The sequence below is a fragment of the Triturus cristatus genome, chromosome 11 (assembly GCF_964204655.1).
Source record: "Triturus cristatus chromosome 11, aTriCri1.1, whole genome shotgun sequence".
In the NCBI taxonomy this organism is placed as follows: Eukaryota; Metazoa; Chordata; class Amphibia; order Caudata; family Salamandridae; genus Triturus; species Triturus cristatus.
The window spans coordinates 592,128,103-592,272,281 of NC_140594.1; positions in this window are offsets into that span (position 1 = coordinate 592,128,103).

The window sequence follows — 144,179 nt, forward strand, 5'->3', positions numbered from 1 at the left end:
AAGACCTGCCCTGCAGCTGCTAAAAAGAGAAGAAGACACCAACTGCTTTGGCCCCAGCCCTACCGGCCTGTCGACTCTCGAACCTGCACCAGCGCGGCATCCCACGTGGCCAGCAACCTCACCAACCCCGGAGGACCTGGCTACCTTTTAGCTCTAAGCCCCTGGGACTCCCACGAGTAGAGGCTCTACTCAAGAAACCTATTTGCTATCCCTGGCACCAGCCCGGGACCGCGGACCCAACACACTCTGCACCAGCCAAGCCTGGCCAGTGCGGGAGTGGACAAAGACCCAGAGGACGACCCCACGACGACTGTGACCCAGAGTCCGGCACCCAAGGACCCCCCTCGACATCCCGGAAGAAGCCTGCAGCCTCAGAACCAAGTGCCACCCCAGCCGCGATCAACCAGAGGGTAAGATTCCCGACGTCAAAAGGCACCCCTGCACCCGGCGCCCTGCGACCCCCTGTGCCCAATCCCGGGGTACCCACCTAACCTACAACTACCCAACTTACCTCTCGAAGTGGTGGTGGCACCTGAAACATCCTCGTCCCCGAGCCTGCAGCCTCTTTCCAAACCGGAACATTCCCATTGATTTCCATTGAGCGCCCTAAAGCTCAAAAGCACCCTGCACCCAGCCGCCCGAGTGGCCCTGGCAGTGCCCTCTCTACACTAACCTACTTCCCCACTTGCCCTGAGTAAGTGACCAGGAGCCCAGCTCCCACAGCCGCGTGGCTTGCCAGACAGCAGCCACCAACCAAGGCCCCCCTATCCCTCATAGGATAACATTGGGCCCAACTCTCTCTGCACCCGGCCGTCCTGAAACCGCTGAGGGTGAACCAACTGTACCTACCTGACACTGGGGGACCCCTGAGTCCATGCCCGGAATTTCAACACTACCAGTCGAGTACTTACCCTTAAACCGCTAACTTCGTTTTCCTCATAGGGTAACATTGACTGACTTTTTCTTCAAAAATCTTCTAAGTGTGAACTTTTCAAAACTGCAAAAATTCACCAAAAATCAGCCAAGTGACAAAAACGAATTTACTCACCTGCTCCTAGGTGAGCTCCCAGTGCTGGATCTTGGTGCCCAGCCCTGACTCCGAAAAGTGTTCACAACTATACTTACCTCTAACTCATTTTTCTCCCATAGGAAACCATTGTCTGCTTTTCTGTGAAATTTCTTCTAAGTGTCTACTTTTGCAAATTTGAAATATTCTTTTAAAATCGTACCATTTCTGCAAACGAAATTACTTACCTGCTTTTGATAAGGACCCCAGTCCTGGGTCTAGGCACCCAGTCCTGGATTACTGAAGTAATGATAAAGTACTCTACCTGCAATTTGAATTTCTTGCCATAGAGATCCATTGAATGTTTTCTGTGAAATATTTTCTAAGTGCTAACTTTTGAAATAGCTAAATATTATTTAAAAATCATTACAGTTATTAAGTCGACTTTCATCACTTGATTCTGAATACTGACCCCAGGCTGGTTCTAGGAGCCAGACCTGGAATTCCAAAAGTAATCTGAAAAGTAATTTATTACAAATAACCTGAATTTACCATTGAGCTCAATGCATTGTTATGTTTAGGAAATAGGATTGTTTATTGCAACCAACTGTGACTGTTTACACAAATTTATTGCTTAAAACAAAAGTATTTATATTCAACCTCTCATTCTGAGAAAGTATATTTTTACCCCCTTTGTGGTTCTAAAAATAAAACAAGCATATATTTTATATATACAAACCATTGGCCTAGGGTTCAGTTATTGAGTGTGTGAAACCATTTGCTGACTGAGTGTGTACAATAAATGCTTTACACTGTCCTCTGGTACTGCCTTACTGCTCGACCAAGCTACCACTTTTGAGAGTAAGGTCATACCTAACTTTGACCTCTATCAGCCTCTGGGGGACTGTGGACTCTGTACACCCTGTACCTATTAGGGAACAGTATATACAGAGCCACTTTCTCACATTGGTGGATCAGCGGTGGGATACAAACTTGCATTTGTTGGACTACTTGGTTACCATCTGATCACACGACAGAACTCTTAAAAATTGCCTTTAGAATTCTGATTGGTTTTTCCAAAATTACTAAAAGTCTTGCTAGGGCCTTGCTTAAGTCCCATTAGAATTTTAGAAAAATAAAAGTCACTATAGTCAGGGTAGAGGGTTAGAACTGTCAGGTTAGAATGTCTCAAACAAACCCAGCTATTAGTGATAATAATAACATGGACCTGGTGGAGGAGCTCGACCTCACACCTTACTTACACTTGTCTTTCAAGGAATTGAGGTCCTTATGTAAACTCAAAAATTTACAAATGGGTCAGCATCCAACCAAACAAGGGCTCCAGGAGCTCCTGGCTGAGTATGCTCAAGACCACCCATCTGAACATAGTGATGGCCAGTCAGATGAGGAAAGGGAAACAGGGGAGGAGGACAGCAACCTCCCCATACTATTCCCTAGGGAGGAGATGGCACCCATACCCTCCAACTCAAGACATAGCATCTGGGCACCTAGAGACCACACAGGTGGCTCTGGTCCCAGAGACAACACTGGGGGACCCCCCAGTGAAGAGGACAGCCTTGTGAGGCTGGCCAAAAGAATAGATCTAGAGTCCAGGCTCCTGGCTCTAGAAAAGGAAAGGAGAGAGATGGGTTTAGCACCCATCAATGGTGGCAGCAATAATAAAAACAAGGATAGGGAGGAAACTTCTGACCTTAAAATCCCCAAAGGGATTGTCCCTAAATTTGAGGAAGGTGATGATATCACCAAATGGTTCACAGCCTTTGAGAGGGCTTGTGATATCAGGAAAGTAAAGAAACCTCTCTGGGGGGCACTCCTGTGGGAACTGTTCTCTGGTAACTGCAGGGACAGGCTTCTGACTCTCTCTGGGCCAGAAGCAGGATCCTATGACCTCATGAAGAAAGCTCTGATTGAGGGATTTGGATTCACCACTGAGGAGTATAGAATTAGATTCAGGGGGGCTCACAAAACCCAGACCCAGTCCTGGATTGATTTTGTAGATTTCTCAGTGAAGACACTGGATGGTTGGTTAGCTGGACATGGTGTGCATGATTTTACTGGATTGTACAATTTATTCATGAAGGAACATATTTTGAGTAACTGCACAAATGAAAAGTTGCATCAGCATTTGGTAGACCTAGGTCTAATTTCTCCCCAAGAATTGGGAAAGAAGGCAGACCACTGGGTCAAGACTAGGGTGACAAAGACAACCACTGGGGGTGACCAAAAGAAGGTGGTCACAAAACCTCCCCAGGGGAAAGGTGGTGAGAATCCCCAAGATAAAAAGTCTGAGTCTTCCAAAGGGCCCCAAAAACCTGTTCAGGTGGGTGGGACCCAAACTACTCCCTATGTGCCCCAACCATATAGGGGGAAGAACTTTGATCCCTTAAAGGCCTGGTGTAATACCTGTAAGAAGCAGGGACACCTAACTGTATCTTGCCCCCAAAACAAAGCCCCTAAGGCACCCAGTACAGCCACTCCTGGGGCAGCAAGTATACAAATGGGATCAGAGGTGTACCCTGAGCAAATCTGGGAACACACTGAAGCAAGTTTAGTCTCCTTGGGAGAAGTGGAGTTTGCCACTGTGGCTGTGTGGCCCCCCAACTTAAAGAAATACTTACAGTACCCCTGGGTAAATGGAACTAGGGTAGAAGCTCTGAGGGATACAGGTGCCAGTGTCACTATGGTGAAAGACACACTGGTTTCCCCTGAGCAATACTTGATTGGGAAGTCTTACCCAGTCACCAACGCTGACAGTGTCACCACTAGTCATCCCATGGCCATGGTAACATTCGGCTGGGGGGGGGGTTACTGGCCTGAAACAGGTAGTGGTCTCTCCAAAGTTGCCAGCTGCATGCCTGCTTGGAAATGATCTGGAAACCTCAGCCTGGGCTGAAGTTGAGTTAAAGGCCCATGCAGCCATGCTGGGCATCCCTGAATTGGTGTGTGTGCAAACCAGAGCACAGAGCAAGAGGAAGGGTGAAAAAGTAGGTTTGGAGCCTGGAATAATGGCCCAACCAACCAAGAGGAAGGGCAAGGAGACTGGGGGACCAGCTTCTGTACAGCCAAACACTCAGAACACCTCTCCCCCTGGAGAGGATGTAGATACCCCTGAGGGAACTGAGTCCATGGAGCTTGACCCTTACCAGGTTGAACTCTTGGGCCCAGGGGGACCCTCTAGGGAAGAGCTGTGCCAGGGCCAGCGAGACTGTCCCACTCTTGAAAGCCTGAGACAACAAGCTGCTTCAGAAGCCAGGGGAGATGTCAGTGGTACCCACAGAGCTTATTGGGAAGAGGGATTACTGTATGCTGAGGCAAGAGACCCCACTCCTGGAGCCACCAGGAGGGTGGTAGTGCCACAGAAGTACAGGGAGTTCCTCCTAACTTTGGCTCATGACATCCCCCTAGCTGGACATCTGGGGCAATCCAAAACTTGGGAAAGGTTAGTGAGTCACTTTTACTGGCCCCAGATGCACCAAAAGGTGAAGGAGTTTGTCAGCTCCTGTGTTACCTGTCAGGCCAGTGGCAAGACAGGTGGCCACCCAAAGGCCCCCCTCATTCCACTACCAGTGGTGGGGGTCCCCTTTGAAAGGGTAGGTGTGGACATTGTGGGTCCACTTGAACCTCCCACAGCCTCAGGGAACAAATTCATTCTAGTAGTAGTGGATCATTCTACTAGGTACCCTGAAGCAATTCCACTTAGGACTACTACAGCTCCTGCAGTAGCCAAGGCCCTCCTGGGTGTCTTCACCAGGGTGGGTTTTCCTAAGGAGGTGGTTTCAGACAGAGGTTCCAACTTCATGTCTGCTTACCTAACACACATGTGGAAAGAGTGTGGAGTGCAGTACAAGTTTACTACACCCTACCACCCACAAACCAATGGCCTTGTTGAGAGGTTCAACAAGACATTGAAAGGTATGATCATGGGACTCCCTGAGAAACTCAAAAGGAGGTGGGATGTCCTGTTACCATGCTTGCTTTTCGCTTACAGGGAAGTGCCACAGAAGGGAGTAGGTTTCTCACCCTTTGAACTTCTGTTTGGTCATCCTGTAAGGGGACCACTGTGTCTTGTAAAAGAGGGCTGGGAGAGGCCTCTTCAGGAACCCAAACAGGACATAGTGGACTATGTGCTTGGCCTAAGGTCCAGAATGGCTGAGTATATGGAAAAGGCATCCAAGAACCTTGAGGCCAGCCAGGAGCTCCAGAAGCACTGGTATGACCAAAAAGCTGCACTGGTTGAATTTCAACCAGGGCAACAGGTGTGGGTTTTGGAGCCAGTGGCACCAAGGGCTCTCCAAGACAAATGGAGTGGCCCTTACCCTATCCTAGAGAGAAAGAGTGAGGTCACCTATCTAGTTGACCTGGGCACTAGCAGGACACCCAAAAGGGTCATCCATGTGAACCGCCTTAAACTCTACAATGATAGGGCTGACATCACCATGCTGATGGTGACTGATGAAGAACAGGAAGCAGAGAGTGAGCCACTCCCTGACCTCCTATCCTACAGCCCAAAAGATGGGTCAGTAGATGGTGTGATTTTCTCAGACACCCTCTCTGCCCAACAGCAGACTGACTGCAAGCAAGTCTTGCAACAATATGCTAGCCTCTTTTCCCTGACCCCTGGTCTGACAAGCTGGTGTACCCATGATGTGGACACTGGTGACAGTGCACCTGTCAAGAACAAAATCTATCGACAGTCAGATCAAGTCAAGGAAAGCATCAAAGATGAGGTCAGCAAGATGCTGGAGTTAGGGGTCATTGAGCCTTCAGAGAGCCCCTGGGCTAGCCCAGTGGTTCTGGTCCACAAACCTCATCAACAGGGTGAAAAGAGAGAGATGAGGTTCTGTGTGGACTATAGAGGGCTCAACTCTGTCACCAAGACAGATGCTCACCCTATCCCAAGAGCAGATGAACTGATAGACAAATTGGGGGCTGCCAAATTTCTCAGTACCTTTGACTTAACTGCAGGGTACTGGCAGATTGGCATGGCCCCAGGAGCAAAAGAAAAGACAGCATTCTCCACCCCTGATGGGCATTATCAGTTTACTGTGATGCCCTTTGGGTTAAAGAATGCCCCTGCCACCTTCCAGAGGTTGGTGAACCATGTCCTGGCTGGGTTGGAGTCCTTTAGTGCAGCTTATCTTGATGATATTGCTGTCTTTAGCTCCACCTGGCAGGATCACCTGATCCACCTTGGGAAGGTTTTAGAGGCTCTGCAGAGTGCAGGTCTCACTATCAAGGCGTCCAAATGCCAGATAGGGCAGGGCACTGTGGTGTACTTGGGCCACCTTGTAGGTGGAGGCCAGGTGCAGCCCTTACAACCCAAAATCCAGGCCATCATGGACTGGATAGCTCCAACAACCCAGACCCAAGTCAGGGCATTCCTTGGCTTGACTGGGTACTACAGGAGGTTTGTGAAGGGGTATGGGTCCATTGTGACCCCCCTCACAGAACTCACCTCCAAGAAAATGCCCAAGAAAGTTAACTGGACAGTTAGTTGTCAAAAGGCTTTTGACACCCTAAAAGAAGCAATGTGCTCAGCACCAATTCTGAAAGCTCCAGATTATGCCAAGCAGTTCACAGTGCAGACTGATGCCTCTGAGCTAGGGATAGGAGCGGTCCTATCCCAGACCAATGATGAAGGCCAAGACCAACCTGTTGCTTTTATAAGCAGAAGACTACTCCCTAGAGAGCAGCGTTGGAGTGCCATTGAGAGGGAGGCCTTTGCTGTGGTTTGGTCCCTGAAGAAGCTGAGGCCATACTTGTTTGGCACTCACTTCCTAGTTCAAACTGACCACAGACCTCTCAGATGGCTAATGCAGATGAAAGGGGAAAATCCAAAACTACTGAGGTGGTCCATCTCCCTACAGGGAATGGACTTTGAAGTGGAACACAGACCAGGGACTGCCCATGCCAATGCAGATGGACTTTCCAGGTTCTTCCACTTAGACAATGAAGACTCCATAGGACAAGGTTAGTCTCATCACCTTTCGTTTGGGGGGGGGTTGTGTGAGAAAGTGCCATCTTTCTTGCATGGTATGCCCCCACTTTTTGCTAAATTGCTGAATGTACTTCGATTGAGTGTACCCTGGGTTCCTGCCAATCAGGTGCCCAGGGCCTATGTTCCTTCCTTAAACCACACAAACTCCAAATTGGCAAACCCTAGCCACATGTCAGCCGCTAGTAAATGGTACCCTAGGTACCCAGGGCCTTGTGACCAGGGAAGGCCTCTAAGGGCTGCAGCACTCATTGTGCCACCCTCAGAGGCCCTGTACCCTTACACACACACTGCCCTTGCAGGCTGAGTGTCTGGGTGCAGGACAAAACAAAGAGTCGACATGGCACACATCACTGTGTACCATGCCCATCACCTACATTGCCAAGGCATATGTCAGCCACCCCTCTAGCTGGGTGCATTACGCCTATGGTGTGGGCAGAGGAGCAGGAGCCCTGTGCCCCTACAGTACCCGGGTCCATTCCTGGGCACTGTAAGTGCAGTGCTGTCATTTAAGAATACATGGTGCTGAGAGCTTGTCAAACACGAGCTCCACAGCACCATATTGGCAACACTGAAGCCTGGGAAGTTTGGTATCAAACTTCTCAGCACATTGAACCCACACTGATGCCAGTGTGGGATTTAATGTACTAAGCACCCCAGAGGGCATCTTAGAAGATGCCCCCTTACAGCTAACTTACAATCCACGTCTGCTCTGAGGCTGCCCAGGCTGCCACACAGCAGACACGTTGCTGGACCCCTGGGTGGGAGAGCCCCTGCTCTCCCGGACCTGCAACAATGCACATCCTGGGTGAGGTGAGAAATCTCCTCCCCCAGGATGAGCAAAGGGAAGCTTCAAAGGCATGCCGCCATTTGGAGTTTCCCCAGGCCACTGCAACCCCCCACTCTGGCGGGAAGCTTGGCCGGAAACCCCATACAAGGACAGGGGATGTGCCAGCCTGCCCACCCCACCCCTCAGGTGGGGGAGGCGAGGTGAAGCACATCTCCGGGCTCTCGCCATCTTGAAGATGGGAGGCCCTACCCTATCAGGATTAGGCTACTGCCCCCCTCCCACAGGAGAGAGGCAGGATAGGGGGTGTACCCACCCCAGGACAAGGACCCATTGGTCCCTGGCCTTCACCTACCTGTAACGCCCCTAAATCTAGTATTTAGGGGCCCCCTGAACCTTCCTTCCTTAGATTCCAGATAGAAAATGACAAGAAGAGCAAGAAGAACAAAGACCTGCCCTGCAGCTGCTAAAAAGAGAAGAAGACACCAACTGCTTTGGCCCCAGCCCTACCGGCCTGTCGACTCTCGAACCTGCACCAGCGCGGCATCCCACGTGGCCAGCAACCTCACCAACCCCGGAGGACCTGGCTACCTTTTAGCTCTAAGCCCCTGGGACTCCCACGAGTAGAGGCTCTACTCAAGAAACCTATTTGCTATCCCTGGCACCAGCCCGGGACCGCGGACCCAACACACTCTGCACCAGCCAAGCCTGGCCAGTGCCGGAGTGGACAAAGACCCAGAGGACGACCCCACGACGACTGTGACCCAGAGTCCGGCACCCAAGGACCCCCCTCGACATCCCGGAAGAAGCCTGCAGCCTCAGAACCAAGTGCCACCCCAGCCGCGATCAACCAGAGGGTAAGATTCCCGACGTCAAAAGGCACCCCTGCACCCGGCGCCCTGCGACCCCCTGTGCCCAATCCCGGGGTACCCACCTAACCTACAACTACCCAACTTACCTCTCGAAGTGGTGGTGGCACCTGAAACATCCTCGTCCCCGAGCCTGCAGCCTCTTTCCAAACCGGAACATTCCCATTGATTTCCATTGAGCGCCCTAAGGCTCAAAAGCACCCTGCACCCAGCCGCCCGAGTGGCCCTGGCAGTGCCCTCTCTACACTAACCTACTTCCCCACTTGCCCTGAGTAAGTGACCAGGAGCCCAGCTCCCACAGCCGCGTGGCTTGCCAGACAGCAGCCACCAACCAAGGCCCCCCTATCCCTCATAGGATAACATTGGGCCCAACTCTCTCTGCACCCGGCCGTCCTGAAACCGCTGAGGGTGAACCAACTGTACCTACCTGACACTGGGGGACCCCTGAGTCCATGCCCGGAATTTCAACACTACCAGTCGAGTACTTACCCTTAAACCGCTAACTTCGTTTTCCTCATAGGGTAACATTGACTGACTTTTTCTTCAAAAATCTTCTAAGTGTGAACTTTTCAAAACTGCAAAAATTCACCAAAAATCAGCCAAGTGACAAAAACGAATTTACTCACCTGCTCCTAGGTGAGCTCCCAGTGCTGGATCTTGGTGCCCAGCCCTGACTCCGAAAAGGGTTCACAACTATACTTACCTCTAACTCATTTTTCTCCCATAGGAAACCATTGTCTGCTTTTCTGTGAAATTTCTTCTAAGTGTCTACTTTTGCAAATTTGAAATATTCTTTTAAAATCGTACCATTTCTGCAAACGAAATTACTTACCTGCTTTTGATAAGGACCCCAGTCCTGGGTCTAGGCACCCAGTCCTGGATTACTGAAGTAATGATAAAGTACTCTACCTGCAATTTGAATTTCTTGCCATAGAGATCCATTGAATGTTTTCTGTGAAATATTTTCTAAGTGCTAACTTTTGAAATAGCTAAATATTATTTAAAAATCATTACAGTTATTAAGTCGACTTTCATCACTTGATTCTGAATACTGACCCCAGGCTGGTTCTAGGAGCCAGACCTGGAATTCCAAAAGTAATCTGAAAAGTAATTTATTACAAATAACCTGAATTTACCATTGAGCTCAATGCATTGTTATGTTTAGGAAATAGGATTGTTTATTGCAACCAACTGTGACTGTTTACACAAATTTATTGCTTAAAACAAAAGTATTTATATTCAACCTCTCATTCTGAGAAAGTATATTTTTACCCCCTTTGTGGTTCTAAAAATAAAACAAGCATATATTTTATATATACAAACCATTGGCCTAGGGTTCAGTTATTGAGTGTGTGAAACCATTTGCTGACTGAGTGTGTACAATAAATGCTTTACACTGTCCTCTGGTACTGCCTTACTGCTCGACCAAGCTACCACTTTTGAGAGTAAGGTCATACCTAACTTTGACCTCTATCAGCCTCTGGGGGACTGTGGACTCTGTACACCCTGTACCTATTAGGGAACAGTATATACAGAGCCACTTTCTCACATTGGTGGATCAGCGGTGGGATACAAACTTGCATTTGTTGGACTACTTGGTTACCATCTGATCACACGACAGAACTCTTAAAAATTGCCTTTAGAATTCTGATTGGTTTTTCCAAAATTACTAAAAGTCTTGCTAGGGCCTTGCTTAAGTCCCATTAGAATTTTAGAAAAATAAAAGTCACTATAGTCAGGGTAGAGGGTTAGAACTGTCAGGTTAGAATGTCTCAAACAAACCCAGCTATTAGTGATAATAATAACATGGACCTGGTGGAGGAGCTCGACCTCACACCTTACTTACACTTGTCTTTCAAGGAATTGAGGTCCTTATGTAAACTCAAAAATTTACAAATGGGTCAGCATCCAACCAAACAAGGGCTCCAGGAGCTCCTGGCTGAGTATGCTCAAGACCACCCATCTGAACATAGTGATGGCCAGTCAGATGAGGAAAGGGAAACAGGGGAGGAGGACAGCAACCTCCCCATACTATTCCCTAGGGAGGAGATGGCACCCATACCCTCCAACTCAAGACATAGCATCTGGGCACCTAGAGACCACACAGGTGGCTCTGGTCCCAGAGACAACACTGGGGGACCCCCCAGTGAAGAGGACAGCCTTGTGAGGCTGGCCAAAAGAATAGATCTAGAGTCCAGGCTCCTGGCTCTAGAAAAGGAAAGGAGAGAGATGGGTTTAGCACCCATCAATGGTGGCAGCAATAATAAAAACAAGGATAGGGAGGAAACTTCTGACCTTAAAATCCCCAAAGGGATTGTCCCTAAATTTGAGGAAGGTGATGATATCACCAAATGGTTCACAGCCTTTGAGAGGGCTTGTGATATCAGGAAAGTAAAGAAACCTCTCTGGGGGGCACTCCTGTGGGAACTGTTCTCTGGTAACTGCAGGGACAGGCTTCTGACTCTCTCTGGGCCAGAAGCAGGATCCTATGACCTCATGAAGAAAGCTCTGATTGAGGGATTTGGATTCACCACTGAGGAGTATAGAATTAGATTCAGGGGGGCTCACAAAACCCAGACCCAGTCCTGGATTGATTTTGTAGATTTCTCAGTGAAGACACTGGATGGTTGGTTAGCTGGACATGGTGTGCATGATTTTACTGGATTGTACAATTTATTCATGAAGGAACATATTTTGAGTAACTGCACAAATGAAAAGTTGCATCAGCATTTGGTAGACCTAGGTCTAATTTCTCCCCAAGAATTGGGAAAGAAGGCAGACCACTGGGTCAAGACTAGGGTGACAAAGACAACCACTGGGGGTGACCAAAAGAAGGTGGTCACAAAACCTCCCCAGGGGAAAGGTGGTGAGAATCCCCAAGATAAAAAGTCTGAGTCTTCCAAAGGGCCCCAAAAACCTGTTCAGGTGGGTGGGACCCAAACTACTCCCTATGTGCCCCAACCATATAGGGGGAAGAACTTTGATCCCTTAAAGGCCTGGTGTAATACCTGTAAGAAGCAGGGACACCTAACTGTATCTTGCCCCCAAAACAAAGCCCCTAAGGCACCCAGTACAGCCACTCCTGGGGCAGCAAGTATACAAATGGGATCAGAGGTGTACCCTGAGCAAATCTGGGAACACACTGAAGCAAGTTTAGTCTCCTTGGGAGAAGTGGAGTTTGCCACTGTGGCTGTGTGGCCCCCCAACTTAAAGAAATACTTACAGTACCCCTGGGTAAATGGAACTAGGGTAGAAGCTCTGAGGGATACAGGTGCCAGTGTCACTATGGTGAAAGACACACTGGTTTCCCCTGAGCAATACTTGATTGGGAAGTCTTACCCAGTCACCAACGCTGACAGTGTCACCACTAGTCATCCCATGGCCATGGTAACATTCGGCTGGGGGGGGGGTTACTGGCCTGAAACAGGTAGTGGTCTCTCCAAAGTTGCCAGCTGCATGCCTGCTTGGAAATGATCTGGAAACCTCAGCCTGGGCTGAAGTTGAGTTAAAGGCCCATGCAGCCATGCTGGGCATCCCTGAATTGGTGTGTGTGCAAACCAGAGCACAGAGCAAGAGGAAGGGTGAAAAAGTAGGTTTGGAGCCTGGAATAATGGCCCAACCAACCAAGAGGAAGGGCAAGGAGACTGGGGGACCAGCTTCTGTACAGCCAAACACTCAGAACACCTCTCCCCCTGGAGAGGATGTAGATACCCCTGAGGGAACTGAGTCCATGGAGCTTGACCCTTACCAGGTTGAACTCTTGGGCCCAGGGGGACCCTCTAGGGAAGAGCTGTGCCAGGGCCAGCGAGACTGTCCCACTCTTGAAAGCCTGAGACAACAAGCTGCTTCAGAAGCCAGGGGAGATGTCAGTGGTACCCACAGAGCTTATTGGGAAGAGGGATTACTGTATGCTGAGGCAAGAGACCCCACTCCTGGAGCCACCAGGAGGGTGGTAGTGCCACAGAAGTACAGGGAGTTCCTCCTAACTTTGGCTCATGACATCCCCCTAGCTGGACATCTGGGGCAATCCAAAACTTGGGAAAGGTTAGTGAGTCACTTTTACTGGCCCCAGATGCACCAAAAGGTGAAGGAGTTTGTCAGCTCCTGTGTTACCTGTCAGGCCAGTGGCAAGACAGGTGGCCACCCAAAGGCCCCCCTCATTCCACTACCAGTGGTGGGGGTCCCCTTTGAAAGGGTAGGTGTGGACATTGTGGGTCCACTTGAACCTCCCACAGCCTCAGGGAACAAATTCATTCTAGTAGTAGTGGATCATTCTACTAGGTACCCTGAAGCAATTCCACTTAGGACTACTACAGCTCCTGCAGTAGCCAAGGCCCTCCTGGGTGTCTTCACCAGGGTGGGTTTTCCTAAGGAGGTGGTTTCAGACAGAGGTTCCAACTTCATGTCTGCTTACCTAACACACATGTGGAAAGAGTGTGGAGTGCAGTACAAGTTTACTACACCCTACCACCCACAAACCAATGGCCTTGTTGAGAGGTTCAACAAGACATTGAAAGGTATGATCATGGGACTCCCTGAGAAACTCAAAAGGAGGTGGGATGTCCTGTTACCATGCTTGCTTTTCGCTTACAGGGAAGTGCCACAGAAGGGAGTAGGTTTCTCACCCTTTGAACTTCTGTTTGGTCATCCTGTAAGGGGACCACTGTGTCTTGTAAAAGAGGGCTGGGAGAGGCCTCTTCAGGAACCCAAACAGGACATAGTGGACTATGTGCTTGGCCTAAGGTCCAGAATGGCTGAGTATATGGAAAAGGCATCCAAGAACCTTGAGGCCAGCCAGGAGCTCCAGAAGCACTGGTATGACCAAAAAGCTGCACTGGTTGAATTTCAACCAGGGCAACAGGTGTGGGTTTTGGAGCCAGTGGCACCAAGGGCTCTCCAAGACAAATGGAGTGGCCCTTACCCTATCCTAGAGAGAAAGAGTGAGGTCACCTATCTAGTTGACCTGGGCACTAGCAGGACACCCAAAAGGGTCATCCATGTGAACCGCCTTAAACTCTACAATGATAGGGCTGACATCACCATGCTGATGGTGACTGATGAAGAACAGGAAGCAGAGAGTGAGCCACTCCCTGACCTCCTATCCTACAGCCCAAAAGATGGGTCAGTAGATGGTGTGATTTTCTCAGACACCCTCTCTGCCCAACAGCAGACTGACTGCAAGCAAGTCTTGCAACAATATGCTAGCCTCTTTTCCCTGACCCCTGGTCTGACAAGCTGGTGTACCCATGATGTGGACACTGGTGACAGTGCACCTGTCAAGAACAAAATCTATCGACAGTCAGATCAAGTCAAGGAAAGCATCAAAGATGAGGTCAGCAAGATGCTGGAGTTAGGGGTCATTGAGCCTTCAGAGAGCCCCTGGGCTAGCCCAGTGGTTCTGGTCCACAAACCTCATCAACAGGGTGAAAAGAGAGAGATGAGGTTCTGTGTGGACTATAGAGGGCTCAACTCTGTCACCAAGACAGATGCTCACCCTATCCCAAGAGCAGATGAACTGATAGACAAATTGGGGGCTGCCAAATTTCTCAGTACCTTTGACTTAACTGCAGGGTACTGGCAGATTGGCATGGCCCCAGGAGCAAAAGAAAAGACAGCATTCTCCACCCCTGATGGGCATTATCAGTTTACTGTGATGCCCTTTGGGTTAAAGAATGCCCCTGCCACCTTCCAGAGGTTGGTGAACCATGTCCTGGCTGGGTTGGAGTCCTTTAGTGCAGCTTATCTTGATGATATTGCTGTCTTTAGCTCCACCTGGCAGGATCACCTGATCCACCTTGGGAAGGTTTTAGAGGCTCTGCAGAGTGCAGGTCTCACTATCAAGGCGTCCAAATGCCAGATAGGGCAGGGCACTGTGGTGTACTTGGGCCACCTTGTAGGTGGAGGCCAGGTGCAGCCCTTACAACCCAAAATCCAGGCCATCATGGACTGGATAGCTCCAACAACCCAGACCCAAGTCAGGGCATTCCTTGGCTTGACTGGGTACTACAGGAGGTTTGTGAAGGGGTATGGGTCCATTGTGACCCCCCTCACAGAACTCACCTCCAAGAAAATGCCCAAGAAAGTTAACTGGACAGTTAGTTGTCAAAAGGCTTTTGACACCCTAAAAGAAGCAATGTGCTCAGCACCAATTCTGAAAGCTCCAGATTATGCCAAGCAGTTCACAGTGCAGACTGATGCCTCTGAGCTAGGGATAGGAGCGGTCCTATCCCAGACCAATGATGAAGGCCAAGACCAACCTGTTGCTTTTATAAGCAGAAGACTACTCCCTAGAGAGCAGCGTTGGAGTGCCATTGAGAGGGAGGCCTTTGCTGTGGTTTGGTCCCTGAAGAAGCTGAGGCCATACTTGTTTGGCACTCACTTCCTAGTTCAAACTGACCACAGACCTCTCAGATGGCTAATGCAGATGAAAGGGGAAAATCCAAAACTACTGAGGTGGTCCATCTCCCTACAGGGAATGGACTTTGAAGTGGAACACAGACCAGGGACTGCCCATGCCAATGCAGATGGACTTTCCAGGTTCTTCCACTTAGACAATGAAGACTCCATAGGACAAGGTTAGTCTCATCACCTTTCGTTTGGGGGGGGGTTGTGTGAGAAAGTGCCATCTTTCTTGCATGGTATGCCCCCACTTTTTGCTAAATTGCTGAATGTACTTCGATTGAGTGTACCCTGGGTTCCTGCCAATCAGGTGCCCAGGGCCTATGTTCCTTCCTTAAACCACACAAACTCCAAATTGGCAAACCCTAGCCACATGTCAGCCGCTAGTAAATGGTACCCTAGGTACCCAGGGCCTTGTGACCAGGGAAGGCCTCTAAGGGCTGCAGCACTCATTGTGCCACCCTCAGAGGCCCTGTACCCTTACACACACACTGCCCTTGCAGGCTGAGTGTCTGGGTGCAGGACAAAACAAAGAGTCGACATGGCACACATCACTGTGTACCATGCCCATCACCTACATTGCCAAGGCATATGTCAGCCACCCCTCTAGCTGGGTGCATTACGCCTATGGTGTGGGCAGAGGAGCAGGAGCCCTGTGCCCCTACAGTACCCGGGTCCATTCCTGGGCACTGTAAGTGCAGTGCTGTCATTTAAGAATACATGGTGCTGAGAGCTTGTCAAACACGAGCTCCACAGCACCATATTGGCAACACTGAAGCCTGGGAAGTTTGGTATCAAACTTCTCAGCACATTGAACCCACACTGATGCCAGTGTGGGATTTAATGTACTAAGCACCCCAGAGGGCATCTTAGAAGATGCCCCCTTACAGCTAACTTACAATCCACGTCTGCTCTGAGGCTGCCCAGGCTGCCACACAGCAGACACGTTGCTGGACCCCTGGGTGGGAGAGCCCCTGCTCTCCCGGACCTGCAACAATGCACATCCTGGGTGAGGTGAGAAATCTCCTCCCCCAGGATGAGCAAAGGGAAGCTTCAAAGGCATGCCGCCATTTGGAGTTTCCCCAGGCCACTGCAACCCCCCACTCTGGCGGGAAGCTTGGCCGGAAACCCCATACAAGGACAGGGGATGTGCCAGCCTGCCCACCCCACCCCTCAGGTGGGGGAGGCGAGGTGAAGCACATCTCCGGGCTCTCGCCATCTTGAAGATGGGAGGCCCTACCCTATCAGGATTAGGCTACTGCCCCCCTCCCACAGGAGAGAGGCAGGATAGGGGGTGTACCCACCCCAGGACAAGGACCCATTGGTCCCTGGCCTTCACCTACCTGTAACGCCCCTAAATCTAGTATTTAGGGGCCCCCTGAACCTTCCTTCCTTAGATTCCAGATAGAAAATGACAAGAAGAGCAAGAAGAACAAAGACCTGCCCTGCAGCTGCTAAAAAGAGAAGAAGACACCAACTGCTTTGGCCCCAGCCCTACCGGCCTGTCGACTTTCGAACCTGCACCAGCGCGGCATCCCACGTGGCCAGCAACCTCACCAACCCCGGAGGACCTGGCTACCTTTTAGCTCTAAGCCCCTGGGACTCCCACGAGTAGAGGCTCTACTCAAGAAACCTATTTGCTATCCCTGGCACCAGCCCGGGACCGCGGACCCAACACACTCTGCACCAGCCAAGCCTGGCCAGTGCCGGAGTGGACAAAGACCCAGAGGACGACCCCACGACGACTGTGACCCAGAGTCCGGCACCCAAGGACCCCCCTCGACATCCCGGAAGAAGCCTGCAGCCTCAGAACCAAGTGCCACCCCAGCCGCGATCAACCAGAGGGTAAGATTCCCGACGTCAAAAGGCACCCCTGCACCCGGCGCCCTGCGACCCCCTGTGCCCAATCCCGGGGTACCCACCTAACCTACAACTACCCAACTTACCTCTCGAAGTGGTGGTGGCACCTGAAACATCCTCGTCCCCGAGCCTGCAGCCTCTTTCCAAACCGGAACATTCCCATTGATTTCCATTGAGCGCCCTAAGGCTCAAAAGCACCCTGCACCCAGCCGCCCGAGTGGCCCTGGCAGTGCCCTCTCTACACTAACCTACTTCCCCACTTGCCCTGAGTAAGTGACCAGGAGCCCAGCTCCCACAGCCGCGTGGCTTGCCAGACAGCAGCCACCAACCAAGGCCCCCCTATCCCTCATAGGATAACATTGGGCCCAACTCTCTCTGCACCCGGCCGTCCTGAAACCGCTGAGGGTGAACCAACTGTACCTACCTGACACTGGGGGACCCCTGAGTCCATGCCCGGAATTTCAACACTACCAGTCGAGTACTTACCCTTAAACCGCTAACTTCGTTTTCCTCATAGGGTAACATTGACTGACTTTTTCTTCAAAAATCTTCTAAGTGTGAACTTTTCAAAACTGCAAAAATTCACCAAAAATCAGCCAAGTGACAAAAACGAATTTACTCACCTGCTCCTAGGTGAGCTCCCAGTGCTGGATCTTGGTGCCCAGCCCTGACTCCGAAAAGGGTTCACAACTATACTTACCTCTAACTCATTTTTCTCCCATAGGAAACCATTGTCTGCTTTTCTGTGAAATTTCTTCTAAGTGTCTACTTTTGCAAATTTGAAATATTCTTTTAAAATCGTACCATTTCTGCAAACGAAATTACTTACCTGCTTTTGATAAGGACCCCAGTCCTGGGTCTAGGCACCCAGTCCTGGATTACTGAAGTAATGATAAAGTACTCTACCTGCAATTTGAATTTCTTGCCATAGAGATCCATTGAATGTTTTCTGTGAAATATTTTCTAAGTGCTAACTTTTGAAATAGCTAAATATTATTTAAAAATCATTACAGTTATTAAGTCGACTTTCATCACTTGATTCTGAATACTGACCCCAGGCTGGTTCTAGGAGCCAGACCTGGAATTCCAAAAGTAATCTGAAAAGTAATTTATTACAAATAACCTGAATTTACCATTGAGCTCAATGCATTGTTATGTTTAGGAAATAGGATTGTTTATTGCAACCAACTGTGACTGTTTACACAAATTTATTGCTTAAAACAAAAGTATTTATATTCAACCTCTCATTCTGAGAAAGTATATTTTTACCCCCTTTGTGGTTCTAAAAATAAAACAAGCATATATTTTATATATACAAACCATTGGCCTAGGGTTCAGTTATTGAGTGTGTGAAACCATTTGCTGACTGAGTGTGTACAATAAATGCTTTACACTGTCCTCTGGTACTGCCTTACTGCTCGACCAAGCTACCACTTTTGAGAGTAAGGTCATACCTAACTTTGACCTCTATCAGCCTCTGGGGGACTGTGGACTCTGTACACCCTGTACCTATTAGGGAACAGTATATACAGAGCCACTTTCTCACATTGGTGGATCAGCGGTGGGATACAAACTTGCATTTGTTGGACTACTTGGTTACCATCTGATCACACGACAGAACTTTTAAAAATTGCCTTTAGAATTCTGATTGGTTTTTCCAAAATTACTAAAAGTCTTGCTAGGGCCTTGCTTAAGTCCCATTAGAATTTTAGAAAAATAAAAGTCACTATAGTCAGGGTAGAGGGTTAGAACTGTCAGGTTAGAATGTCTCAAACAAACCCAGCTATTAGTGATAATAATAACATGGACCTGGTGGAGGAGCTCGACCTCACACCTTACTTACACTTGTCTTTTAAGGAATTGAGGTCCTTATGTAAACTCAAAAATTTACAAATGGGTCAGCATCCAACCAAACAAGGGCTCCAGGAGCTCCTGGCTGAGTATGCTCAAGACCACCCATCTGAACATAGTGATGGCCAGTCAGATGAGGAAAGGGAAACAGGGGAGGAGGACAGCAACCTCCCCATACTATTCCCTAGGGAGGAGATGGCACCCATACCCTCCAACTCAAGACATAGGATCTGGGCACCTAGAGACCACACAGGTGGCTCTGGTCCCAGAGACAACACTGGGGGACCCCCCAGTGAAGAGGACAGCCTTGTGAGGCTGGCCAAAAGAATAGATCTAGAGTCCAGGCTCCTGGCTCTAGAAAAGGAAAGGAGAGAGATGGGTTTAGCACCCATCAATGGTGGCAGCAATAATAAAAACAAGGATAGGGAGGAAACTTCTGACCTTAAAATCCCCAAAGGGATTGTCCCTAAATTTGAGGAAGGTGATGATATCACCAAATGGTTCACAGCCTTTGAGAGGGCTTGTGATATCAGGAAAGTAAAGAAACCTCTCTGGGGGGCACTCCTGTGGGAACTGTTCTCTGGTAACTGCAGGGACAGGCTTCTGACTCTCTCTGGGCCAGAAGCAGGATCCTATGACCTCATGAAGAAAGCTCTGATTGAGGGATTTGGATTCACCACTGAGGAGTATAGAATTAGATTCAGGGGGGCTCACAAAACCCAGACCCAGTCCTGGATTGATTTTGTAGATTTCTCAGTGAAGACACTGGATGGTTGGTTAGCTGGACATGGTGTGCAGGATTTTACTGGATTGTACAATTTATTCATGAAGGAACATATTTTGAGTAACTGCACAAATGAAAAGTTGCATCAGCATTTGGTAGACCTAGGTCTAATTTCTCCCCAAGAATTGGGAAAGAAGGCAGACCACTGGGTCAAGACTAGGGTGACAAAGACAACCACTGGGGGTGACCAAAAGAAGGTGGTCACAAAACCTCCCCAGGGGAAAGGTGGTGAGAATCCCCAAGATAAAAAGTCTGAGTCTTCCAAAGGGCCCCAAAAACCTGTTCAGGTGGGTGGGACCCAAACTACTCCCTATGTGCCCCAACCATATAGGGGGAAGAACTTTGATCCCTTAAAGGCCTGGTGTAATACCTGTAAGAAGCAGGGACACCTAACTGTATCTTGCCCCCAAAACAAAGCCCCTAAGGCACCCAGTACAGCCACTCCTGGGGCAGCAAGTATACAAATGGGATCAGAGGTGTACCCTGAGCAAATCTGGGAACACACTGAAGCAAGTTTAGTCTCCTTGGGAGAAGTGGAGTTTGCCACTGTGGCTGTGTGGCCCCCCAACTTAAAGAAATACTTACAGTACCCCTGGGTAAATGGAACTAGGGTAGAAGCTCTGAGGGATACAGGTGCCAGTGTCACTATGGTGAAAGACACACTGGTTTCCCCTGAGCAATACTTGATTGGGAAGTCTTACCCAGTCACCAACGCTGACAGTGTCACCACTAGTCATCCCATGGCCATGGTAACATTAGGCTGGGGGGGGGTTACTGGCCTGAAACAGGTAGTGGTCTCTCCAAAGTTGCCAGCTGCATGCCTGCTTGGAAATGATCTGGAAACCTCAGCCTGGGCTGAAGTTGAGTTAAAGGCCCATGCAGCCATGCTGGGCATCCCTGAATTGGTGTGTGTGCAAACCAGAGCACAGAGCAAGAGGAAGGGTGAAAAAGTAGGTTTGGAGCCTGGAATAATGGCCCAACCAACCAAGAGGAAGGGCAAGGAGACTGGGGGACCAGCTTCTGTACAGCCAAACACTCAGAACACCTCTCCCCCTGGAGAGGATGTAGATACCCCTGAGGGAACTGAGTCCATGGAGCTTGACCCTTACCAGGTTGAACTCTTGGGCCCAGGGGGACCCTCTAGGGAAGAGCTGTGCCAGGGCCAGCGAGACTGTCCCACTCTTGAAAGCCTGAGACAACAAGCTGCTTCAGAAGCCAGGGGAGATGTCAGTGGTACCCACAGAGCTTATTGGGAAGAGGGATTACTGTATGCTGAGGCAAGAGACCCCACTCCTGGAGCCACCAGGAGGGTGGTAGTGCCACAGAAGTACAGGGAGTTCCTCCTAACTTTGGCTCATGACATCCCCCTAGCTGGACATCTGGGGCAATCCAAAACTTGGGAAAGGTTAGTGAGTCACTTTTACTGGCCCCAGATGCACCAAAAGGTGAAGGAGTTTGTCAGCTCCTGTGTTACCTGTCAGGCCAGTGGCAAGACAGGTGGCCACCCAAAGGCCCCCCTCATTCCACTACCAGTGGTGGGGGTCCCCTTTGAAAGGGTAGGTGTGGACATTGTGGGTCCACTTGAACCTCCCACAGCCTCAGGGAACAAATTCATTCTAGTAGTAGTGGATCATTCTACTAGGTACCCTGAAGCAATTCCACTTAGGACTACTACAGCTCCTGCAGTAGCCAAGGCCCTCCTGGGTGTCTTCACCAGGGTGGGTTTTCCTAAGGAGGTGGTTTCAGACAGAGGTTCCAACTTCATGTCTGCTTACCTAACACACATGTGGAAAGAGTGTGGAGTGCAGTACAAGTTTACTACACCCTACCACCCACAAACCAATGGCCTTGTTGAGAGGTTCAACAAGACATTGAAAGGTATGATCATGGGACTCCCTGAGAAACTCAAAAGGAGGTGGGATGTCCTGTTACCATGCTTGCTTTTCGCTTACAGGGAAGTGCCACTGAAGGGAGTAGGTTTCTCACCCTTTGAACTTCTGTTTGGTCATCCTGTAAGGGGACCACTGTGTCTTGTAAAAGAGGGCTGGGAGAGGCCTCTTCAGGAACCCAAACAGGACATAGTGGACTATGTGCTTGGCCTAAGGTCCAGAATGGCTGAGTATATGGAAAAGGCATCCAAGAACCTTGAGGCCAGCCAGGAGCTCCAGAAGCACTGGTATGACCAAAAAGCTGCACTGGTTGAATTTCAACCAGGGCAACAGGTGTGGGTTTTGGAGCCAGTGGCACCAAGGGCTCTCCAAGACAAATGGAGTGGCCCTTACCCTATCCTAGAGAGAAAGAGTGAGGTCACCTATCTAGTTGACCTGGGCACTAGCAGGACACCCAAAAGGGTCATCCATGTGAACCGCCTTAAACTCTACAATGATAGGGCTGACATCACCATGCTGATGGTGACTGATGAAGAACAGGAAGCAGAGAGTGAGCCACTCCCTGACCTCCTATCCTACAGCCCAAAAGATGGGTCAGTAGATGGTGTGATTTTCTCAGACACCCTCTCTGCCCAACAGCAGACTGACTGCAAGCAAGTCTTGCAACAATATGCTAGCCTCTTTTCCCTGACCCCTGGTCTGACAAGCTGGTGTACCCATGATGTGGACACTGGTGACAGTGCACCTGTCAAGAACAAAATCTATCGACAGTCAGATCAAGTCAAGGAAAGCATCAAAGATGAGGTCAGCAAGATGCTGGAGTTAGGGGTCATTGAGCCTTCAGAGAGCCCCTGGGCTAGCCCAGTGGTTCTGGTCCACAAACCTCATCAACAGGGTGAAAAGAGAGAGATGAGGTTCTGTGTGGACTATAGAGGGCTCAACTCTGTCACCAAGACAGATGCTCACCCTATCCCAAGAGCAGATGAACTGATAGACAAATTGGGGGCTGCCAAATTTCTCAGTACCTTTGACTTAACTGCAGGGTACTGGCAGATTGGCATGGCCCCAGGAGCAAAAGAAAAGACAGCATTCTCCACCCCTGATGGGCATTATCAGTTTACTGTGATGCCCTTTGGGTTAAAGAATGCCCCTGCCACCTTCCAGAGGTTGGTGAACCATGTCCTGGCTGGGTTGGAGTCCTTTAGTGCAGCTTATCTTGATGATATTGCTGTCTTTAGCTCCACCTGGCAGGATCACCTGATCCACCTTGGGAAGGTTTTAGAGGCTCTGCAGAGTGCAGGTCTCACTATCAAGGCGTCCAAATGCCAGATAGGGCAGGGCACTGTGGTGTACTTGGGCCACCTTGTAGGTGGAGGCCAGGTGCAGCCCTTACAACCCAAAATCCAGGCCATCATGGACTGGATAGCTCCAACAACCCAGACCCAAGTCAGGGCATTCCTTGGCTTGACTGGGTACTACAGGAGGTTTGTGAAGGGGTATGGGTCCATTGTGACCCCCCTCACAGAACTCACCTCCAAGAAAATGCCCAAGAAAGTTAACTGGACAGTTAGTTGTCAAAAGGCTTTTGACACCCTAAAAGAAGCAATGTGCTCAGCACCAATTCTGAAAGCTCCAGATTATGCCAAGCAGTTCACAGTGCAGACTGATGCCTCTGAGCTAGGGATAGGAGCGGTCCTATCCCAGACCAATGATGAAGGCCAAGACCAACCTGTTGCTTTTATAAGCAGAAGACTACTCCCTAGAGAGCAGCGTTGGAGTGCCATTGAGAGGGAGGCCTTTGCTGTGGTTTGGTCCCTGAAGAAGCTGAGGCCATACTTGTTTGGCACTCACTTCCTAGTTCAAACTGACCACAGACCTCTCAGATGGCTAATGCAGATGAAAGGGGAAAATCCAAAACTACTGAGGTGGTCCATCTCCCTACAGGGAATGGACTTTGAAGTGGAACACAGACCAGGGACTGCCCATGCCAATGCAGATGGACTTTCCAGGTTCTTCCACTTAGACAATGAAGACTCCATAGGACAAGGTTAGTCTCATCACCTTTCGTTTGGGGGGGGGGGTTGTGTGAGAAAGTGCCATCTTTCTTGCATGGTATGCCCCCACTTTTTGCTAAATTGCTGAATGTACTTCGATTGAGTGTACCCTGGGTTCCTGCCAATCAGGTGCCCAGGGCCTATGTTCCTTCCTTAAACCACACAAACTCCAAATTGGCAAACCCTAGCCACATGTCAGCCGCTAGTAAATGGTACCCTAGGTACCCAGGGCCTTGTGACCAGGGAAGGCCTCTAAGAGCTGCAGCACTCATTGTGCCACCCTCAGAGGCCCTGTACCCTTACACACACACTGCCCTTGCAGGCTGAGTGTCTGGGTGCAGGACAAAACAAAGAGTCGACATGGCACACATCACTGTGTACCATGCCCATCACCTACATTGCCAAGGCATATGTCAGCCACCCCTCTAGCTGGGTGCATTACGCCTATGGTGTGGGCACAGGAGCAGGAGCCCTGTGCCCCTACAGTACCCGGGTCCATTCCTGGGCACTGTAAGTGCAGTGCTGTCATTTAAGAATACATGGTGCTGAGAGCTTGTCAAACACGAGCTCCACAGCACCATATTGGCAACACTGAAGCCTGGGAAGTTTGGTATCAAACTTCTCAGCACATTGAACCCACACTGATGCCAGTGTGGGATTTAATGTACTAAGCACCCCAGAGGGCATCTTAGAAGATGCCCCCTTACAGCTAACTTACAATCCACGTCTGCTCTGAGGCTGCCCAGGCTGCCACACAGCAGACACGTTGCTGGACCCCTGGGTGGGAGAGCCCCTGCTCTCCCGGACCTGCAACAATGCACATCCTGGGTGAGGTGAGAAATCTCCTCCCCCAGGATGAGCAAAGGGAAGCTTCAAAGGCATGCCGCCATTTGGAGTTTCCCCAGGCCACTGCAACCCCCCACTCTGGCGGGAAGCTTGGCCGGAAACCCCATACAAGGACAGGGGATGTGCCAGCCTGCCCACCCCACCCCTCAGGTGGGGGAGGCGAGGTGAAGCACATCTCCGGGCTCTCGCCATCTTGAAGATGGGAGGCCCTACCCTATCAGGATTAGGCTACTGCCCCCCTCCCACAGGAGAGAGGCAGGATAGGGGGTGTACCCACCCCAGGACAAGGACCCATTGGTCCCTGGCCTTCACCTACCTGTAACGCCCCTAAATCTAGTATTTAGGGGCCCCCTGAACCTTCCTTCCTTAGATTCCAGATAGAAAACGACAAGAAGAGCAAGAAGAACAAAGACCTGCCCTGCAGCTGCTAAAAAGAGAAGAAGACACCAACTGCTTTGGCCCCAGCCCTACCGGCCTGTCGACTCTCGAACCTGCACCAGCGCGGCATCCCACGTGGCCAGCAACCTCACCAACCCCGGAGGACCTGGCTACCTTTTAGCTCTAAGCCCCTGGGACTCCCACGAGTAGAGGCTCTACTCAAGAAACCTATTTGCTATCCCTGGCACCAGCCCGGGACCGCGGACCCAACACACTCTGCACCAGCCAAGCCTGGCCAGTGCCGGAGTGGACAAAGACCCAGAGGACGACCCCACGACGACTGTGACCCAGAGTCCGGCACCCAAGGACCCCCCTCGACATCCCGGAAGAAGCCTGCAGCCTCAGAACCAAGTGCCACCCCAGCCGCGATCAACCAGAGGGTAAGATTCCCGACGTCAAAAGGCACCCCTGCACCCGGCGCCCTGCGACCCCCTGTGCCCAATCCCGGGGTACCCACCTAACCTACAACTACCCAACTTACCTCTCGAAGTGGTGGTGGCACCTGAAACATCCTCGTCCCCGAGCCTGCAGCCTCTTTCCAAACCGGAACATTCCCATTGATTTCCATTGAGCGCCCTAAGGCTCAAAAGCACCCTGCACCCAGCCGCCCGAGTGGCCCTGGCAGTGCCCTCTCTACACTAACCTACTTCCCCACTTGCCCTGAGTAAGTGACCAGGAGCCCAGCTCCCACAGCCGCGTGGCTTGCCAGACAGCAGCCACCAACCAAGGCCCCCCTATCCCTCATAGGATAACATTGGGCCCAACTCTCTCTGCACCCGGCCGTCCTGAAACCGCTGAGGGTGAACCAACTGTACCTACCTGACACTGGGGGACCCCTGAGTCCATGCCCGGAATTTCAACACTACCAGTCGAGTACTTACCCTTAAACCGCTAACTTCGTTTTCCTCATAGGGTAACATTGACTGACTTTTTCTTCAAAAATCTTCTAAGTGTGAACTTTTCAAAACTGCAAAAATTCACCAAAAATCAGCCAAGTGACAAAAACGAATTTACTCACCTGCTCCTAGGTGAGCTCCCAGTGCTGGATCTTGGTGCCCAGCCCTGACTCCGAAAAGGGTTCACAACTATACTTACCTCTAACTCATTTTTCTCCCATAGGAAACCATTGTCTGCTTTTCTGTGAAATTTCTTCTAAGTGTCTACTTTTGCAAATTTGAAATATTCTTTTAAAATCGTACCATTTCTGCAAACGAAATTACTTACCTGCTTTTGATAAGGACCCCAGTCCTGGGTCTAGGCACCCAGTCCTGGATTACTGAAGTAATGATAAAGTACTCTACCTGCAATTTGAATTTCTTGCCATAGAGATCCATTGAATGTTTTCTGTGAAATATTTTCTAAGTGCTAACTTTTGAAATAGCTAAATATTATTTAAAAATCATTACAGTTATTAAGTCGACTTTCATCACTTGATTCTGAATACTGACCCCAGGCTGGTTCTAGGAGCCAGACCTGGAATTCCAAAAGTAATCTGAAAAGTAATTTATTACAAATAACCTGAATTTACCATTGAGCTCAATGCATTGTTATGTTTAGGAAATAGGATTGTTTATTGCAACCAACTGTGACTGTTTACACAAATTTATTGCTTAAAACAAAAGTATTTATATTCAACCTCTCATTCTGAGAAAGTATATTTTTACCCCCTTTGTGGTTCTAAAAATAAAACAAGCATATATTTTATATATACAAACCATTGGCCTAGGGTTCAGTTATTGAGTGTGTGAAACCATTTGCTGACTGAGTGTGTACAATAAATGCTTTACACTGTCCTCTGGTACTGCCTTACTGCTCGACCAAGCTACCACTTTTGAGAGTAAGGTCATACCTAACTTTGACCTCTATCAGCCTCTGGGGGACTGTGGACTCTGTACACCCTGTACCTATTAGGGAACAGTATATACAGAGCCACTTTCTCACATTGGTGGATCAGCGGTGGGATACAAACTTGCATTTGTTGGACTACTTGGTTACCATCTGATCACACGACAGAACTTTTAAAAATTGCCTTTAGAATTCTGATTGGTTTTTCCAAAATTACTAAAAGTCTTGCTAGGGCCTTGCTTAAGTCCCATTAGAATTTTAGAAAAATAAAAGTCACTATAGTCAGGGTAGAGGGTTAGAACTGTCAGGTTAGAATGTCTCAAACAAACCCAGCTATTAGTGATAATAATAACATGGACCTGGTGGAGGAGCTCGACCTCACACCTTACTTACACTTGTCTTTTAAGGAATTGAGGTCCTTATGTAAACTCAAAAATTTACAAATGGGTCAGCATCCAACCAAACAAGGGCTCCAGGAGCTCCTGGCTGAGTATGCTCAAGACCACCCATCTGAACATAGTGATGGCCAGTCAGATGAGGAAAGGGAAACAGGGGAGGAGGACAGCAACCTCCCCATACTATTCCCTAGGGAGGAGATGGCACCCATACCCTCCAACTCAAGACATAGGATCTGGGCACCTAGAGACCACACAGGTGGCTCTGGTCCCAGAGACAACACTGGGGGACCCCCCAGTGAAGAGGACAGCCTTGTGAGGCTGGCCAAAAGAATAGATCTAGAGTCCAGGCTCCTGGCTCTAGAAAAGGAAAGGAGAGAGATGGGTTTAGCACCCATCAATGGTGGCAGCAATAATAAAAACAAGGATAGGGAGGAAACTTCTGACCTTAAAATCCCCAAAGGGATTGTCCCTAAATTTGAGGAAGGTGATGATATCACCAAATGGTTCACAGCCTTTGAGAGGGCTTGTGATATCAGGAAAGTAAAGAAACCTCTCTGGGGGGCACTCCTGTGGGAACTGTTCTCTGGTAACTGCAGGGACAGGCTTCTGACTCTCTCTGGGCCAGAAGCAGGATCCTATGACCTCATGAAGAAAGCTCTGATTGAGGGATTTGGATTCACCACTGAGGAGTATAGAATTAGATTCAGGGGGGCTCACAAAACCCAGACCCAGTCCTGGATTGATTTTGTAGATTTCTCAGTGAAGACACTGGATGGTTGGTTAGCTGGACATGGTGTGCAGGATTTTACTGGATTGTACAATTTATTCATGAAGGAACATATTTTGAGTAACTGCACAAATGAAAAGTTGCATCAGCATTTGGTAGACCTAGGTCTAATTTCTCCCCAAGAATTGGGAAAGAAGGCAGACCACTGGGTCAAGACTAGGGTGACAAAGACAACCACTGGGGGTGACCAAAAGAAGGTGGTCACAAAACCTCCCCAGGGGAAAGGTGGTGAGAATCCCCAAGATAAAAAGTCTGAGTCTTCCAAAGGGCCCCAAAAACCTGTTCAGGTGGGTGGGACCCAAACTACTCCCTATGTGCCCCAACCATATAGGGGGAAGAACTTTGATCCCTTAAAGGCCTGGTGTAATACCTGTAAGAAGCAGGGACACCTAACTGTATCTTGCCCCCAAAACAAAGCCCCTAAGGCACCCAGTACAGCCACTCCTGGGGCAGCAAGTATACAAATGGGATCAGAGGTGTACCCTGAGCAAATCTGGGAACACACTGAAGCAAGTTTAGTCTCCTTGGGAGAAGTGGAGTTTGCCACTGTGGCTGTGTGGCCCCCCAACTTAAAGAAATACTTACAGTACCCCTGGGTAAATGGAACTAGGGTAGAAGCTCTGAGGGATACAGGTGCCAGTGTCACTATGGTGAAAGACACACTGGTTTCCCCTGAGCAATACTTGATTGGGAAGTCTTACCCAGTCACCAACGCTGACAGTGTCACCACTAGTCATCCCATGGCCATGGTAACATTAGGCTGGGGGGGGGTTACTGGCCTGAAACAGGTAGTGGTCTCTCCAAAGTTGCCAGCTGCATGCCTGCTTGGAAATGATCTGGAAACCTCAGCCTGGGCTGAAGTTGAGTTAAAGGCCCATGCAGCCATGCTGGGCATCCCTGAATTGGTGTGTGTGCAAACCAGAGCACAGAGCAAGAGGAAGGGTGAAAAAGTAGGTTTGGAGCCTGGAATAATGGCCCAACCAACCAAGAGGAAGGGCAAGGAGACTGGGGGACCAGCTTCTGTACAGCCAAACACTCAGAACACCTCTCCCCCTGGAGAGGATGTAGATACCCCTGAGGGAACTGAGTCCATGGAGCTTGACCCTTACCAGGTTGAACTCTTGGGCCCAGGGGGACCCTCTAGGGAAGAGCTGTGCCAGGGCCAGCGAGACTGTCCCACTCTTGAAAGCCTGAGACAACAAGCTGCTTCAGAAGCCAGGGGAGATGTCAGTGGTACCCACAGAGCTTATTGGGAAGAGGGATTACTGTATGCTGAGGCAAGAGACCCCACTCCTGGAGCCACCAGGAGGGTGGTAGTGCCACAGAAGTACAGGGAGTTCCTCCTAACTTTGGCTCATGACATCCCCCTAGCTGGACATCTGGGGCAATCCAAAACTTGGGAAAGGTTAGTGAGTCACTTTTACTGGCCCCAGATGCACCAAAAGGTGAAGGAGTTTGTCAGCTCCTGTGTTACCTGTCAGGCCAGTGGCAAGACAGGTGGCCACCCAAAGGCCCCCCTCATTCCACTACCAGTGGTGGGGGTCCCCTTTGAAAGGGTAGGTGTGGACATTGTGGGTCCACTTGAACCTCCCACAGCCTCAGGGAACAAATTCATTCTAGTAGTAGTGGATCATTCTACTAGGTACCCTGAAGCAATTCCACTTAGGACTACTACAGCTCCTGCAGTAGCCAAGGCCCTCCTGGGTGTCTTCACCAGGGTGGGTTTTCCTAAGGAGGTGGTTTCAGACAGAGGTTCCAACTTCATGTCTGCTTACCTAACACACATGTGGAAAGAGTGTGGAGTGCAGTACAAGTTTACTACACCCTACCACCCACAAACCAATGGCCTTGTTGAGAGGTTCAACAAGACATTGAAAGGTATGATCATGGGACTCCCTGAGAAACTCAAAAGGAGGTGGGATGTCCTGTTACCATGCTTGCTTTTCGCTTACAGGGAAGTGCCACAGAAGGGAGTAGGTTTCTCACCCTTTGAACTTCTGTTTGGTCATCCTGTAAGGGGACCACTGTGTCTTGTAAAAGAGGGCTGGGAGAGGCCTCTTCAGGAACCCAAACAGGACATAGTGGACTATGTGCTTGGCCTAAGGTCCAGAATGGCTGAGTATATGGAAAAGGCATCCAAGAACCTTGAGGCCAGCCAGGAGCTCCAGAAGCACTGGTATGACCAAAAAGCTGCACTGGTTGAATTTCAACCAGGGCAACAGGTGTGGGTTTTGGAGCCAGTGGCACCAAGGGCTCTCCAAGACAAATGGAGTGGCCCTTACCCTATCCTAGAGAGAAAGAGTGAGGTCACCTATCTAGTTGACCTGGGCACTAGCAGGACACCCAAAAGGGTCATCCATGTGAACCGCCTTAAACTCTACAATGATAGGGCTGACATCACCATGCTGATGGTGACTGATGAAGAACAGGAAGCAGAGAGTGAGCCACTCCCTGACCTCCTATCCTACAGCCCAAAAGATGGGTCAGTAGATGGTGTGATTTTCTCAGACACCCTCTCTGCCCAACAGCAGACTGACTGCAAGCAAGTCTTGCAACAATATGCTAGCCTCTTTTCCCTGACCCCTGGTCTGACAAGCTGGTGTACCCATGATGTGGACACTGGTGACAGTGCACCTGTCAAGAACAAAATCTATCGACAGTCAGATCAAGTCAAGGAAAGCATCAAAGATGAGGTCAGCAAGATGCTGGAGTTAGGGGTCATTGAGCCTTCAGAGAGCCCCTGGGCTAGCCCAGTGGTTCTGGTCCACAAACCTCATCAACAGGGTGAAAAGAGAGAGATGAGGTTCTGTGTGGACTATAGAGGGCTCAACTCTGTCACCAAGACAGATGCTCACCCTATCCCAAGAGCAGATGAACTGATAGACAAATTGGGGGCTGCCAAATTTCTCAGTACCTTTGACTTAACTGCAGGGTACTGGCAGATTGGCATGGCCCCAGGAGCAAAAGAAAAGACAGCATTCTCCACCCCTGATGGGCATTATCAGTTTACTGTGATGCCCTTTGGGTTAAAGAATGCCCCTGCCACCTTCCAGAGGTTGGTGAACCATGTCCTGGCTGGGTTGGAGTCCTTTAGTGACGCTTATCTTGATGATATTGCTGTCTTTAGCTCCACCTGGCAGGATCACCTGATCCACCTTGGGAAGGTTTTAGAGGCTCTGCAGAGTGCAGGTCTCACTATCAAGGCGTCCAAATGCCAGATAGGGCAGGGCACTGTGGTGTACTTGGGCCACCTTGTAGGTGGAGGCCAGGTGCAGCCCTTACAACCCAAAATCCAGGCCATCATGGACTGGATAGCTCCAAGAACCCAGACCCAAGTCAGGGCATTCCTTGGCTTGACTGGGTACTACAGGAGGTTTGTGAAGGGGTATGGGTCCATTGTGACCCCCCTCACAGAACTCACCTCCAAGAAAATGCCCAAGAAAGTTAACTGGACAGTTAGTTGTCAAAAGGCTTTTGACACCCTAAAAGAAGCAATGTGCTCAGCACCAATTCTGAAAGCTCCAGATTATGCCAAGCAGTTCACAGTGCAGACTGATGCCTCTGAGCTAGGGATAGGAGCGGTCCTATCCCAGACCAATGATGAAGGCCAAGACCAACCTGTTGCTTTTATAAGCAGAAGACTACTCCCTAGAGAGCAGCGTTGGAGTGCCATTGAGAGGGAGGCCTTTGCTGTGGTTTGGTCCCTGAAGAAGCTGAGGCCATACTTGTTTGGCACTCACTTCCTAGTTCAAACTGACCACAGACCTCTCAGATGGCTAATGCAGATGAAAGGGGAAAATCCAAAACTACTGAGGTGGTCCATCTCCCTACAGGGAATGGACTTTGAAGTGGAACACAGACCAGGGACTGCCCATGCCAATGCAGATGGACTTTCCAGGTTCTTCCACTTAGACAATGAAGACTCCATAGGACAAGGTTAGTCTCATCACCTTTCGTTTGGGGGGGGGGGTTGTGTGAGAAAGTGCCATCTTTCTTGCATGGTATGCCCCCACTTTTTGCTAAATTGCTGAATGTACTTCGATTGAGTGTACCCTGGGTTCCTGCCAATCAGGTGCCCAGGGCCTATGTTCCTTCCTTAAACCACACAAACTCCAAATTGGCAAACCCTAGCCACATGTCAGCCGCTAGTAAATGGTACCCTAGGTACCCAGGGCCTTGTGACCAGGGAAGGCCTCTAAGAGCTGCAGCACTCATTGTGCCACCCTCAGACGCCCTGTACCCTTACACACACACTGCCCTTGCAGGCTGAGTGTCTGGGTGCAGGACAAAACAAAGAGTCGACATGGCACACATCACTGTGTACCATGCCCATCACCTACATTGCCAAGGCATATGTCAGCCACCCCTCTAGCTGGGTGCATTACGCCTATGGTGTGGGCACAGGAGCAGGAGCCCTGTGCCCCTACAGTACCCGGGTCCATTCCTGGGCACTGTAAGTGCAGTGCTGTCATTTAAGAATACATGGTGCTGAGAGCTTGTCAAACACGAGCTCCACAGCACCATATTGGCAACACTGAAGCCTGGGAAGTTTGGTATCAAACTTCTCAGCACATTGAACCCACACTGATGCCAGTGTGGGATTTAATGTACTAAGCACCCCAGAGGGCATCTTAGAAGATGCCCCCTTACAGCTAACTTACAATCCACGTCTGCTCTGAGGCTGCCCAGGCTGCCACACAGCAGACACGTTGCTGGACCCCTGGGTGGGAGAGCCCCTGCTCTCCCGGACCTGCAACAATGCACATCCTGGGTGAGGTGAGAAATCTCCTCCCCCAGGATGAGCAAAGGGAAGCTTCAAAGGCATGCCGCCATTTGGAGTTTCCCCAGGCCACTGCAACCCCCCACTCTGGCGGGAAGCTTGGCCGGAAACCCCATACAAGGACAGGGGATGTGCCAGCCTGCCCACCCCACCCCTCAGGTGGGGGAGGCGAGGTGAAGCACATCTCCGGGCTCTCGCCATCTTGAAGATGGGAGGCCCTACCCTATCAGGATTAGGCTACTGCCCCCCTCCCACAGGAGAGAGGCAGGATAGGGGGTGTACCCACCCCAGGACAAGGACCCATTGGTCCCTGGCCTTCACCTACCTGTAACGCCCCTAAATCTAGTATTTAGGGGCCCCCTGAACCTTCCTTCCTTAGATTCCAGATAGAAAATGACAAGAAGAGCAAGAAGAACAAAGACCTGCCCTGCAGCTGCTAAAAAGAGAAGAAGACACCAACTGCTTTGGCCCCAGCCCTACCGGCCTGTCGACTCTCGAACCTGCACCAGCGCGGCATCCCACGTGGCCAGCAACCTCACCAACCCCGGAGGACCTGGCTACCTTTTAGCTCTAAGCCCCTGGGACTCCCACGAGTAGAGGCTCTACTCAAGAAACCTATTTGCTATCCCTGGCACCAGCCCGGGACCGCGGACCCAACACACTCTGCACCAGCCAAGCCTGGCCAGTGCCGGAGTGGACAAAGACCCAGAGGACGACCCCACGACAACTGTGACCCAGAGTCCGGCACCCAAGGACCCCCCTCGACATCCCGGAAGAAGCCTGCAGCCTCAGAACCAAGTGCCACCCCAGCCGCGATCAACCAGAGGGTAAGATTCCCGACGTCAAAAGGCACCCCTGCACCCGGCGCCCTGCGACCCCCTGTGCCCAATCCCGGGGTACCCACCTAACCTACAACTACCCAACTTACCTCTCGAAGTGGTGGTGGCACCTGAAACATCCTCGTCCCCGAGCCTGCAGCCTCTTTCCAAACCGGAACATTCCCATTGATTTCCATTGAGCGCCCTAAGGCTCAAAAGCACCCTGCACCCAGCCGCCCGAGTGGCCCTGGCAGTGCCCTCTCTACACTAACCTACTTCCCCACTTGCCCTGAGTAAGTGACCAGGAGCCCAGCTCCCACAGCCGCGTGGCTTGCCAGACAGCAGCCACCAACCAAGGCCCCCCTATCCCTCATAGGATAACATTGGGCCCAACTCTCTCTGCACCCGGCCGTCCTGAAACCGCTGAGGGTGAACCAACTGTACCTACCTGACACTGGGGGACCCCTGAGTCCATGCCCGGAATTTCAACACTACCAGTCGAGTACTTACCCTTAAACCGCTAACTTCGTTTTCCTCATAGGGTAACATTGACTGACTTTTTCTTCAAAAATCTTCTAAGTGTGAACTTTTCAAAACTGCAAAAATTCACCAAAAATCAGCCAAGTGACAAAAACGAATTTACTCACCTGCTCCTGGGTGAGCTCCCAGTGCTGGATCTTGGTGCCCAGCCCTGACTCCGAAAAGTGTTCACAACTATACTTACCTCTAACTCATTTTTCTCCCATAGGAAACCATTGTCTGCTTTTCTGTGAAATTTCTTCTAAGTGTCTACTTTTGCAAATTTGAAATATTCTTTTAAAATCGTACCATTTCTGCAAACGAAATTACTTACCTGCTTTTGATAAGGACCCCAGTCCTGGGTCTAGGCACCCAGTCCTGGATTACTGAAGTAATGATAAAGTACTCTACCTGCAATTTGAATTTCTTGCCATAGAGATCCATTGAATGTTTTCTGTGAAATATTTTCTAAGTGCTAACTTTTGAAATAGCTAAATATTATTTAAAAATCATTACAGTTATTAAGTCGACTTTCATCACTTGATTCTGAATACTGACCCCAGGCTGGTTCTAGGAGCCAGACCTGGAATTCCAAAAGTAATCTGAAAAGTAATTTATTACAAATAACCTGAATTTACCATTGAGCTCAATGCATTGTTATGTTTAGGAAATAGGATTGTTTATTGCAACCAACTGTGACTGTTTACACAAATTTATTGCTTAAAACAAAAGTATTTATATTCAACCTCTCATTCTGAGAAAGTATATTTTTACCCCCTTTGTGGTTCTAAAAATAAAACAAGCATATATTTTATATATACAAACCATTGGCCTAGGGTTCAGTTATTGAGTGTGTGAAACCATTTGCTGACTGAGTGTGTACAATAAATGCTTTACACTGTCCTCTGGTACTGCCTTACTGCTCGACCAAGCTACCACTTTTGAGAGTAAGGTCATACCTAACTTTGACCTCTATCAGCCTCTGGGGGACTGTGGACTCTGTACACCCTGTACCTATTAGGGAACAGTATATACAGAGCCACTTTCTCACATTGGTGGATCAGCGGTGGGATACAAACTTGCATTTGTTGGACTACTTGGTTACCATCTGATCACACGACAGAACTCTTAAAAATTGCCTTTAGAATTCTGATTGGTTTTTCCAAAATTACTAAAAGTCTTGCTAGGGCCTTGCTTAAGTCCCATTAGAATTTTAGAAAAATAAAAGTCACTATAGTCAGGGTAGAGGGTTAGAACTGTCAGGTTAGAATGTCTCAAACAAACCCAGCTATTAGTGATAATAATAACATGGACCTGGTGGAGGAGCTCGACCTCACACCTTACTTACACTTGTCTTTCAAGGAATTGAGGTCCTTATGTAAACTCAAAAATTTACAAATGGGTCAGCATCCAACCAAACAAGGGCTCCAGGAGCTCCTGGCTGAGTATGCTCAAGACCACCCATCTGAACATAGTGATGGCCAGTCAGATGAGGAAAGGGAAACAGGGGAGGAGGACAGCAACCTCCCCATACTATTCCCTAGGGAGGAGATGGCACCCATACCCTCCAACTCAAGACATAGCATCTGGGCACCTAGAGACCACACAGGTGGCTCTGGTCCCAGAGACAACACTGGGGGACCCCCCAGTGAAGAGGACAGCCTTGTGAGGCTGGCCAAAAGAATAGATCTAGAGTCCAGGCTCCTGGCTCTAGAAAAGGAAAGGAGAGAGATGGGTTTAGCACCCATCAATGGTGGCAGCAATAATAAAAACAAGGATAGGGAGGAAACTTCTGACCTTAAAATCCCCAAAGGGATTGTCCCTAAATTTGAGGAAGGTGATGATATCACCAAATGGTTCACAGCCTTTGAGAGGGCTTGTGATATCAGGAAAGTAAAGAAACCTCTCTGGGGGGCACTCCTGTGGGAACTGTTCTCTGGTAACTGCAGGGACAGGCTTCTGACTCTCTCTGGGCCAGAAGCAGGATCCTATGACCTCATGAAGAAAGCTCTGATTGAGGGATTTGGATTCACCACTGGGGAGTATAGAATTAGATTCAGGGGGGCTCACAAAACCCAGACCCAGTCCTGGATTGATTTTGTAGATTTCTCAGTGAAGACACTGGATGGTTGGTTAGCTGGACATGGTGTGCAGGATTTTACTGGATTGTACAATTTATTCATGAAGGAACATATTTTGAGTAACTGCACAAATGAAAAGTTGCATCAGCATTTGGTAGACCTAGGTCTAATTTCTCCCCAAGAATTGGGAAAGAAGGCAGACCACTGGGTCAAGACTAGGGTGACAAAGACAACCACTGGGGGTGACCAAAAGAAGGTGGTCACAAAACCTCCCCAGGGGAAAGGTGGTGAGAATCCCCAAGATAAAAAGTCTGAGTCTTCCAAAGGGCCCCAAAAACCTGTTCAGGTGGGTGGGACCCAAACTACTCCCTATGTGCCCCAACCATATAGGGGGAAGAACTTTGATCCCTTAAAGGCCTGGTGTAATACCTGTAAGAAGCAGGGACACCTAACTGTATCTTGCCCCCAAAACAAAGCCCCTAAGGCACCCAGTACAGCCACTCCTGGGGCAGCAAGTATACAAATGGGATCAGAGGTGTACCCTGAGCAAATCTGGGAACACACTGAAGCAAGTTTAGTCTCCTTGGGAGAAGTGGAGTTTGCCACTGTGGCTGTGTGGCCCCCCAACTTAAAGAAATACTTACAGTACCCCTGGGTAAATGGAACTAGGGTAGAAGCTCTGAGGGATACAGGTGCCAGTGTCACTATGGTGAAAGACACACTGGTTTCCCCTGAGCAATACTTGATTGGGAAGTCTTACCCAGTCACCAACGCTGACAGTGTCACCACTAGTCATCCCATGGCCATGGTAACATTAGGCTGGGGGGGGGTTACTGGCCTGAAACAGGTAGTGGTCTCTCCAAAGTTGCCAGCTGCATGCCTGCTTGGAAATGATCTGGAAACCTCAGCCTGGGCTGAAGTTGAGTTAAAGGCCCATGCAGCCATGCTGGGCATCCCTGAATTGGTGTGTGTGCAAACCAGAGCACAGAGCAAGAGGAAGGGTGAAAAAGTAGGTTTGGAGCCTGGAATAATGGCCCAACCAACCAAGAGGAAGGGCAAGGAGACTGGGGGACCAGCTTCTGTACAGCCAAACACTCAGAACACCTCTCCCCCTGGAGAGGATGTAGATACCCCTGAGGGAACTGAGTCCATGGAGCTTGACCCTTACCAGGTTGAACTCTTGGGCCCAGGGGGACCCTCTAGGGAAGAGCTGTGCCAGGGCCAGCGAGACTGTCCCACTCTTGAAAGCCTGAGACAACAAGCTGCTTCAGAAGCCAGGGGAGATGTCAGTGGTACCCACAGAGCTTATTGGGAAGAGGGATTACTGTATGCTGAGGCAAGAGACCCCACTCCTGGAGCCACCAGGAGGGTGGTAGTGCCACAGAAGTACAGGGAGTTCCTCCTAACTTTGGCTCATGACATCCCCCTAGCTGGACATCTGGGGCAATCCAAAACTTGGGAAAGGTTAGTGAGTCACTTTTACTGGCCCCAGATGCACCAAAAGGTGAAGGAGTTTGTCAGCTCCTGTGTTACCTGTCAGGCCAGTGGCAAGACAGGTGGCCACCCAAAGGCCCCCCTCATTCCACTACCAGTGGTGGGGGTCCCCTTTGAAAGGGTAGGTGTGGACATTGTGGGTCCACTTGAACCTCCCACAGCCTCAGGGAACAAATTCATTCTAGTAGTAGTGGATCATTCTACTAGGTACCCTGAAGCAATTCCACTTAGGACTACTACAGCTCCTGCAGTAGCCAAGGCCCTCCTGGGTGTCTTCACCAGGGTGGGTTTTCCTAAGGAGGTGGTTTCAGACAGAGGTTCCAACTTCATGTCTGCTTACCTAACACACATGTGGAAAGAGTGTGGAGTGCAGTACAAGTTTACTACACCCTACCACCCACAAACCAATGGCCTTGTTGAGAGGTTCAACAAGACATTGAAAGGTATGATCATGGGACTCCCTGAGAAACTCAAAAGGAGGTGGGATGTCCTGTTACCATGCTTGCTTTTCGCTTACAGGGAAGTGCCACAGAAGGGAGTAGGTTTCTCACCCTTTGAACTTCTGTTTGGTCATCCTGTAAGGGGACCACTGTGTCTTGTAAAAGAGGGCTGGGAGAGGCCTCTTCAGGAACCCAAACAGGACATAGTGGACTATGTGCTTGGCCTAAGGTCCAGAATGGCTGAGTATATGGAAAAGGCATCCAAGAACCTTGAGGCCAGCCAGGAGCTCCAGAAGCACTGGTATGACCAAAAAGCTGCACTGGTTGAATTTCAACCAGGGCAACAGGTGTGGGTTTTGGAGCCAGTGGCACCAAGGGCTCTCCAAGACAAATGGAGTGGCCCTTACCCTATCCTAGAGAGAAAGAGTGAGGTCACCTATCTAGTTGACCTGGGCACTAGCAGGACACCCAAAAGGGTCATCCATGTGAACCGCCTTAAACTCTACAATGATAGGGCTGACATCACCATGCTGATGGTGACTGATGAAGAACAGGAAGCAGAGAGTGAGCCACTCCCTGACCTCCTATCCTACAGCCCAAAAGATGGGTCAGTAGATGGTGTGATTTTCTCAGACACCCTCTCTGCCCAACAGCAGACTGACTGCAAGCAAGTCTTGCAACAATATGCTAGCCTCTTTTCCCTGACCCCTGGTCTGACAAGCTGGTGTACCCATGATGTGGACACTGGTGACAGTGCACCTGTCAAGAACAAAATCTATCGACAGTCAGATCAAGTCAAGGAAAGCATCAAAGATGAGGTCAGCAAGATGCTGGAGTTAGGGGTCATTGAGCCTTCAGAGAGCCCCTGGGCTAGCCCAGTGGTTCTGGTCCACAAACCTCATCAACAGGGTGAAAAGAGAGAGATGAGGTTCTGTGTGGACTATAGAGGGCTCAACTCTGTCACCAAGACAGATGCTCACCCTATCCCAAGAGCAGATGAACTGATAGACAAATTGGGGGCTGCCAAATTTCTCAGTACCTTTGACTTAACTGCAGGGTACTGGCAGATTGGCATGGCCCCAGGAGCAAAAGAAAAGACAGCATTCTCCACCCCTGATGGGCATTATCAGTTTACTGTGATGCCCTTTGGGTTAAAGAATGCCCCTGCCACCTTCCAGAGGTTGGTGAACCATGTCCTGGCTGGGTTGGAGTCCTTTAGTGACGCTTATCTTGATGATATTGCTGTCTTTAGCTCCACCTGGCAGGATCACCTGATCCACCTTGGGAAGGTTTTAGAGGCTCTGCAGAGTGCAGGTCTCACTATCAAGGCGTCCAAATGCCAGATAGGGCAGGGCACTGTGGTGTACTTGGGCCACCTTGTAGGTGGAGGCCAGGTGCAGCCCTTACAACCCAAAATCCAGGCCATCATGGACTGGATAGCTCCAACAACCCAGACCCAAGTCAGGGCATTCCTTGGCTTGACTGGGTACTACAGGAGGTTTGTGAAGGGGTATGGGTCCATTGTGACCCCCCTCACAGAACTCACCTCCAAGAAAATGCCCAAGAAAGTTAACTGGACAGTTAGTTGTCAAAAGGCTTTTGACACCCTAAAAGAAGCAATGTGCTCAGCACCAATTCTGAAAGCTCCAGATTATGCCAAGCAGTTCACAGTGCAGACTGATGCCTCTGAGCTAGGGATAGGAGCGGTCCTATCCCAGACCAATGATGAAGGCCAAGACCAACCTGTTGCTTTTATAAGCAGAAGACTACTCCCTAGAGAGCAGCGTTGGAGTGCCATTGAGAGGGAGGCCTTTGCTGTGGTTTGGTCCCTGAAGAAGCTGAGGCCATACTTGTTTGGCACTCACTTCCTAGTTCAAACTGACCACAGACCTCTCAGATGGCTAATGCAGATGAAAGGGGAAAATCCAAAACTACTGAGGTGGTCCATCTCCCTACAGGGAATGGACTTTGAAGTGGAACACAGACCAGGGACTGCCCATGCCAATGCAGATGGACTTTCCAGGTTCTTCCACTTAGACAATGAAGACTCCATAGGACAAGGTTAGTCTCATCACCTTTCGTTTGGGGGGGGGGGGTTGTGTGAGAAAGTGCCATCTTTCTTGCATGGTATGCCCCCACTTTTTGCTAAATTGCTGAATGTACTTCGATTGAGTGTACCCTGGGTTCCTGCCAATCAGGTGCCCAGGGCCTATGTTCCTTCCTTAAACCACACAAACTCCAAATTGGCAAACCCTAGCCACATGTCAGCCGCTAGTAAATGGTACCCTAGGTACCCAGGGCCTTGTGACCAGGGAAGGCCTCTAAGAGCTGCAGCACTCATTGTGCCACCCTCAGACGCCCTGTACCCTTACACACACACTGCCCTTGCAGGCTGAGTGTCTGGGTGCAGGACAAAACAAAGAGTCGACATGGCACACATCACTGTGTACCATGCCCATCACCTACATTGCCAAGGCATATGTCAGCCACCCCTCTAGCTGGGTGCATTACGCCTATGGTGTGGGCACAGGAGCAGGAGCCCTGTGCCCCTACAGTACCCGGGTCCATTCCTGGGCACTGTAAGTGCAGTGCTGTCATTTAAGAATACATGGTGCTGAGAGCTTGTCAAACACGAGCTCCACAGCACCATATTGGCAACACTGAAGCCTGGGAAGTTTGGTATCAAACTTCTCAGCACATTGAACCCACACTGATGCCAGTGTGGGATTTAATGTACTAAGCACCCCAGAGGGCATCTTAGAAGATGCCCCCTTACAGCTAACTTACAATCCACGTCTGCTCTGAGGCTGCCCAGGCTGCCACACAGCAGACACGTTGCTGGACCCCTGGGTGGGAGAGCCCCTGCTCTCCCGGACCTGCAACAATGCACATCCTGGGTGAGGTGAGAAATCTCCTCCCCCAGGATGAGCAAAGGGAAGCTTCAAAGGCATGCCGCCATTTGGAGTTTCCCCAGGCCACTGCAACCCCCCACTCTGGCGGGAAGCTTGGCCGGAAACCCCATACAAGGACAGGGGATGTGCCAGCCTGCCCACCCCACCCCTCAGGTGGGGGAGGCGAGGTGAAGCACATCTCCGGGCTCTCGCCATCTTGAAGATGGGAGGCCCTACCCTATCAGGATTAGGCTACTGCCCCCCTCCCACAGGAGAGAGGCAGGATAGGGGGTGTACCCACCCCAGGACAAGGACCCATTGGTCCCTGGCCTTCACCTACCTGTAACGCCCCTAAATCTAGTATTTAGGGGCCCCCTGAACCTTCCTTCCTTAGATTCCAGATAGAAAATGACAAGAAGAGCAAGAAGAACAAAGACCTGCCCTGCAGCTGCTAAAAAGAGAAGAAGACACCAACTGCTTTGGCCCCAGCCCTACCGGCCTGTCGACTCTCGAACCTGCACCAGCGCGGCATCCCACGTGGCCAGCAACCTCACCAACCCCGGAGGACCTGGCTACCTTTTAGCTCTAAGCCCCTGGGACTCCCACGAGTAGAGGCTCTACTCAAGAAACCTATTTGCTATCCCTGGCACCAGCCCGGGACCGCGGACCCAACACACTCTGCACCAGCCAAGCCTGGCCAGTGCCGGAGTGGACAAAGACCCAGAGGACGACCCCACGACGACTGTGACCCAGAGTCCGGCACCCAAGGACCCCCCTCGACATCCCGGAAGAAGCCTGCAGCCTCAGAACCAAGTGCCACCCCAGCCGCGATCAACCAGAGGGTAAGATTCCCGACGTCAAAAGGCACCCCTGCACCCGGCGCCCTGCGACCCCCTGTGCCCAATCCCGGGGTACCCACCTAACCTACAACTACCCAACTTACCTCTCGAAGTGGTGGTGGCACCTGAAACATCCTCGTCCCCGAGCCTGCAGCCTCTTTCCAAACCGGAACATTCCCATTGATTTCCATTGAGCGCCCTAAGGCTCAAAAGCACCCTGCACCCAGCCGCCCGAGTGGCCCTGGCAGTGCCCTCTCTACACTAACCTACTTCCCCACTTGCCCTGAGTAAGTGACCAGGAGCCCAGCTCCCACAGCCGCGTGGCTTGCCAGACAGCAGCCACCAACCAAGGCCCCCCTATCCCTCATAGGATAACATTGGGCCCAACTCTCTCTGCACCCGGCCGTCCTGAAACCGCTGAGGGTGAACCAACTGTACCTACCTGACACTGGGGGACCCCTGAGTCCATGCCCGGAATTTCAACACTACCAGTCGAGTACTTACCCTTAAACCGCTAACTTCGTTTTCCTCATAGGGTAACATTGACTGACTTTTTCTTCAAAAATCTTCTAAGTGTGAACTTTTCAAAACTGCAAAAATTCACCAAAAATCAGCCAAGTGACAAAAACGAATTTACTCACCTGCTCCTGGGTGAGCTCCCAGTGCTGGATCTTGGTGCCCAGCCCTGACTCCGAAAAGTGTTCACAACTATACTTACCTCTAACTCATTTTTCTCCCATAGGAAACCATTGTCTGCTTTTCTGTGAAATTTCTTCTAAGTGTCTACTTTTGCAAATTTGAAATATTCTTTTAAAATCGTACCATTTCTGCAAACGAAATTACTTACCTGCTTTTGATAAGGACCCCAGTCCTGGGTCTAGGCACCCAGTCCTGGATTACTGAAGTAATGATAAAGTACTCTACCTGCAATTTGAATTTCTTGCCATAGAGATCCATTGAATGTTTTCTGTGAAATATTTTCTAAGTGCTAACTTTTGAAATAGCTAAATATTATTTAAAAATCATTACAGTTATTAAGTCGACTTTCATCACTTGATTCTGAATACTGACCCCAGGCTGGTTCTAGGAGCCAGACCTGGAATTCCAAAAGTAATCTGAAAAGTAATTTATTACAAATAACCTGAATTTACCATTGAGCTCAATGCATTGTTATGTTTAGGAAATAGGATTGTTTATTGCAACCAACTGTGACTGTTTACACAAATTTATTGCTTAAAACAAAAGTATTTATATTCAACCTCTCATTCTGAGAAAGTATATTTTTACCCCCTTTGTGGTTCTAAAAATAAAACAAGCATATATTTTATATATACAAACCATTGGCCTAGGGTTCAGTTATTGAGTGTGTGAAACCATTTGCTGACTGAGTGTGTACAATAAATGCTTTACACTGTCCTCTGGTACTGCCTTACTGCTCGACCAAGCTACCACTTTTGAGAGTAAGGTCATACCTAACTTTGACCTCTATCAGCCTCTGGGGGACTGTGGACTCTGTACACCCTGTACCTATTAGGGAACAGTATATACAGAGCCACTTTCTCACATTGGTGGATCAGCGGTGGGATACAAACTTGCATTTGTTGGACTACTTGGTTACCATCTGATCACACGACAGAACTCTTAAAAATTGCCTTTAGAATTCTGATTGGTTTTTCCAAAATTACTAAAAGTCTTGCTAGGGCCTTGCTTAAGTCCCATTAGAATTTTAGAAAAATAAAAGTCACTATAGTCAGGGTAGAGGGTTAGAACTGTCAGGTTAGAATGTCTCAAACAAACCCAGCTATTAGTGATAATAATAACATGGACCTGGTGGAGGAGCTCGACCTCACACCTTACTTACACTTGTCTTTCAAGGAATTGAGGTCCTTATGTAAACTCAAAAATTTACAAATGGGTCAGCATCCAACCAAACAAGGGCTCCAGGAGCTCCTGGCTGAGTATGCTCAAGACCACCCATCTGAACATAGTGATGGCCAGTCAGATGAGGAAAGGGAAACAGGGGAGGAGGACAGCAACCTCCCCATACTATTCCCTAGGGAGGAGATGGCACCCATACCCTCCAACTCAAGACATAGCATCTGGGCACCTAGAGACCACACAGGTGGCTCTGGTCCCAGAGACAACACTGGGGGACCCCCCAGTGAAGAGGACAGCCTTGTGAGGCTGGCCAAAAGAATAGATCTAGAGTCCAGGCTCCTGGCTCTAGAAAAGGAAAGGAGAGAGATGGGTTTAGCACCCATCAATGGTGGCAGCAATAATAAAAACAAGGATAGGGAGGAAACTTCTGACCTTAAAATCCCCAAAGGGATTGTCCCTAAATTTGAGGAAGGTGATGATATCACCAAATGGTTCACAGCCTTTGAGAGGGCTTGTGATATCAGGAAAGTAAAGAAACCTCTCTGGGGGGCACTCCTGTGGGAACTGTTCTCTGGTAACTGCAGGGACAGGCTTCTGACTCTCTCTGGGCCAGAAGCAGGATCCTATGACCTCATGAAGAAAGCTCTGATTGAGGGATTTGGATTCACCACTGGGGAGTATAGAATTAGATTCAGGGGGGCTCACAAAACCCAGACCCAGTCCTGGATTGATTTTGTAGATTTCTCAGTGAAGACACTGGATGGTTGGTTAGCTGGACATGGTGTGCAGGATTTTACTGGATTGTACAATTTATTCATGAAGGAACATATTTTGAGTAACTGCACAAATGAAAAGTTGCATCAGCATTTGGTAGACCTAGGTCTAATTTCTCCCCAAGAATTGGGAAAGAAGGCAGACCACTGGGTCAAGACTAGGGTGACAAAGACAACCACTGGGGGTGACCAAAAGAAGGTGGTCACAAAACCTCCCCAGGGGAAAGGTGGTGAGAATCCCCAAGATAAAAAGTCTGAGTCTTCCAAAGGGCCCCAAAAACCTGTTCAGGTGGGTGGGACCCAAACTACTCCCTATGTGCCCCAACCATATAGGGGGAAGAACTTTGATCCCTTAAAGGCCTGGTGTAATACCTGTAAGAAGCAGGGACACCTAACTGTATCTTGCCCCCAAAACAAAGCCCCTAAGGCACCCAGTACAGCCACTCCTGGGGCAGCAAGTATACAAATGGGATCAGAGGTGTACCCTGAGCAAATCTGGGAACACACTGAAGCAAGTTTAGTCTCCTTGGGAGAAGTGGAGTTTGCCACTGTGGCTGTGTGGCCCCCCAACTTAAAGAAATACTTACAGTACCCCTGGGTAAATGGAACTAGGGTAGAAGCTCTGAGGGATACAGGTGCCAGTGTCACTATGGTGAAAGACACACTGGTTTCCCCTGAGCAATACTTGATTGGGAAGTCTTACCCAGTCACCAACGCTGACAGTGTCACCACTAGTCATCCCATGGCCATGGTAACATTAGGCTGGGGGGGGGTTACTGGCCTGAAACAGGTAGTGGTCTCTCCAAAGTTGCCAGCTGCATGCCTGCTTGGAAATGATCTGGAAACCTCAGCCTGGGCTGAAGTTGAGTTAAAGGCCCATGCAGCCATGCTGGGCATCCCTGAATTGGTGTGTGTGCAAACCAGAGCACAGAGCAAGAGGAAGGGTGAAAAAGTAGGTTTGGAGCCTGGAATAATGGCCCAACCAACCAAGAGGAAGGGCAAGGAGACTGGGGGACCAGCTTCTGTACAGCCAAACACTCAGAACACCTCTCCCCCTGGAGAGGATGTAGATACCCCTGAGGGAACTGAGTCCATGGAGCTTGACCCTTACCAGGTTGAACTCTTGGGCCCAGGGGGACCCTCTAGGGAAGAGCTGTGCCAGGGCCAGCGAGACTGTCCCACTCTTGAAAGCCTGAGACAACAAGCTGCTTCAGAAGCCAGGGGAGATGTCAGTGGTACCCACAGAGCTTATTGGGAAGAGGGATTACTGTATGCTGAGGCAAGAGACCCCACTCCTGGAGCCACCAGGAGGGTGGTAGTGCCACAGAAGTACAGGGAGTTCCTCCTAACTTTGGCTCATGACATCCCCCTAGCTGGACATCTGGGGCAATCCAAAACTTGGGAAAGGTTAGTGAGTCACTTTTACTGGCCCCAGATGCACCAAAAGGTGAAGGAGTTTGTCAGCTCCTGTGTTGCCTGTCAGGCCAGTGGCAAGACAGGTGGCCACCCAAAGGCCCCCCTCATTCCACTACCAGTGGTGGGGGTCCCCTTTGAAAGGGTAGGTGTGGACATTGTGGGTCCACTTGAACCTCCCACAGCCTCAGGGAACAAATTCATTCTAGTAGTAGTGGATCATTCTACTAGGTACCCTGAAGCAATTCCACTTAGGACTACTACAGCTCCTGCAGTAGCCAAGGCCCTCCTGGGTGTCTTCACCAGGGTGGGTTTTCCTAAGGAGGTGGTTTCAGACAGAGGTTCCAACTTCATGTCTGCTTACCTAACACACATGTGGAAAGAGTGTGGAGTGCAGTACAAGTTTACTACACCCTACCACCCACAAACCAATGGCCTTGTTGAGAGGTTCAACAAGACATTGAAAGGTATGATCATGGGACTCCCTGAGAAACTCAAAAGGAGGTGGGATGTCCTGTTACCATGCTTGCTTTTCGCTTACAGGGAAGTGCCACAGAAGGGAGTAGGTTTCTCACCCTTTGAACTTCTGTTTGGTCATCCTGTAAGGGGACCACTGTGTCTTGTAAAAGAGGGCTGGGAGAGGCCTCTTCAGGAACCCAAACAGGACATAGTGGACTATGTGCTTGGCCTAAGGTCCAGAATGGCTGAGTATATGGAAAAGGCATCCAAGAACCTTGAGGCCAGCCAGGAGCTCCAGAAGCACTGGTATGACCAAAAAGCTGCACTGGTTGAATTTCAACCAGGGCAACAGGTGTGGGTTTTGGAGCCAGTGGCACCAAGGGCTCTCCAAGACAAATGGAGTGGCCCTTACCCTATCCTAGAGAGAAAGAGTGAGGTCACCTATCTAGTTGACCTGGGCACTAGCAGGACACCCAAAAGGGTCATCCATGTGAACCGCCTTAAACTCTACAATGATAGGGCTGACATCACCATGCTGATGGTGACTGATGAAGAACAGGAAGCAGAGAGTGAGCCACTCCCTGACCTCCTATCCTACAGCCCAAAAGATGGGTCAGTAGATGGTGTGATTTTCTCAGACACCCTCTCTGCCCAACAGCAGACTGACTGCAAGCAAGTCTTGCAACAATATGCTAGCCTCTTTTCCCTGACCCCTGGTCTGACAAGCTGGTGTACCCATGATGTGGACACTGGTGACAGTGCACCTGTCAAGAACAAAATCTATCGACAGTCAGATCAAGTCAAGGAAAGCATCAAAGATGAGGTCAGCAAGATGCTGGAGTTAGGGGTCATTGAGCCTTCAGAGAGCCCCTGGGCTAGCCCAGTGGTTCTGGTCCACAAACCTCATCAACAGGGTGAAAAGAGAGAGATGAGGTTCTGTGTGGACTATAGAGGGCTCAACTCTGTCACCAAGACAGATGCTCACCCTATCCCAAGAGCAGATGAACTGATAGACAAATTGGGGGCTGCCAAATTTCTCAGTACCTTTGACTTAACTGCAGGGTACTGGCAGATTGGCATGGCCCCAGGAGCAAAAGAAAAGACAGCATTCTCCACCCCTGATGGGCATTATCAGTTTACTGTGATGCCCTTTGGGTTAAAGAATGCCCCTGCCACCTTCCAGAGGTTGGTGAACCATGTCCTGGCTGGGTTGGAGTCCTTTAGTGACGCTTATCTTGATGATATTGCTGTCTTTAGCTCCACCTGGCAGGATCACCTGATCCACCTTGGGAAGGTTTTAGAGGCTCTGCAGAGTGCAGGTCTCACTATCAAGGCGTCCAAATGCCAGATAGGGCAGGGCACTGTGGTGTACTTGGGCCACCTTGTAGGTGGAGGCCAGGTGCAGCCCTTACAACCCAAAATCCAGGCCATCATGGACTGGATAGCTCCAACAACCCAGACCCAAGTCAGGGCATTCCTTGGCTTGACTGGGTACTACAGGAGGTTTGTGAAGGGGTATGGGTCCATTGTGACCCCCCTCACAGAACTCACCTCCAAGAAAATGCCCAAGAAAGTTAACTGGACAGTTAGTTGTCAAAAGGCTTTTGACACCCTAAAAGAAGCAATGTGCTCAGCACCAATTCTGAAAGCTCCAGATTATGCCAAGCAGTTCACAGTGCAGACTGATGCCTCTGAGCTAGGGATAGGAGCGGTCCTATCCCAGACCAATGATGAAGGCCAAGACCAACCTGTTGCTTTTATAAGCAGAAGACTACTCCCTAGAGAGCAGCGTTGGAGTGCCATTGAGAGGGAGGCCTTTGCTGTGGTTTGGTCCCTGAAGAAGCTGAGGCCATACTTGTTTGGCACTCACTTCCTAGTTCAAACTGACCACAGACCTCTCAGATGGCTAATGCAGATGAAAGGGGAAAATCCAAAACTACTGAGGTGGTCCATCTCCCTACAGGGAATGGACTTTGAAGTGGAACACAGACCAGGGACTGCCCATGCCAATGCAGATGGACTTTCCAGGTTCTTCCACTTAGACAATGAAGACTCCATAGGACAAGGTTAGTCTCATCACCTTTCGTTTGGGGGGGGGGGGTTGTGTGAGAAAGTGCCATCTTTCTTGCATGGTATGCCCCCACTTTTTGCTAAATTGCTGAATGTACTTCGATTGAGTGTACCCTGGGTTCCTGCCAATCAGGTGCCCAGGGCCTATGTTCCTTCCTTAAACCACACAAACTCCAAATTGGCAAACCCTAGCCACATGTCAGCCGCTAGTAAATGGTACCCTAGGTACCCAGGGCCTTGTGACCAGGGAAGGCCTCTAAGAGCTGCAGCACTCATTGTGCCACCCTCAGACGCCCTGTACCCTTACACACACACTGCCCTTGCAGGCTGAGTGTCTGGGTGCAGGACAAAACAAAGAGTCGACATGGCACACATCACTGTGTACCATGCCCATCACCTACATTGCCAAGGCATATGTCAGCCACCCCTCTAGCTGGGTGCATTACGCCTATGGTGTGGGCACAGGAGCAGGAGCCCTGTGCCCCTACAGTACCCGGGTCCATTCCTGGGCACTGTAAGTGCAGTGCTGTCATTTAAGAATACATGGTGCTGAGAGCTTGTCAAACACGAGCTCCACAGCACCATATTGGCAACACTGAAGCCTGGGAAGTTTGGTATCAAACTTCTCAGCACATTGAACCCACACTGATGCCAGTGTGGGATTTAATGTACTAAGCACCCCAGAGGGCATCTTAGAAGATGCCCCCTTACAGCTAACTTACAATCCACGTCTGCTCTGAGGCTGCCCAGGCTGCCACACAGCAGACACGTTGCTGGACCCCTGGGTGGGAGAGCCCCTGCTCTCCCGGACCTGCAACAATGCACATCCTGGGTGAGGTGAGAAATCTCCTCCCCCAGGATGAGCAAAGGGAAGCTTCAAAGGCATGCCGCCATTTGGAGTTTCCCCAGGCCACTGCAACCCCCCACTCTGGCGGGAAGCTTGGCCGGAAACCCCATACAAGGACAGGGGATGTGCCAGCCTGCCCACCCCACCCCTCAGGTGGGGGAGGCGAGGTGAAGCACATCTCCGGGCTCTCGCCATCTTGAAGATGGGAGGCCCTACCCTATCAGGATTAGGCTACTGCCCCCCTCCCACAGGAGAGAGGCAGGATAGGGGGTGTACCCACCCCAGGACAAGGACCCATTGGTCCCTGGCCTTCACCTACCTGTAACGCCCCTAAATCTAGTATTTAGGGGCCCCCTGAACCTTCCTTCCTTAGATTCCAGATAGAAAATGACAAGAAGAGCAAGAAGAACAAAGACCTGCCCTGCAGCTGCTAAAAAGAGAAGAAGACACCAACTGCTTTGGCCCCAGCCCTACCGGCCTGTCGACTCTCGAACCTGCACCAGCGCGGCATCCCACGTGGCCAGCAACCTCACCAACCCCGGAGGACCTGGCTACCTTTTAGCTCTAAGCCCCTGGGACTCCCACGAGTAGAGGCTCTACTCAAGAAACCTATTTGCTATCCCTGGCACCAGCCCGGGACCGCGGACCCAACACACTCTGCACCAGCCAAGCCTGGCCAGTGCCGGAGTGGACAAAGACCCAGAGGACGACCCCACGACGACTGTGACCCAGAGTCCGGCACCCAAGGACCCCCCTCGACATCCCGGAAGAAGCCTGCAGCCTCAGAACCAAGTGCCACCCCAGCCGCGATCAACCAGAGGGTAAGATTCCCGACGTCAAAAGGCACCCCTGCACCCGGCGCCCTGCGACCCCCTGTGCCCAATCCCGGGGTACCCACCTAACCTACAACTACCCAACTTACCTCTCGAAGTGGTGGTGGCACCTGAAACATCCTCGTCCCCGAGCCTGCAGCCTCTTTCCAAACCGGAACATTCCCATTGATTTCCATTGAGCGCCCTAAGGCTCAAAAGCACCCTGCACCCAGCCGCCCGAGTGGCCCTGGCAGTGCCCTCTCTACACTAACCTACTTCCCCACTTGCCCTGAGTAAGTGACCAGGAGCCCAGCTCCCACAGCCGCGTGGCTTGCCAGACAGCAGCCACCAACCAAGGCCCCCCTATCCCTCATAGGATAACATTGGGCCCAACTCTCTCTGCACCCGGCCGTCCTGAAACCGCTGAGGGTGAACCAACTGTACCTACCTGACACTGGGGGACCCCTGAGTCCATGCCCGGAATTTCAACACTACCAGTCGAGTACTTACCCTTAAACCGCTAACTTCGTTTTCCTCATAGGGTAACATTGACTGACTTTTTCTTCAAAAATCTTCTAAGTGTGAACTTTTCAAAACTGCAAAAATTCACCAAAAATCAGCCAAGTGACAAAAACGAATTTACTCACCTGCTCCTGGGTGAGCTCCCAGTGCTGGATCTTGGTGCCCAGCCCTGACTCCGAAAAGTGTTCACAACTATACTTACCTCTAACTCATTTTTCTCCCATAGGAAACCATTGTCTGCTTTTCTGTGAAATTTCTTCTAAGTGTCTACTTTTGCAAATTTGAAATATTCTTTTAAAATCGTACCATTTCTGCAAACGAAATTACTTACCTGCTTTTGATAAGGACCCCAGTCCTGGGTCTAGGCACCCAGTCCTGGATTACTGAAGTAATGATAAAGTACTCTACCTGCAATTTGAATTTCTTGCCATAGAGATCCATTGAATGTTTTCTGTGAAATATTTTCTAAGTGCTAACTTTTGAAATAGCTAAATATTATTTAAAAATCATTACAGTTATTAAGTCGACTTTCATCACTTGATTCTGAATACTGACCCCAGGCTGGTTCTAGGAGCCAGACCTGGAATTCCAAAAGTAATCTGAAAAGTAATTTATTACAAATAACCTGAATTTACCATTGAGCTCAATGCATTGTTATGTTTAGGAAATAGGATTGTTTATTGCAACCAACTGTGACTGTTTACACAAATTTATTGCTTAAAACAAAAGTATTTATATTCAACCTCTCATTCTGAGAAAGTATATTTTTACCCCCTTTGTGGTTCTAAAAATAAAACAAGCATATATTTTATATATACAAACCATTGGCCTAGGGTTCAGTTATTGAGTGTGTGAAACCATTTGCTGACTGAGTGTGTACAATAAATGCTTTACACTGTCCTCTGGTACTGCCTTACTGCTCGACCAAGCTACCACTTTTGAGAGTAAGGTCATACCTAACTTTGACCTCTATCAGCCTCTGGGGGACTGTGGACTCTGTACACCCTGTACCTATTAGGGAACAGTATATACAGAGCCACTTTCTCACATTGGTGGATCAGCGGTGGGATACAAACTTGCATTTGTTGGACTACTTGGTTACCATCTGATCACACGACAGAACTCTTAAAAATTGCCTTTAGAATTCTGATTGGTTTTTCCAAAATTACTAAAAGTCTTGCTAGGGCCTTGCTTAAGTCCCATTAGAATTTTAGAAAAATAAAAGTCACTATAGTCAGGGTAGAGGGTTAGAACTGTCAGGTTAGAATGTCTCAAACAAACCCAGCTATTAGTGATAATAATAACATGGACCTGGTGGAGGAGCTCGACCTCACACCTTACTTACACTTGTCTTTCAAGGAATTGAGGTCCTTATGTAAACTCAAAAATTTACAAATGGGTCAGCATCCAACCAAACAAGGGCTCCAGGAGCTCCTGGCTGAGTATGCTCAAGACCACCCATCTGAACATAGTGATGGCCAGTCAGATGAGGAAAGGGAAACAGGGGAGGAGGACAGCAACCTCCCCATACTATTCCCTAGGGAGGAGATGGCACCCATACCCTCCAACTCAAGACATAGCATCTGGGCACCTAGAGACCACACAGGTGGCTCTGGTCCCAGAGACAACACTGGGGGACCCCCCAGTGAAGAGGACAGCCTTGTGAGGCTGGCCAAAAGAATAGATCTAGAGTCCAGGCTCCTGGCTCTAGAAAAGGAAAGGAGAGAGATGGGTTTAGCACCCATCAATGGTGGCAGCAATAATAAAAACAAGGATAGGGAGGAAACTTCTGACCTTAAAATCCCCAAAGGGATTGTCCCTAAATTTGAGGAAGGTGATGATATCACCAAATGGTTCACAGCCTTTGAGAGGGCTTGTGATATCAGGAAAGTAAAGAAACCTCTCTGGGGGGCACTCCTGTGGGAACTGTTCTCTGGTAACTGCAGGGACAGGCTTCTGACTCTCTCTGGGCCAGAAGCAGGATCCTATGACCTCATGAAGAAAGCTCTGATTGAGGGATTTGGATTCACCACTGGGGAGTATAGAATTAGATTCAGGGGGGCTCACAAAACCCAGACCCAGTCCTGGATTGATTTTGTAGATTTCTCAGTGAAGACACTGGATGGTTGGTTAGCTGGACATGGTGTGCAGGATTTTACTGGATTGTACAATTTATTCATGAAGGAACATATTTTGAGTAACTGCACAAATGAAAAGTTGCATCAGCATTTGGTAGACCTAGGTCTAATTTCTCCCCAAGAATTGGGAAAGAAGGCAGACCACTGGGTCAAGACTAGGGTGACAAAGACAACCACTGGGGGTGACCAAAAGAAGGTGGTCACAAAACCTCCCCAGGGGAAAGGTGGTGAGAATCCCCAAGATAAAAAGTCTGAGTCTTCCAAAGGGCCCCAAAAACCTGTTCAGGTGGGTGGGACCCAAACTACTCCCTATGTGCCCCAACCATATAGGGGGAAGAACTTTGATCCCTTAAAGGCCTGGTGTAATACCTGTAAGAAGCAGGGACACCTAACTGTATCTTGCCCCCAAAACAAAGCCCCTAAGGCACCCAGTACAGCCACTCCTGGGGCAGCAAGTATACAAATGGGATCAGAGGTGTACCCTGAGCAAATCTGGGAACACACTGAAGCAAGTTTAGTCTCCTTGGGAGAAGTGGAGTTTGCCACTGTGGCTGTGTGGCCCCCCAACTTAAAGAAATACTTACAGTACCCCTGGGTAAATGGAACTAGGGTAGAAGCTCTGAGGGATACAGGTGCCAGTGTCACTATGGTGAAAGACACACTGGTTTCCCCTGAGCAATACTTGATTGGGAAGTCTTACCCAGTCACCAACGCTGACAGTGTCACCACTAGTCATCCCATGGCCATGGTAACATTAGGCTGGGGGGGGGTTACTGGCCTGAAACAGGTAGTGGTCTCTCCAAAGTTGCCAGCTGCATGCCTGCTTGGAAATGATCTGGAAACCTCAGCCTGGGCTGAAGTTGAGTTAAAGGCCCATGCAGCCATGCTGGGCATCCCTGAATTGGTGTGTGTGCAAACCAGAGCACAGAGCAAGAGGAAGGGTGAAAAAGTAGGTTTGGAGCCTGGAATAATGGCCCAACCAACCAAGAGGAAGGGCAAGGAGACTGGGGGACCAGCTTCTGTACAGCCAAACACTCAGAACACCTCTCCCCCTGGAGAGGATGTAGATACCCCTGAGGGAACTGAGTCCATGGAGCTTGACCCTTACCAGGTTGAACTCTTGGGCCCAGGGGGACCCTCTAGGGAAGAGCTGTGCCAGGGCCAGCGAGACTGTCCCACTCTTGAAAGCCTGAGACAACAAGCTGCTTCAGAAGCCAGGGGAGATGTCAGTGGTACCCACAGAGCTTATTGGGAAGAGGGATTACTGTATGCTGAGGCAAGAGACCCCACTCCTGGAGCCACCAGGAGGGTGGTAGTGCCACAGAAGTACAGGGAGTTCCTCCTAACTTTGGCTCATGACATCCCCCTAGCTGGACATCTGGGGCAATCCAAAACTTGGGAAAGGTTAGTGAGTCACTTTTACTGGCCCCAGATGCACCAAAAGGTGAAGGAGTTTGTCAGCTCCTGTGTTGCCTGTCAGGCCAGTGGCAAGACAGGTGGCCACCCAAAGGCCCCCCTCATTCCACTACCAGTGGTGGGGGTCCCCTTTGAAAGGGTAGGTGTGGACATTGTGGGTCCACTTGAACCTCCCACAGCCTCAGGGAACAAATTCATTCTAGTAGTAGTGGATCATTCTACTAGGTACCCTGAAGCAATTCCACTTAGGACTACTACAGCTCCTGCAGTAGCCAAGGCCCTCCTGGGTGTCTTCACCAGGGTGGGTTTTCCTAAGGAGGTGGTTTCAGACAGAGGTTCCAACTTCATGTCTGCTTACCTAACACACATGTGGAAAGAGTGTGGAGTGCAGTACAAGTTTACTACACCCTACCACCCACAAACCAATGGCCTTGTTGAGAGGTTCAACAAGACATTGAAAGGTATGATCATGGGACTCCCTGAGAAACTCAAAAGGAGGTGGGATGTCCTGTTACCATGCTTGCTTTTCGCTTACAGGGAAGTGCCACAGAAGGGAGTAGGTTTCTCACCCTTTGAACTTCTGTTTGGTCATCCTGTAAGGGGACCACTGTGTCTTGTAAAAGAGGGCTGGGAGAGGCCTCTTCAGGAACCCAAACAGGACATAGTGGACTATGTGCTTGGCCTAAGGTCCAGAATGGCTGAGTATATGGAAAAGGCATCCAAGAACCTTGAGGCCAGCCAGGAGCTCCAGAAGCACTGGTATGACCAAAAAGCTGCACTGGTTGAATTTCAACCAGGGCAACAGGTGTGGGTTTTGGAGCCAGTGGCACCAAGGGCTCTCCAAGACAAATGGAGTGGCCCTTACCCTATCCTAGAGAGAAAGAGTGAGGTCACCTATCTAGTTGACCTGGGTACTAGCAGGACACCCAAAAGGGTCATCCATGTGAACCGCCTTAAACTCTACAATGATAGGGCTGACATCACCATGCTGATGGTGACTGATGAAGAACAGGAAGCAGAGAGTGAGCCACTCCCTGACCTCCTACCCTACAGCCCAAAAGATGGGTCAGTAGATGGTGTGATTTTCTCAGACACCCTCTCTGCCCAACAGCAGACTGACTGCAAGCAAGTCTTGCAACAATATGCTAGCCTCTTTTCCCTGACCCCTGGTCTGACAAGCTGGTGTACCCATGATGTGGACACTGGTGACAGTGCACCTGTCAAGAACAAAATCTATCGACAGTCAGATCAAGTCAAGGAAAGCATCAAAGATGAGGTCAGCAAGATGCTGGAGTTAGGGGTCATTGAGCCTTCAGAGAGCCCCTGGGCTAGCCCAGTGGTTCTGGTCCCCAAACCTCATCAACAGGGTGAAAAGAGAGAGATGAGGTTCTGTGTGGACTATAGAGGGCTCAACTCTGTCACCAAGACAGATGCTCACCCTATCCCAAGAGCAGATGAACTGATAGACAAATTGGGGGCTGCCAAATTTCTCAGTACCTTTGACTTAACTGCAGGGTACTGGCAGATTGGCATGGCCCCAGGAGCAAAAGAAAAGACAGCATTCTCCACCCCTGATGGGCATTATCAGTTTACTGTGATGCCCTTTGGGTTAAAGAATGCCCCTGCCACCTTCCAGAGGTTGGTGAACCATGTCCTGGCTGGGTTGGAGTCCTTTAGTGCAGCTTATCTTGATGATATTGCTGTCTTTAGCTCCACCTGGCAGGATCACCTGATCCACCTTGGGAAGGTTTTAGAGGCTCTGCAGAGTGCAGGTCTCACTATCAAGGCGTCCAAATGCCAGATAGGGCAGGGCACTGTGGTGTACTTGGGCCACCTTGTAGGTGGAGGCCAGGTGCAGCCCTTACAACCCAAAATCCAGGCCATCATGGACTGGATAGCTCCAACAACCCAGACCCAAGTCAGGGCATTCCTTGGCTTGACTGGGTACTACAGGAGGTTTGTGAAGGGGTATGGGTCCATTGTGACCCCCCTCACAGAACTCACCTCCAAGAAAATGCCCAAGAAAGTTAACTGGACAGTTAGTTGTCAAAAGGCTTTTGACACCCTAAAAGAAGCAATGTGCTCAGCACCAATTCTGAAAGCTCCAGATTATGCCAAGCAGTTCATAGTGCAGACTGATGCCTCTGAGCTAGGGATAGGAGCGGTCCTATCCCAGACCAATGATGAAGGCCAAGACCAACCTGTTGCTTTTATAAGCAGAAGACTACTCCCTAGAGAGCAGCGTTGGAGTGCCATTGAGAGGGAGGCCTTTGCTGTGGTTTGGTCCCTGAAGAAGCTGAGGCCATACTTGTTTGGCACTCACTTCCTAGTTCAAACTGACCACAGACCTCTCAGATGGCTAATGCAGATGAAAGGGGAAAATCCAAAACTACTGAGGTGGTCCATCTCCCTACAGGGAATGGACTTTGAAGTGGAACACAGACCAGGGACTGCCCATGCCAATGCAGATGGACTTTCCAGGTTCTTCCACTTAGACAATGAAGACTCCATAGGACAAGGTTAGTCTCATCACCTTTCGTTTGGGGGGGGTTGTGTGAGAAAGTGCCATCTTTCTTGCATGGTATGCCCCCACTTTTTGCTAAATTGCTGAATGTACTTCGATTGAGTGTACCCTGGGTTCCTGCCAATCAGGTGCCCAGGGCCTATGTTCCTTCCTTAAACCACACAAACTCCAAATTGGCAAACCCTAGCCACATGTCAGCCGCTAGTAAATGGTACCCTAGGTACCCAGGGCCTTGTGACCAGGGAAGGCCTCTAAGGGCTGCAGCACTCATTGTGCCACCCTCAGAGGCCCTGTACCCTTACACACACACTGCCCTTGCAGGCTGAGTGTCTGGGTGCAGGACAAAACAAAGAGTCGACATGGCACACATCACTGTGTACCATGCCCATCACCTACATTGCCAAGGCATATGTCAGCCACCCCTCTAGCTGGGTGCATTACGCCTATGGTGTGGGCAGAGGAGCAGGAGCCCTGTGCCCCTACAGTACCCGGGTCCATTCCTGGGCACTGTAAGTGCAGTGCTGTCATTTAAGAATACATGGTGCTGAGAGCTTGTCAAACACGAGCTCCACAGCACCATATTGGCAACACTGAAGCCTGGGAAGTTTGGTATCAAACTTCTCAGCACATTGAACCCACACTGATGCCAGTGTGGGATTTAATGTACTAAGCACCCCAGAGGGCATCTTAGAAGATGCCCCCTTACAGCTAACTTACAATCCACGTCTGCTCTGAGGCTGCCCAGGCTGCCACACAGCAGACACGTTGCTGGACCCCTGGGTGGGAGAGCCCCTGCTCTCCCGGGCCTGCAACAATGCACATCCTGGGTGAGGTGAGAAATCTCCTCCCCCAGGATGAGCAAAGGGAAGCTTCAAAGGCATGCCGCCATTTGGAGTTTCCCCAGGCCACTGCAACCCCCCACTCTGGCGGGAAGCTTGGCCGGAAACCCCATACAAGGACAGGGGATGTGCCAGCCTGCCCACCCCACCCCTCAGGTGGGGGAGGCGAGGTGAAGCACATCTCCGGGCTCTCGCCATCTTGAAGATGGGAGGCCCTACCCTATCAGGATTAGGCTACTGCCCCCCTCCCACAGGAGAGAGGCAGGATAGGGGGTGTACCCACCCCAGGACAAGGACCCATTGGTCCCTGGCCTTCACCTACCTGTAACGCCCCTAAATCTAGTATTTAGGGGCCCCCTGAACCTTCCTTCCTTAGATTCCAGATAGAAAACGACAAGAAGAGCAAGAAGAACAAAGACCTGCCCTGCAGCTGCTAAAAAGAGAAGAAGACACCAACTGCTTTGGCCCCAGCCCTACCGGCCTGTCGACTCTCGAACCTGCACCAGCGCGGCATCCCACGTGGCCAGCAACCTCACCAACCCCGGAGGACCTGGCTACCTTTTAGCTCTAAGCCCCTGGGACTCCCACGAGTAGAGGCTCTACTCAAGAAACCTATTTGCTATCCCTGGCACCAGCCCGGGACCGCGGACCCAACACACTCTGCACCAGCCAAGCCTGGCCAGTGCCGGAGTGGACAAAGACCCAGAGGACGACCCCCACGACGACTGTGACCCAGAGTCCGGCACCCAAGGACTCCCCTCGACATCCCGGAAGAAGCCTGCAGCCTCAGAACCAAGTGCCACCCCAGCCGCGATCAACCAGAGGGTAAGATTCCCGACGTCAAAAGGCACCCCTGCACCCGGCGCCCTGCGACCCCCTGTGCCCAATCCCGGGGTACCCACCTAACCTACAACTACCCAACTTACCTCTCGAAGTGGTGGTGGCACCTGAAACATCCTCGTCCCCGAGCCTGCAGCCTCTTTCCAAACCGGAACATTCCCATTGATTTCCATTGAGCGCCCTAAGGCTCAAAAGCACCCTGCACCCAGCCGCCCGAGTGGCCCTGGCAGTGCCCTCTCTACACTAACCTACTTCCCCACTTGCCCTGAGTAAGTGACCAGGAGCCCAGCTCCCACAGCCGCGTGGCTTGCCAGACAGCAGCCACCAACCAAGGCCCCCCTATCCCTCATAGGATAACATTGGGCCCAACTCTCTCTGCACCCGGCCGTCCTGAAACCGCTGAGGGTGAACCAACTGTACCTACCTGACACTGGGGGACCCCTGAGTCCATGCCCGGAATTTCAACACTACCAGTCGAGTACTTACCCTTAAACCGCTAACTTCGTTTTCCTCATAGGGTAACATTGACTGACTTTTTCTTCAAAAATCTTCTAAGTGTGAACTTTTCAAAACTGCAAAAATTCACCAAAAATCAGCCAAGTGACAAAAACGAATTTACTCACCTGCTCCTAGGTGAGCTCCCAGTGCTGGATCTTGGTGCCCAGCCCTGACTCCGAAAAGTGTTCACAACTATACTTACCTCTAACTCATTTTTCTCCCATAGGAAACCATTGTCTGCTTTTCTGTGAAATTTCTTCTAAGTGTCTACTTTTGCAAATTTGAAATATTCTTTTAAAATCGTACCATTTCTGCAAACGAAATTACTTACCTGCTTTTGATAAGGACCCCAGTCCTGGGTCTAGGCACCCAGTCCTGGATTACTGAAGTAACGATAAAGTACTCTACCTGCAATTTGAATTTCTTGCCATAGAGATCCATTGAATGTTTTCTGTGAAATATTTTCTAAGTGCTAACTTTTGAAATAGCTAAATATTATTTAAAAATCATTACAGTTATTAAGTCGAGTTTCATCACTTGATTCTGAATACTGACCCCAGGCTGGTTCTAGGAGCCAGACCTGGAATTCCAAAAGTAATCTGAAAAGTAATTTATTACAAATAACCTGAATTTACCATTGAGCTCAATGCATTGTTATGTTTAGGAAATAGGATTGTTTATTGCAACCAACTGTGACTGTTTACACAAATTTATTGCTTAAAACAAAAGTATTTATATTCAACCTCTCATTCTGAGAAAGTATATTTTTACCCCCTTTGTGGTTCTAAAAATAAAACAAGCATATATTTTATATATACAAACCATTGGCCTAGGGTTCAGTTATTGAGTGTGTGAAACCATTTGCTGACTGAGTGTGTACAATAAATGCTTTACACTGTCCTCTGGTACTGCCTTACTGCTCGACCAAGCTACCACTTTTGAGAGTAAGGTCATACCTAACTTTGACCTCTATCAGCCTCTGGGGGACTGTGGACTCTGTACACCCTGTACCTATTAGGGAACAGTATATACAGAGCCACTTTCTCACATTGGTGGATCAGCGGTGGGATACAAACTTGCATTTGTTGGACTACTTGGTTACCATCTGATCACACGACAGAACTCTTAAAAATTGCCTTTAGAATTCTGATTGGTTTTTCCAAAATTACTAAAAGTCTTGCTAGGGCCTTGCTTAAGTCCCATTAGAATTTTAGAAAAATAAAAGTCACTATAGTCAGGGTAGAGGGTTAGAACTGTCAGGTTAGAATGTCTCAAACAAACCCAGCTATTAGTGATAATAATAACATGGACCTGGTGGAGGAGCTCGACCTCACACCTTACTTACACTTGTCTTTCAAGGAATTGAGGTCCTTTTGTAAACTCAAAAATTTACAAATGGGTCAGCATCCAACCAAACAAGGGCTCCAGGAGCTCCTGGCTGAGTATGCTCAAGACCACCCATCTGAACATAGTGATGGCCAGTCAGATGAGGAAAGGGAAACAGGGGAGGAGGACAGCAACCTCCCCATACTATTCCCTAGGGAGGAGATGGCACCCATACCCTCCAACTCAAGACATAGCATCTGGGCACCTAGAGACCACACAGGTGGCTCTGGTCCCAGAGACAACACTGGGGGACCCCCCAGTGAAGAGGACAGCCTTGTGAGGCTGGCCAAAAGAATAGATCTAGAGTCCAGGCTCCTGGCTCTAGAAAAGGAAAGGAGAGAGATGGGTTTAGCACCCATCAATGGTGGCAGCAATAATAAAAACAAGGATAGGGAGGAAACTTCTGACCTTAAAATCCCCAAAGGGATTGTCCCTAAATTTGAGGAAGGTGATGATATCACCAAATGGTTCACAGCCTTTGAGAGGGCTTGTGATATCAGGAAAGTAAAGAAACCTCTCTGGGTGTCACTCCTGTGGGAACTGTTCTCTGGTAACTGCAGGGACAGGCTTCTGACTCTCTCTGGGCCAGAAGCAGGATCCTATGACCTCATGAAGAAAGCTCTGATTGAGGGATTTGGATTCACCACTGAGGAGTATAGAATTAGATTCAGGGGGGCTCACAAAACCCAGACCCAGTCCTGGATTGATTTTGTAGATTTCTCAGTGAAGACACTGGATGGTTGGTTAGCTGGACATGGTGTGCAGGATTTTACTGGATTGTACAATTTATTCATGAAGGAACATATTTTGAGTAACTGCACAAATGAAAAGTTGCATCAGCATTTGGTAGACCTAGGTCTAATTTCTCCCCAAGAATTGGGAAAGAAGGCAGACCACTGGGTCAAGACTAGGGTGACAAAGACAACCACTGGGGGTGACCAAAAGAAGGTGGTCACAAAACCTCCCCAGGGGAAAGGTGGTGAGAATCCCCAAGATAAAAAGTCTGAGTCTTCCAAAGGGCCCCAAAAACCTGTTCAGGTGGGTGGGACCCAAACTACTCCCTATGTGCCCCAACCATATAGGGGGAAGAACTTTGATCCCTTAAAGGCCTGGTGTAATACCTGTAAGAAGCAGGGACACCTAACTGTATCTTGCCCCCAAAACAAAGCCCCTAAGGCACCCAGTACAGCCACTCCTGGGGCAGCAAGTATACAAATGGGATCAGAGGTGTACCCTGAGCAAATCTGGGAACACACTGAAGCAAGTTTAGTCTCCTTGGGAGAAGTGGAGTTTGCCACTGTGGCTGTGTGGCCCCCCAACTTAAAGAAATACTTACAGTACCCCTGGGTAAATGGAACTAGGGTAGAAGCTCTGAGGGATACAGGTGCCAGTGTCACTATGGTGAAAGACACACTGGTTTCCCCTGAGCAATACTTGATTGGGAAGTCTTACCCAGTCACCAACGCTGACAGTGTCACCACTAGTCATCCCATGGCCATGGTAACATTAGGCTGGGGGGGGGGTTACTGGCCTGAAACAGGTAGTGGTCTCTCCAAAGTTGCCAGCTGCATGCCTGCTTGGAAATGATCTGGAAACCTCAGCCTGGGCTGAAGTTGAGTTAAAGGCCCATGCAGCCATGCTGGGCATCCCTGAATTGGTGTGTGTGCAAACCAGAGCACAGAGCAAGAGGAAGGGTGTAAAAGTAGGTTTGGAGCCTGGAATAATGGCCCAACCAACCAAGAGGAAGGGCAAGGAGACTGGGGGACCAGCTTCTGTACAGCCAAACACTCAGAACACCTCTCCCCCTGGAGAGGATGTAGATACCCCTGAGGGAACTGAGTCCATGGAGCTTGACCCTTACCAGGTTGAACTCTTGGGCCCAGGGGGACCCTCTAGGGAAGAGCTGTGCCAGGGCCAGCGAGACTGTCCCACTCTTGAAAGCCTGAGACAACAAGCTGCTTCAGAAGCCAGGGGAGATGTCAGTGGTACCCACAGAGCTTATTGGGAAGAGGGATTACTGTATGCTGAGGCAAGAGACCCCACTCCTGGAGCCACCAGGAGGGTGGTAGTGCCACAGAAGTACAGGGAGTTCCTCCTAACTTTGGCTCATGACATCCCCCTAGCTGGACATCTGGGGCAATCCAAAACTTGGGAAAGGTTAGTGAGTCACTTTTACTGGCCCCAGATGCACCAAAAGGTGAAGGAGTTTGTCAGCTCCTGTGTTACCTGTCAGGCCAGTGGCAAGACAGGTGGCCACCCAAAGGCCCCCCTCATTCCACTACCAGTGGTGGGGGTCCCCTTTGAAAGGGTAGGTGTGGACATTGTGGGTCCACTTGAACCTCCCACAGCCTCAGGGAACAAATTCATTCTAGTAGTAGTGGATCATTCTACTAGGTACCCTGAAGCAATTCCACTTAGGACTACTACAGCTCCTGCAGTAGCCAAGGCCCTCCTGGGTGTCTTCACCAGGGTGGGTTTTCCTAAGGAGGTGGTTTCAGACAGAGGTTCCAACTTCATGTCTGCTTACCTAACACACATGTGGAAAGAGTGTGGTGTGCAGTACAAGTTTACTACACCCTACCACCCACAAACCAATGGCCTTGTTGAGAGGTTCAACAAGACATTGAAAGGTATGATCATGGGACTCCCTGAGAAACTCAAAAGGAGGTGGGATGTCCTGTTACCATGCTTGCTTTTCGCTTACAGGGAAGTGCCACAGAAGGGAGTAGGTTTCTCACCCTTTGAACTTCTGTTTGGTCATCCTGTAAGGGGACCACTGTGTCTTGTAAAAGAGCGCTGGGAGAGGCCTCTTCAGGAACCCAAACAGGACATAGTGGACTATGTGCTTGGCCTAAGGTCCAGAATGGCTGAGTATATGGAAAAGGCATCCAAGAACCTTGAGGCCAGCCAGGAGCTCCAGAAGCACTGGTATGACCAAAAAGCTGCACTGGTTGAATTTCAACCAGGGCAACAGGTGTGGGTTTTGGAGCCAGTGGCACCAAGGGCTCTCCAAGACAAATGGAGTGGCCCTTACCCTATCCTAGATAGAAAGAGTGAGGTCACCTATCTAGTTGACCTGGGCACTAGCAGGACACCCAAAAGGGTCATCCATGTGAACCGCCTTAAACTCTACAATGATAGGGCTGACATCACCATGCTGATGGTGACTGATGAAGAACAGGAAGCAGAGAGTGAGCCACTCCCTGACCTCCTATCCTACAGCCCAAAAGATGGGTCAGTAGATGGTGTGATTTTCTCAGACACCCTCTCTGCCCAACAGCAGACTGACTGCAAGCAAGTCTTGCAACAATATGCTAGCCTCTTTTCCCTGACCCCTGGTCTGACAAGCTGGTGTACCCATGATGTGGACACTGGTGACAGTGCACCTGTCAAGAACAAAATCTATCGACAGTCAGATCAAGTCAAGGAAAGCATCAAAGATGAGGTCAGCAAGATGCTGGAGTTAGGGGTCATTGAGCCTTCAGAGAGCCCCTGGGCTAGCCCAGTGGTTCTGGTCCCCAAACCTCATCAACAGGGTGAAAAGAGAGAGATGAGGTTCTGTGTGGACTATAGAGGGCTCAACTCTGTCACCAAGACAGATGCTCACCCTATCCCAAGAGCAGATGAACTGATAGACAAATTGGGGGCTGCCAAATTTCTCAGTACCTTTGACTTAACTGCAGGGTACTGGCAGATTGGCGTGGCCCCAGGAGCAAAAGAAAAGACAGCATTCTCCACCCCTGATGGGCATTATCAGTTTACTGTGATGCCCTTTGGGTTAAAGAATGCCCCTGCCACCTTCCAGAGGTTGGTGAACCATGTCCTGGCTGGGTTGGAGTCCTTTAGTGCAGCTTATCTTGATGATATTGCTGTCTTTAGCTCCACCTGGCAGGATCACCTGATCCACCTTGGGAAGGTTTTAGAGGCTCTGCAGAGTGCAGGTCTCACTATCAAGGCGTCCAAATGCCAGATAGGGCAGGGCACTGTGGTGTACTTGGGCCACCTTGTAGGTGGAGGCCAGGTGCAGCCCTTACAACCCAAAATCCAGGCCATCATGGACTGGATAGCTCCAACAACCCAGACCCAAGTCAGGGCATTCCTTGGCTTGACTGGGTACTACAGGAGGTTTGTGAAGGGGTATGGGTCCATTGTGACCCCCCTCACAGAACTCACCTCCAAGAAAATGCCCAAGAAAGTTAACTGGACAGTTAGTTGTCAAAAGGCTTTTGACACCCTAAAAGAAGCAATGTGCTCAGCACCAATTCTGAAAGCTCCAGATTATGCCAAGCAGTTCATAGTGCAGACTGATGCCTCTGAGCTAGGGATAGGAGCGGTCCTATCCCAGACCAATGATGAAGGCCAAGACCAACCTGTTGCTTTTATAAGCAGAAGACTACTCCCTAGAGAGCAGCGTTGGAGTGCCATTGAGAGGGAGGCCTTTGCTGTGGTTTGGTCCCTGAAGAAGCTGAGGCCATACTTGTTTGGCACTCACTTCCTAGTTCAAACTGACCACAGACCTCTCAGATGGCTAATGCAGATGAAAGGGGAAAATCCAAAACTACTGAGGTGGTCCATCTCCCTACAGGGAATGGACTTTGAAGTGGAACACAGACCAGGGACTGCCCATGCCAATGCAGATGGACTTTCCAGGTTCTTCCACTTAGACAATGAAGACTCCATAGGACAAGGTTAGTCTCATCACCTTTCGTTTGGGGGGGGGGGTTGTGTGAGAAAGTGCCATCTTTCTTGCATGGTATGCCCCCACTTTTTGCTAAATTGCTGAATGTACTTCGATTGAGTGTACCCTGGGTTCCTGCCAATCAGGTGCCCAGGGCCTATGTTCCTTCCTTAAACCACACAAACTCCAAATTGGCAAACCCTAGCCACATGTCAGCCGCTAGTAAATGGTACCCTAGGTACCCAGGGCCTTGTGACCAGGGAAGGCCTCTAAGGGCTGCAGCACTCATTGTGCCACCCTCAGAGGCCCTGTACCCTTACACACACACTGCCCTTGCAGGCTGAGTGTCTGGGTGCAGGACAAAACAAAGAGTCGACATGGCACACATCACTGTGTACCATGCCCATCACCTACATTGCCAAGGCATATGTCAGCCACCCCTCTAGCTGGGTGCATTACGCCTATGGTGTGGGCAGAGGAGCAGGAGCCCTGTGCCCCTACAGTACCCGGGTCCATTCCTGGGCACTGTAAGTGCAGTGCTGTCATTTAAGAATACATGGTGCTGAGAGCTTGTCAAACACGAGCTCCACAGCACCATATTGGCAACACTGAAGCCTGGGAAGTTTGGTATCAAACTTCTCAGCACATTGAACCCACACTGATGCCAGTGTGGGATTTAATGTACTAAGCACCCCAGAGGGCATCTTAGAAGATGCCCCCTTACAGCTAACTTACAATCCACGTCTGCTCTGAGGCTGCCCAGGCTGCCACACAGCAGACACGTTGCTGGACCCCTGGGTGGGAGAGCCCCTGCTCTCCCGGGCCTGCAACAATGCACATCCTGGGTGAGGTGAGAAATCTCCTCCCCCAGGATGAGCAAAGGGAAGCTTCAAAGGCATGCCGCCATTTGGAGTTTCCCCAGGCCACTGCAACCCCCCACTCTGGCGGGAAGCTTGGCCGGAAACCCCATACAAGGACAGGGGATGTGCCAGCCTGCCCACCCCACCCCTCAGGTGGGGGAGGCGAGGTGAAGCACATCTCCGGGCTCTCGCCATCTTGAAGATGGGAGGCCCTACCCTATCAGGATTAGGCTACTGCCCCCCTCCCACAGGAGAGAGGCAGGATAGGGGGTGTACCCACCCCAGGACAAGGACCCATTGGTCCCTGGCCTTCACCTACCTGTAACGCCCCTAAATCTAGTATTTAGGGGCCCCCTGAACCTTCCTTCCTTAGATTCCAGATAGAAAACGACAAGAAGAGCAAGAAGAACAAAGACCTGCCCTGCAGCTGCTAAAAAGAGAAGAAGACACCAACTGCTTTGGCCCCAGCCCTACCGGCCTGTCGACTCTCGAACCTGCACCAGCGCGGCATCCCACGTGGCCAGCAACCTCACCAACCCCGGAGGACCTGGCTACCTTTTAGCTCTAAGCCCCTGGGACTCCCACGAGTAGAGGCTCTACTCAAGAAACCTATTTGCTATCCCTGGCACCAGCCCGGGACCGCGGACCCAACACACTCTGCACCAGCCAAGCCTGGCCAGTGCCGGAGTGGACAAAGACCCAGAGGACGACCCCCACGACGACTGTGACCCAGAGTCCGGCACCCAAGGACTCCCCTCGACATCCCGGAAGAAGCCTGCAGCCTCAGAACCAAGTGCCACCCCAGCCGCGATCAACCAGAGGGTAAGATTCCCGACGTCAAAAGGCACCCCTGCACCCGGCGCCCTGCGACCCCCTGTGCCCAATCCCGGGGTACCCACCTAACCTACAACTACCCAACTTACCTCTCGAAGTGGTGGTGGCACCTGAAACATCCTCGTCCCCGAGCCTGCAGCCTCTTTCCAAACCGGAACATTCCCATTGATTTCCATTGAGCGCCCTAAGGCTCAAAAGCACCCTGCACCCAGCCGCCCGAGTGGCCCTGGCAGTGCCCTCTCTACACTAACCTACTTCCCCACTTGCCCTGAGTAAGTGACCAGGAGCCCAGCTCCCACAGCCGCGTGGCTTGCCAGACAGCAGCCACCAACCAAGGCCCCCCTATCCCTCATAGGATAACATTGGGCCCAACTCTCTCTGCACCCGGCCGTCCTGAAACCGCTGAGGGTGAACCAACTGTACCTACCTGACACTGGGGGACCCCTGAGTCCATGCCCGGAATTTCAACACTACCAGTCGAGTACTTACCCTTAAACCGCTAACTTCGTTTTCCTCATAGGGTAACATTGACTGACTTTTTCTTCAAAAATCTTCTAAGTGTGAACTTTTCAAAACTGCAAAAATTCACCAAAAATCAGCCAAGTGACAAAAACGAATTTACTCACCTGCTCCTAGGTGAGCTCCCAGTGCTGGATCTTGGTGCCCAGCCCTGACTCCGAAAAGTGTTCACAACTATACTTACCTCTAACTCATTTTTCTCCCATAGGAAACCATTGTCTGCTTTTCTGTGAAATTTCTTCTAAGTGTCTACTTTTGCAAATTTGAAATATTCTTTTAAAATCGTACCATTTCTGCAAACGAAATTACTTACCTGCTTTTGATAAGGACCCCAGTCCTGGGTCTAGGCACCCAGTCCTGGATTACTAAAGTAACGATAAAGTACTCTACCTGCAATTTGAATTTCTTGCCATAGAGATCCATTGAATGTTTTCTGTGAAATATTTTCTAAGTGCTAACTTTTGAAATAGCTAAATATTATTTAAAAATCATTACAGTTATTAAGTCGACTTTCATCACTTGATTCTGAATACTGACCCCAGGCTGGTTCTAGGAGCCAGACCTGGAATTCCAAAAGTAATCTGAAAAGTAATTTATTACAAATAACCTGAATTTACCATTGAGCTCAATGCATTGTTATGTTTAGGAAATAGGATTGTTTATTGCAACCAACTGTGACTGTTTACACAAATTTATTGCTTAAAACAAAAGTATTTATATTCAACCTCTCATTCTGAGAAAGTATATTTTTACCCCCTTTGTGGTTCTAAAAATAAAACAAGCATATATTTTATATATACAAACCATTGGCCTAGGGTTCAGTTATTGAGTGTGTGAAACCATTTGCTGACTGAGTGTGTACAATAAATGCTTTACACTGTCCTCTGGTACTGCCTTACTGCTCGACCAAGCTACCACTTTTGAGAGTAAGGTCATACCTAACTTTGACCTCTATCAGCCTCTGGGGGACTGTGGACTCTGTACACCCTGTACCTATTAGGGAACAGTATATACAGAGCCACTTTCTCACATTGGTGGATCAGCGGTGGGATACAAACTTGCATTTGTTGGACTACTTGGTTACCATCTGATCACACGACAGAACTCTTAAAAATTGCCTTTAGAATTCTGATTGGTTTTTCCAAAATTACTAAAAGTCTTGCTAGGGCCTTGCTTAAGTCCCATTAGAATTTTAGAAAAATAAAAGTCACTATAGTCAGGGTAGAGGGTTAGAACTGTCAGGTTAGAATGTCTCAAACAAACCCAGCTATTAGTGATAATAATAACATGGACCTGGTGGAGGAGCTCGACCTCACACCTTACTTACACTTGTCTTTCAAGGAATTGAGGTCCTTTTGTAAACTCAAAAATTTACAAATGGGTCAGCATCCAACCAAACAAGGGCTCCAGGAGCTCCTGGCTGAGTATGCTCAAGACCACCCATCTGAACATAGTGATGGCCAGTCAGATGAGGAAAGGGAAACAGGGGAGGAGGACAGCAACCTCCCCATACTATTCCCTAGGGAGGAGATGGCACCCATACCCTCCAACTCAAGACATAGCATCTGGGCACCTAGAGACCACACAGGTGGCTCTGGTCCCAGAGACAACACTGGGGGACCCCCCAGTGAAGAGGACAGCCTTGTGAGGCTGGCCAAAAGAATAGATCTAGAGTCCAGGCTCCTGGCTCTAGAAAAGGAAAGGAGAGAGATGGGTTTAGCACCCATCAATGGTGGCAGCAATAATAAAAACAAGGATAGGGAGGAAACTTCTGACCTTAAAATCCCCAAAGGGATTGTCCCTAAATTTGAGGAAGGTGATGATATCACCAAATGGTTCACAGCCTTTGAGAGGGCTTGTGATATCAGGAAAGTAAAGAAACCTCTCTGGGTGTCACTCCTGTGGGAACTGTTCTCTGGTAACTGCAGGGACAGGCTTCTGACTCTCTCTGGGCCAGAAGCAGGATCCTATGACCTCATGAAGAAAGCTCTGATTGAGGGATTTGGATTCACCACTGAGGAGTATAGAATTAGATTCAGGGGGGCTCACAAAACCCAGACCCAGTCCTGGATTGATTTTGTAGATTTCTCAGTGAAGACACTGGATGGTTGGTTAGCTGGACATGGTGTGCAGGATTTTACTGGATTGTACAATTTATTCATGAAGGAACATATTTTGAGTAACTGCACAAATGAAAAGTTGCATCAGCATTTGGTAGACCTAGGTCTAATTTCTCCCCAAGAATTGGGAAAGAAGGCAGACCACTGGGTCAAGACTAGGGTGACAAAGACAACCACTGGGGGTGACCAAAAGAAGGTGGTCACAAAACCTCCCCAGGGGAAAGGTGGTGAGAATCCCCAAGATAAAAAGTCTGAGTCTTCCAAAGGGCCCCAAAAACCTGTTCAGGTGGGTGGGACCCAAACTACTCCCTATGTGCCCCAACCATATAGGGGGAAGAACTTTGATCCCTTAAAGGCCTGATGTAATACCTGTAAGAAGCAGGGACACCTAACTGTATCTTGCCCCCAAAGCAAAGCCCCTAAGGCACCCAGTACAGCCACTCCTGGGGCAGCAAGTATACAAATGGGATCAGAGGTGTACCCTGAGCAAATCTGGGAACACACTGAAGCAAGTTTAGTCTCCTTGGGAGAAGTGGAGTTTGCCACTGTGGCTGTGTGGCCCCCCAACTTAAAGAAATACTTACAGTACCCCTGGGTAAATGGAACTAGGGTAGAAGCTCTGAGGGATACAGGTGCCAGTGTCACTATGGTGAAAGACACACTGGTTTCCCCTGAGCAATACTTGATTGGGAAGTCTTACCCAGTCACCAACGCTGACAGTGTCACCACTAGTCATCCCATGGCCATGGTAACATTAGGCTGGGGGGGGGGTTACTGGCCTGAAACAGGTAGTGGTCTCTCCAAAGTTGCCAGCTGCATGCCTGCTTGGAAATGATCTGGAAACCTCAGCCTGGGCTGAAGTTGAGTTAAAGGCCCATGCAGCCATGCTGGGCATCCCTGAATTGGTGTGTGTGCAAACCAGAGCACAGAGCAAGAGGAAGGGTGTAAAAGTAGGTTTGGAGCCTGGAATAATGGCCCAACCAACCAAGAGGAAGGGCAAGGAGACTGGGGGACCAGCTTCTGTACAGCCAAACACTCAGAACACCTCTCCCCCTGGAGAGGATGTAGATACCCCTGAGGGAACTGAGTCCATGGAGCTTGACCCTTACCAGGTTGAACTCTTGGGCCCAGGGGGACCCTCTAGGGAAGAGCTGTGCCAGGGCCAGCGAGACTGTCCCACTCTTGAAAGCCTGAGACAACAAGCTGCTTCAGAAGCCAGGGGAGATGTCAGTGGTACCCACAGAGCTTATTGGGAAGAGGGATTACTGTATGCTGAGGCAAGAGACCCCACTCCTGGAGCCACCAGGAGGGTGGTAGTGCCACAGAAGTACAGGGAGTTCCTCCTAACTTTGGCTCATGACATCCCCCTAGCTGGACATCTGGGGCAATCCAAAACTTGGGAAAGGTTAGTGAGTCACTTTTACTGGCCCCAGATGCACCAAAAGGTGAAGGAGTTTGTCAGCTCCTGTGTTACCTGTCAGGCCAGTGGCAAGACAGGTGGCCACCCAAAGGCCCCCCTCATTCCACTACCAGTGGTGGGGGTCCCCTTTGAAAGGGTAGGTGTGGACATTGTGGGTCCACTTGAACCTCCCACAGCCTCAGGGAACAAATTCATTCTAGTAGTAGTGGATCATTCTACTAGGTACCCTGAAGCAATTCCACTTAGGACTACTACAGCTCCTGCAGTAGCCAAGGCCCTCCTGGGTGTCTTCACCAGGGTGGGTTTTCCTAAGGAGGTGGTTTCAGACAGAGGTTCCAACTTCATGTCTGCTTACCTAACACACATGTGGAAAGAGTGTGGAGTGCAGTACAAGTTTACTACACCCTACCACCCACAAACCAATGGCCTTGTTGAGAGGTTCAACAAGACATTGAAAGCTATGATCATGGGACTCCCTGAGAAACTCAAAAGGAGGTGGGATGTCCTGTTACCATGCTTGCTTTTCGCTTACAGGGAAGTGCCACAGAAGGGAGTAGGTTTCTCACCCTTTGAACTTCTGTTTGGTCATCCTGTAAGGGGACCACTGTGTCTTGTAAAAGAGCGCTGGGAGAGGCCTCTTCAGGAACCCAAACAGGACATAGTGGACTATGTGCTTGGCCTAAGGTCCAGAATGGCTGAGTATATGGAAAAGGCATCCAAGAACCTTGAGGCCAGCCAGGAGCTCCAGAAGCACTGGTATGACCAAAAAGCTGCACTGGTTGAATTTCAACCAGGGCAACAGGTGTGGGTTTTGGAGCCAGTGGCACCAAGGGCTCTCCAAGACAAATGGAGTGGCCCTTACCCTATCCTAGATAGAAAGAGTGAGGTCACCTATCTAGTTGACCTGGGCACTAGCAGGACACCCAAAAGGGTCATCCATGTGAACCGCCTTAAACTCTACAATGATAGGGCTGACATCACCATGCTGATGGTGACTGATGAAGAACAGGAAGCAGAGAGTGAGCCACTCCCTGACCTCCTATCCTACAGCCCAAAAGATGGGTCAGTAGATGGTGTGATTTTCTCAGACACCCTCTCTGCCCAACAGCAGACTGACTGCAAGCAAGTCTTGCAACAATATGCTAGCCTCTTTTCCCTGACCCCTGGTCTGACAAGCTGGTGTACCCATGATGTGGACACTGGTGACAGTGCACCTGTCAAGAACAAAATCTATCGACAGTCAGATCAAGTCAAGGAAAGCATCAAAGATGAGGTCAGCAAGATGCTGGAGTTAGGGGTCATTGAGCCTTCAGAGAGCCCCTGGGCTAGCCCAGTGGTTCTGGTCCCCAAACCTCATCAACAGGGTGAAAAGAGAGAGATGAGGTTCTGTGTGGACTATAGAGGGCTCAACTCTGTCACCAAGACAGATGCTCACCCTATCCCAAGAGCAGATGAACTGATAGACAAATTGGGGGCTGCCAAATTTCTCAGTACCTTTGACTTAACTGCAGGGTACTGGCAGATTGGCGTGGCCCCAGGAGCAAAAGAAAAGACAGCATTCTCCACCCCTGATGGGCATTATCAGTTTACTGTGATGCCCTTTGGGTTAAAGAATGCCCCTGCCACCTTCCAGAGGTTGGTGAACCATGTCCTGGCTGGGTTGGAGTCCTTTAGTGCAGCTTATCTTGATGATATTGCTGTCTTTAGCTCCACCTGGCAGGATCACCTGATCCACCTTGGGAAGGTTTTAGAGGCTCTGCAGAGTGCAGGTCTCACTATCAAGGCGTCCAAATGCCAGATAGGGCAGGGCACTGTGGTGTACTTGGGCCACCTTGTAGGTGGAGGCCAGGTGCAGCCCTTACAACCCAAAATCCAGGCCATCATGGACTGGATAGCTCCAACAACCCAGACCCAAGTCAGGGCATTCCTTGGCTTGACTGGGTACTACAGGAGGTTTGTGAAGGGGTATGGGTCCATTGTGACCCCCCTCACAGAACTCACCTCCAAGAAAATGCCCAAGAAAGTTAACTGGACAGTTAGTTGTCAAAAGGCTTTTGACACCCTAAAAGAAGCAATGTGCTCAGCACCAATTCTGAAAGCTCCAGATTATGCCAAGCAGTTCATAGTGCAGACTGATGCCTCTGAGCTAGGGATAGGAGCGGTCCTATCCCAGACCAATGATGAAGGCCAAGACCAACCTGTTGCTTTTATAAGCAGAAGACTACTCCCTAGAGAGCAGCGTTGGAGTGCCATTGAGAGGGAGGCCTTTGCTGTGGTTTGGTCCCTGAAGAAGCTGAGGCCATACTTGTTTGGCACTCACTTCCTAGTTCAAACTGACCACAGACCTCTCAGATGGCTAATGCAGATGAAAGGGGAAAATCCAAAACTACTGAGGTGGTCCATCTCCCTACAGGGAATGGACTTTGAAGTGGAACACAGACCAGGGACTGCCCATGCCAATGCAGATGGACTTTCCAGGTTCTTCCACTTAGACAATGAAGACTCCATAGGACAAGGTTAGTCTCATCACCTTTCGTTTGGGGGGGGGGTTGTGTGAGAAAGTGCCATCTTTCTTGCATGGTATGCCCCCACTTTTTGCTAAATTGCTGAATGTACTTCGATTGAGTGTACCCTGGGTTCCTGCCAATCAGGTGCCCAGGGCCTATGTTCCTTCCTTAAACCACACAAACTCCAAATTGGCAAACCCTAGCCACATGTCAGCCCCTAGTAAATGGTACCCTAGGTCCCCAGGGCCTTGTGACCAGGGAAGGCCTCTAAGGGCTGCAGCACTCATTGTGCCACCCTCAGAGGCCCTGTACCCTTACACACACACTGCCCTTGCAGGCTGAGTGTCTGGGTGCAGGACAAAACAAAGAGTCGACATGGCACACATCACTGTGTACCATGCCCATCACCTACATTGCCAAGGCATATGTCAGCCACCCCTCTAGCTGGGTGCATTACGCCTATGGTGTGGGCACAGGAGCAGGAGCCCTGTGCCCCTACAGTACCCGGGTCCATTCCTGGGCACTGTAAGTGCAGTGCTGTCATTTAAGAATACATGGTGCTGAGAGCTTGTCAAACACGAGCTCCACAGCACCATATTGGCAACACTGAAGCCTGGGAAGTTTGGCATTAAACTTCTCAGCACATTGAACCCACACTGATGCCAGTGTGGGATTTAATGTACTAAGCACCCCAGAGGGCATCTTAGAAGATGCCCCCTTACAGCTAACTTACAATCCACGTCTGCTCTGAGGCTGCCCAGGCTGCCACACAGCAGACACGTTGCTGGACCCCTGGGTGGGAGAGCCCCTGCTCTCCCGGGCCTGCAACAATGCATATCCTGGGTGAGGTGAGAAATCTCCTCCCCCAGGATGAGCAAAGGGAAGCTTCAAAGGCATGCCGCCATTTGGAGTTTCCCCAGGCCACTGCAACCCCCCACTCTGGCGGGAAGCTTGGCCGGAAACCCCATACAAGGACAGGGGATGTGCCAGCCTGCCCACCCCACCCCTCAGGTGGGGGAGGCGAGGTGAAGCACATCTCCGGGCTCTCGCCATCTTGAAGATGGGAGGCCCTACCCTATCAGGATTAGGCTACTGCCCCCCTCCCACAGGAGAGAGGCAGGATAGGGGGTGTACCCACCCCAGGACAAGGACCCATTGGTCCCTGGCCTTCACCTACCTGTAACGCCCCTAAATCTAGTATTTAGGGGCCCCCTGAACCTTCCTTCCTTAGATTCCAGATAGAAAACGACAAGAAGAGCAAGAAGAACAAAGACCTGCCCTGCAGCTGCTAAAAAGAGAAGAAGACACCAACTGCTTTGGCCCCAGCCCTACCGGCCTGTCGACTCTCGAACCTGCACCAGCGCGGCATCCCACGTGGCCAGCAACCTCACCAACCCCGGAGGACCTGGCTACCTTTTAGCTCTAAGCCCCTGGGACTCCCACGAGTAGAGGCTCTACTCAAGAAACCTATTTGCTATCCCTGGCACCAGCCCGGGACCGCGGACCCAACACACTCTGCACCAGCCAAGCCTGGCCAGTGCCGGAGTGGACAAAGACCCAGAGGACGACCCCACGACGACTGTGACCCAGAGTCCGGCACCCAAGGACCCCCCTCGACATCCCGGAAGAAGCCTGCAGCCTCAGAACCAAGTGCCACCCCAGCCGCGATCAACCAGAGGGTAAGATTCCCGACGTCAAAAGGCACCCCTGCACCCGGCGCCCTGCGAGCCCTGTGCCCAATCCCGGGGTACCCACCTAACCTACAACTACCCAACTTACCTCTCGAAGTGGTGGTGGCACCTGAAACATCCTCGTCCCCGAGCCTGCAGCCTCTTTCCAAACCGGAACATTCCCATTGATTTCCATTGAGCGCCCTAAGGCTCAAAAGCACCCTGCACCCAGCCGCCCAAGTGGCCCTGGCAGTGCCCTCTCTACACTAACCTACTTCCCCACTTGCCCTGAGTAAGTGACCAGGAGCCCAGCTCCCACAGCCGCGTGGCTTGCCAGACAGCAGCCACCAACCAAGGCCCCCCTATCCCTCATAGGATAACATTGGGCCCAACTCTCTCTGCACCCGGCCGTCCTGAAACCGCTGAGGGTGAACCAACTGTACCTACCTGACACTGGGGGACCCCTGAGTCCATGCCCGGAATTTCAACACTACCAGTCGAGTACTTACCCTTAAACCGCTAACTTCGTTTTCCTCATAGGGTAACATTGACTGACTTTTTCTTCAAAAATCTTCTAAGTGTGAACTTTTCAAAACTGCAAAAATTCACCAAAAATCAGCCAAGTGACAAAAACGAATTTACTCACCTGCTCCTAGGTGAGCTCCCAGTGCTGGATCTTGGTGCCCAGCCCTGACTCCGAAAAGTGTTCACAACTATACTTACCTCTAACTCATTTTTCTCCCATAGGAAACCATTGTCTGCTTTTCTGTGAAATTTCTTCTAAGTGTCTACTTTTGCAAATTTGAAATATTCTTTTAAAATCGTACCATTTCTGCAAACGAAATTACTTACCTGCTTTTGATAAGGACCCCAGTCCTGGGTCTAGGCACCCAGTCCTGGATTACTAAAGTAACGATAAAGTACTCTACCTGCAATTTGAATTTCTTGCCATAGAGATCCATTGAATGTTTTCTGTGAAATATTTTCTAAGTGCTAACTTTTGAAATAGCTAAATATTATTTAAAAATCATTACAGTTATTAAGTCGACTTTCATCACTTGATTCTGAATACTGACCCCAGGCTGGTTCTAGGAGCCAGACCTGGAATTCCAAAAGTAATCTGAAAAGTAATTTATTACAAATAACCTGAATTTACCATTGAGCTCAATGCATTGTTATGTTTAGGAAATAGGATTGTTTATTGCAACCAACTGTGACTGTTTACACAAATTTATTGCTTAAAACAAAAGTATTTATATTCAACCTCTCATTCTGAGAAAGTATATTTTTACCCCCTTTGTGGTTCTAAAAATAAAACAAGCATATATTTTATATATACAAACCATTGGCCTAGGGTTCAGTTATTGAGTGTGTGAAACCATTTGCTGACTGAGTGTGTACAATAAATGCTTTACACTGTCCTCTGGTACTGCCTTACTGCTCGACCAAGCTACCACTTTTGAGAGTAAGGTCATACCTAACTTTGACCTCTATCAGCCTCTGGGGGACTGTGGACTCTGTACACCCTGTACCTATTAGGGAACAGTATATACAGAGCCACTTTCTCACATTGGTGGATCAGCGGTGGGATACAAACTTGCATTTGTTGGACTACTTGGTTACCATCTGATCACACGACAGAACTCTTAAAAATTGCCTTTAGAATTCTGATTGGTTTTTCCAAAATTACTAAAAGTCTTGCTAGGGCCTTGCTTAAGTCCCATTAGAATTTTAGAAAAATAAAAGTCACTATAGTCAGGGTAGAGGGTTAGAACTGTCAGGTTAGAATGTCTCAAACAAACCCAGCTATTAGTGATAATAATAACATGGACCTGGTGGAGGAGCTCGACCTCACACCTTACTTACACTTGTCTTTCAAGGAATTGAGGTCCTTATGTAAACTCAAAAATTTACAAATGGGTCAGCATCCAACCAAACAAGGGCTCCAGGAGCTCCTGGCTGAGTATGCTCAAGACCACCCATCTGAACATAGTGATGGCCAGTCAGATGAGGAAAGGGAAACAGGGGAGGAGGACAGCAACCTCCCCATACTATTCCCTAGGGAGGAGATGGCACCCATACCCTCCAACTCAAGACATAGCATCTGGGCACCTAGAGACCACACAGGTGGCTCTGGTCCCAGAGACAACACTGGGGGACCCCCCAGTGAAGAGGACAGCCTTGTGAGGCTGGCCAAAAGAATAGATCTAGAGTCCAGGCTCCTGGCTCTAGAAAAGGAAAGGAGAGAGATGGGTTTAGCACCCATCAATGGTGGCAGCAATAATAAAAACAAGGATAGGGAGGAAACTTCTGACCTTAAAATCCCCAAAGGGATTGTCCCTAAATTTGAGGAAGGTGATGATATCACCAAATGGTTCACAGCCTTTGAGAGGGCTTGTGATATCAGGAAAGTAAAGAAACCTCTCTGGGGGGCACTCCTGTGGGAACTGTTCTCTGGTAACTGCAGGGACAGGCTTCTGACTCTCTCTGGGCCAGAAGCAGGATCCTATGACCTCATGAAGAAAGCTCTGATTGAGGGATTTGGATTCACCACTGAGGAGTATAGAATTAGATTCAGGGGGGCTCACAAAACCCAGACCCAGTCCTGGATTGATTTTGTAGATTTCTCAGTGAAGACACTGGATGGTTGGTTAGCTGGACATGGTGTGCAGGATTTTACTGGATTGTACAATTTATTCATGAAGGAACATATTTTGAGTAACTGCACAAATGAAAAGTTGCATCAGCATTTGGTAGACCTAGGTCTAATTTCTCCCCAAGAATTGGGAAAGAAGGCAGACCACTGGGTCAAGACTAGGGTGACAAAGACAACCACTGGGGGTGACCAAAAGAAGGTGGTCACAAAACCTCCCCAGGGGAAAGGTGGTGAGAATCCCCAAGATAAAAAGTCTGAGTCTTCCAAAGGGCCCCAAAAACCTGTTCAGGTGGGTGGGACCCAAACTACTCCCTATGTGCCCCAACCATATAGGGGGAAGAACTTTGATCCCTTAAAGGCCTGGTGTAATACCTGTAAGAAGCAGGGACACCTAACTGTATCTTGCCCCCAAAACAAAGCCCCTAAGGCACCCAGTACAGCCACTCCTGGGGCAGCAAGTATACAAATGGGATCAGAGGTGTACCCTGAGCAAATCTGGGAACACACTGAAGCAAGTTTAGTCTCCTTGGGAGAAGTGGAGTTTGCCACTGTGGCTGTGTGGCCCCCCAACTTAAAGAAATACTTACAGTACCCCTGGGTAAATGGAACTAGGGTAGAAGCTCTGAGGGATACAGGTGCCAGTGTCACTATGGTGAAAGACACACTGGTTTCCCCTGAGCAATACTTGATTGGGAAGTCTTACCCAGTCACCAACGCTGACAGTGTCACCACTAGTCATCCCATGGCCATGGTAACATTAGGCTGGGGGGGGGGTTACTGGCCTGAAACAGGTAGTGGTCTCTCCAAAGTTGCCAGCTGCATGCCTGCTTGGAAATGATCTGGAAACCTCAGCCTGGGCTGAAGTTGAGTTAAAGGCCCATGCAGCCATGCTGGGCATCCCTGAATTGGTGTGTGTGCAAACCAGAGCACAGAGCAAGAGGAAGGGTGAAAAAGTAGGTTTGGAGCCTGGAATAATGGCCCAACCAACCAAGAGGAAGGGCAAGGAGACTGGGGGACCAGCTTCTGTACAGCCAAACACTCAGAACACCTCTCCCCCTGGAGAGGATGTAGATACCCCTGAGGGAACTGAGTCCATGGAGCTTGACCCTTACCAGGTTGAACTCTTGGGCCCAGGGGGACCCTCTAGGGAAGAGCTGTGCCAGGGCCAGCGAGACTGTCCCACTCTTGAAAGCCTGAGACAACAAGCTGCTTCAGAAGCCAGGGGAGATGTCAGTGGTACCCACAGAGCTTATTGGGAAGAGGGATTACTGTATGCTGAGGCAAGAGACCCCACTCCTGGAGCCACCAGGAGGGTGGTAGTGCCACAGAAGTACAGGGAGTTCCTCCTAACTTTGGCTCATGACATCCCCCTAGCTGGACATCTGGGGCAATCCAAAACTTGGGAAAGGTTAGTGAGTCACTTTTACTGGCCCCAGATGCACCAAAAGGTGAAGGAGTTTGTCAGCTCCTGTGTTACCTGTCAGGCCAGTGGCAAGACAGGTGGCCACCCAAAGGCCCCCCTCATTCCACTACCAGTGGTGGGGGTCCCCTTTGAAAGGGTAGGTGTGGACATTGTGGGTCCACTTGAACCTCCCACAGCCTCAGGGAACAAATTCATTCTAGTAGTAGTGGATCATTCTACTAGGTACCCTGAAGCAATTCCACTTAGGACTACTACAGCTCCTGCAGTAGCCAAGGCCCTCCTGGGTGTCTTCACCAGGGTGGGTTTTCCTAAGGAGGTGGTTTCAGACAGAGGTTCCAACTTCATGTCTGCTTACCTAACACACATGTGGAAAGAGTGTGGAGTGCAGTACAAGTTTACTACACCCTACCACCCACAAACCAATGGCCTTGTTGAGAGGTTCAACAAGACATTGAAAGGTATGATCATGGGACTCCCTGAGAAACTCAAAAGGAGGTGGGATGTCCTGTTACCATGCTTGCTTTTCGCTTACAGGGAAGTGCCACAGAAGGGAGTAGGTTTCTCACCCTTTGAACTTCTGTTTGGTCATCCTGTAAGGGGACCACTGTGTCTTGTAAAAGAGGGCTGGGAGAGGCCTCTTCAGGAACCCAAACAGGACATAGTGGACTATGTGCTTGGCCTAAGGTCCAGAATGGCTGAGTATATGGAAAAGGCATCCAAGAACCTTGAGGCCAGCCAGGAGCTCCAGAAGCACTGGTATGACCAAAAAGCTGCACTGGTTGAATTTCAACCAGGGCAACAGGTGTGGGTTTTGGAGCCAGTGGCACCAAGGGCTCTCCAAGACAAATGGAGTGGCCCTTACCCTATCCTAGAGAGAAAGAGTGAGGTCACCTATCTAGTTGACCTGGGCACTAGCAGGACACCCAAAAGGGTCATCCATGTGAACCGCCTTAAACTCTACAATGATAGGGCTGACATCACCATGCTGATGGTGACTGATGAAGAACAGGAAGCAGAGAGTGAGCCACTCCCTGACCTCCTATCCTACAGCCCAAAAGATGGGTCAGTAGATGGTGTGATTTTCTCAGACACCCTCTCTGCCCAACAGCAGACTGACTGCAAGCAAGTCTTGCAACAATATGCTAGCCTCTTTTCCCTGACCCCTGGTCTGACAAGCTGGTGTACCCATGATGTGGACACTGGTGACAGTGCACCTGTCAAGAACAAAATCTATCGACAGTCAGATCAAGTCAAGGAAAGCATCAAAGATGAGGTCAGCAAGATGCTGGAGTTAGGGGTCATTGAGCCTTCAGAGAGCCCCTGGGCTAGCCCAGTGGTTCTGGTCCCCAAACCTCATCAACAGGGTGAAAAGAGAGAGATGAGGTTCTGTGTGGACTATAGAGGGCTCAACTCTGTCACCAAGACAGATGCTCACCCTATCCCAAGAGCAGATGAACTGATAGACAAATTGGGGGCTGCCAAATTTCTCAGTACCTTTGACTTAACTGCAGGGTACTGGCAGATTGGCGTGGCCCCAGGAGCAAAAGAAAAGACAGCATTCTCCACCCCTGATGGGCATTATCAGTTTACTGTGATGCCCTTTGGGTTAAAGAATGCCCCTGCCACCTTCCAGAGGTTGGTGAACCATGTCCTGGCTGGGTTGGAGTCCTTTAGTGCAGCTTATCTTGATGATATTGCTGTCTTTAGCTCCACCTGGCAGGATCACCTGATCCACCTTGGGAAGGTTTTAGAGGCTCTGCAGAGTGCAGGTCTCACTATCAAGGCGTCCAAATGCCAGATAGGGCAGGGCACTGTGGTGTACTTGGGCCACCTTGTAGGTGGAGGCCAGGTACAGCCCTTACAACCCAAAATCCAGGCCATCATGGACTGGATAGCTCCAACAACCCAGACCCAAGTCAGGGCATTCCTTGGCTTGACTGGGTACTACAGGAGGTTTGTGAAGGGGTATGGGTCCATTGTGACCCCCCTCACAGAACTCACCTCCAAGAAAATGCCCAAGAAAGTTAACTGAACAGTTAGTTGTCAAAAGGCTTTTGACACCCTAAAAGAAGCAATGTGCTCAGCACCAATTCTTAAAGCTCCAGATTATGCCAAGCAGTTCATAGTGCAGACTGATGCCTCTGAGCTAGGGATAGGAGCGGTCCTATCCCAGACCAATGATGAAGGCCAAGACCAACCTGTTGCTTTTATAAGCAGAAGACTACTCCCTAGAGAGCAGCGTTGGAGTGCCATTGAGAGGGAGGCCTTTGCTGTGGTTTGGTCCCTGAAGAAGCTGAGGCCATACTTGTTTGGCACTCACTTCCTAGTTCAAACTGACCACAGACCTCTCAGATGGCTAATGCAGATGAAAGGGGAAAATCCAAAACTACTGAGGTGGTCCATCTCCCTACAGGGAATGGACTTTGAAGTGGAACACAGACCAGGGACTGCCCATGCCAATGCAGATGGACTTTCCAGGTTCTTCCACTTAGACAATGAAGACTCCATAGGACAAGGTTAGTCTCATCACCTTTCGTTTGGGGGGGGGGTTGTGTGAGAAAGTGCCATCTTTCTTGCATGGTATGCCCCCACTTTTTGCTAAATTGCTGAATGTACTTCGATTGAGTGTACCCTGGGTTCCTGCCAATCAGGTGCCCAGGGCCTATGTTCCTTCCTTAAACCACACAAACTCCAAATTGGCAAACCCTAGCCACATGTCAGCCCCTAGTAAATGGTACCCTAGGTCCCCAGGGCCTTGTGACCAGGGAAGGCCTCTAAGGGCTGCAGCACTCATTGTGCCACCCTCAGAGGCCCTGTACCCTTACACACACACTGCCCTTGCAGGCTGAGTGTCTGGGTGCAGGACAAAACAAAGAGTCGACATGGCACACATCACTGTGTACCATGCCCATCACCTACATTGCCAAGGCATATGTCAGCCACCCCTCTAGCTGGGTGCATTACGCCTATGGTGTGGGCACAGGAGCAGGAGCCCTGTGCCCCTACAGTACCCGGGTCCATTCCTGGGCACTGTAAGTGCAGTGCTGTCATTTAAGAATACATGGTGCTGAGAGCTTGTCAAACACGAGCTCCACAGCACCATATTGGCAACACTGAAGCCTGGGAAGTTTGGCATCAAACTTCTCAGCACATTGAACCCACACTGATGCCAGTGTGGGATTTAATGTACTAAGCACCCCAGAGGGCATCTTAGAAGATGCCCCCTTACAGCTAACTTACAATCCACGTCTGCTCTGAGGCTGCCCAGGCTGCCACACAGCAGACACGTTGCTGGACCCCTGGGTGGGAGAGCCCCTGCTCTCCCGGGCCTGCAACAATGCATATCCTGGGTGAGGTGAGAAATCTCCTCCCCCAGGATGAGCAAAGGGAAGCTTCAAAGGCATGCCGCCATTTGGAGTTTCCCCAGGCCACTGCAACCCCCCACTCTGGCGGGAAGCTTGGCCGGAAACCCCATACAAGGACAGGGGATGTGCCAGCCTGCCCACCCCACCCCTCAGGTGGGGGAGGCGAGGTGAAGCACATCTCCGGGCTCTCGCCATCTTGAAGATGGGAGGCCCTACCCTATCAGGATTAGGCTACTGCCCCCCTCCCACAGGAGAGAGGCAGGATAGGGGTGTACCCACCCCAGGACAAGGACCCATTGGTCCCTGGCCTTCACCTACCTGTAACGCCCCTAAATCTAGTATTTAGGGGCCCCCTGAACCTTCCTTCCTTAGATTCCAGATAGAAAACGACAAGAAGAGCAAGAAGAACAAAGACCTGCCCTGCAGCTGCTAAAAAGAGAAGAAGACACCAACTGCTTTGGCCCCAGCCCTACCGGCCTGTCGACTCTCGAACCTGCACCAGCGCGGCATCCCACGTGGCCAGCAACCTCACCAACCCCGGAGGACCTGGCTACCTTTTAGCTCTAAGCCCCTGGGACTCCCACGAGTAGAGGCTCTACTCAAGAAACCTATTTGCTATCCCTGGCACCAGCCCGGGACCGCGGACCCAACACACTCTGCACCAGCCAAGCCTGGCCAGTGCCGGAGTGGACAAAGACCCAGAGGACGACCCCACGACGACTGTGACCCAGAGTCCGGCACCCAAGGACCCCCCTCGACATCCCGGAAGAAGCCTGCAGCCTCAGAACCAAGTGCCACCCCAGCCGCGATCAACCAGAGGGTAAGATTCCCGACGTCAAAAGGCACCCCTGCACCCGGCGCCCTGCGACCCCCTGTGCCCAATCCCGGGGTACCCACCTAACCTACAACTACCCAACTTACCTCTCGAAGTGGTGGTGGCACCTGAAACATCCTCGTCCCCGAGCCTGCAGCCTCTTTCCAAACCGGAACATTCCCGTTGATTTCCATTGAGCGCCCTAAGGCTCAAAAGCACCCTGCACCCAGCCGCCCGAGTGGCCCTGGCAGTGCCCTCTCTACACTAACCTACTTCCCCACTTGCCCTGAGTAAGTGACCAGGAGCCCAGCTCCCACAGCCGCGTGGCTTGCCAGACAGCAGCCACCAACCAAGGCCCCCCTATCCCTCATAGGATAACATTGGGCCCAACTCTCTCTGCACCCGGCCGTCCTGAAACCGCTGAGGGTGAACCAACTGTACCTACCTGACACTGGGGGACCCCTGAGTCCATGCCCGGAATTTCAACACTACCAGTCGAGTACTTACCCTTAAACCGCTAACTTCGTTTTCCTCATAGGGTAACATTGACTGACTTTTTCTTCAAAAATCTTCTAAGTGTGAACTTTTCAAATCTGCAAAAATTCACCAAAAATCAGCCAAGTGACAAAAACGAATTTACTCACCTGCTCCTGGGTGAGCTCCCAGTGCTGGATCTTGGTGCCCAGCCCTGACTCCGAAAAGTGTTCACAACTATACTTACCTCTAACTCATTTTTCTCCCATAGGAAACCATTGTCTGCTTTTCTGTGAAATTTCTTCTAAGTGTCTACTTTTGCAAATTTGAAATATTCTTTTAAAATCGTACCATTTCTGCAAACGAAATTACTTACCTGCTTTTGATAAGGACCCCAGTCCTGGGTCTAGGCACCCAGTCCTGGATTACTAAAGTAACGATAAAGTACTCTACCTGCAATTTGAATTTCTTGCCATAGAGATCCATTGAATGTTTTCTGTGAAATATTTTCTAAGTGCTAACTTTTGAAATAGCTAAATATTATTTAAAAATCATTACAGTTATTAAGTCGACTTTCATCACTTGATTCTGAATACTGACCCCAGGCTGGTTCTAGGAGCCAGACCTGGAATTCCAAAAGTAATCTGAAAAGTAATTTATTACAAATAACCTGAATTTACCATTGAGCTCAATGCATTGTTATGTTTAGGAAATAGGATTGTTTATTGCAACCAACTGTGACTGTTTACACAAATTTATTGCTTAAAACAAAAGTATTTATATTCAACCTCTCATTCTGAGAAAGTATATTTTTACCCCCTTTGTGGTTCTAAAAATAAAACAAGCATATATTTTATATATACAAACCATTGGCCTAGGGTTCAGTTATTGAGTGTGTGAAACCATTTGTTGACTGAGTGTGTACAATAAATGCTTTACACTGTCCTCTGGTACTGCCTTACTGCTCGACCAAGCTACCACTTTTGAGAGTAAGGTCATACCTAACTTTGACCTCTATCAGCCTCTGGGGGACTGTGGACTCTGTACACCCTGTACCTATTAGGGAACAGTATATACAGAGCCACTTTCTCACATTGGTGGATCAGCGGTGGGATACAAACTTGCATTTGTTGGACTACTTGGTTACCATCTGATCACACGACAGAACTCTTAAAAATTGCCTTTAGAATTCTGATTGGTTTTTCCAAAATTACTAAAAGTCTTGCTAGGGCCTTGCTTAAGTCCCATTAGAATTTTAGAAAAATAAAAGTCACTATAGTCAGGGTAGAGGGTTAGAACTGTCAGGTTAGAATGTCTCAAACAAACCCAGCTATTAGTGATAATAATAACATGGACCTGGTGGAGGAGCTCGACCTCACACCTTACTTACACTTGTCTTTCAAGGAATTGAGGTCCTTATGTAAACTCAAAAATTTACAAATGGGTCAGCATCCAACCAAACAAGGGCTCCAGGAGCTCCTGGCTGAGTATGCTCAAGACCACCCATCTGAACATAGTGATGGCCAGTCAGATGAGGAAAGGGAAACAGGGGAGGAGGACAGCAACCTCCCCATACTATTCCCTAGGGAGGAGATGGCACCCATACCCTCCAACTCAAGACATAGCATCTGGGCACCTAGAGACCACACAGGTGGCTCTGGTCCCAGAGACAACACTGGGGGACCCCCCAGTGAAGAGGACAGCCTTGTGAGGCTGGCCAAAAGAATAGATCTAGAGTCCAGGCTCCTGGCTCTAGAAAAGGAAAGGAGAGAGATGGGTTTAGCACCCATCAATGGTGGCAGCAATAATAAAAACAAGGATAGGGAGGAAACTTCTGACCTTAAAATCCCCAAAGGGATTGTCCCTAAATTTGAGGAAGGTGATGATATCACCAAATGGTTCACAGCCTTTGAGAGGGCTTGTGATATCAGGAAAGTAAAGAAACCTCTCTGGGGGGCACTCCTGTGGGAACTGTTCTCTGGTAACTGCAGGGACAGGCTTCTGACTCTCTCTGGGCCAGAAGCAGGATCCTATGACCTCATGAAGAAAGCTCTGATTGAGGGATTTGGATTCACCACTGAGGAGTATAGAATTAGATTCAGGGGGGCTCACAAAACCCAGACCCAGTCCTGGATTGATTTTGTAGATTTCTCAGTGAAGACACTGGATGGTTGGTTAGCTGGACATGGTGTGCAGGATTTTACTGGATTGTACAATTTATTCATGAAGGAACATATTTTGAGTAACTGCACAAATGAAAAGTTGCATCAGCATTTGGTAGACCTAGGTCTAATTTCTCCCCAAGAATTGGGAAAGAAGGCAGACCACTGGGTCAAGACTAGGGTGACAAAGACAACCACTGGGGGTGACCAAAAGAAGGTGGTCACAAAACCTCCCCAGGGGAAAGGTGGTGAGAATCCCCAAGATAAAAAGTCTGAGTCTTCCAAAGGGCCCCAAAAACCTGTTCAGGTGGGTGGGACCCAAACTACTCCCTATGTGCCCCAACCATATAGGGGGAAGAACTTTGATCCCTTAAAGGCCTGGTGTAATACCTGTAAGAAGCAGGGACACCTAACTGTATCTTGCCCCCAAAACAAAGCCCCTAAGGCACCCAGTACAGCCACTCCTGGGGCAGCAAGTATACAAATGGGATCAGAGGTGTACCCTGAGCAAATCTGGGAACACACTGAAGCAAGTTTAGTCTCCTTGGGAGAAGTGGAGTTTGCCACTGTGGCTGTGTGGCCCCCCAACTTAAAGAAATACTTACAGTACCCCTGGGTAAATGGAACTAGGGTAGAAGCTCTGAGGGATACAGGTGCCAGTGTCACTATGGTGAAAGACACACTGGTTTCCCCTGAGCAATACTTGATTGGGAAGTCTTACCCAGTCACCAACGCTGACAGTGTCACCACTAGTCATCCCATGGCCATGGTAACATTAGGCTGGGGGGGGGTTACTGGCCTGAAACAGGTAGTGGTCTCTCCAAAGTTGCCAGCTGCATGCCTGCTTGGAAATGATCTGGAAACCTCAGCCTGGGCTGAAGTTGAGTTAAAGGCCCATGCAGCCATGCTGGGCATCCCTGAATTGGTGTGTGTGCAAACCAGAGCACAGAGCAAGAGGAAGGGTGAAAAAGTAGGTTTGGAGCCTGGAATAATGGCCCAACCAACCAAGAGGAAGGGCAAGGAGACTGGGGGACCAGCTTCTGTACAGCCAAACACTCAGAACACCTCTCCCCCTGGAGAGGATGTAGATACCCCTGAGGGAACTGAGTCCATGGAGCTTGACCCTTACCAGGTTGAACTCTTGGGCCCAGGGGGACCCTCTAGGGAAGAGCTGTGCCAGGGCCAGCGAGACTGTCCCACTCTTGAAAGCCTGAGACAACAAGCTGCTTCAGAAGCCAGGGGAGATGTCAGTGGTACCCACAGAGCTTATTGGGAAGAGGGATTACTGTATGCTGAGGTAAGAGACCCCACTCCTGGAGCCACCAGGAGGGTGGTAGTGCCACAGAAGTACAGGGAGTTCCTCCTAACTTTGGCTCATGACATCCCCCTAGCTGGACATCTGGGGCAATCCAAAACTTGGGAAAGGTTAGTGAGTCACTTTTACTGGCCCCAGATGCACCAAAAGGTGAAGGAGTTTGTCAGCTCCTGTGTTACCTGTCAGGCCAGTGGCAAGACAGGTGGCCACCCAAAGGCCCCCCTCATTCCACTACCAGTGGTGGGGGTCCCCTTTGAAAGGGTAGGTGTGGACATTGTGGGTCCACTTGAACCTCCCACAGCCTCAGGGAACAAATTCATTCTAGTAGTAGTGGATCATTCTACTAGGTACCCTGAAGCAATTCCACTTAGGACTACTACAGCTCCTGCAGTAGCCAAGGCCCTCCTGGGTGTCTTCACCAGGGTGGGTTTTCCTAAGGAGGTGGTTTCAGACAGAGGTTCCAACTTCATGTCTGCTTACCTAACACACATGTGGAAAGAGTGTGGAGTGCAGTACAAGTTTACTACACCCTACCACCCACAAACCAATGGCCTTGTTGAGAGGTTCAACAAGACATTGAAAGGTATGATCATGGGACTCCCTGAGAAACTCAAAAGGAGGTGGGATGTCCTGTTACCATGCTTGCTTTTCGCTTACAGGGAAGTGCCACAGAAGGGAGTAGGTTTCTCACCCTTTGAACTTCTGTTTGGTCATCCTGTAAGGGGACCACTGTGTCTTGTAAAAGAGGGCTGGGAGAGGCCTCTTCAGGAACCCAAACAGGACATAGTGGACTATGTGCTTGGCCTAAGGTCCAGAATGGCTGAGTATATGGAAAAGGCATCCAAGAACCTTGAGGCCAGCCAGGAGCTCCAGAAGCACTGGTATGACCAAAAAGCTGCACTGGTTGAATTTCAACCAGGGCAACAGGTGTGGGTTTTGGAGCCAGTGGCACCAAGGGCTCTCCAAGACAAATGGAGTGGCCCTTACCCTATCCTAGAGAGAAAGAGTAAGGTCACCTATCTAGTTGACCTGGGCACTAGCAGGACACCCAAAAGGGTCATCCATGTGAACCGCCTTAAACTCTACAATGATAGGGCTGACATCACCATGCTGATGGTGACTGATGAAGAACAGGAAGCAGAGAGTGAGCCACTCCCTGACCTCCTATCCTACAGCCCAAAAGATGGGTCAGTAGATGGTGTGATTTTCTCAGACACCTTCTCTGCCCAACAGCAGACTGACTGCAAGCAAGTCTTGCAACAATATGCTAGCCTCTTTTCCCTGACCCCTGGTCTGACAAGCTGGTGTACCCATGATGTGGACACTGGTGACAGTGCACCTGTCAAGAACAAAATCTATCGACAGTCAGATCAAGTCAAGGAAAGCATAAAAGATGAGGTCAGCAAGATGCTGGAGTTAGGGGTCATTGAGCCTTCAGAGAGCCCCTGGGCTAGCCCAGTGGTTCTGGTCCCCAAACCTCATCAACAGGGTGAAAAGAGAGAGATGAGGTTCTGTGTGGACTATAGAGGGCTCAACTCTGTCACCAAGACAGATGCTCACCCTATCCCAAGAGCAGATGAACTGATAGACAAATTGGGGGCTGCCAAATTTCTCAGTACCTTTGACTTAACTGCGGGGTACTGGCAGATTGGCATGGCCCCAGGAGCAAAAGAAAAGACAGCATTCTCCACCCCTGATGGGCATTATCAGTTTACTGTGATGCCCTTTGGGTTAAAGAATGCCCCTGCCACCTTCCAGAGGTTGGTGAACCATGTCCTGGCTGGGTTGGAGTCCTTTAGTGCAGCTTATCTTGATGATATTGCTGTCTTTAGCTCCACCTGGCAGGATCACCTGATCCACCTTGGGAAGGTTTTAGAGGCTCTGCAGAGTGCAGGTCTCACTATCAAGGCGTCCAAATGCCAGATAGGGCAGGGCACTGTGGTGTACTTGGGCCACCTTGTAGGTGGAGGCCAGGTACAGCCCTTACAACCCAAAATCCAGGCCATCATGGACTGGATAGCTCCAACAACCCAGTCCCAAGTCAGGGCATTCCTTGGCTTGACTGGGTACTACAGGAGGTTTGTGAAGGGGTATGGGTCCATTGTGACCCCCCTCACAGAACTCACCTCCAAGAAAATGCCCAAGAAAGTTAACTGGACAGTTAGTTGTCAAAAGGCTTTTGACACCCTAAAAGAAGCAATGTGCTCAGCACCAATTCTGAAAGCTCCAGATTATGCCAAGCAGTTTATAGTGCAGACTGATGCCTCTGAGCTAGGGATAGGAGCGGTCCTATCCCAGACCAATGATGAAGGCCAAGACCAACCTGTTGCTTTTATAAGCAGAAGACTACTCCCTAGAGAGCAGCGTTGGAGTGCCATTGAGAGGGAGGCCTTTGCTGTGGTTTGGGCCCTGAAGAAGCTGAGGCCATACTTGTTTGGCACTCACTTCCTAGTTCAAACTGACCACAGACCTCTCAGATGGCTAATGCAGATGAAAGGGGAAAATCCAAAACTACTGAGGTGGTCCATCTCCCTACAGGGAATGGACTTTGAAGTGGAACACAGACCAGGGACTGCCCATGCCAATGCAGATGGACTTTCCAGGTTCTTCCACTTAGACAATGAAGACTCCATAGGACAAGGTTAGTCTCATCACCTTTCGTTTGGGGGGGGGTTGTGTGAGAAAGTGCCATCTTTCTTGCATGGTATGCCCCCACTTTTTGCTAAATTGCTGAATGTACTTCGATTGAGTGTACCCTGGGTTCCTGCCAATCAGGTGCCCAGGGCCTATGTTCCTTCCTTAAACCACACAAACTCCAAATTGGCAAACCCTAGCCACATGTCAGCCCCTAGTAAATGGTACCCTAGGTCCCCAGGGCCTTGTGACCAGGGAAGGCCTCTAAGGGCTGCAGCACTCATTGTGCCACCCTCAGAGGCCCTGTACCCTTACACACACACTGCCCTTGCAGGCTGAGTGTCTGGGTGCAGGACAAAACAAAGAGTCGACATGGCACACATCACTGTGTACCATGCCCATCACCTACATTGCCAAGGCATATGTCAGCCACCCCTCTAGCTGGGTGCATTACGCCTATGGTGTGGGCACAGGAGCAGGAGCCCTGTGCCCCTACAGTACCCGGGTCCATTCCTGGGCACTGTAAGTGCAGTGCTGTCATTTAAGAATACATGGTGCTGAGAGCTTGTCAAACACGAGCTCCACAGCACCATATTGGCAACACTGAAGCCTGGGAAGTTTGGTATCAAACTTCTCAGCACATTGAACCCACACTGATGCCAGTGTGGGATTTAATGTACTAAGCACCCCAGAGGGCATCTTAGAAGATGCCCCCTTACAGCTAACTTACAATCCACGTCTGCTCTGAGGCTGCCCAGGCTGCCACACAGCAGACACGTTGCTGGACCCCTGGGTGGGAGAGCCCCTGCTCTCCCGGGCCTGCAACAATGCACATCCTGGGTGAGGTGAGAAATCTCCTCCCCCAGGATGAGCAAAGGGAAGCTTCAAAGGCATGCCGCCATTTGGAGTTTCCCCAGGCCACTGCAACCCCCCACTCTGGCGGGAAGCTTGGCCGGAAACCCCATACAAGGACAGGGGATGTGCCAGCCTGCCCACCCCACCCCTCAGGTGGGGGAGGCGAGGTGAAGCACATCTCCGGGCTCTCGCCATCTTGAAGATGGGAGGCCCTACCCTATCAGGATTAGGCTACTGCCCCCCTCCCACAGGAGAGAGGCAGGATAGGGGGTGTACCCACCCCAGGACAAGGACCCATTGGTCCCTGGCCTTCACCTACCTGTAACGCCCCTAAATCTAGTATTTAGGGGCCCCCTGAACCTTCCTTCCTTAGATTCCAGATAGAAAACGACAAGAAGAGCAAGAAGAACAAAGACCTGCCCTGCAGCTGCTAAAAAGAGAAGAAGACACCAACTGCTTTGGCCCCAGCCCTACCGGCCTGTCGACTCTCGAACCTGCACCAGCGCGGCATCCCACGTGGCCAGCAACCTCACCAACCCCGGAGGACCTGGCTACCTTTTAGCTCTAAGCCCCTGGGACTCCCACGAGTAGAGGCTCTACTCAAGAAACCTATTTGCTATCCCTGGCACCAGCCCGGGACCGCGGACCCAACACACTCTGCACCAGCCAAGCCTGGCCAGTGCCGGAGTGGACAAAGACCCAGAGGACGACCCCACGACGACTGTGACCCAGAGTCCGGCACCCAAGGACCCCCCTCGACATCCCGGAAGAAGCCTGCAGCCTCAGAACCAAGTGCCACCCCAGCCGCGATCAACCAGAGGGTAAGATTCCCGACGTCAAAAGGCACCCCTGCACCCGGCGCCCTGCGACCCCCTGTGCCCAATCCCGGGGTACCCACCTAACCTACAACTACCCAACTTACCTCTCGAAGTGGTGGTGGCACCTGAAACATCCTCGTCCCCGAGCCTGCAGCCTCTTTCCAAACCGGAACATTCCCATTGATTTCCATTGAGCGCCCTAAGGCTCAAAAGCACCCTGCACCCAGCCGCCCGAGTGGCCCTGGCAGTGCCCTCTCTACACTAACCTACTTCCCCACTTGCCCTGAGTAAGTGACCAGGAGCCCAGCTCCCACAGCCGCGTGGCTTGCCAGACAGCAGCCACCAACCAAGGCCCCCCTATCCCTCATAGGATAACATTGGGCCCAACTCTCTCTGCACCCGGCCGTCCTGAAACCGCTGAGGGTGAACCAACTGTACCTACCTGACACTGGGGGACCCCTGAGTCCATGCCCGGAATTTCAACACTACCAGTCGAGTACTTACCCTTAAACCGCTAACTTCGTTTTCCTCATAGGGTAACATTGACTGACTTTTTCTTCAAAAATCTTCTAAGTGTGAACTTTTCAAAACTGCAAAAATTCACCAAAAATCAGCCAAGTGACAAAAACGAATTTACTCACCTGCTCCTGGGTGAGCTCCCAGTGCTGGATCTTGGTGCCCAGCCCTGACTCCGAAAAGTGTTCACAACTATACTTACCTCTAACTCATTTTTCTCCCATAGGAAACCATTGTCTGCTTTTCTGTGAAATTTCTTCTAAGTGTCTACTTTTGCAAATTTGAAATATTCTTTTAAAATCGTACCATTTCTGCAAACGAAATTACTTACCTGCTTTTGATAAGGACCCCAGTCCTGGGTCTAGGCACCCAGTCCTGGATTACTAAAGTAACGATAAAGTACTCTACCTGCAATTTGAATTTCTTGCCATAGAGATCCATTGAATGTTTTCTGTGAAATATTTTCAAAGTGCTAACTTTTGAAATAGCTAAATATTATTTAAAAATCATTACAGTTATTAAGTCGACTTTCATCACTTGATTCTGAATACTGACCCCAGGCTGGTTCTAGGAGCCAGACCTGGAATTCCAAAAGTAATCTGAAAAGTAATTTATTACAAATAACCTGAATTTACCATTGAGCTCAATGCATTGTTATGTTTAGGAAATAGGATTGTTTATTGCAACCAACTGTGACTGTTTACACAAATTTATTGCTTAAAACAAAAGTATTTATATTCAACCTCTCATTCTGAGAAAGTATATTTTTACCCCCTTTGTGGTTCTAAAAATAAAACAAGCATATATTTTATATATACAAACCATTGGCCTAGGGTTCAGTTATTGAGTGTGTGAAACCATTTGCTGACTGAGTGTGTACAATAAATGCTTTACACTGTCCTCTGGTACTGCCTTACTGCTCGACCAAGCTACCACTTTTGAGAGTAAGGTCATACCTAACTTTGACCTCTATCAGCCTCTGGGGGACTGTGGACTCTGTACACCCTGTACCTATTAGGGAACAGTATATACAGAGCCACTTTCTCACATTGGTGGATCAGCGGTGGGATACAAACTTGCATTTGTTGGACTACTTGGTTACCATCTGATCACACGACAGAACTCTTAAAAATTGCCTTTAGAATTCTGATTGGTTTTTCCAAAATTACTAAAAGTCTTGCTAGGGCCTTGCTTAAGTCCCATTAGAATTTTAGAAAAATAAAAGTCACTATAGTCAGGGTAGAGGGTTAGAACTGTCAGGTTAGAATGTCTCAAACAAACCCAGCTATTAGTGATAATAATAACATGGACCTGGTGGAGGAGCTCGACCTCACACCTTACTTACACTTGTCTTTCAAGGAATTGAGGTCCTTATGTAAACTCAAAAATTTACAAATGGGTCAGCATCCAACCAAACAAGGGCTCCAGGAGCTCCTGGCTGAGTATGCTCAAGACCACCCATCTGAACATAGTGATGGCCAGTCAGATGAGGAAAGGGAAACAGGGGAGGAGGACAGCAACCTCCCCATACTATTCCCTAGGGAGGAGATGGCACCCATACCCTCCAACTCAAGACATAGCATCTGGGCACCTAGAGACCACACAGGTGGCTCTGGTCCCAGAGACAACACTGGGGGACCCCCCAGTGAAGAGGACAGCCTTGTGAGGCTGGCCAAAAGAATAGATCTAGAGTCCAGGCTCCTGGCTCTAGAAAAGGAAAGGAGAGAGATGGGTTTAGCACCCATCAATGGTGGCAGCAATAATAAAAACAAGGATAGGGAGGAAACTTCTGACCTTAAAATCCCCAAAGGGATTGTCCCTAAATTTGAGGAAGGTGATGATATCACCAAATGGTTCACAGCCTTTGAGAGGGCTTGTGATATCAGGAAAGTAAAGAAACCTCTCTGGGGGGCACTCCTGTGGGAACTGTTCTCTGGTAACTGCAGGGACAGGCTTCTGACTCTCTCTGGGCCAGAAGCAGGATCCTATGACCTCATGAAGAAAGCTCTGATTGAGGGATTTGGATTCACCACTGAGGAGTATAGAATTAGATTCAGGGGGGCTCACAAAACCCAGACCCAGTCCTGGATTGATTTTGTAGATTTCTCAGTGAAGACACTGGATGGTTGGTTAGCTGGACATGGTGTGCAGGATTTTACTGGATTGTACAATTTATTCATGAAGGAACATATTTTGAGTAACTGCACAAATGAAAAGTTGCATCAGCATTTGGTAGACCTAGGTCTAATTTCTCCCCAAGAATTGGGAAAGAAGGCAGACCACTGGGTCAAGACTAGGGTGACAAAGACAACCACTGGGGGTGACCAAAAGAAGGTGGTCACAAAACCTCCCCAGGGGAAAGGTGGTGAGAATCCCCAAGATAAAAAGTCTGAGTCTTCCAAAGGGCCCCAAAAACCTGTTCAGGTGGGTGGGACCCAAACTACTCCCTATGTGCCCCAACCATATAGGGGGAAGAACTTTGATCCCTTAAAGGCCTGGTGTAATACCTGTAAGAAGCAGGGACACCTAACTGTATCTTGCCCCCAAAACAAAGCCCCTAAGGCACCCAGTACAGCCACTCCTGGGGCAGCAAGTATACAAATGGGATCAGAGGTGTACCCTGAGCAAATCTGGGAACACACTGAAGCAAGTTTAGTCTCCTTGGGAGAAGTGGAGTTTGCCACTGTGGCTGTGTGGCCCCCCAACTTAAAGAAATACTTACAGTACCCCTGGGTAAATGGAACTAGGGTAGAAGCTCTGAGGGATACAGGTGCCAGTGTCACTATGGTGAAAGACACACTGGTTTCCCCTGAGCAATACTTGATTGGGAAGTCTTACCCAGTCACCAACGCTGACAGTGTCACCACTAGTCATCCCATGGCCATGGTAACATTAGGCTGGGGGGGGGTTACTGGCCTGAAACAGGTAGTGGTCTCTCCAAAGTTGCCAGCTGCATGCCTGCTTGGAAATGATCTGGAAACCTCAGCCTGGGCTGAAGTTGAGTTAAAGGCCCATGCAGCCATGCTGGGCATCCCTGAATTGGTGTGTGTGCAAACCAGAGCACAGAGCAAGAGGAAGGGTGAAAAAGTAGGTTTGGAGCCTGGAATAATGGCCCAACCAACCAAGAGGAAGGGCAAGGAGACTGGGGGACCAGCTTCTGTACAGCCAAACACTCAGAACACCTCTCCCCCTGGAGAGGATGTAGATACCCCTGAGGGAACTGAGTCCATGGAGCTTGACCCTTACCAGGTTGAACTCTTGGGCCCAGGGGGACCCTCTAGGGAAGAGCTGTGCCAGGGCCAGCGAGACTGTCCCACTCTTGAAAGCCTGAGACAACAAGCTGCTTCAGAAGCCAGGGGAGATGTCAGTGGTACCCACAGAGCTTATTGGGAAGAGGGATTACTGTATGCTGAGGTAAGAGACCCCACTCCTGGAGCCACCAGGAGGGTGGTAGTGCCACAGAAGTACAGGGAGTTCCTCCTAACTTTGGCTCATGACATCCCCCTAGCTGGACATCTGGGGCAATCCAAAACTTGGGAAAGGTTAGTGAGTCACTTTTACTGGCCCCAGATGCACCAAAAGGTGAAGGAGTTTGTCAGCTCCTGTGTTACCTGTCAGGCCAGTGGCAAGACAGGTGGCCACCCAAAGGCCCCCCTCATTCCACTACCAGTGGTGGGGGTCCCCTTTGAAAGGGTAGGTGTGGACATTGTGGGTCCACTTGAACCTCCCACAGCCTCAGGGAACAAATTCATTCTAGTAGTAGTGGATCATTCTACTAGGTACCCTGAAGCAATTCCACTTAGGACTACTACAGCTCCTGCAGTAGCCAAGGCCCTCCTGGGTGTCTTCACCAGGGTGGGTTTTCCTAAGGAGGTGGTTTCAGACAGAGGTTCCAACTTCATGTCTGCTTACCTAACACACATGTGGAAAGAGTGTGGAGTGCAGTACAAGTTTACTACACCCTACCACCCACAAACCAATGGCCTTGTTGAGAGGTTCAACAAGACATTGAAAGGTATGATCATGGGACTCCCTGAGAAACTCAAAAGGAGGTGGGATGTCCTGTTACCATGCTTGCTTTTCGCTTACAGGGAAGTGCCACAGAAGGGAGTAGGTTTCTCACCCTTTGAACTTCTGTTTGGTCATCCTGTAAGGGGACCACTGTGTCTTGTAAAAGAGGGCTGGGAGAGGCCTCTTCAGGAACCCAAACAGGACATAGTGGACTATGTGCTTGGCCTAAGGTCCAGAATGGCTGAGTATATGGAAAAGGCATCCAAGAACCTTGAGGCCAGCCAGGAGCTCCAGAAGCACTGGTATGACCAAAAAGCTGCACTGGTTGAATTTCAACCAGGGCAACAGGTGTGGGTTTTGGAGCCAGTGGCACCAAGGGCTCTCCAAGACAAATGGAGTGGCCCTTACCCTATCCTAGAGAGAAAGAGTAAGGTCACCTATCTAGTTGACCTGGGCACTAGCAGGACACCCAAAAGGGTCATCCATGTGAACCGCCTTAAACTCTACAATGATAGGGCTGACATCACCATGCTGATGGTGACTGATGAAGAACAGGAAGCAGAGAGTGAGCCACTCCCTGACCTCCTATCCTACAGCCCAAAAGATGGGTCAGTAGATGGTGTGATTTTCTCAGACACCTTCTCTGCCCAACAGCAGACTGACTGCAAGCAAGTCTTGCAACAATATGCTAGCCTCTTTTCCCTGACCCCTGGTCTGACAAGCTGGTGTACCCATGATGTGGACACTGGTGACAGTGCACCTGTCAAGAACAAAATCTATCGACAGTCAGATCAAGTCAAGGAAAGCATAAAAGATGAGGTCAGCAAGATGCTGGAGTTAGGGGTCATTGAGCCTTCAGAGAGCCCCTGGGCTAGCCCAGTGGTTCTGGTCCCCAAACCTCATCAACAGGGTGAAAAGAGAGAGATGAGGTTCTGTGTGGACTATAGAGGGCTCAACTCTGTCACCAAGACAGATGCTCACCCTATCCCAAGAGCAGATGAACTGATAGACAAATTGGGGGCTGCCAAATTTCTCAGTACCTTTGACTTAACTGCGGGGTACTGGCAGATTGGCATGGCCCCAGGAGCAAAAGAAAAGACAGCATTCTCCACCCCTGATGGGCATTATCAGTTTACTGTGATGCCCTTTGGGTTAAAGAATGCCCCTGCCACCTTCCAGAGGTTGGTGAACCATGTCCTGGCTGGGTTGGAGTCCTTTAGTGCAGCTTATCTTGATGATATTGCTGTCTTTAGCTCCACCTGGCAGGATCACCTGATCCACCTTGGGAAGGTTTTAGAGGCTCTGCAGAGTGCAGGTCTCACTATCAAGGCGTCCAAATGCCAGATAGGGCAGGGCACTGTGGTGTACTTGGGCCACCTTGTAGGTGGAGGCCAGGTACAGCCCTTACAACCCAAAATCCAGGCCATCATGGACTGGATAGCTCCAACAACCCAGTCCCAAGTCAGGGCATTCCTTGGCTTGACTGGGTACTACAGGAGGTTTGTGAAGGGGTATGGGTCCATTGTGACCCCCCTCACAGAACTCACCTCCAAGAAAATGCCCAAGAAAGTTAACTGGACAGTTAGTTGTCAAAAGGCTTTTGACACCCTAAAAGAAGCAATGTGCTCAGCACCAATTCTGAAAGCTCCAGATTATGCCAAGCAGTTTATAGTGCAGACTGATGCCTCTGAGCTAGGGATAGGAGCGGTCCTATCCCAGACCAATGATGAAGGCCAAGACCAACCTGTTGCTTTTATAAGCAGAAGACTACTCCCTAGAGAGCAGCGTTGGAGTGCCATTGAGAGGGAGGCCTTTGCTGTGGTTTGGGCCCTGAAGAAGCTGAGGCCATACTTGTTTGGCACTCACTTCCTAGTTCAAACTGACCACAGACCTCTCAGATGGCTAATGCAGATGAAAGGGGAAAATCCAAAACTACTGAGGTGGTCCATCTCCCTACAGGGAATGGACTTTGAAGTGGAACACAGACCAGGGACTGCCCATGCCAATGCAGATGGACTTTCCAGGTTCTTCCACTTAGACAATGAAGACTCCATAGGACAAGGTTAGTCTCATCACCTTTCGTTTGGGGGGGGGTTGTGTGAGAAAGTGCCATCTTTCTTGCATGGTATGCCCCCACTTTTTGCTAAATTGCTGAATGTACTTCGATTGAGTGTACCCTGGGTTCCTGCCAATCAGGTGCCCAGGGCCTATGTTCCTTCCTTAAACCACACAAACTCCAAATTGGCAAACCCTAGCCACATGTCAGCCCCTAGTAAATGGTACCCTAGGTCCCCAGGGCCTTGTGACCAGGGAAGGCCTCTAAGGGCTGCAGCACTCATTGTGCCACCCTCAGAGGCCCTGTACCCTTACACACACACTGCCCTTGCAGGCTGAGTGTCTGGGTGCAGGACAAAACAAAGAGTCGACATGGCACACATCACTGTGTACCATGCCCATCACCTACATTGCCAAGGCATATGTCAGCCACCCCTCTAGCTGGGTGCATTACGCCTATGGTGTGGGCACAGGAGCAGGAGCCCTGTGCCCCTACAGTACCCGGGTCCATTCCTGGGCACTGTAAGTGCAGTGCTGTCATTTAAGAATACATGGTGCTGAGAGCTTGTCAAACACGAGCTCCACAGCACCATATTGGCAACACTGAAGCCTGGGAAGTTTGGTATCAAACTTCTCAGCACATTGAACCCACACTGATGCCAGTGTGGGATTTAATGTACTAAGCACCCCAGAGGGCATCTTAGAAGATGCCCCCTTACAGCTAACTTACAATCCACGTCTGCTCTGAGGCTGCCCAGGCTGCCACACAGCAGACACGTTGCTGGACCCCTGGGTGGGAGAGCCCCTGCTCTCCCGGGCCTGCAACAATGCACATCCTGGGTGAGGTGAGAAATCTCCTCCCCCAGGATGAGCAAAGGGAAGCTTCAAAGGCATGCCGCCATTTGGAGTTTCCCCAGGCCACTGCAACCCCCCACTCTGGCGGGAAGCTTGGCCGGAAACCCCATACAAGGACAGGGGATGTGCCAGCCTGCCCACCCCACCCCTCAGGTGGGGGAGGCGAGGTGAAGCACATCTCCGGGCTCTCGCCATCTTGAAGATGGGAGGCCCTACCCTATCAGGATTAGGCTACTGCCCCCCTCCCACAGGAGAGAGGCAGGATAGGGGGTGTACCCACCCCAGGACAAGGACCCATTGGTCCCTGGCCTTCACCTACCTGTAACGCCCCTAAATCTAGTATTTAGGGGCCCCCTGAACCTTCCTTCCTTAGATTCCAGATAGAAAACGACAAGAAGAGCAAGAAGAACAAAGACCTGCCCTGCAGCTGCTAAAAAGAGAAGAAGACACCAACTGCTTTGGCCCCAGCCCTACCGGCCTGTCGACTCTCGAACCTGCACCAGCGCGGCATCCCACGTGGCCAGCAACCTCACCAACCCCGGAGGACCTGGCTACCTTTTAGCTCTAAGCCCCTGGGACTCCCACGAGTAGAGGCTCTACTCAAGAAACCTATTTGCTATCCCTGGCACCAGCCCGGGACCGCGGACCCAACACACTCTGCACCAGCCAAGCCTGGCCAGTGCCGGAGTGGACAAAGACCCAGAGGACGACCCCACGACGACTGTGACCCAGAGTCCGGCACCCAAGGACCCCCCTCGACATCCCGGAAGAAGCCTGCAGCCTCAGAACCAAGTGCCACCCCAGCCGCGATCAACCAGAGGGTAAGATTCCCGACGTCAAAAGGCACCCCTGCACCCGGCGCCCTGCGACCCCCTGTGCCCAATCCCGGGGTACCCACCTAACCTACAACTACCCAACTTACCTCTCGAAGTGGTGGTGGCACCTGAAACATCCTCGTCCCCGAGCCTGCAGCCTCTTTCCAAACCGGAACATTCCCATTGATTTCCATTGAGCGCCCTAAGGCTCAAAAGCACCCTGCACCCAGCCGCCCGAGTGGCCCTGGCAGTGCCCTCTCTACACTAACCTACTTCCCCACTTGCCCTGAGTAAGTGACCAGGAGCCCAGCTCCCACAGCCGCGTGGCTTGCCAGACAGCAGCCACCAACCAAGGCCCCCCTATCCCTCATAGGATAACATTGGGCCCAACTCTCTCTGCACCCGGCCGTCCTGAAACCGCTGAGGGTGAACCAACTGTACCTACCTGACACTGGGGGACCCCTGAGTCCATGCCCGGAATTTCAACACTACCAGTCGAGTACTTACCCTTAAACCGCTAACTTCGTTTTCCTCATAGGGTAACATTGACTGACTTTTTCTTCAAAAATCTTCTAAGTGTGAACTTTTCAAAACTGCAAAAATTCACCAAAAATCAGCCAAGTGACAAAAACGAATTTACTCACCTGCTCCTGGGTGAGCTCCCAGTGCTGGATCTTGGTGCCCAGCCCTGACTCCGAAAAGTGTTCACAACTATACTTACCTCTAACTCATTTTTCTCCCATAGGAAACCATTGTCTGCTTTTCTGTGAAATTTCTTCTAAGTGTCTACTTTTGCAAATTTGAAATATTCTTTTAAAATCGTACCATTTCTGCAAACGAAATTACTTACCTGCTTTTGATAAGGACCCCAGTCCTGGGTCTAGGCACCCAGTCCTGGATTACTAAAGTAACGATAAAGTACTCTACCTGCAATTTGAATTTCTTGCCATAGAGATCCATTGAATGTTTTCTGTGAAATATTTTCAAAGTGCTAACTTTTGAAATAGCTAAATATTATTTAAAAATCATTACAGTTATTAAGTCGACTTTCATCACTTGATTCTGAATACTGACCCCAGGCTGGTTCTAGGAGCCAGACCTGGAATTCCAAAAGTAATCTGAAAAGTAATTTATTACAAATAACCTGAATTTACCATTGAGCTCAATGCATTGTTATGTTTAGGAAATAGGATTGTTTATTGCAACCAACTGTGACTGTTTACACAAATTTATTGCTTAAAACAAAAGTATTTATATTCAACCTCTCATTCTGAGAAAGTATATTTTTACCCCCTTTGTGGTTCTAAAAATAAAACAAGCATATATTTTATATATACAAACCATTGGCCTAGGGTTCAGTTATTGAGTGTGTGAAACCATTTGCTGACTGAGTGTGTACAATAAATGCTTTACACTGTCCTCTGGTACTGCCTTACTGCTCGACCAAGCTACCACTTTTGAGAGTAAGGTCATACCTAACTTTGACCTCTATCAGCCTCTGGGGGACTGTGGACTCTGTACACCCTGTACCTATTAGGGAACAGTATATACAGAGCCACTTTCTCACATTTTGTCAATGATTTTTACTATAAATTATGGTAGAATAGAGAGGTTGGGGCAGGTTCGTTTTTGGCTTTTCTCGATTTCCTAACGTTATGCTGACGGAGAGGATGGTGACGCTGCAGGACAGCTGTTTCCCTAAATCTTTGACGGACTGAATTAATGCCCAAACTCCCGATGAACTGAAATTATTAAATTTGATCGGCATAGATTTGCGAGACTACCAGATTTGACTTAGAGGACGACAATTAGCCAGAATAGGTAAATATGATTGGCGACTTGATTAAATGAATGATTTAATTTGCATTAATTGGATAAAGATTGAATTGATTAACTGTAGAATGAGTTGGGTTGTTTATTCATTGAAAATGTATTAATTTAAAGGTAAATTAGAGAATTGGAAGTCAACCTAAACCAGCAACGAACTGATCCATCCCAATTTATGAATGGAATACTAAGGGTGAAGTTCAGGGCCTAATGAGTATCAGAAGGTTGCGTAGATTTGTTGCTCATTAGGGTAAAAAGGTACTTCCTTTCATGTCAGCGTTTGGAAGATAATCGCCTCCCGAGAAACACAGATTGATGGTGAGTGAATGTTGATGTTCTGGGCCCCACCAGTGAATGTATGGACAGTGTATGTTTGTGAGATCTATGGTCTGTGACAGAGGGAGGGATTTTGTACTCCACGCTGCAGCAAAGCAACCTGGTATTCTAATGTGAAGCAACACCGGAAAAGATTACAGACAGTAACATTTGGCCCAAATCGAGAGACAGGCAAAAGTTCTGAGGGTAAAAGATCAAAGAACCACTGTTCTTATCTTTTCTTATCTGTAACTGCTTAAGGTCGACAGCTTGCAAACAAATTGGAGGCACCATTAACAAGATCCTCTTCCTCAATCCTGATCAATCCTTCTTTGTTGTATTAGTAATCCACGAGTAGGGACTGTCAGGATAAGGAGCTGGGTCTATATCATCTGCACAAAGTCACACTGTGAAGTACGAGGTAAGAGTTCACAATACCTGTTCAGACAAAAACATGGTAGAATTGGTTTACACACATTTGGCTTATTTAATTCACTTGTAATGCCCTAGTAGGGTGGTACTACCTGTACCCAAGGCCTGTAAATTAAATGCTAATAGTGGGCCTGCAGCACCGATTGTGACACCCAATTAAGTGCAAAAACAACAGTTGATGGACAGAATGCAGAACAATGTCATACATTCACACCAGTACAGACATCTCGGCCTAAAACCATCGTTTTTTTGCTCACCATGCCGTTCCAGGTTGAACCCAGCCATATGCAAATCAGTCTTGACCCTGTGCCTCATGGGAACAGTTCAGCCCGAAATGCCAAGCCAGGTCCTCCCTGGTCTGGAAACAAGCATCCTAGGACAGGTTTCGGGGTTTCACCCCTCTTCTGCCAGGATAGCTTGATTCCAGTGGCATGGAGAGCATGGGACCCATGTCTGGGCATACCCTTCCCACTCGGGTGACAAATGCAAAAACAAAAGTTGATGGACGGAATGCAGAACAATGTCATACATTCACCCCAGTACAGAGATCTGGGCCTAAATCCATCGTTTTTTGTGTGTTTTATTTTCAAACTGGAACGGCATGGTGAGCAAAAAAACGATTACTGACATATCACCTCCACTTTGCAGCATAATCCAAAGCAGAACCGATGCATCACCTCTGTTGTGAGGGTTCTCCCCGTGTAAGGACTACGCATCGACCTCTCAGCCCACATGGGAACTGCAGCTGTGTGAAGCTTCCCCATCGAAGGCCCTCGCATTACAAATTTATTGTTGACAGCAGCAAGGGTTGGAGTGGGAACATCAGCCAGCCCTGGCAATTCTACTGGACAGGCCTGGGGGGGAAGGGGCGGTGGGGCATGGGGTGTTTGTGCTATTGAGAAGCAGTACTGCTCCCGCTTTAGCACTGCTGCCGCTTTTGTTACAGGGGGCAGATATTGCAGAACTGCTGCAAAACCGGCCCCCAGTAACAAAACCAGCCCCACCACTTGAAAAACTTCCCCCGCCCCTCTGGCCCACCGGGAAAATGCCCAGTTCCCACTATGGCCAGTCCAGCCCTCACAGCAGCCTTGACAATGACGCAGATTCTCGTATAGCAGCCTTGCATCTCTTCAGAACCGATGCATTCACAATACTGAACTTCACACCACAAGTCCTCGTCAACGGGATCCTTGATGAGGATGTAGGACTTGGCATCGCAGCTCCAAAGCTCCTCTGAAACCAACAAATCGTCTCGGCTGTGGGAAGCAACCTCATCGCGGCACCTCGCAAACCTCTGCAAATAGGATTTAAGGTACTTTTATTCAGCTGGCCTGACTGGATCCCTGTAGCTGGACCACACTACAACGCGGTCAGCCTGAACTTGTGACTTTGTCCTGGTCCGGCAAAACTAGATATCCACAGTTGGCAGTTTGTGCTTTTTGGTGCTATTTTCAATTAAATCTTTAAGCTTGCATATCTCTGGTTCTACTAATTGGATTGTTGTCATTTTGGTCTTGCTTTATTTATTAAAATGTACTCTATTTTTCGAATCTGGTGTAGGATCCTTTTGCTTTCACTGTGTTACTGTTTGAACACACATTATTTGCCTATAACCTCTGAGTTAAGCCTGACTGCTCTGTGCCAAGCTACCCGAGGGTTGAGCACAGGTTAATTTAGGGTTTGCTAGTGATTTCACTCTCACAAGAATTGTGGTTCCTGCTTTAGTAGGGTTTCTCCCCACTCTCAAACAGTAACCAAATTTCTTGCAATCCCCATGCCTGACTGTAGCATACTTCAAAATAGACACTGAAAAGCAGGGCTCAATCAAAAAAGAAAAGAAGGGATAGACAACTCCCTTTCAATATATCTCAGGACAGGTTCCTAAACACTCAGGCGCCTGCTTCATGAGTGACATAGAAAAACAGGAAGTTCTACAGAAGTGTCACTACCGCGGAGAGTGGTAAAAGGGAAATAGTTTTAAAAAAGGTTTTTAAGTTTTAATGTGCTGAAGTTGTAATAACACTTTCTCTTGTGTTTCCTGAGGCCGTGTAAACTATATTGTATATTTATGCAGGTTCCCAGAATGTCAATCATTTAGTGACATTCAGGAATAAATCGATCATTGCTAAGCTGTAATGGTTTGCATCCTATGATTATTTCTGAGTAATATTTAGACCTTAGAGGCCTTGCTGCACTGTGTGAATAGTAGGGAAAAGAACTGTGCCACATCTTAATTGAAATAGTGCAGTTCTGCTCTCTCTATCTGATTGTGGCTGTCTAGCACCAATGCAGGCACCCTTGCACAGAAGTGCAAGGGAATTCTTGTTAAGGTCAGGATAGTTATGTGCAGAAAGGAGTACCTTCCTGTATAGAAAACTAACCTTTGAGGCCATTTCATTTTTAGGTCTCGCCTACACAGCGCGCATGCGCTGCGTAGGAGAGAGACCTAATGTCATCGGCACAGCTTTGGGGACAAAAACGTGCACGCGTTGCATTGCTTGCAATGGCAATGCGTGCACGTCTGGCGATTTCCTTGCGGGAGCGCGCGGCGCCATATGATGGTGCCATATGGTTGCACACTCCCGCAAGGGAATCTCGCAGGCCCCCTCCCCTGCGCGAAAAGTAAACAAGCATTGGCATAGCCAATAGGTCTCGCTTTTGGGACCTTATTAGTATGTTTACTTGTGCTATAATCGCAGCATGTAAAGTGTGGGTGCCGCGTTTATAGCAAAAGTAAAGAAATAGATGTTTTTTTCTATTTCTTTACTTTTGCTATAATCGCGGCACCCGCGCTTTACGTGCCGCGATTATAGCGAAAGTAAATATACTTATAAGGTCCCAAAAGCAAGACCTTATGGCTATGCCAATGCTTGTTGTATATTTTCTTCAGGATGCAGAAAGAATACAAATAGGAAATAACATAGAGAAGAAAGGAAGTCTCTCTTTTTTATGCCAGTCCCAGGGAGGCACATCATTTGATGCAAACTCATGTCTACAAGTCTCTGTAGATATGGGTTTGCATCAAAATCCATGGGTAGATGAACAAGAATGCTCATGCATGACCCATGGAACATGAAACGCCTACTTGATGCAAAGTAATGCAAAGCAGTGCAATGCAATGCGTTATATAACTTTACAAAGCAAAACAAATAACCACTTATGCATTAGTTTTGAAACACCTTATATGATTTTGTGTCAATTTGCATAAAAAAAGTGATGCAAACCCCAGCAAAATCGTTGTAAATATGGCCCTTCATTTTTGTGAGTGAGGCACTTAAGTGTGCAATTATCAGTAGTCTTTGAAACTCCAGAATGTGTGCTCCATCAAGCTCATGGTATGTCAATCTTCAGATCTTCCAGAACAATGACTTATCTGGGGACGGCACCTTTATAGACATATCACTCCACCCCTTCCCCAGGCTCTGTGGGGATGATGCAGTTGCTTAGTTTTTATCCTGTGAAGTTCAATCACAAACGCACTGTCAGCACTTGCATTGCGTGCTGACATGCATATGATATTGATAAATTATTTAGCTTTTTAGATTGTTATTATTTCACACTCCACGTGAATTTGGCTTTATTAGCTATGTTGTTGTTTGCTTTGATAGGTGGAGTGCATCACTCTACAATTGCCATGTCTCAGATAAATGAATACATGATTTGGTGAAAACTATAGGAACAAAATGATAGGTGTTTGTGAAATTCTCGTAATTTGCTTTCGCGTAATTACACAAGGTTATTACAAAACTATGTGAAATTATACATAATTACGCAAAATGCAAATACACCATTTCATTCTATATTTTAGCACAAAACGCATTCTCACGTCAGTTTTTGGGGAAGGGTGCATTTAAACTAGAACATCACAAACAACAGCTGTGTGTGTTCTGTTGTTCCTGTGCATTTGCGGTAAAAAAAAATCTGAAAAGAACAGTGAATTACACCATTTGTGGTACATTTTTATACTATGAAGGAATGCAGTGACACGAAGTGGCATACTGGCATAATTTGGGGGATTTTTTGCAATAAACATATTGCGAAATTCTCAAAATTACATGCACGATACTGGTTTAATTTAAATGTTGCGCAAGGCCTACAAAATAATGCATAAGTTATACAACTACCAATGCAATTATTATATATTGTATTGTATACTGTAAGCATTTGTCAAAAAGCTATGTATGCTGTGTGCTAAAGTGACCATGCATAGAGTCATGAGAACAGTAAACAAAAATACAAAAAAAAGGGCAGTGCGCTTTTCCTGCATGTGTAGTACCAATGGGGGAGTTCTACATCCAAGCAGAGTAAAGGCATTGCTGAGATAGTGAATGCTGCAAACATATAGGGGCATATTTACAATAACTGCACATCCCTGCATATTAGCAGGGAAACGCCAGTTATTTTGCGTGACTCAAAAACCCCCTTGCGCCACCATGGATGCGCCGCATTTGGTGCAAGGATAGACAGATGCGTGACACATCTGTTGGCGTAAGGGTGACGCAGTGCTGGAGTTGTGTCGCAAGCGCGACACAACTCCAGCACTGCTCAGGGGTGCCCTATACCCAATATGCTGCGTCACTCCTTACGCCTGCTTCAAGCAGGCGTAAGGATTTGACGCAGGTGGGACGTAAAAGTGACTCAGTGAAATCTTGTAGATTTCACTGCGTCACTTTTACGGGGCTTCCTTGTGACGGAACGCCCACCCTGCATACATTACACCTGACGCAGGTATAATGTAGCGCAGGACTTTACAACGTGACGCATCTCACTAGATGCGTCACGTTGTAAATATGTCGCATAGTGGCGCATTGTTTACGCCACCGCTGCATCACAAAAGTGACGCAACGGCGGCATAGAAGTGTAGCAAGGGGCCTGTAAATCTGCCCCATAATAGGAACAGTTTGACCGCCATGCACATAAGGAATTATAAATGGATAACTGCGAATAATCAGGATGTTTTTCACCAAGAGGCTCTGAGTGACATTGAATAGATATCAAGAGCAAAGCCAAAGTTGTCTGTTAGTCATTCAGAATTCTGAGTTGAAAAACATCTATGTTTTTCTCTGTTACCTATCTTTGATTTTATGTTATCTGTGGCCCAACCAAATCATCTTCCACTGCTTTCAGTTTCAAGTATTATGCAGGGACAGAGGAGCAATGGAAGAGGTCGCAGGGCCTCTTTGCAGAGGTCATGGCACGGAAGGACTTCCTTGGAAAGGGTGTGAACCTGAAAGGAAGGCTCCTGATTGGCCTCTTTGGAGAGAGTGTGCTCCAAGGTGGGCCTCTTTACACGGGTACAGTGCTGGCAGCGCATCTCTGAGTAGGATGACGAAAAAGCGCTCGCTATGGAACAGCTTGCAATTCAGACGGAGGGCCAGAGATCGGAGGGTGACCTAAGACCTTATTTACGGCTCAGAAATGCTTTCGGACAAAACACAAGCCTTGGTACAGATGGGAAGAGCAGCTGCTTGTTAGACCAGGAAAACACTGTTTTATTCTGGTGAAGCATAAACAACGGCGTGGGCGCATCAGATGAGACAGCGGGGGTTCGCCGGTGTAAGCAGAGAGTCGCGGAGACTGGAGTAGTCATTGTGTGATGGGGGAGCAGGTGTCCTGGATGTGCCACTACAGTCCCGGGTTTTCACAAGCTGTCCCATCGGCTTCTAGAAAATGTAGCATGTCACAGTTTTTCGGATAAGGGCTACTGAATGCAAAGGGAGGCATTTTTTATTTTTATATTTACCAAGGCAAGGTTAGTTACCAGCTCTTTTCAGAAAGCTATTTAATGAACACGTATGATGGGTTTCCAAATGCATTTAGTTTATTTCCTTACTGCCTCGTTGTCTATATTTCTACGTTGATGAGCACTGTCATTTAAATCATTCTGTGTCCCTCAGTTGGTGCAAAATATTCGTTATTTTTCTATTTCTGTGAAATGTCCTGGTTTTTTATTTTTCAAAATCTGGTCATCCTACGGCATGGTTACTCGCAAACATTTTCAAGGGGGCCAAAATGTTTTGTCACCGGTACATAGATACCAGCAGGGGTGTTCGGGGGTGGAGGTGGGGGGGTTGTTAAGGTGAGTGTAGGGAAATAAAGAATGTACATCTACTGGCTGAATTGAATTGCACAATGTGGAAGCAAAAAACCTGGGAACAATCCCGGCTTTCCCTCTTGACCAAATTGTGGGATCCTTGACAGCTGTTTTATTTTACTTTCTCTCCCTTTCCTTCATTTTCACAAATATGTGGACCTCAAAATACATAACTTCAGAATGTGTGATCAACAAAAAACTTCTCCTGTGATTCATGTAATAAACTATAATGTTGTTCATGTATTATTGCAACTGACTTGCCTCTTAGTTCACTATGGGCATTGTTGCTAGGCTGGTGGGGAGGCATGAATGTTTCTAAATTCATGCTTGAAAAACTATCACGTTTAAAAAAAAATACTTCTCAATGCACTGATAGAATCTGATTTACTAAGGTTCTGCATGTTAATGAAATACACTTTTTGAATCTTAGGCTTTATCATACTTTTACATGCTTGCTGCAAGATGTCTCTATGAATGAAAGTGTTCCTAAAGTGAAACAGTTCGGGACTCTCTACTTAATTCCTCTCTTTAACTGCAACTAACATTTACATAAACTCTTGCCCGTTTATATAACATATTTTTTAGTTCAGAATTTTTTTTATTGAAAGAAAATGCTCAAATGTTACAAAATAGGAGAAAAGTAAGAAAAGCTAACAATTAAAAGTACATATCAGGTTAAGTAATGGCGAAAACATAGGCTGTAATATGAAACATCAAAAATTGAGAATAATTATAAGCAAAAACTGGCAATTGATATGAAATAAGGCAATAAAAAGGGATATGAGATATACATTACAAGCATAAGAAAGATCAATAAAGAAAGAAAACAAGCATTTACAATGCAATGGTCTCGGCATTGTTAAAGTTAGAGCTATTGGCATTGCTCATGACATTATTTTGTTTTTTGTTTTTAAAACATCTCTCTCATAAAAATAAGACTCCCTTGGCTGCTGTCCATATGGGAAACAGCCTTTACAATGAAGCATTTTCTACGCGTTAATCAATCAATCAATCAAAGACATTTATAGAGCACACTACTCACCCGGAGGGTCTCAAGGCGCTTGGGGGGGGGGGGGGGGGGTGCCGCTACTGCTCGAACAGCCAGGTCTTGAGCTTCTTCCTGAAGGAGAGGTGGTCTTGGGTCAGGCGCAGGTCGGTCGGGAGGGAGTTCCAGGTCTTGGCGGCCAGGTAGGAGAAGGACCTTCCTCCTGTTGTCGCTCTTCGGATGCGGGGGACGACGGCGAGGGCGTGACTGGTTGATCGGAGATGGCGTTTGGGAGCGTAGAAGTTGAGGCGGTTGTTGAGGTAGCTCGGGCCTTGATTGTGTAGGGCTTTGTGTGCGTGGGTGAGGAGACGGAAGGTGATTCTCTTGTTGACGGGGAGCCAGTGCAGGTCTCTCAGGTGTCCGGAGATGTGGCTGCGTCGGGGGATGTCGAGGATGAGTCTGGCTGAGGCGTTCTGGATCCGCTGGAGTCTCTTCTGGAGCTTGGCGGTGGTACCAGCGTAGAGGGCGTTGCCGTAGTCCAGTCGGCTGGTGACGAGGGCCTGGGTGACCGTCTTCCTGGTCTCGGTGGGGATCCACCGGAAGATCTTACGTAGCATGCGCAGGATGTTGAAGCAAGACGAGGAGACGGCGTTGACTTGTCTGGTCATGGAGAGGGAGGTGTCCAGGATGAAGCCCAGGTTGCGTGCGTGGTCTGTCAGTTTGGGTGCGGTGCCCAGGGCGGGGGGCCACCAGGAGTCGTCCCAGGCGGAGGGCGAGGAGCCCAGGATGAGGACTTCTGTCTTGTCGGAGTTCAGTTTCAGGCGGCTGGTCGTCATCCACTCGGCTACGTCTTTCATCCCATCGTGAAGGTTGGCTCTGGCGGCGGCGGGGTCGTTGGTCAGGGAGAGGGTCAGCTGGGTGTCGTCCGCGTAGGAGATGATGTTGAGGTTGTGTTGGCGTGCGATGGCCGCAAGGGGGCTCATGTAGACGTTGAAGAGGGTGGGGCTGAGCGAGGAGCCCTGAGGAACGCCGCAGATGACTTCCGTGGCTGCAGATCTGAACGGAGGTAGGCGGACTCTCTGTGTCCTTCCAGCGAGGAAGGAAATGATCCACTCCAGTGCCTTCTCCTGGATTCCGATGTTGCTGAGGCGCTGCGCTAGGGTGCGGTGGCAAACAGTCTCGAACGCCGCAGAGAGGTCTAGGAGGATGAGGGCCGCTGTCTCACCGTTGTCCAGCAGGGCTCGGATGTCATCGGTGGCAGCGATGAGGGCGGTCTCGGTGCTGTGGTTGGCTCGGAAGCCAGACTGTGAGGGGTCGAGGGATCCATTCGTCTCGAGGAAGGCGGCCAGCTGCTTGTTGACGGTCTTCTCGATGACTTTGGCTGGGAACGGGAGGAGCGAGATGGGGCGGTAATTCTTGAGTTCGGTGGGGTCCGCTGTTTGTTTCTTTAGTAGATCTCTGAGTTCGGCGTGCTTCCAGCTCTCAGGGAAGGTGGCGGTGTCGAAGGAGGTGTTGATGATGTCCCACAGGTGGGGTGCGATGACAGCGTCGGCCTTGTTGAAGACGTGGTGGGGGCAGGGGTCGGTCGGAGATCCGGAGTGGATAGAGTTCATCGTGCAGATGGTGTCTTCTGTGTTGATCTGGGTCCAGGCGCTGAGGGTGGTGGTGGGGGGCCTTGGTGCGGTCATTGGGAGCGTTGTTTGTGGGCTGAAGCTGTTGTGTATGTCAGCGATCTTGTTGTGGAAGTAGGAGGCGAGGGAGTTGCAGAGGTCTTGCGACGGGGTGATGTTGTTGTTTCCGGCGTTGGGGTTGTAGAGCTCTTTCACGATGTTGAAGAGTTCCTTGCAGTTGTGTGCGTTGTTGTCCAGCCGGTCCTTGAATGCTGTTTTCTTGGTGGCGTGGATCAGTTGATGGTGCTTCCGGGTGGCGAGCTTGAGGGTGGTCATGTTGTCCGGGGTTGGCTTCCTTCTCCAGGCTTTCTCGAGGGCTTGGCAGTTCTTCTTGGAGCTCTTGAGTTCGTCGGTGAACCATGGGGCCTTCTTGCTGCCGGGTCTGCTCGGCGGGGTCCTCAGTGGGGCGAGGTCGTCTGCACAGTTGCTGATCTACTTCGTGAGGTTGTCGGCGGCCTGGCTGGGGTTCGCTGAGCTGGCGGGAGGGTGCTGGCTCAGGGAAGCGGCGAGCTGGTCTGCTGTGATCTTGTTCCAGTTTCTTCGAGCAACCTGTTGCTGGTGGTGGTGGATCGTGGATCTTCTGAAGGTGAAGTGGACGCAGCTGTGGTCCGTCCAGTGGAGTCCGGTGGCGTGGCTGAAGACGATGTCCTTGCTGGATGAGAAGACAGCGTCGAGTGTGTGTCCGGCGAGGTGGGTGGGGGTGGTCACCAGCTGCTTGAGTCCGAGGTTGGCGAGGTTGTCAAGCAGGGTGTTGGTGTTGCGGTCGTTGTTGTTCTCCAGGTGGAAGTTGATGTCCCCCAGGAGGATGTAGTCAGCGGAGGGGAGGGCGTGCGGGCTGATGAAGTCGGCGATGTCTTCGCTGAATTGTGTGCGTGGTCCCGGGGGTCGGTAGATGAGTGTGCCTCTGAGGGGGGTTTTGGGGTCCGTGTGGATCTGGAAGTGCAGGTGTTCGGCGGTTGTCAGGCTGTCGTCGGTGTTGGTCGTGATGCGGATGGTGTCCCTGTAGATGATGGCGATGCCTCCTCCAGTCTGGTAGCCTCGGTCTCTTCGGGTGATCTTGTAACCCTCTGGGATGGTGATGGCGATGTCTGGGGCTGAGGAGTCGTTCATCCAGGTTTCCGTGAGGAAGGCGACGTCAGGAGCTGTGGTGTCGAGGAGGTTCCAGAGTTCGATGGTGTGTCTGTGGACGGAGCGGGTGTTGAGTAGGATGCACTTGAGGTGGTTGCTGCTGGTGTTCGGCTTGGTGGGTGCTGGTGCGGGGCAGGTCTGGATGCAGGAGAACTTGCAGGCGTTGCAGCAGAAGGGTCCGTGGGTGCGTCTCGGGGTGGCTCGGTAGCATCCCGGGATTCGGCCGTTGTTGAGTGCGTTGAGGGTGGCGGTGTCATACGTCCGGCGGGTGGTCTGGGGTCTGCGGTGGCCAGGGGTCCTGGCACTGGGCGCGGTCCAGGCGCGGATGGGCGCAGACGGGCTTACCTTTGGCGCACCTTCGGCGCTCAATCGGTGCTCCCGCAGCGCGCGTCCGCTGCGCGGTCGCTCAGGGGGTGTCATAAGAAGGGGGACGGGAGGGCGGGTCTGCTGGGCTGGGCGAGCGGCTGGGCCAATGGGCCGGTGGTGGGCGGGGCCGCAGGGGGCCAGTGGCGAGAAAAGTGGCGAGCGGGCGGCTCAGCTGTGGCTGGGCCGCTCGGGGGGTGCTGGGGGGGCGACGGTCGGTGGCGGCAGGCAGGAGGCTGGCAAGGAGGCTGGCTAGCAGGATCAGCAGGCGAGGGAGCAAGGGGGTGACCCGGCCTCGAGAGGCACAGTGGTCACTCCCGCGGCAACCAGGCTCTACCCTTAAGAAGGGGGACGGGAGGGCGGGTCTGCTGGGCTGGGCGAGCGGCTGGGCCAATGGGCCGGTGGTGGGCGGGGCCACAGGGGGCCAGTGGCGGGAAAAGTGGCGAGCGGGCGGCTCAGCTGTGGCTGGGCCACTCGGGGGTGCTGGGGGGGCGACGGTCGGTGGCGGCAGGCAGGAGGCTGGCAAGGAGGCTGGCTAGCAGGATCAGCAGGCGAGGGAGCAAGGGGGTGACCCGGCCTCGAGAGGCACAGTGGTCACTCCCGCGGCAACCAGGCTCTACCCTTAAGAAGGGGGACGGGAGGGCGGGTCTGCTGGGCTGGGCGAGCGGCTGGGCCAATGGGCCGGTGGTGGGCGGGGCCACAGGGGGCCAGTGGCGGGAAAAGTGGCGAGCGGGCGGCTCAGCTGTGGCTGGGCCACTCGGGGGTGCTGGGGGGGCGACGGCCGGTGGCGGCAGGCAGGAGGCTGGCAAGGAGGCTGGCTAGCAGGATCAGCAGGCGAGGGAACAAGGGGGTGACCCGGCCTCGAGAGGCACAGTGGTCACTCCCGCGGCAACCAGGCTCTCCCCTTAAGAAGGGGGACGGGAGGGCGGGTCTGCTGGGCTGGGCGAGCGGCTGGGCCAATGGGCCGGTGGTGGGCGGGGCCGCAGGGGGCCAGTGGCGGGAAAAGTGGCGAGCGGGCGGCTCAGCTGTGGCTGGGCTGCTCGGGGGTGCTGGGGGGGCGACGGTCGGTGGCGGCAGGCAGGAGGCTGGCAAGGAGGCTGGCTAGCAGGATCAGCAGGCGAGGGAGCAAGGGGGTGACCCGGCCTCGAGAGGCACAGTGGTCTTACCTCCAGTACACTTACCTCGTAAACGTCTTCACAACGCGTATTGCTTCAACGACGTCTTCACCACGCAAGCAACGTCATCACGGAAAAACGTCTTCCTGGTCGGAAAAAAAAGCGTCAGTCCTTCTTTAGTGTCGGCGAAGACCTAAGAAAAAGGAAAAAAAAGAAGAAAGGGGTCTTGGGGGGGTCTCCCCCCCAAAAAAGAAAAAGCGGGGTAAAGGCAAAAGCGAGGTAAGGGCGATGCGAAGAAAAAACATTCCGTTGTAACGCATGCGTGGTAAAGGCATGCGTTGCAACGGAATGCGTAGTAACGACATATATTCGTCCATATAAGCTGCGCGCTTTGTAAATATTGCTGCTGCGTGTTCTAAAGGGTTACGATAAAAGGTTTTAAAAGTTGACGCCCCCGGCCGAGCTGCGGCTTTGGATGTCTCTTCGCCTTCGAGGCCGAGGGGGCTGTGGCTGAAGGGGCTCCACAGGGAGCCGTGCCCACCCTGCTGGTTGCATCCTCTCTTAAGCCCATCTGCCCAACCTTGCGAGTTACTGGGGCTTACGCCGAGGAGCTGCCGGCGCCATGTCCTGAGCGCCAGCCGCAGATTGCGTACGGCGTCTCACTCTCACCACACGCGTGGGGAACTGGACAAGAATGGACGGACTCTTTGTATGCCTCCGGATATCAAAATACACAGCATCTGGTGAGAGTCGCATCTCAGAACTATCCCTCAATAAACAAGCGGTTGGCATCCGCATGACTGACTCCACACCCGTCCCGCTGACACCTTATGCACTTGCTTTTCACCTCCGCTCAGCTGGGTGTCTGCAGAGTAAGTCATCAAGGAGCAGGCAGAACCTCTCTCTGACTATCAACAAAGGATTCAAATATGCAAACCCTCACACAAAACAAGTGATCACATACCGCAGGCGGCCGCACTTCGCGCTGCCTGCGCTGTCTGCTGCTGCTCCGGGAGAAGGAGGCCACAGGATCCACAAAAGCCACCTGCCTCCGCTGCCTCGATCCCACTCTCGTTCTCACCAAATGGAGCAACTCAGCTGGACCAGGGGGGCAGGGGGGCTCGGGCACAGGCTCGGGCTCAAGACGGGGTTCAGAGGCGCTAAAGCACCTCTGCAGTGGGTGCAGTGTCACAGGTGACGCGGGAAGGCAGCTAGTCGCTTCCCGCCGCTTCCCGCCCTGCTGCTCTGCTTGCGCTCGACTTGCTCCGCATCCACTGCTCCAACCTGGCGTTCCTGGGTCACCAAAATATCACCAGAGTAGAAGTTATTTCTTGAAAAGCTCAAGCCGCTAGACGAGGACTGCTCCGGCTGCGACCTTTGACCTTCGCCGCGGCTCCTGGTACGGCTCACGGCTCGCGGCTCGCGGCTCGTGGGTTTCACGGGGCACTGTTCTCCTGGTCTCCCGCTGCCGCTTCGCCGCCGCTGCTACCACAGCTACCACTGCAGCTGCTGCTCTCTCCGGTCTCTGGTCTCCCGCAAGATCTAGACTGGACTACTGAATACTGGCGACAAGTTTGATTTCCACAAGGCAAGCGCAGCCTTTAATCCTTCTGAGACAGGTAAATTGAGGGCCACTAAATTGAATATCAGTAGCACCTGCTATTTCTAGTACTTAGAAAAGCAAGAAACGTGGTATGAAGCGTTAAAAAAAATGACACATATTTATTTAATATTTAAACAGTTGTCACATTACAGCATTTCTATACTTCATTTTCAATTAAAATAACTTTGCAAGCCCAATGGACGTGGCACACCTGGTAGTACCTGCAATGAAGGGAACTACTATTTGTGGGTGTGCTCTGTGCTTACTCTCAGCAACCTTAGTTAATGGCAGAAGTGGGCTGAACAATTCCCAAACGTCGCCTCTCTCTTGACACCGGCATTTGTCCCAAGGTAATTACAGATTTCTTTTATTTTTTTAACAGGGGTGCCCTACCCGTGCCCCTGCTTCAGTGCTTAATTTGAGCCAGTGGTTTCCAGTGCACCGGCACTTAATTGTCATCGCCACACTTATGACACTCTGCCACATGGTGTCACTGCTCATCTAATTTAGAGATGAGCAGACCAGCAGCTGTTTATGAGTACAATATACATGAAAAAATACTAATAACTGCCTCCCCAGCCATGCCTTTGGCTTTGGGGACCTGGACTAATCTGAACTGTTGCACTTTCAGAAGACGGAGATTGTTTTGGTACCGTCATTGGCAACGATGTCGGGACAATGGATGGTGCAAGCTGCAGTGGCCTTCTGGTCAGGACCACGGCACATATTATTTTACAAATTAAGCACTGCCCTGCTACCTCTTCCCAACCTGCTGGCAGGCATTATGCCACCTACTACTGCAGCACTATTTATTTATGCTCTGACAGTGGTGTAACATAACCCCTCGCTGCCCCCACAGTGTGGGAGGGCCATGCTCTAGGGGGCCCTCTCAGCAAAGTGTTAGGGGGAGAGCCAGGGAGGGGGCCCCTCTTGGTACTTTGTAGGGGGCGTGGCTTCAAGTTTCGTTACGTCATTGGCGCTGCAGGGCAGGCGTCGAAATGTCCACGCGCAGAAAGAACCCGACCCGAAGTCCGCATACCTAATAGCAGCATACTCTCATAGGTGTAAATAAAATGTGAATGTCACAACAACAGACCAAGTGAGCTAGCTAAAAGCCCCTATAGGCAGATAGAAGTTTAGTAAAATGAAAAAGTCTTGACTAACGCCTGATTTAAAAATGAGAGGGAGGGTCTCTCATCTCCCCACGACCTCCTCTTCCCAAGCTTTTATGTTATTAACACATTTTCTGTATATCCACTCTAGGCTTCCAGACCAGAAGTGAAGGGCATCAGCATCAGCGAGTTAAGAAAAACCTATCATAATTCCCCAATGCCCTGATGCAAATTGCACGTAGGTTTATTTTTCTTCTGCTATAATTAAACGCGGCTGTGTAAGGGGCACTGTTTCTCGGAGAGAGTTTAGGAAAGGAAAACGCAGGTAATTGAGATTACCTTTAAATCAGCACTAGCGACCTTCATAGTTGATGACGTTGGGCCACACTGCTGACTGCCTATTAAAATGCCCGTTGGAGTCACGTCCCTTTACTGGCTGAGGAATTCTCGTGGCAACCTTTCTGTAACATAAGCAGTATGGATAAATAAAGCTTGCGCGACAGCACGTAGGCTTGTTTTTATCTTTGAACGCACGTGCCTTTGCCAACGCACAACACGTCAAGCCTTCAACATCAACACTACGACGTGCACGTGCTGTTCCACATGTATTTATAGTCTGTTAAACACAAACCGCTAATAATGTAAAGTTCCAAGAACATAGTTTAGTTGGAGCGAGCAGTGAGCCTGACCATCACACCTAGAGACACTGCTGCGAGCCGAACATGTAACACTGTGAGAAAGAAGATAATATCTAAAACACACGTCATAGAGTAAAGAACATTACTAACAAGGCAGAGCAAAAGGCAAGCACACCACTGCCTTTCTCCGAGGCAGAGCAGAAATGCCTCGGAGAAACGCAGTGGCGTTTTCTGATTCGGGGGCGTGTTTTGCTTTTATCTCCTCTTGCCATTGGCTGGAGGAGATAATTAGACTTTCTGAAAAAAACACGCCCCCCGATCCGAAAAGGATGGGGCCTAAACGGAATGACGGACCTCTTCTCCAATGGCTGGCCAGCATTCAAGAAGCCAGCCAATGGAGAACAGGGGAGAAGAGGGGCGGGTTCAAGCCCCTCTTCTCCAAGTCATTAAATCTCGGATCGAGACTGCGCAAGCGCAGCCTTCAAGCCGAGACCTAAAGGAGTATCTTGTTTAACAAAGAACAGGAAGTCATGGAGGTTTAGGGACTTCTTGCTGTAACGGGATAAAGACAGAGAGGTTCGAGCACTCAAGTAAAAAAAAACTGTAACTGGACTCCACAATTCTTTTCGCTCAGTAGCTAAGGTTAAGGGGTAAACAAAAGTCGTATTTAATCTGTGATTGTAGCAAACAGCATACCACCAAGCCTTATAAGATCATTTGGTATAATCCTTCCAATTTTTTGTTATTTGCTGAAATGCTGCTGCTAATAACAAGTCTATTATTCTGGTGCTACAGGTGCAATGATCCCAGATGGGAGAGAGACTCCCTAAAAAAATGTGAGAAAAAGAAAAGGAGTGAGTGGAAGAAAAAATCTTATTAATTTGAGACCAAACCTGCTTCCAGAAACAAAGAGCAAGGTGACAGCTAAAAAGCATGTGAAAAAGATCTGCACGTGGCGAGGAGCAGGACCAACACTTGTCAGAGGCTTCTGGGAAATGTTTGCTGAGAGTGAGTGGTGAAAATAATAAACGATTATAAATAAAAAATAGTGTTTGAGTAGTATTAGCAGCTCTGGAAGATCTACGAATCTTGAACCACAACTTATCCCATAACTCAATAGGCCAACAGATTGCAAGATCTTTCTCCCAATCTTCTTCTATTGTGGTTTTAATGCGGGGGAAGGACAAAGTGTGAAGAAAAGCGTATATCTTTGAAGCCTTAGAATGATTAATAAGTAAAGAATTCAGCGAGGAAGTATCAGAGGGTGTGTGAATTGATGGCGGATGTATAGCAAGATGAGCATCGTAGGCCTGTTGTAATGCGTGTGTCAATAACAAATATTTGGTTTGACAAGCGAGAGGCAGATTGAAAGAAGTGGCAACTAAATCAAAGGGAATGATCTGAGTATGATGGAACAATTGACGCACCCAAATAAGGCCACGCGTTCTCCAGGATTTCCAAAAAATTGGCTTATTGTTAATTAAGATAGACGTGTTATGCCAAATAGGTTGATCAAAAAAGGATGAAACAGGTAGACAAGGAAGAATTTTGGAGGTATATTTAAGAATGGGAGTTGATAAAGACTGAGGTCTGCGAGAAAACATAAGATATTCTTTGAAGGAAAAGGGAGGAATGAAAGACTTTTCTAAGGTCAACCAGAGAGGAGAGGATAATGAGGAATCTTCAATCCAATGAGAGACTTGATGTAAGAGAAAGGATTTATGGTATAAGGAAAAGTTTGGAAAGTTCACACCACCCTCTTTTTTAGAGCGCATTGGCTTAAACAAAGACATACAAGATTTTTTGTGCCCGAATAAAAAGGAAGATAGAATAGAGTTTATTTTCTTGAAATATTTCAAGGGGATAGCAAGTGGTATATTGGAAATTGTAAACAAAACAATGGGAGAAAGCATCATCTTGATTGTGTCCAATCTTCCACACCATGACAAATAGAGAGGATGCCATTTGTTAGTGAGAGTGGTTAGTTTTTGTGTACAATCTTCCATACACTTAGTGATTGTACCAGAAAGAGAAGAGTGAAAATTGAGGCCCAAATATTTAATATAGTTAGGGCTCCAAGTAAAACCTGAAGCAGAAAAGTCATCTTTGAAAGTCACTTTAGTGAGTGGTAAGATTTCACACTTGTCGTTATTCAATTTGTAGCCCGATACTTGGGCAAAAGAATGAACTTCGTCTAAAAATGCTGGAAGGGAGGTATCTGGTTGGGAGATAAATAGTAGGACATCATCAGCATAAGCTGCCATTTTAATGTCAGAATTGTGAAACTTAAAACCATGGATGTTATCATTCTGACGGAGTCGCAAAAGGAAAGGTTCTAAAGCAAGATTAAACAAAAAAGGTGAAAGTGGGCAACCCTGTCTAACCCCTCTTCCTAGTGAAAAATAAGGAGATAAGCCCCCGTTTGCCGAAATTGCTGCTCTAGGACGAGAATAAAGGAAGGAAATTAGGGAGGAAATTTTTTAACCAAAACCAAACCACTTCAGAGTTTTAAATAAATAAGGCCATTCAACCCGATCAAAAGCTTTTTCCGCATCCAAGGCTATGGCTGCGAGGGAATGGAGATAATGAGAGGACTTGGAGAGAATGTAAAAAAATAATCTAGTGTTATCTGACAACAGTCTGCCCTTAACAAAGCCAGACTGCTCTTTCCCTAAAAGCTCGGGTAGTAAAGACTCTAAGCGCAAAGCTAATGCTTTGGAAACATTTTTATAATCAACATTTACTAGAGAAATAGGGCGATAATTTTTACAATGCTGTGGATCTTTGCCCGGTTTCGGGACAATACAACTAAGGGCATCAGAGAAGGATACAGAAGCGGAACCAGTTTGAAGAAAGGTAGAGAGAAGCAAATGTAGTTTGGGGATGAGCAAATTTGAAAAACAAGAAAATAATTCTACAGTGAAGCCGTCCGGGCCCGGAGCTTTCCCATGTTTGAGAGTATAAAGAGCTTGGAGGAGATCCCTGTGAGTAAGATCGGATTCTAAGGATGAAAGGTCCGGAAGAGTATCGAAAGGAGAAGATATGGTCGACAAAAATTGGGAGATGGACTGTTCAGACGAAGATGCTTCGGAAGAGTACAATGCTTCATAAAAATGTAAGAATTCTTGTAAGATGTCTTCGCTTTTGTGTTTTAATAACCCATCATGGCCGTAAATAGATTCAATGTTGATTTTGTTTTGTCTCACCTTTAAATAATTGGCCAACAACTTTCCAGCCATATTCTGCCCACCATAGAACGTGGCGCTAGATTTTAAGAGAAAATTAGAGGCATTAAATGTGGAATCTTTATTAAATTGAAATTTGGCAGAAATGAGATCATTTAAGCAATCTTTTGATTTAGAAGTATAATATAAGTGTTCTAATTGTTTAATTTTGGAAAGTAGAACATTGGTATCTTGTTGGGCTTTCTTCCGCTTACGAGAGACGTAATTCATGATGAAGTCTCTGGCCGATGCTTTGAAAGCATCCCAAACTACAGGTAATGGAACTTCACCCGTATGATTAAGTAAGAAATATTCGTGGAAAAAGGATGTAAAAGAAGAAACAAATTGTGCATCAAGAAGGAGAGCGTTGTTAAAACGCCATTATTTAATAGAAGTAGGCTTTCGTAACACATCCAGAACAATGGAAACTGGGGCATGATCCGAAATTAAGATGGAGCCGATGTCAGAAGAAATAAGGTACTGGGTAAGGTGATGTGAAATAAAAAAATAATCTAGTCGAGATTGAGTTTGGTGAGGGGGTGAAAAGAAAGAGTATTCTCGCAAAGTGGGATTACATAGTCTCCAAGCATCAGTGAGTTTGTATTGTGCAATAAGGTGAGTGAAAGATTTTTGTGACTTCTGTGGAATGTATGCGCTAGCTGAATGTCTATCCAAAAAAGGGTCAAAAACTTTGTTGCAATCACCCACTAGAATAAAGTTATCAACGTAATGTTGAGTGATTAGCGGAGCTAAAGAAGTCCAGAAAGAGGCGTCACCACTCGTTGGAGCGTACACATTTAAAATGGACATAGGGACATTGTCTAGAATAAAATTAACTAACACCCATCTGCCTGAAGTATCAGCAAAATGCGCCACTGACTTAACTGGAAGAGATTTTCTAAACAGAATCAAAACGCCGTTACGTTTACCGTCACCTGGGGAAAAATACACTTCACCCACCCAACCCTTTTTCAGTTTAGCAGATTCAACTGCCGATAAATGTGATTCCTGTAAACAGGCTATATCTGCGTTGAGTTTGGTCAAATGGGATAATACTCTCTGTCTTTTAATTGGCAAATGTAAACCTCTAACATTCCAAGAAAATATATTCAAAGGCATAAAACAACATTAAATATGCATATCAAAAAACCAGTTGAGGAATAATCTTGAAAAAGAAAGACATGTAAAGCATAGAGGCATATTAATAAGATACATCTGAAATAAAAGAAGAAGAACATTTCATAAAAAGCAACAAAGTAAAAGCCAGTTACATGATGAAAAGAAAAAGGGAGAGTAAAAAAGAAGAAATATAGTGAAAACATAAGCAGAGAAGATAGAAAATGAAAGGACTGGATCAAGAAGAGAGGATAGAAAATATGCTGAAGAGAGACATAGACAAGAAGGAAGGAAGTAGCTGAGGAGCAAAAGGAAGAAAGAGAAAGGAACGTAAGAACATAATACCAGAAGAAGAAGAATGAAAGACTTACATATTGTTGAGAACAAACAAAAGGGGAGGAGGTTGGAGGCCACATAAAACAATGACGGGCCCAAAGCTCCAAAGGGAAGGCAGGGAAGGAAGACAACTGCAACGAACTCCAAGGACAAGAAGGTGGGTGGCGACGTGAAGGAAGAATCTGTGCAAAGGGGGAAAAAGGATGAATGTTAAATATTGAGAACATAGAAGATTGACAAAAAACAAGCAGCTAGAAAAACTGTGTAAACATAACAATCATGAAAACCAGCAAGGAACATAGCATAAAAGCAGTAACATAAGATAAATCAGTGAAGACCAGTTATGAAGAACTTGATGAAACAGCAAAATCCATGCTGTTGGCATTATGAGAGTACAGAAAGCTCTTTAATTTCTGCGGGTCCTCATAAGTAGTAGCCTTGTTGTTGAAAGTCACCTTAAAAAGGCAGGGATGAAAAAGTCCGTATCTCGATCCCATAGAACGCAGCTGTGGTCTAAGTGAAAGAAATTCCTTGCGTCGGTCAGCAGTGGATTTAGCTTAATCCTGTGAAAAGAAAAGTTGAATACCCGACCAGGTAAGTTGAGGAATGGCTTTGGCTGCAGAAAGAACTGTAAGTAAATCTGTATATTCTAGAAAATAGAGGATAACACCTCTCTGCCTTTTAACATGGGTAGTAGAGATCCCAGCAGGAGGAGGACCTAAACGATGAGCTCTTTGTATGTTGAGATTGGTGGTGTCTGGCAGCTGAAGAATTTTTGGCAAGAAGGATTTGAAAAAAGCAAGAGCATCGGACCCCTCTGAATTTTCCGCCAGGCCATAAATGCGAAGATTGTTCCTCCTATTTCTGTTTTCTAAGTTCTCAAGTTGTTTGTGGAGTGTAGAGACTTGGGCATATAGTGGGTCAACTTTGGCAACAGATGACGTAAGAGTATCAACAGTTTGTTCTAGAAGGGTTACACGACCATCAATGTTCGACCACTTGTCGGATAACAACTGAAGAGTAGTTTTGGTTTCTTCAAGCGTAGTTTTAGTTTCTTCAATAAAAGGGCGCAAGGCCCTAATTTCTTCCAAAAGGATATCCATTGTTACTGCTGAAGTTTGCTTGGGAGGAGAGGGTGGGTCTTTTTTTAGTCTTTTAATTGAACCTTTGGTGGCACCACTCGTTTGTGAACCTGAAGCAGAAGAGGGACTTTTAACAGAGGGGTCAGAAGAGTCATCCATCTCTAAACACTGATATCTAGAACCCATATGAAGGAGAAATTTGCGAGAAGTTGGAGAAGGCTTACGCAGGTCCTTATATAATCTACCCATAAAGGAAATGACAAATACAAGTATAATATATCAAAAGCATGTAAACAAGCAGTAAAAGATTCCTAATATGGATGCAAAGCTAAATATAAATGAGATATGACCATACACAAAAATAGTGTTGAGGGATTAAGGCAAAGGTACCGTCAAAATAGAGCTGGTGGACTAAAATGTGCACAGGTGAATGCAGTAGAGTGAAGCGCTATAAACAAGCGTTACTACTAAGTGAGCCACATAGAAAAATCAAGTAAAGAGACAACAATTTATAGCAAAAAGGCAAAACATCGCAGCAGAAGAACATGCAATATAACTTAACAATGGAATAATAAGCGGCATAGAGTGCAATAAGAAATCCTTTTAACGTCACAAAACTGCTAGAAGTAAGCCTCCGTCAGCAGCTTCACAAGATGGCGGCCGCAGTTTCAGAAGTCGACACCTCAAGTAATTATGAAGTAAATATAGTGTGTTACAGAGGAATAAAAATATTGTGTGGCCCACAATTGTTGAAGTACAGACAGTTATATATCCACTCAATCTTCAATACAGATTGGTATATATATATAATACACATTTAAATTTCAAACTAAACCACATTCACTGGATGATGTCATCAGTGATGTCATTTGAGATGTCATCAGTGATGTCATCAGTGATGTCACTAACCATGTCATGAATGATGCAATATGTGACAACATCAGCAGTACGAGTGAAATGGCCAGCTAACTATAACACCTCTGAAACCTATGTTTTTTTTGTGTGAATTTCTAAGGTTTTTTAAATGCTAATTTCTAACTACTCATCAATCTACTACTCTCTACTACTCTCTACCACTCACTCTCTACTACTCTACTACTCACTCTCTACTACTCTCTACTACTCTCTCTCTACTACTCACTCTCCACTATTCACTCTCTACTACTCACTCTCTACTACTCACCCTCTACTACTCTCTACTACTCACTCTCCACTACTTACTCTCTACTACTCACTCTCTCCTACTCGCTCTCTACTACTCTCTACTATTCACTTTCTACTACTCACTCTCTACTACTCTAGTACTCCTCTCTCTACTACTCACTCTCTACTACTCACTCTCTAATACTCTACTACTCTCTACTACTCTCTCTACTACTCACTCTCTACTACTCTCTACTACTCACTCTACTACTCTCTACTACTCTTCCACTCACTCTCTACTACTCTACTGCTCACTCTCTACTACTCTCTCTCTACTACTAACTCTCTACTACTCACTCTACTACTCTCTACTACTCACTCTCTACTACTCTCTCTCTACTACTTACTCTCTACTACTCACTCTCTACTACTCTCTACTGCTCACTCTCTACTACTCACTCTCCACTACTCGCTGTCAACTGCTCTTTACTACTCACTCTACTACTCACTTCCTACTACTCTGCTACTCTCTCTACTTCTCACTCTCTGCTACTCTCTCTGCTACTCACTCTCCACTACTCTCTACTACTTACTCTCTGCTACAAACTCTCTACTACTTGCTCTATACTACTCACTCTCTACTACTCTCTTCTACTCACTCTACTACTCACTCTCTACTACTCTCTACTACTCACTCTCTACTACTCACTCTCTACTACTCTACTACTCTCTACTACTCACTCTCTACTACTCACTCTCTACTACTCTACTACTCTCTACTACTCATTCTCTACTACTCACTCTCTACTACTCACTCTTTACTACTCACTCTCTACTACTCGCTCTCAACTACTCTTTATCCTCACTCTACTACTCACTCTCTACTACTCTACTAGTCTCTACTACTCTCTCTACTTCTCACTCTCTACTACTCTCTCTACTACTCAATCTCCACTACTCTCTACTACTTGCTCTCTACTACTCGCTCTCTACTACTCTCTACTGCTCATTCTGCTACTCACTCTCTACTACTCTCTACTACTCACTCTACTACTCACTCTCTACTACTCTCTACTACTCACTCTCTACTACTCACTCCCTACAACTCTCTCTCTACTACTCACTCTCTAACACTCTCTACTACTCTCTACTACTCACTCTCTACTACTCTACTACTCTCTACTACTTACTCTCTACTACAAACTCTCTACTACTTGCTCTATACTACTTACTCTCTACTACTCTCTTCTACTCACTCTACTACTCACTCTCTACTACTCTCTACTACTCACTCTCTACTACTCACTCTCTACTACTCTACTACTCACTCTCTACTACTCACTCTCTACTACTCTACTACTCCCTACTACTCACTCTCTACTACTCACTCTCTACTACTCACTCTCTACTACTCGCTCTCAACTACTCTTTATCCTCACTCTACTACTCACTCTCTACTACTCTACTACTCTCTACTTCTCACTCTCTACTACTCTCTCTACTACTCAGTCTCCACTACTCTCTACTACTAACTCTCTACTACACACTCTCTACTACTTGCTCTCTACTACTCGCTCTCTACTACTCTCTACTGCTCACTCTACTACTCACTCTCTACTACTCTCTACTACTCACTCTACTACTCACTCTCTACTACTCTCTACTACTCACTCTCTACTACTCACTCTCTACTACTCTCTCTCTACTACTCACTCTCTAACACTCTCTACTACTCTCTACTACTCACTCTCTACTACTCTCTCTCTACTACTCTCTACTGCTCACTCTCTACTACCTTCTACTACCCTCTACTACTCTCTACTACTCACTCTCTACTACTCTCTCTCTACTACTCTCTACTACTCTCTCTACTACTCACTCTCTACTATTTCCTCTCTGCTACTCACTCTCTACTACTCACTCTCTACTACTCTCTACTACTCACTCTCTACTACTTACTCTCTACTACTCTCTACACATACTCTCTACTTCTCTCTACTACTCGCTACTACTCTCTACTACTCACTCTCTACTACTCAATCTCCACTACTCTCTACTACTAACTCTCTACTACACACTCTCTACTACTTGCTCTCTACTACTCGCTCTCTACTACTCTCTACTGCTCACTCTACTACTCACTCTCTACTACTCTCTACTACTCACTCTACTACTCACTCTCTACTACTCTATACTACTCACTCTCTACTACTCACTCTCTACTACTCTCTCTCTACTACTCACTCTCTAACACTCTCTACTACTCTCTACTACTCACTCTCTACTACTCTCTCTCTACTACTCTCTACTGCTCACTCTCTACTACCTTCTACTACCCTCTACTACTCTCTACTACTCACTCTCTACTACTCTCTCTCTACTACTCTCCACTACTCTCTCTACTACTCACTCTCTACTATTTCCTCTCTGCTACTCACTCTCTACTACTCACTCTCTACTACTCTCTACTACTCACTCTCTACTACTTACTCTCTACTACTCTCTACACATACTCTCTACTTCTCTCTACTACTCTCTACTACTCTCCACTACTCACTCTCTACTTCTCACTTTACTACTCACTCTCTGCTACTCAATCGCTACTGCTCACTCTACTACTCTCTACTACTCACTCTATGCTACTCTCTCTACTACACTTTACTACTCTCTACTACTCACTCTCTACTCTCTACCTCTCTATCTCTCTCGTCCTCTCTCTCTTCTACTCTCTATCTCTCTCTCTAATACTCTCTACCTCTCTACCTATACCTCTCTACCTCTACACCTTTACCTCTACAGCTCTGCCTCTCTCTACACACACACATATGCACATATATATATGCATATATATGCACATGTATTTACATATATGTATGTGTATATATACATATATATACATACATATGTAAACATATATATAGTCTGCATATCTATATAAATACAAATATAAATGCATACATACATATACATATATGCATACATATGCATGTTATGTACATGAAAGTTTAAAAAACACTGATATAAGCAAAGATAAAAAGCTACCTAATTACAAACAGAATTGCTTTAACTTAAAGGAGGGCGAGACCTATTGTATTTTCAATGCTTGTTTACGTTGGTTCCATCAAGAAGGCATTCAGATGTGTCACACATTTGCCATAAATTCTGAATGGTAGCACTCTAGTTGCTCATTAGATCACTGTAGTAAAGCTACTGCTCACCAGGGAAGTTTGCTGCTGGTATTCAAAGGGTATGTTTCAGTCTGCATGTCAGAATTTGTTAATGAAATAGAAGAGGATTTGAGAAGTCAAAATGTGCTCTAATTTTTCTTTCTGAAGCACTAATCATAATTTCTATGGCAAAATGAACCTCCTCATTTTGTTCCTTTGAAAATTAAATTTTTTAAGTGTTACCACTTTAATCCAATCCAGATGGCTTCAGGTGTGCCATAATTTTGTCATAAGTAAGACTGTTAGCGCTCTAGTTGTTCTTTAGAACACTCTGGGACATTCTGTCATTGGGCTATACTTGGTCTACATCTGAGTGATATTTGTGCTACATTTGGGCTCTTTTGTCTCTGGTGGCCATCTTGGGAGACTTATTTGTTATGAAGTTTCCTAATTTCCTCATTTACAACAGTCTCCTCATTAGGAAATACTTTCAGTTTTTTACTTTGATTCCATCAAGAAGGCATTCAGATGTGTCACACATTTGCCATAAATTCGGAATGTTAGCACTCTAGTTGCTTATTAGATCACAGTAGTAAAGCTACTCCTCACCAGGGAAGTCTGCTGCTGGTATTGAAAGTGCATGTCAGAACGTTTTATTGAAATGGAAGAGGATCTGAGAAGTCACTCAAAATGTGCCCTAATTTTTCTTTTTTTCAGCACTAATCATACTTTCTATGGCAAAATGAACCCCCTCATTGTGTTTCTTTTAAATTATTCTACTCACTCTCTACTACTCACTCGCTGCTACTCTCTACTACTCACTCTCTACTACTCTCTACTACTCTCTACTACTACTCTCTACTACTTACTCTCTACTACTCACTATCTAATACTCTCTACTACTCACTCTCTAGTTTTCACTCTCTACTACTCTCCACTATTCACTCTCCACTACTCACTCTCTACTACTCACTCTCTACCACTCTCTACTACTCACTCTCTACTACTCTACTACTCTCTACTACTCTCTCTACTACTCACTCTCTACTACTCACTCTCTACTACTCTACTACTCTCTACTACTCACTCTTTACTACTCTTTACTGCTCACTCTACTACTCTCTACTACTCTCTACCACTGACTCTCTACTACTCTACTACTCACTCTCTACTACTCTCTACTACTCTCTCTATTACTCACTCTCTACTACTCACTCTACTACTCTCTACTACTCACTCTCTACTACTTTCTCTCTACTACTCACTCTGTACTCAATCTCTGCTACTCTCTACTTCTCAATCTCTACTACTCAGTCTCTACTACTCGCTCTCTACTACTCTCTAGTAATCACTATCTACTACTCCACTCCTCTCTACTACTCACTCTCTACTACTCTACTACTCCCTACTACTCTCTCTCTACTACTCACTCTGTACTACTCACTCTCTACAACTCTCTACTACTCTTTCTTTGCTACTCCCAACTACTCACTCTACCACTCACTCTCTACTACTCTCTCTACTACTCACTCTCTACTACTCTCTACTTTTCACTCTCTACTACACACTCTCTACTACTTGCTCTCTACTAATCGCTCTCTACTACTCTCTACTACTCACTCTACTACTCACTCTCTACTACTCCCTACTACTCACTCTACTGCTCACTCCATATTACTCTCTACTACTCACTCTCTACTACTCCACTAATCTCTGCTACTCACTCTCCACTACTCACTCTCTACTACTCTACTACCCCCCCACTACTCTCTCTCTACTACTCACTCTCTACTACTCAATCTCTACTACTCTCTACTACTCACTCTCCACTACTCACTCTCTACTACTCTCTATTACTCTCTCTCTGCTACCCACTCTCTACTACTCACTCTCTACTACTCACTCTCTAGTACTCTCTACTACTCACGCTCTACTACTCTCTACTACTCACTCTACTACTCACTCTCTACTACCCACTCTCTACTACCCACTCTACTCTCTCTACTACTTTCTACAACTCTCTACTACTCTCTACTACTCAGTCTCTACTCTCTACCCTCTATTACTCATCTTCTACTCTCTACCTCTCTACCTCTCTCTCTACTACTCTCTACCTCTACCTCTCTACCTCTACACCTCTACCTCTCTAACTCTCTCTACCTCTCTCTACACACACACATATGCACATATATATATGCATATATATGCATATGCATTTAATTATATGTATGTGTATATATACATATGCATACATATATAAACATATATATAATCTGCATATATATATAAATACAAATATAAATGCATGCATACATATACATACATGCATACATATGCATGCTATGTACAGGAAAGTTTGAAAAACAGGAATACAAGCAAAGCTAAAAACCCACCTAATTACAAACAGAATTGCTTTAACTTAAACGAGGGCGAGACCTATTGCATTTTCAATGCTTGTTTACTTTGGTTCCATCAAGAAGGCATTCAGATGTGTCACACATTTGCCATAAATTCTGAATGGTAGCACTCTAGTTGCTCATTAGATCCCTGTAGTAAAGCTACTGCTCACCAGGGCAGTCTGCTGCTGGTATTCAAAGTGCATGTTTCAGTCTGCATGTCAGAATTTGTTAATGAAATAGAAGAGGATTTGAGAAGTCACTCAAAATGTGCCCTAATTTTTCTTTCATCAGCACTAATCATACTTTCTATGGCAAAATGAACCCCCTCATTTTGTTCCTTTTTAAATTAAATGTTTTAAGAGTTACCACTTTATTCCAATCAAGATGGCTTCAGGTGTACCATACGTTTGTCATAAGTAGTACTGTTAGCACTCTATTTGTTTTTCAGAACACTCTGGGAAGCTGCAGTAGAACACAAAGGAATCAACTGACAGTCTCTGCCCTTGTTGGATGTACATGTTTTACCGAGAATATCAGACTTCATTCTCACATGACTTAGAAAGATAATGTGAATTTACAGAAAATATTCTCTCAGTTTAGCTTATAGATCACCTTCCAAACCTCTGTGGGAAAAACCTGAGAAAATAGTTTTCTCTTAAACATGATTCATGATATCCCAGCAGGAGGCTTTTTCACATGGTAAAATCACCTTAGAACACACCACAATTCCTAAAATGAGTATGGTACTATCAACAAATGATTTATAATGTAACTAAAGTCTTAAAACCTTCTATTAACTGCAATGCTTTTTAATGAGGTGCTATCATGTATATTGGTCCCAAGATGGCTGCCAACACTTGTTGGAGGAAGTGCTGACAGCCAATCAGATCTCACGATGAGATGTGTAGTTCGGCTCCGCCCAGATATATATGTGATTTTACTTTTGATTTTCTCAGAAACTACTGAAAGGATTTACACCATTTAACCAAAAGGCACGACTCTGAACCAAGCGCTGCCTTTTTGCCAAATTTGGTGTAATTCCGTTCAGCAGTTCGGGCTGTAGCTTTGACTAAATGTCCCTATGGAAAATTGCATGGGGAAAACATGTTTTGTGACCCCCCTTTTTCCTCGGCCCCCGCTTGACGAATCACTCCGAGACTTTCAGGATAGGAGTGAAGCGGAGCGGGCCACGAGTTTTGAAAATTTCGCAAGGATTCGTCAACTGGCACCAAAGTTATTCCAAATACAATGTTGCAAATTTCCTATGGATAATAGGTCCTAGCTATAACTACCTACTGGCGACCGCCAGTAGGTAATATATTAGCATATACTCCGTCAGCAAATATGACATCCTCCAGACAACGGAGCACCGACAACAGATTGGTGCAGCAAATTGTACTCTTTATTTCCCTTTAGACCTCTACAGCCATGACGCGTTTCAGCCCACAAAGGGCCTTGATCACATGACACGCTCTGTCAGGTGAGTGGTTTTTTTATACACTTTTTTTCACTTTTTTTTTGCTTTTTTTGTATAATGCTTTAACCAGTGCTTAAAGTGACAGTGCATAGATTAATACCAATGGAGATAAAGGAACACATTAAATAAGTATTAAAACCATACAAAACAGGTGACCTTGTTAAAGGTTGCATAAATACCAATAAAATATTTATGAAATATTGTACTTGACTTGGTTACATCTCTAAGAGAGGTATTAAAATCTCCGCAAATCATAGTTAATATTAAGTCGCTGTGCTTATTCAGTTGATATGTCTATAGATTTAAAATAGACTTAATTCATAAATTACATAAAATGTATACATGTAATGTAATGTATATATATATATTACCTACTGGCGGTCGCCTGTAGGTAGTTATATTTACAACCTAGTTTCCATAGGAAAAGCATTTTTTGATTTGCTAATAACTTTGGCGTCGTTTGACGAATCTTTGCAAAATTCTCCAAAAACAAAGTCTATCCAGGTCAGCTCCTATCCTGAAAGTTTGGGGGTGATTCGTCAAGCGGGGGCTGAGAAAAAAGGGGGTTCCAAAACGCGTTTTCCCCACGTTAATTTCAATAGGAAATTTTGCGACGAGCTACAGCCCGAACTGCTGAACAGAATTACCCCAAATTTGGCAGAAAGGTAAAGCTTGGTTTAGGAAGCGAACTTTTTTTTAAATGGTGTAAATCCGTTCAGTAGTTTTTGAGAAATTGAAAAAATGAGAGTGAATTTCATATAGGAAACTCTGTGCAAGGCTACAGCCGAAACTACTGAACGGAATTACCCCAAATTTGGCAGAAAGGTAGTGCTTGGATCAGAAAGCAACTTTCTTTTTTTAAATGGTGTAAATCCATTCAGTATTTGCTGAGAAAATTGAAACATAAAAGTTTCGATATCTGGGCAGAGCCTAAGTCCTGTGCATGAGCTTCACTGTGATTGGCTGCCGACACTCCAAACCAGGAAGTGTTGGCAGCCATCTTGTGACTTTGTAGAAGCGAGTTACCAGAAAACTGAGAAACAAAGATATAAAACAGAAGGACCCCCAGGGCCAAAAAAAGCATTAAAAAAAATAATATATCAGCGCAATTCGCGCTGGGGTCGCGGGTTCTCGCGTTTTATTTTATTGAGCCCCCTGGGTGGGCTAGGTCCCGTGGGTATTTCTTAAAAAAATAAAAGCGGGGGCTCGCTGGGGCCCCCGCAGTCCAGGGGCTTCACTTATGTTGGGAGAGGGGTTCAGTAGGCTGTGGAAATTATATCGGGAAAACAACAATGCGCCGTATTGCGGCCTTCCTTTAATATAATATGGAATAATGTTTACTTATTATGCAGTGTTCACTTTTATCACGGATAGAGTGACTTTGTTACAGGAAATGTATTAATATGTGGGAGGGCATGTTCTGTATCTGTGCGCAGAACAAAATTAACGTTTAATTGGCTGTGGTGTTCTAACAACAAGCTTAATGTTCATTGGCTGCGAACCATCAAAAGTAGAAGTGTTTCCTGCCATTCACTTCCCCTCCGCAGAGAAGTAAGGACATCTAATTTCCTCACATGTTGTATAGAGGACCTTCCAGAGCTTAATGTTGGTTGGTTGTGAACTATTGAAAGTAGAAGTGTTGCTAGATATTCCCTTCTCCTCCGCCCTAAATATTAATATAGAGGTAATAAAGATATATTACATAGAGAAAATATTATAACATCACCAGCTGCATGTTAGACCTGTCATCCTTAACCCCTTCGCTGCTGCGGACATTCCGCTGCAGCGCTGGGGGGGGGGGGGCAGGGGGGCAGCGCGGCGGGCCTGTGCTCATGACGGAGCCGCTCCGTCATGAGCCACAGTTGAGCTGTGCTCATGACGGAACGGTTCCGTCATGACTCCGCCCATTTGCGTTGTCCCCCCGCACAGGCGGGGAAACAGCGCCGCGTAGGCGGAGCGGCCGCCAACGGGAGTGTCATGACGGAACCGTTCCGTCATGAGCACACGCCAACCGTGGCTCATGACGGAACGGTTCCGTCATGAGCAGGGAAGGGGTTAAAGTGGTCTTCCTCCAAATCTTTGCCTGCTTGCTTCCTTTTTTTGCTGATTTTTTTTTGTTGGCCTTAGGACTCTGAACACTTTACCCCTGCTGACCATGTGCTAAAGTGCATGTGCCTCTCCCCTAAACATGGTAACATTGGTGTTTACACAATTGGCATTTTTAGTTTACTAGTACATCCCTTGTAAAGTGGTAAACCATATACCCAGTTCCTGTAAATTAAATGCTACTAGTGGGCCTGCAGCACTGAGTGTGCTGCCAACACAAGTAGCTTTTCAAACCTGTCTAAGACCTGCCATTTCAGGGCTTGTGTGTGCAGTTTAATGACAATTTGACTTGGCATTTAAAACTACTGGCCAAGCCTTAGGCCCCCATTTTATTACAAATAGGTCATGCCTAAGATAGGCCCTAGGTAGCACATAGAGCAGGGTGCTCTGTAAGTAAAAGGTAGGGCATATACTTTTAAGGTTTGCATATCCTAGTAGTGACAAACAGCTACATTTGTTTTTCACTACTGTGAGGCCTACTCCTCTCATAGGCTAACATTGGAAATTACTTAAGACTCTTTTAAACTGTAATTCCTGACCAGAAAGGAGTAGCTGCATCATGTTTTAAATCTTTGGAATGCTAATGATAAATCCTATTTAATGCTAAAGTTAGATTTAACATTAATATTTCATATATGCCACTTTTAGAAGGTGGGCATATCTCTGCTCTTTCTGCTCTGTGTACCGGTAGTCTGTCTCCAATACTCTTCTGGGGTGGGTGACAGCTATATTTTGTTCACTCTAGACAGACACAAACTCAGGAAGGGTAGGTGTGATAGAGAACTCATCTGCATTCATCTGCATTCTGATAGCTCTCCCTGGGCAGGAAGAGACGGAGGAGCTGACACTTACACATCAATAGACAGTGTTCTGTTTCCCACACAAAGGGCTGATTACCTCCTACTGATTGTCTAGAGCCAGGGCTGGGAAGAGAGAGTCTGTGTGCACTTCAAACATCATTCTTTTAAGTCCCATTCAATTCAAAGGCACAACTGGGTATAAGTATTGGGGATCTGACCCTATCAAGGTAGTTCACTACTGGACTTGTCAAGAACTCTTCCAGGAGTAAACACAGATGTGTTCCAAGTTTTGCCACTCTGCTTGACCTCTGCTCTGGAAGAACTGCTTTTCTGCTTTGCTATGCTGCCCTGCTGCCTGCTGATCTCTGCCCTGCTGAGGACAAGGACTGGGCCCATCTCATTTGAACCCAGAGTGACTCCACGGGCTTGACCCTGCCCTGCCAAGTGGTGCAATCAAGTCCTGGGCCCTTGAAAGAAGATTTCTGCTTTGATGATCGAACAAAACTGATGCATTGACAACTTTGCACTGATCGAAACCAACGCATCGCCCTTCGACGCCAAAGTGGCTGCTGCTCGACGATATTGCTTCGATGTACTGTGCTGCTCGACAATGACAGACTGTGAAGCTCAATGACGATGTATCGCCTGCATCGCAAAGGGGTCAATTGATGAAGCCTTCATCGACTGCATGGATCGGAACCCACACACTACCTGCATCCATGGGATCGAGGACAATGCATTGCCTCCTCTGCTCCTCGCATCGAGTCTTCAATGTCAACTCTTAATCCATCCAAGTTACTTTTTCAGCGGGACCTGCATGAGTCCTGTAGTCGGTCTGCCCTCCAACGTGTTCAGCCGGAACTTTGTATTTACCCTGGTCTAGGGTGAGTCCATGTCCCCGGTTGGAACTTTATGACTCTAAGCACTATAATTTGATTTAATCTTCAAAAATTCATAACTCTGATTCTACTTATTGGATTTGTGTTGTTTTGGTCTTGTTTTATTCATTAACATATAATCTATTTTTCTAACCATGTGTGGAGTATTTTGGGTTTTTTTTCATTGTGTTGCTGTGTGAGTCTGTTGCACAAATTCTTTACACATTGCCTCTTTAGATAATCCTGACCGCTCTCTGCCAAACTACCAGAGTGTGAGCACAAGTTACCTTTTAGTGTGTATCTAGCTTACCCCAACTAGAGTGGTGGTTCTTGCTTGTACAGGGTGCACACTGTGACAACCAGAACACCCATTTCTAACACTGCCAATCAAGAATTAATTCACCTGTTGTCAAGTAACATTACTGCAGAATTATTTTGCCCACCACTAGGCCCAGAAAAAAATAGCACCCTCAACCCCTTGTCACATGAATTTCTGAAGAGGCTAAACTAAAAAATATCTAATTTAAGTCAACACTTGGGATGTTGACAATCACACTGGAGCATTAATATTAATAAATGTATTTCTTAACCCAGCACTGAAAGGAAAGAAAGACTTTCAATAGAGTTGAACATTTTCTCACTTAACTGTTGGGCACATTTGAAAATACCCCTCTGATTGTTACCAAAAATGTAAATTTAAATCTCACCATCAATCCGTTAGGAGTTACTTCACATCCTATGGCCGATTTCTGGTAGGCCATATTGGACCAGCATATTAGAGCACAATGAGGGGAGCAACTTGGTAAATCCTTCCTTTCTGCACTCCAGAGCACAGGCCTCAGTGCCCTTAATGGTCGTTTGCAAGACGACCAACCAATGTCGCGTGCACACATCTCTAATAAAAGGTTATATCAGATTTAGACCATACCTACGCATCACTAAGCATCTTTGGAAAAACTCTTGCAACACCTCAATCCTCCAGGAACGTAATCTAATAAGTGTATGGGAAAAGGTTCAGGATCAGTTAATGCACAGTCTCCTCACACAGGCTTATCAAATCTAAATCAAAATTCCAAAATCGATGGCATACTAAGCAGCTAAAGATACGAAGGCAGGTGTTGAATAGTGAAATGAAAAAAAAACCTCGAAGACAACACACTCAACTGAGAAAACTCGACCAGCTCCGTAAAGCATGGAAAAAAACACTTTGGGAGGCCAAAAGAAAACAGGAAGACTGCAAATGGTCGGGACTTTACTCTGCTTGCAGTAACAATCAATTCAATTCAATTCTTTATTTAGGTTTGGAACTCACATTGAGGTCCACTTAAAAAAAATTCTCCAGTGAATCACAAGCTAAGATAGCATTTTACATTATGCATATAAAAACCTTTACCATACAATATTGTTCGTGTAAATGAAAAAAGACAAACCACTAACTTTTAGAGGGCTAAAAATGCAGCAGGGTTTAATGAAAATGCAATTTCGTACAGATGAGGTCACAACCATAAAATCAACAGAGGATATAGCTTTAAAGAAAGAGAAGAGAGAGCATATATAGTTATAACAGAAACATCCTTTAACCTAGCAGCAATAACTGAGTGCAGAATTCTGCAGATAATATAAAGATACTAATACACGCAACATTAAAGAAGAAGACAAATATCACAATGAAATTGAATTTTAAAATTACCTCAAAAAAATAAATAGAATTAACTATGTACACAATTTCAAAGAAATATAAGAAGGAGGAGAGTGACTGAGAATCAAATTAGTCAAGCCCACAAATGGGAGACCTAATTCAATCTAGTAGCAACATTTGAGTGCAAAGTTCCATGAATGATTTAGGAACACTTTAGAAACCAACGAGGAAATGAAGAGTATTAATACAGTGGGGTTGGATACGGTTACAATTCCTTTACCGCAACAAATAGATAGAATTATTTGAATACACAATTTCATTAAGTACCAAAATAAAATAAGTGGCATACAATCAATTAATCGAGCCCACAAGTAGGAGTCAGTATGACTAAGTATAACTAAATGATGGAGCCCAGAACCCCCTGTCTAATGCAAAAGCTTAAATAAGAAAAAAAATGAGATTGAGATATGATAAAAAAAAATAATAATTCCAATCTCATTCCGGGGAATCCTCCTATCAGGGTGGGGTTTAGTATAAATAAATTTACCATACTATAATGATGCTGATGCTTTGGATTTTCCTTACATTCTTATAGTGGAAAAACAAACTGACTAATTCAGATTTAAAAACACCTAAAAAAAAGTGAAGATTTTTACACAGACTAATTCATTCTTTGAGGAAAGGAGAAACTCACAAGTTATAGCAACAGTTGTGATATTATTCTATAAAAGCAGAGGACGCAACAGACGCAGGCAATGAGGTAGTAGGGCTGTGCATACAAACAAATTATAATCAATGTTCTGAGTGCCCAGATTACACAGATTACAGTATCTCCCTGTGCTCGCGGGGAGGGACCAACTTGCCGTTAAGTCATTTAAAAGTAAAAGGTGCATATGGAATAAAATCAACAAACGCGAACCCCGTGATCTAAATTCCAGGATAAATATTTCTGGACGACTCTCGGATTACAGGAGTTAACTACTGTCTTCAATCTTTCCTTAAATCGGCAATACATAAAATCTCTTTGATAACTAATATCAGTAAGAAAAATCAGAAGGAGGTTTGTCTTATCATTAATTGTGTGGAAAAAGGGTCCAGCATGACATGGTAATTATGCCCCCCAAAAGTCTTAGCTAAATCACATCAGATCCCTCTATGAGGATGTTACAAGTCAACACCTTGATATAAACATTTCCAAGCATGATTAAGACTACCAGGCACAAGCTTCCCTGAGCTTAATTTTTTTAATTTCTCAAACAATTCCATCCTCCTGGCACTGCTCAAACATAAACCTATTTGTTAAGAAAAATGACTAATAGCGCTGCTGAATGCAGATTCTAAATACTTTGTTACAGTTTGATAGTGAATGATCTAGAGTTCTGGTCTTAGAACAACAACTTAGTTGTGTTTAATCACATAGGTTTTAAACCAAAAGCTGGCACAACAGATAATTTGGTCCTTAGCAAAGATAAGAGAAAAAATCAACAATTGCAGCTTTTACATTCTTGTTTTGAACATTTTAGCAAAGCAGTCGGCTAAGTAAATACAAACCTGTTTTGGAAAAAAACTGGCAAGCTTGCACATTCCATACAATCTCCAATGTGCCATACAGGTGCAATACATAGATACTTGGACACAGGTCAAACTTGGGAACAATCACATGATCTTGGTCAAAATCTTTATCGGTGAGGCTTTAATCAAGGCTACGTTTTGTTCCAACGCTTTTGAATTTATACATTTCAGAATTAACCCTTCAATTGGATGCACATCGACCAGTAATCGGCACTCGGCATGTCACCTCTGTATAGTATGTTGAAGATGTGTTCCTCTTGAATCGAACAGTGGTCTGTCTTCAGGGGCTGTTAGACATACTTAACAACTAATGGAAAGCAAACAAAATTGCTGTCAATTTGGTTTTGGAAGACAAATAACAAAGAATGAGCTTGGTACCCGTGAGAACGCCGTCTGGTCAAAAGTAATTAAAGCATAAATAGTTTGGTGTATGGTTGGACGACTGAGGGGGCCACTTCCAGCTTTTGAGCTCTCTAAAACCAAAGATCTCTTCTTTTCGCTTTGCTTTCCAAATCTTACAGAGCAGGTTCCCTTACCAGCTCCCCCTGCTGCTGCCTCTCTGTTACAGCATCCTTGCCTAATTGTTGCTTCTGATTCCTTCTGTTGCCATGTTTCCCCCTTACGTGCGGCATTATCCTGCTTCGCTGCGCTCTGCGCAATAGACAGAGCGCCTGATTTAGATCTCGGCAAATGTGTTACTCCATCCCAACGGTGACGGATATCCCATCTGTCAAAATATAAATTCCCTGGGATATAATGGGATTTATATTTCGGCAGATCTGATATCTGATGTTGTGATGGAGTAACCGATCTGCCGAGATCAAAATCAGGCCAAGAGTCTCCAGTTTGCTGGTTACTATACAAATAGCTGCAGGTCCACTGGATTGCAATTGACACAGTTGCCATTTTGCTGGATTTCAACAGATACAGTCGCCAGTTTGCTGGATTGCAACAGATACAGTCTCCAGTTTGCTGGATTGCGACAGATACAGTCGCCAGTTTGCTGGATTGTGACAGATACAGTCGCCAGTTTGCTGGATTGCAACAGATACAGTCGCCAGTTTGCTGGATTGCAACAGATACAGTTGCCATTTTACTGGATTGCAACAGATACAGTCGCCATTTTGCTGGATTGCAACAGATACAGTAGCTAGTTTGCTGGATTGCAACAGATACAGTCGCCAGTTTGCTGGATTGCGACAGATACAGTCGCCAGTTTGCTGGATTGCAACAGATACAGTCGCCAGTTTGCTGGATTGCGACAGATACAGTCGCCAGTTTGCTGGACTGGAACAGATACAGATGCAGTTCAGCTGCATTGCAAGGGACCTTGAGCGCTGTCAGCTATCACACTACCTAGTATGTTCTTGTTGCTAGAGACCATTGAAATCACCACACACCATTCATGTAAAGGCCCATTCTAACAGTTCTCCAACAGAATATCCCACAGACAGCACCCTTTCACAATGCAGAGTGAAAGCACTCCTACACCATGCATCATAAACAGCCCATTACAGCGTTTGCTGCAGACACCAGACCTAGAATATATATTTAATGGACAGTACTGCAATAATTCTACACTGCTGATAAAGCTCAGTCAGTCATGAGTTCTTTATTTGGTCAATGTAGACCATAAAAGCACATATAAGTTAAACATATATGTCACCTAAAATCAAGCTATATACATGATTACTTCAGGGAAGGTTGTTAATACATATTCATTTTAACGTGTATGCCAGCAGACTAAAACCTTTTATACAAAAATGGAATTTAAAAACTAATAGGATATACATAGAGAGTGTTAGTACCTCAGTGCATTAACAAGAACATACTAGACAGGCTCAGTCCTTAACAATAAACATACCACAATTGAATATATGCAACTATTGACCCATCTGCGCAAAATCAATAGGGGGCCCTCTATTTCTTCATTAACTTTTCCCTGTGTCTGAGGTCCCCTGAAAGAAAACTTGCAACTCCAAAGCAAATCATGGGGGAAGATAACATTTGTAAATACAACAGCGAGGGCCTTACTTATGTGAATTGTTTGTTTTTACCAACAGGATCATACATTTATGCCTCAAAGTACAATAGAAATCACAAACAAATATGAAGTGCAGAGTATCCTGCTGGGTACAATTGTCACAGAGGCAGGGTTTCAAAGCTCCTGGCTTTGAAAATCCCTTGGGAACTGCTAAAAATCAGTGTATGGAATTAAGACTAAATCTAGTCAATAAAAAATGATGATGGCGTTATTAACAACCGACAAGTGGTATTCCCACAGTAAGCTTGTTCTCAGCAATAGATATTGTCTTACTGTGGGTTTAGCAAGTTCCCTATCTTCCCTTTCACCAAGCCAGCTGGCCAAAAACATGTTTTAATGACCCGCAAATCATTGGGGAGTAATGGTTTTGGGTTTGTAAACAGACCCAAGCAACCTAACCTCATCAGCTGCTGTTTGACATATCATTTCCACGGGATTCGCAAGGCCCTCTCAAGAGCACCACAGTCCTTTAATATGTGTTGATTCAGGGTGGGAATGGGACTTGTCCAAATTCTCAGCCAGTGTGATATGGATGCCATAGCAATAAGGTCAGATATGTAGCCCACTCCAAACTCTTCATGAATTGTAAAAGAGGGGGTACTGGTCGGAACAGCGAGAAGTCTGTGCAGAAACTTATTCTCAACCATCTGCAGTTCTTTGGCATCTTTATACCCCCACACTGGGGAACTGGGTTTGAGCCTCTGTAAGGACGCGCAACATCCAGTGATTCTGGACAAATCACTTAATCTCCCTGTGCCTACCAAAAAAATGAATGTGTCCTCCTGTAACGCAACTGGTGCTTGCGTAAGGGCTCTGATACCCGATACCTTCGGGTCAAGTCGCGCTATAAAAAAGTCAGTAAAAAAATTAAAAATATTGTGCAAGGGTGCCTGCATTGGAGGGAAAAATTGTTTATGTGCAGGAAGGTGCACCTTCCTGCACATACACTAATGGTGATTTGTTACTTCTATGCATGCTGCAGAATGCAGCACACATAGAAGAAGCAAATCGTCATTATTTAATTATTGTTCATGTGCAGGAAGGGACACCTTCCTGCAAATGAACAATAATTAATGGCATCTTGCTCTTTCTATGTTTGCTGAATTCTGCAGCACACATAGAAAAATTAAAAATGCGGAGAAATAAAAGGTTTTCTCCTTGTTTTGCTATCCTAACGCCTCCTCTTGCAAGACACTTGTTTTTGGCGCTGCCTCAAAAGCAATGGCATTGTGGTGGAATGCCCCCAGCAACACCCATTGCCCTCCCCTTTCATGCTAAGTGATGCGGGTAAAGGGGCCTTATTAACAAGGCAATGTTACGCCACAAACAATGGTTTAATGCCGCTTTGTAAATAAGGAGTAGGCCATATCGCCACCAGAACATCGCTAAAAGTGATATTCTGGTGGAGATATCCTCTTGTGAATAATTCCCATTGTGACTACGTGAGGACGCTCATCTCACAAACAAAAGATAACAGCTTTCATGGCAAGACTGAATACCGAAAAGATTAAATGGATTTCGCAGTCTGCATTCAGAAATTAAATAATGTACGCTCTGAAAGTAATAGATATTGAGAGCAAAATCGGTAATTTAGCAGTTTTGCATAGGCGGTGTTACCACTCAATTGGCCATAGAGTCAAGGGAAGCAAAAAGCTGAAAGGGAGCTGCATCAGTCTGATTTTATAGTAGACTTTGAAAGCTTCAGCCTGATAGTCTTGTGGTTAAGGCCTTTTATAAGAGTTTAACACTTAAAAGGCGCAAGTGTGAGGTTCTGTCCCGTTTATCTTCTGGCTCCAGCAATGCGAAGGTGTTTGTGTAGAGTATTTTGAACCAAGAGTTATTTTTTGTCACTGAACCTAGGACCATTTTCACCCTTATTTCACGCAACACAATGCAGCCAGACACCTTGCTGCACTGCATGAAAGGGAGAGGGCAGGAATGGGCCATATCTATCAAGATATGTCACATTCCTGCTCTCTGCCTGCCCTGATGCACAAACTACTGCCCATGGCCAATGCAGGCAGGATTGTTTTTGTCCAGGAAGGGATACCTTTCTGCACAAAAAATCCTATGAGGCTTTTTACTCATTCTAAGTGCACTACAGAATGTAGGACGCTTAGAAAGACGAGGAGTAGCATTCTGATACATTCCCATGTCTGCCAGTATTGGTAAATATGGGAATGCTTCCGAATCCATGGGTGGATACGTAGGAACACCCACACTCCACCCATGGAACCTCTCCCTGGGCCTGAGTAACCCAAGACGACTTGCGCTTATTTACATTACTTCAGAATTATCAAATTCGTTCAGGAATCCTTTGTTACATATGCAATGGTGGGAATAAACTTTGCGTTGTTCAAATTTAATATTGGCGTAAGTAAATCGTTGCTGCTCATTTATAATAAATCAAATCAAAATCTGATTTATATTGTGTGACTAGTCACCTGTGGGGGCATACAGGCGCTGAGCATAGTTGCTAAGGGGTTAGTTGAAGAACCAGGTCTTGCGTCCTTTTCTGAATTCCAGAAGAGGGAAGGAGGTCCGAAGGTGAAGGGGGAGGTCGTTCCAGGCTTTTGCCGCAAGGTAGGAGAAGAATCATCCTCCACTGTTGCTTCGGCAGATGCGGGAGTGTGCGTGAGAGAGAGACAGAAGCAGAGGACAGGTGACTGGAGGGTTGGTGGAAGTTCAGGCGGAGGTTGATATATGCTGGTCCTTGGTTGTGAAGGGCTTTGTAGGCGTGAATCAGCATCTTGAATTAACATATTTTCTGAATGGGGAGCCAGTGGATTTTCTTAAGGTGAGGGGTGGAGTGGGTCCATTTGAGGAGGTAATGGATGAGTTTGACTGCTGAGTTCTGTTTGGAGTGTAGACTCTTCAGCAGGGGTATGGTGATTCCCTTGTAAAGTGCATTGCCATAGTCAAGCTGGCTGGTGACTATGGCTTGAGTGACAGTTCATCTAACGTTGAGGGGGAGCCATTTGAAGATCTTAAGGAGCATGTGAATAGTGAGGGAGCAGGCAGAGGAGACTGTGTTGAGCTTGCTGTCCAGGGTGATGCCAAGGTTGAGTGTGTGGTCTGTCAGAGTGGGTGCTGGTCCTAAGTCTGAAGGACATCAGGAGTCGTTCCACGTAGAAGTGCTGCTCCCGAAGATCATCACCTAAGTCTTGTCCATGTTGAGCTTGAGGCAGCTGTTTTTCATACCGTCGCCGATACCCATCAGGCAACAGTGGAAGTTGGTCTTTGTGATGGAGGGGTCTTCTGATAGTGAAAGGATGAGCTGGGTGTTGTCTGTATAGGATATGATGTTCATTCCGTGGGTTCTGATGTTGTCGGCCAAGGGCATCATGTAGATGCTGAACAATGTGGGGCTGAGATACTAGCCTTGGTGGCCCCGCAGATGATTTTCTTGGACTCCGAGGTGAAAGGTGGTAGGCGGATTCTCTGGGTTCTTCTGGTGATGAAGGAGGTGATCAATTTGAGGGTGTTTTCCTTGGATTCTCATGTGATGAAGCATCTTGATAAGGGTGTGGTCGGATACAGTGTTGAATGTTGCTGAAACGTCAAGGTTACCATTTCTACCCATTTGAAGAGGGTTCTGATGTCATCTGTGGCTGCAATCAGGGTGGTTTTGGTGCTGTAGCTGGTGCAAAATCCGGACTGGGCGGGGTCAAGAAGATTGCTGATCTCCAGTTGTTCCGTGAGTTGGTGGTTGATAGCTTTTTCAAGGACTCAGGCTGGAAAGGGGAGCAGCGAGATGGGGCAGTGGTTCTTGAGTTCGCCACTGGGGTTGGCAGAAGGTTTCTTGACAAGGAAATTTGACTTCTCCATGTTTCGGGAAAGGAGGCCATGGTTATGGATGCGTTTAAAATAGCGGGAAGCTCGCTTCTGCTCATCATGCTCCCCAGAAGGAAAATGTGGTGGGGGCCTGGGTCCATTCGAGCTCCTGAATGGACGGAAATCATGATGCCTGTGGTGTTTTGAGTGTTTAGCTGGTTCCAGGTGGTAAGCAGGTGGTTGGATATCGCATCGGGGTTAGCAACTATGGGAGTGAGGAGTCTGAGGGTGTCAGTGGGGTGGGTTGGGGTTCAACGATTTCTCTAGATGGTGGAGTTCTTGTTGTGGAAGAAATTGGCAAGGGAGTTGCAGAGTTCCTTGCAGGATGTGATGATGTTCTGGGTAGCTGAGAGATTGGATACCTCTTTGCTGTGGCTAGATGCAGTTGGCTTCGGTATTCCTTTTTGTTTCTTTCAGTAGATGGTGGTATTGGTTGAGGGATGGCTTGAAGATGGCTGGGTCTGAGGGCTACTTGCTGGTGCGCCATTTCCTTTATAGTTGCTTGCAGTTGTGTTTCGCGGTTCTCAGTTCCATGGGGTACCATCTGGTTTGTTTGATGGGTCTATTGAGTTTGGTGGGTGTAGGAAGGTAGGATCCT